The sequence below is a fragment of the Phaenicophaeus curvirostris genome, chromosome 20 (assembly GCF_032191515.1).
Source record: "Phaenicophaeus curvirostris isolate KB17595 chromosome 20, BPBGC_Pcur_1.0, whole genome shotgun sequence".
Classification (NCBI taxonomy): Eukaryota; Metazoa; Chordata; class Aves; order Cuculiformes; family Cuculidae; genus Phaenicophaeus; species Phaenicophaeus curvirostris.
Window position 1 is genome coordinate 8,568,759 of NC_091411.1, and position 123,679 is coordinate 8,692,437.

Here is a 123,679-nt window from a genome sequence, read left to right on the forward strand (position 1 = left end):
GCAGCAGGAGAAGGCTGGATAGCCCAAGGATGCTTCTCCAGGGGGACCTCAGCTGTCGAGCCCCATTGCCGCACCCCACAGAGCTGGTGCCATGATGCACCTTTGCATAAAAAACTGTTTATATTGAATACCTTTAAGCAGCCAGACTCTGGGCCTTCAGTATAGAGCTCATAGGGACTAGATCAACTCATTTAAGGCTTATAATCATGCCGCTGTTGGGAAGCATTTGCCGTCAAGCCAGCAGAAACCAGAGACAAGAAATTATGTATCATCTCAGGCAGAACAATGGGAATGTCATGAACACAGAGCTTAAATTTTGTATTGTCTAAAGATTTACCAAACCAGGAGCTGATTGAGTGGACAATTAGAAGATAGGAGACGCCCCCCACCTCCAGCACACTCAGTTCTCAGCTAGTTTTCTTGACAAGGGAGCAGACCTTGGTCACCACTCCAGCTCTTACCCAGCCTGGTTGCCCCCTGAGCCAGCCCAGGAGACCCACACAACCCAACCTTGAGCCTCCACTGGCATTTTTAGGTCTGGCGTCCTTGCCAGAGCTTCCCTATCAACATCTGCTCTGTTTCAACACCCGGTCTCCGTGGTCCTGTCCCTACAGCTCATCCTGCTTGGCTGGGGCCTTTGCTGGGAGCAGCCCAAGTTGCAAAAGTGTAAGAGCCTGCAGTATCTTCCAGCCTAACATCACAGATACTGCGTAAGCAGCCAGTGCCCCTGAAATGCAGCCACCCCCATGAAGAGGGAGTCGTGAAATTGCACTATGAGAAAGGAGAAGAAAACAAGAACAGAGGCGCAGGATGGCTGCTGTCCCATCAAAGAGCAACACAAATCTGATGCCTGTTTTGAGCAGTGTTTAGAATCATAAAATCATAGAATCACCAGGTTGGAAGAGACCCACTGGATCATCGAGTCCAACCATTCCTATCAAACACTAAACCGTGTCCCTTAGCACCTCATCCACCCGTTTAACACCACAGAGGCAGGTCACACCACTTAGTTAATCCACCATAAAACAAACGAGGGTTAAATTCACCCTGCTGAGATGTGATCTTTGAGGGAAGGGGCTCGCAATAGCATTGCCTTTCTTTAATGCAGTTGTTGTTGTCTGTTGTTACTGACACTTGCTCTTGACTGCAATATATTTAAAATCCTTACACGCTACTGTCCTTAAGAAGTAATAGCATAGAACAGACTGTTACAAGATCAAGATCTCTAATAGCACTTCTGGAAGGTGAAGCAACATTCTCCTTTCCCCGCACTAGTGTTTTTTCTCTAGAATATTGGATTAAGCAACAGAAAATTTACTACTTCATAAAACCATATCCCAGACAAGCTCTGCACCCAGCAGGTCCCTTGCATACACACTTTTATTGCGATGCAAGCAGGAACGTGCCCAGCAGCACTGAATTCACATGGAAAATAACCCAAGAAGGGCACAACAAAGCTCAGAACAACCCCAGAGAGAAGACTGCTGAAGGTGATGCACCACTGCACTAGACCTTTTTAGGTTTGGAGGATTTCTCTTGGCTGAGTAGGTGTTTATTGGTTAGTTTGGGGGTCTTGTTTGTTTTTAAGACATCATTGGCTTCCTAACTCAGCTCCTGAGATGGTGGCACCTCCCTATGGACCTGGGATACCAGTAATGGTCAGTCCTGGACCTTCTTTAACCAAAGCCTAATGAATAGTTCTGTAACTTCAACCAGACACAGAAAATTGTGGTGCTAACCCTCCTGCAGCTCTGCCAAAGGACACCTGAATAACATTGAAGATCTTGGGTGGGGAACAAAGCCAAACCAAAACACGAGCCCACCCTCCACACCACCTATAACATTTTTAGGCTCTTACCAGTCATGCAGAAGCAAAGATCTCTGTGAAATAGTAACTAGAAAGGACCAACATGATATGCTTCATCTCACCAAAGAAAGCTAACAGTCCTTTAGGCTGAGAGCAAGACCAGAGCCAAAGGAGGGAGTTTTTGATACCTTCCTGTGCTTTGCCTACGGATAAGACAAGTACAACTGGTCTTCAAGCTCTGACACAAAGCTAGCCCTGCGTGTTGGGGATCAGGACAGCACTTTACTTCCCCCATGGCACCGCAGAACTTGCAAGCTCATAACACAAACCACTGCAAAACAGGGGGAAAAAACCACCTTCTCACACAAAACGTAAATTTGCTATTTAAGAAAAGAATTTAAAGCTCCTGAACGCCTCAGCATTGAAGACCCATTAACTGCAGACGTCTGCTAGCACATAGGTGTCTGCACAAAGAGACTAGAGAATTATTGAAATAATACAGAGAGAAACCATCACAGCAAGTACCAGCACAACTGAAAATTCATCTACTTTTAGATAGAAACATTCTTACACCAGTTAATGCTTCCAAATGGGAGAAGTTGTCCAATGAGCTCGATGCTTTACTTGTGGAAAGGGTAACCGAAAGGTAATTTTCTTTCTGAGAAAAGCCACTTGCGCTCTTTCAAGAGGTTTTTCTGTATATCCTGTCTCCAGCATGCAGCTGGCATGATTCATTTGAAAAAAAATTTATATTACACTGCTGTCTGCAACAAAGTGACCTCTTCAAACAGTACAAGTAGAGCTTTTGATTTTATTTTTTTTTTGCGTGTTTACCTCCTATTCTACTCTGATTTTAACTATTTAGAGCATTGAAAAATCTAAATAACCAAAAACCCCAAAGTAATAAGTCTACCTGATGTGACAGAAGGTGATGGCCAGTCTGAGCCCACAGCCCCAGCTGCAGAGAAGTCAACAGCAGGCTGACTTTATGTGTATTTGCTCATTTCCCAGGGAAAAGGTTAGGCTGGAAACAGAAGGAGGATGAGGTGAATTCCATTGGCACTTACCACGTATGATATTTGTGATTTTAAAGTTGAGGAAGCAGACATCTCGTCTTCAGGAGTGATTCCTAAGGAGCCGTCTGGAGGCTGGAGTAGCAAGAGAGCCAACACTTTAGTGGAATAAAGTTAACTGTCTCACCAACCAGTTCTGTTTTATTACTGGCTTTCATGAAAAGTCCCAAATGTAAATAAAACAAAGTATAAAGGAGGAGCTGAGCGTTCTTGCTCAGAAATAAGAACAGAGCTGGGTTTTGAAGATATTTGTATCACTACCCTCTCAGCCCTTCAGGCAGGGACCTGGGGAATTTGGCCACTACCGTTCAGAAACAGGCTAAAGATTGATTAGAGAGGCAGAGCAGAGCTTCCAACTATCCTAAAGGCTCCTTCATTATTTTGATCCTTCAGGTATTGTAACAAGTTTAACTGCAAGGTGAAATGGGTGAGGAAAGCCTCAACCCACCCATTTTTGCCACCTACCTACCTTCTCTCCTCACCAGCAGCAATACTGGTCTCCAAAAGCTCCACGCTGACCCCTCTCTGTGCTCTTAAAATAAAACAGGGAGGGGAAGCTGATGGGATTTATTTGTAGCAAAGGGAGTTCTTGCTTGTTATAACAGTGAAATCTGTCACAGGATTGCTCAGCAGCAGCAGAGTAGCCTGTCAAGCTTTCAACTAAGGATTTCTACATTTTCACAATACTAACGTGCACTCCAACCACCTTCATTTTCATTTCTAGCCCTCTTTGCCTGGGAGTTGGTGGCAAATTAGTCGAAGCCTTAGCAGACAGGTACATATGGCTCGGTGGTCTCCTGTGTCAGTGATATTCGATGTACAAGACTGCTTAGCTTACATTTATTTGCACTCAAGAACGAGCATTTGGCTCCTTTCCAAGCATCTTAAAAAGACAAGAAAGGAGACTTTATATATGACTTGGGAATGGACCCGTTGTGGCAAGAGACTATATTATATCATTAACATTATAAATTCCATTTACAATACAGGAGTCATTTCATCCATCATTTATTCATGCAGACTAGAGAGAACGTCTTGCATTTTTAGGAGCGTGGTTGCGCTTATCCTCGATAATGCTACAGTCGCTGGGCTGTGAACGAAGAGCTCAGCTCCAGCTGTTGGCTAGTCTGGTCTCTCCCCTCTATGGAAAAAGTAAAGTCCAGTATCTCACCACAATCCAGCAGCTGCAAAAAAAAAAAAAAAAAAAAAAGTCTCTACTCTGAAATAAAAGTGTTTCCTTGTTATTTTTCAGAGCTCAGCTGGGACTGGGAATGTTGTTAACCCTCAATTAATACATTTGGTCAATACATGTTCTTTCTTGCTCTGGAAGCATGCGGTGTGAGGGCTGCTTCCATTTGATGGGCTATCACAAGGAAGAGGCCAAGTGCCTTGCTAGTCTTTTACAACCTTGTACAACTCGGTCTCCTAGGTCCTGAGCCTCCATCTGTTGGACCCAGCTGCTAATTAGTTCCTGCACTCAGGTTATCTAAGAGACAGCACTGTAAAAACTTGTTGTCCTACCAGTACTACCAGCACTGGAAGGGTGAGCGTAGCCAAGGGGCTGGGAGGAGAGGCTGATGTTTTCATCACACCCCCAGCTCTCGTGGCTTCCATCCACAACCCAGAGGCACCACCAGCTCTCAGCGTTCCTCAGGCCCATCCACTACCACCACCCCACTGAGGGGTGAACGCCCTCCCTGCTCCGCTTCCCAGAGGGAGTTAATGCTCCTGCCAGCCGCTGGTTTTCCTCTGGGGGGTCAGCAGATGTCTAGAGGTACAACAGATAAAGTCAGCTTTAGGTAAGCCAGCACTCCATAGCATAGTGCATGTACAACAAAACAAAAATAACAACTAAAACTTATTAGGCAAGTACCTGTCTGGATATCATCATTATACACGTGGCTCTGGTTTGTTCTCACATCACCAGAATTGAGAGTAATAACGTGGGAATAAACTACAGCAAACCTTAAAGGAAAAAAGGATAACCAGAATTATACTCCACCTTTACTGGAAAGCTATTTTGTGTACAAAGAATTAGAAAAAAAACCCCAAACTTTGAATAAGATATAGTCAAATGCTTACAAGAGACTTTCCCTTCTTACTGATATCAAAGACTAATAGCACCACTGAGGGAACTGGTTTTGCACTGAGAATTAACCTGCCAAGCTTGGAAGAAGCGTGGAAGCCTCTGTATAAAAACCTGAATACTGCTTCTTCCAAAGTGTTTTGGCACAGCCTCCAATTAAACTGTTTTACATAAAACTTGTGTTGAATGTTTCTTTACTGATTTGTCTGACTTTTAACACTCAGCAGAAGAGAACAAGCACTGTACAACTTCTCTGGCTGCCACCAGTTCTGAGATATTAAATGAACAAAGGAAGTCGACATTAAGAGCTCATCAACGCTGACTGCCCATCGCTATCAGCGTTTTATAACACACAACAGAAACAGCAGAGAAGTTATGAGAATTGAACCTAATCAGTTTATAAAGGTTGAGTGACTACGTGGATTAGTAACGTTCCCCTAGTATTAATTCAGCAGTGTCAGTCACTTACCAATCTGTCAGCAGCAAGAGATTCTCTGCCTTGAGTAAAGAAGGATCTCATAGTCTCAGGTAAAGCATCTCAAACCCTGAGGCATCCCAGCTCAAGAGACACTGGTCTTAGGGAGAGCTTAAATTAGGGTTATCCAATGGTAAAAGGTCTCTCCGCCTCGAGAAGCATCCCCTCAGAAGCATCCCAGCTCAAGGGGAGATCGCTGCCTGCAGCCACACTTCACTTGGGCTGTCACAATTACAGAATAAAGTGCTTGGCTCACAGTCAAATTACATGCAGTGGGAAAGGTAAACAAGTGCCCTTGTACAAACTTTGTTTGTTCCATGATAAATGAGCCTTGGAAAAGCCACACAGTATTCATGTGTTAATTGCCTGATTGGAGGTCCAAGCTAAAATGCACTGATGCTCGCTGTGTCACTCAGCTCCTTTGTGGGTCTTCAGAAAACAGATTAGAACCAGAGGAGTTCTTGGCCTGGCTACAGCTCAGGCCTTTACCTCCTTTGGAACTTGTACCCAAAGGCCACCAGTTTAGGTAAGGGGTCAAGAGCACCCGTCATAAAGCCTTTTGCAAGTACTAAGTAGGAAGAGCAGGCAGGCCAGCACAGCTCTGCCAAGAAGAGTCAAGAGATTTGAAAGACAGCAGTATTTTTAAATACTCCTTTTAACATAAAGGGACACAACACACAGGACGTGGATGTTGTGATGTGGGAGTGACTAAAATGTCCAATTCGTGACAGTCGGATGCATTCAAGCAGCCTTCCTTTCACAAGGTACACAACATCAAGGAGTCACAGCAAGAAGAGCATCCTCTGCTGACAAGAGATGTTCAGGGCACACTGAAGCGATGGAAATTGCAACAAAGTGAAGAACTGAAACCAAACAATGCACATGCACTGATTTACTTCACAGGTATCTCACAGATTCTCCCCTATCATCTGAAAATGCTCTGTGCTATGCAGCACACTGAGCTGGACAGGCACAGGCAGCAATTAAAAGCTTCCAAACACACTAAGAACACAGTTGTAGCTAGAAAAACACATTTATTGCTAGAAAAACATATTTGTTCTGGCTTGTATGCATTAAGCGCATAAGTTTTCCCAGCAATTACATGTCGGACCACTGAAATGAACTGCACCCACTTCTTTGGCAGGAGGTTATGTGGTGAAGCTAACACTAATCATTACACTACAGATTATGACTAAACTTTGGCTAGAAAGATGTTCCTCCATTTCTGTGCACAGGAAATCTTCATCTTACCGTGACAGACGTGTACTCCAGAAGAAGAAAGTGATACTTTACAGTCACCCCAAGGTGTTCTTAGTAGAAATTATTACACTTTTTTTGTGAAACATTATGATGAGAGGAAGGTTTCTTAAAAAGAATTCACTTCTCCCACCACCCCAGTTTACTCATCAATACAAGGGAAAGAATCCAGTAGTAATAGGCAGGATGGACGGCATGGTCTTTTATCTCTGTAGATCTCTAAAAGCTCCCCACCAAGAAATTCAAATGTCATTACCAGAAAGTGTTAACTAGATCTTTGACTAAGATTCCAGAGTGTAGTTGATTATTCATCACATGGACTCACTGGGACCAAACAGACCTCAGAGGCTTCCAACTGCAGTTTGTGTTTCCACTGCAACAAGAAAAGGATTCCAACTGATGAAGCAGCAGCAAGAGCAGAACTCAAGGCACATTTGTAGAAACAAAAGCTCTTCTGTTCCTATAAAAACAGGCAGTAAAATGTACAAAAGTAGTAAATTATCTCCATTCAACCAATGTACATATGCCTTCAGTCTTTCCTGAATCACTAGTGGAGCATGAGGAAGAATCAATGCTACCACATTTTCAACAGTCACTCTTTGCTATTAAATAAATTAGACTTACTAGTACAAAGGAAAAAAAAGAAGTTTGGCTTTTTTAAATTTTTGTTTGTAGCGTCAGTGGTTTTTTTCTGCTATGGTTCTTCATAAATAAATGACATCCCTAAGAAATCAGCATTTGCACAAGGAAACAAGAATCTATGTATTTGCGAAATTAAATCTTAAAATATTTTTGTAGACTGTACAAATATACATTACATGTTAAACATTTACAAGCTTAACTTCCTAGATGACAGAACTCACTGCTCTTCTAAGCAATGCAGCTACCCAACTTTTCCATAGCTCAAATCTATCAGCTGTCAGGTATAAAGTCCCCTTCACATTAGGGACAGGGTGGGAAGATGATGGATCTACTGATAGCAGTGCTATCAATAGAAGGGAGCTCCAGCTGTGCTAAATAATTTAAAACACACTCTCTGCTAGAAAGAAATCTAGGAATAGATTTTCAGTAATCGGCCAATACTGGTGTCAGTGAAAAGTCTTTCTTCTCTTGGCACCATCTGAGTCTGTGTTCTGTGGCGATTCCTCTGATGTTCTCCTCATTACAACACAATATTCTTTGTTCCGCTTACTGCTATTAGTTTGACCCCCTTCACTGTGGGCTTTTGAATTGCTTTTTGATACAGGAGCTCTGGAGTCACCCTCGTGTCGAGCTGCATGAGGTGACGTGGAAGGCATAATGCATTGTTTCACTGTTTGCTGGGGCTTCTTAGAAGTTTCTATTCTGGACGGGTGATCCCTGGCGGCTGAGGACACATTGAGTCCTTGCTGTGATGTTGATCCTGGATTGCTCTGGGTTGACCGACTACTGTCTTTGGAGGCCTGCTCCTTCCCTTTTGTTTCGGTTCTACTAGCCATACTTGCCAGCCTTGGATCACGTGGTTTCTCTTGATCAGGTAGCACTGTGGCCTCCCCAGGTGTGGAGGCACTGCCTCTCCTGGAGTCTGCAGCCTGAGCCCTCTGCGGCTGCTGGGGCACTCTGCCTCCCTCTCGCAGGCTGCTGGGCTCCCTTGGACTTGCAAGCTCACCCTTCTTGCTACTGCAAGAAGCAGCGGGCAGAGATTTCTTTGCCTCTGGTTTGGGTGGGGGCTGTACCACAGCCTTGAGCTTCAAAATCTTATCAGCATCTTTCCTGTAGGTTCTTTCTGATGTCCTGATAATGGCACCTCTTTTCTGAGCATCCTGGATCAACTCAAACCAGTCTTTATTTTCCTTTAAAATAAGAAAAAATACACCCACCCCCCCAAAGAAGAAACAGTTATCATAAAGAAATCAACATGAATGGACAGAGGTGTTAGAGGATGCACAACCCCTTTAATCAAGGTACCTGACACAACTGTCATGGAAACTACTGTTAAGTTCCTCCTGGAATGGAGGAATCTTATGTTTCACTTGCAAAACAGCGATAGCCACTCTGGCTGCTGTAACACAGGGAAGGTACTTTCAACTATCAGTGAGCTACTACTTAAAATGACAATTTCTATATTCATAAAGGCCAGAAAAGTCCTTTCATAGGAGAGCAAAACAGAAACGCAGCTTTAATGCCCTCTAGTGGTGCAGCAAACACCCTCGTCCATTCCAAGGGAATAAAAACCTAAAACCCAAGGACTGCGAGACATTACATCTACATAAGGGCACTCGCTACTCATCCAGTGGACCTCCGTACTCCCCCCAGTATGTAGTTCTGTTTCAAAAACACATGTTTGAAAGGGCATCCTCAGAAATCATGTGACTACATGACGTAGTGTCAAAAAAAGTAAAGTTTTGGGGTAGTTTGGTTTTCCAAAATCATTTTCCTTGCTCAAGTATCCAGTAACAACTACAATAGCTGGAGCAACAGTATGGATCAAGCAGGAAACTATCTCCGCCATCATCCTAACTTACCAGTAGAGAGAAGATTTTCACAACCCTCGTACTTGAATTGTAAAGGATGGCATTACAATTTAGTTACTAAAATTACTGAGTAACTTCTAACTTCCCTTCTTGGAAGCAAGGAAAACAGTGGCAGTTGGGTTTTTTTTAAAGCTTTTATGACAGTTACAGCCAAAGCTTTCAGAGAACCCTTCAGAAGCCTGGACTGCACTAATTTAGCAATACACCGGCAAAGGGTCCCCTTTCACAGACAGGAGCAGTTCAAGGACGGTTTTCATGCCCCCAACCCTGACCTGACTTAAGAGTGGATCACAGAAGATCATTCAATTAACACTGTACCTACCATAAGTGTTTTCAGTTTCCCAAGGATGAAGAGGCTGAATCTGGCTCGGGTAATTGTGACATTCAGGCGCTGAATACTTGCCAGAAACCTAGGTGACAAGACAAAACTAAGCTTCTAAAAGTACTTCTTCCAAGAGGCTTAAGCATTACAAGAAAAAGAAACACTCAATTTCAAAGAAATGAACATAACAGAAGCAGTTACGGAGAAAGCAGCAGTTCATAACCCATTTCCAGATCCTGCAGCAGCAGCCCTGCCTTACACGAAGGGCTCTGTGTTAAGCGTGTTTCTTCTCTCTGCTCAGTGTTGGGTGTGCGTAGCAAGGTTTTGGTAGCTGGGGATGCTACTGGGGTTGCTTCTTGTGAGAAGCTGATAGAAGCCAGGGCCAGCCGGCTCCAGGATGGATCTGCCTCTGGCCAAGGCCGAGCCAATCTGCAATGGTGACAACACCTCTGTGATAAAAGATTCATCCCTGCCTTCTCAACCCATGAGTTTTGCCTTCATTTCTTTCAATTCTCCTCCCAACAGGACTCAGAAAGGGGAGGGGTGAGTGAGCAGCTACATGTTTCTTACGTTGCCCACTACGGCTAGTGCTGCCTGGCTTTGTTGCCACCTGAGGCTCAAAACCATGACAACCACCCTGACACCTTGCAGGGAATTCCAGTTCTTTCCAGCTCTTGCTGTTGATGTTTCCTTTCTTAGAGCAAATCTCCTCTTAATGCAAACCACCGCTTCCTTAAATGTTCCTCCAAGTACAGAAGACAACCACCTCACTTCACCTATCAAGACTTTAAGCTCCTTTTTGACTTGAACTGAAACATTTGGCACGAGTAATAGGAAAATTTTATACTGAAATAATGCACACTGGACATGGATATTTTATTTTAAAGGTGACCTGCACTGAAAGCACGTGAAGGAAGACTTTTGCTTTGTCATGCTTCAAGAGTGAAAAGTATACGCTTGCAGATGAAAATCTGTATTTGTACAATGTAAATAGTCAAGTCATATTTTTATGGGATCACAAACCAAGGTACTGCACCCTGAACAAACAAACGTTCATGTTTTCTTCATGTATTCTTAAAGGTTGATTTCTACTAGGGCTTATTGTTCAAACTTGGTTTGAACAGTTCCAACACCAATGCCTGGTACCATGGTCACAGCAGAGACCTGCTCACCTGCAAATTCACAATCCCTGCAGTAAAGACTGCAAAAGCTCCAGAGCCATCCCAGATAATTTGGGCAGTGCAGGAAAGAGACAGAAATCAGACCAGAGGAGTGGATCCATCAGCATAGATGGCTCTCTGAGTCTCGAGGAAAAAAGAAGCAATCTTGAAAGAATACTAAATATTCCTAAGAGCTTTCAAAACTGAAAGAGGACAAGACAGTTTTCTCAGGAATGGAAAAAAAATATTTTGTCATTCCTTGGTAAGATTTTCTCCTCTTATTTTTTACTTTCAGGGCAAATTTAATGCTGGACTAAGCAACCTTGAAGACCAAAATAATCTGCTCAGGTACAAGATAACAGGTAAGGGCGATGTAAGGTATCTTATCACACCTTGCCAACAAGACCTGACCCTGAAACAGAGATGGCCAAGTCATCAGTATGTATGGCTCCTAAGGCATTGTGCTGCCAAAGCTCTAATACATAAGCCTTTAACACAGTAAGCAGGAAAGCTTTCTTCCAAAAGAAGAGATAGAGGTTAGGTCCTGTGTCAGCCAAAGGAACTGGCAGGTTCTAGCTGCCTTCAGTCTCCAAACTCAATCAACTAGATGAAGAAATTGCCAAAAAGCATCTTTGTTGTTTACTAGAGGATCTGGATTGTCTCTTCCCAAAGCAGCATGAACCAGCACAGCTAAAAAAGCACTTTATCTTGCAATTAGAAAATTAGTATCAGAGAAATGTAACTAGCTTAGTGAAAGCTCGTATGTGGAAACAAAGGTTTTTGTTTATGTGAGCAGACTTCCCACAGTCCAACTTAAAAGTTATTAACTAGGTGGCATAGTTCCACTACCATTTTTTAAACTAAAATGATCAATAAGTTACAGAAACAAAATCAACACAAGTGCTGTAGCAGCCTGGGGGTGAACAGCATATCCAGCACCTAGCTCCTACTGTTTCGGATAGGAAAAACCCATATAAAATCATCAAATCTGCAATCTTAACTTGTTAAGAATGCTTTTACAAACAGAATACCATATTAGCAGAGGCAGTCACAGAAAATGGATTTCATTTTAGGAGAGCAGCATTCAGAAAAACAACTGCTGCAGTACTAATGCACAATGCCAAGTTCCCAAGACCAATCCTGCCAAACCAAAACACTGACAGGCTAAGGTAGCCGTGCAAATTCATCACCAGGCAGAACGCAATAGTTAGTATCTCCACATCCCTTTTGTTGAGAGATCTCAAACTAGGAACATCGATTCATGTAATAAGATACCCTTCAATTCGCTGACTTTTTCCTAACAACTTTCTTCTGGTCATATTAAAAGTAACTAAAGTGTTACTGGAAATGGGATTTGCCCACCACTGAAAGGAAACATACCCAATTGACCCTTTAGTGCTCTTTGCCCGAACACATGTCACTATGATGCAGTCTTTCTCTCGTCCCTGGAATGCATCCACTGTGTCCACTTCTCCTGGGCTGTAGAATAAAGAATTAGCAAGCTGTTAAAATGTTAGTTGAATTTTTAAGCAACACATGGATGCAAATGGCCTAAATGCAATCCTTAATGATCAGCTGTCAAAATAACCCAAGTGTAAATTTCTGCTTCAGCATATGATAAGATTCACCTTATGAACCTAAAGATAAATTTGCTATTCTCAGGCCAGCATCGCTGTTGAAAAGCTGTTCAGGTCCATTTAGGCTTTCTTTTAAGTCAGCTTTATTCAGAACAGCAATGCAATCAAAGCACATATACAAGTAATAACTAAGAAATGGTACAAAGAGGCCCCACCTGTTTGAAGCAAAAGGCTTGCACACCCCCTGTAAAGTACAGATTTTAGCAGTACAGAAAAGTTTGAGGTTTCGCCATTAGTTTAAAAGGATAAACAAAGGACAAACACACAAGAGCGAAGTCCCATTTGAAACCTCATGGTTTCTTTACCTGTTATTCTGAAACTCTCTGTCCAATTGTTGCTGAATTTTCCTTTTCTGTGCACTGTAGGGGGTAATTATTCCAATGCGACGAACACCCAGATCCTTCCTTTTTTCTTTAATTGTCCTAATTAATTCCATTACGAGCTTCACTTCCTGAGGATTACTAAAAGAGCTGAATAAGACAGAATGGAAATAGTAGAAATACATTTGACATCTCTTTCAAATTCAGTGCTTCAGTCTAGTTTGTAGTTTGAGCCCCTGCCTTAAACTTTTGCAGCCTCTTTGACACAGAAGCTCAAAGAACTTTGCAACCAGGCCGACGAGGGGCCAGTAACAATGAGAAGTGTTATCAGTGAAAGGCTGCACTTCACATTCCCTTAAAACTACACAGCTGTGCTTTCTTTACAGAGCAGGCAAAAGAGGACTGAGCCTGCCACCTTCTGGCACTACCTCAGCACACAGCTATGAAAAGAAAATCATTGATAAAAAAAATAAATCGGAAATCAGCAACTGTTACTGGAGTTAGCACAGATTGTAGGAATTCACTGGCATCCACCAGATGGTCAAATCAGGATCAAGACCAGTTTCAGCTAAAAAAAGTCTCAAAAACACTTGCCTTTTTGTAAAATCAAATCAAGTTTAAAATGCAGTTCTGGCTACTTTAATGCATATTGGGAACAATAAAGGAGAGAAAACAACTCATCTGCAAGTAAATAATTCTCAGCAAATTGATTTGGCAGAGTAGAATACAGGACTTACTCATTGTCTCGCTCCTCACAACCATCTCCTACATCAAAAATAAGGTACGGCTGGAATGGCCAATCTGAAGAACATCTGTTCTCTTCTACTGCTCTGTAAATAACATTTTTATCACCAGGTTACGATACACAAATTCTGCAAACCGGTACTACATTTATTTACACCGTGGTTATCAAACACTAACAACTTTCAGCTTTTTCCAGAGTCCTTAATTTTCACCACTACCGCACATGAGGCCTGAAAATGAACTCTAAGCAGTACATATGCTCCATTTTAAGTGACTTAGTTACTCACAAAAGATGGGCGGCGCTTTTTCTCCCATTAAGCATTTCCCCTGCCCTCAACGCAACCTCAAACATTCTTGACTCAAAAGAATATCCTGATATGAAACACCCTCACTCAGGAAGAGCAGAGCACCACTCACTTGTCAGTCTTTAGAGTCCTGCCATAAACGTAATTGGATGGGAAAAGGCAGATGTCAGGGTGCATCCTGTACTGCACAGTCAGCTGCACAACTGGCAGGCTCCGTAAAATATTCTTCTGCACTTGCTCCTCCAGGTGTCTGTGCAGGCGCGCCATCAAGGACTGATCATACCCGTATTTCTGAGCTTCCTACCAGAGGGAGAAGATGAGACTGAATTCTGGGGAACTAGGGGCCAAGTTTATAAAAGGAATTTGCTTTTTGGACTTAAAACTATTCGACATTTTTTTTTAAACTTCTGAATCACTGACAAAACGACAACTACTTGCACTTCAATTTTCTATTTGTGTTAAGTCTGTTTCAGCAGAGATGACCTGCATAAATATCAATTTTTGTCAGTGTAGTCTTTAGCCAGACAGCTTTCCTTTGCGAGTCATAACCCAGTAAAAGCTTGCAAGCATCAACAATAACGAAAAGCAAGATCTTCCAGGTGGGATCTTGTTAAATGAGAAGACAATTCACCCTTCTAGGGAAGCCAGTCTGTTTTTCACCCTTTCTTTATCAGATGTTTAAAACAATCCCTCTGTTGGATACCAGGTGCTCTTATATGTCCTTAAAACACATCCATAGGGTGAAGAAGCCTCCGTACAAACAGGTAACCTTCACCCTCTGTTCCTTAAGGAACATGACAATGACTGAAGTCACATACTGAAATAATAACAGAGACTGCTGCAATACAATGTCCATCACAAACCAAATGCTGAGCTGCACTGGAGCTTGTGTTACCACAGCTATTCTGTATGGTGCATGAAATCGGTTTCAAGCTACACCAGGAAATTCTACAGAGGTTGCACTCACACACCTGTTTTAGCTTTAGTCACACATTTGAAGGCAGTATTGATACAGTCTCCATGTAACAGAGACTAAACTTGGCAAGGCAAAACTCATTATCTGACACACATCATGATCTGATATTAAAGTGACTTCTCCTTTTAAGCATTTTTCTAAATACTCTTCTTATATCCAATAGGCAGCATGAAAAAACAGTCTAAACACTTACCACCGATTTTACAGTAGGAGGGAGCTGCCTGGGGTCTCCAACAAGGACAAGTTTATTACAGCGATGGATCAGTGGAATCAGTGTTTCAATCTCACAGGACTGCCCTGCCTTTTGTATAAGCCAACAGGACAAAAAGTAGAAATTGTAAGCAAAGGAGCGGAGGGAACTGCATTAGATTTCCTGTAACAGAGTCAGAATAACTCGGAAATACTTTTTAAGGTTTTTTTTTAAAAAAAAAAACAACAAAACACTTTTTAAGGTTTTTTTAAAAAAAAACCCAAAACTTTTTAAGGTGTTTTTTTTTTAAAAAAAAAAAAAATAAAAAAAGAGAGAGAGATAAAGACAAGATTTTCCCTAATAAAAAGCTCCAGATTTTATTAAGCATCTCTCCAAACAGACAAACAGAACCCAGTCCTCTGGAAACTTCCACAGCAAGACCCACACTTTAGCCATTATTTTTAATAAAAATCATCTGTTATCAAAGCACCAAACAAGGCAGAAAAAGAAGCAATTAAAAGTTATGCTTTCTTTTTATGGCTTTATTTGGCAGGATAGGTGGGTTATTAGTTAAAAGGTGGGGATGGAGCAGCCAGTCCTCCATCAGCAGCCAAACAATCACAAGTAGCTTAAGCAGAAAACAACACAGATCATCAGAGGTGGAACATGCTGTAGGTCCAAATAGCTTTACTGACCTCATCCACAATGACACAGCAGAAAGGATCAAGTCTTTGCCGCACAAAAACAGATTCCAGCAGAACTCCTCCACTCGCACTCAGTGTGCAGCAGATGATGTCGGACTCCAAGATGATATCCGCCTGTACTTTCTGAGAGTGCCCCCGAACCTTCAAGAACAACAGGACACCATGTCTCCTCTTCTCATTTTATTTTTCTTGAACTACTTGGATCAATTTCTAACTGCCTGGACAACTCTAACTGCCAAACAGATCACGCATAATGCATCACCCCAACAAAACTATCCCCATTTTTACAAATGAAAGTTACAAGTTTGCTTAACTGAAGTGTTACTTCCTGTCTAAATTACGCTACCTTCAAGGTTGCAGACACAGTAACTTTCAGCAAAATTTAGTTTGCCATCACATTTGTGCCTGCCAGTCTACACGATCATTCATAGTCAGCATATATTTATTAAAGAAGAACCTTCATTCATCTCATGATTTGTGCTACTCAGCCTTAATAACTGGTTTACTATCAGGGTGGTATTTCCACTTTCGGACCTATCTCTTTCCACATACAATTCTTCCAACTGTTGCTTTACTTAGAAACATTTAAAGCATCTCGGTCCCAGTAGGATTTTAGGTGGCATGAAAGTAGTGATGAAGATACATCCTAGAACATAAGGATGTGCATGTTTCTATTACCTTCTTTCCCAATTACATCTTTCATTTAAAAATAACTCTAAGAGTGAATATTCCCATCCAGGTTTTTGCAATATGCAGAGCACACCTGGATTTCACACCAGGCCATCCATAACTTATTCAGCTTATAATCTTTATTTAGCTACTACTTTACAAATATACCCAGCCACATCAGAACCAAAACTCCACCACAATTAAAGGATACCAAGTACATAAATAAGCTGAGGTTTTTTAGAGAGCTGCCCTAAAGAGAAATTCCGACCTCTTTTAGTTGAGAAGCAAGCTGTTGTCTCTCCTTTGAAAGTCTGCCAATTTCATCAGTTAACATTTGACTCTGGATAGTGAGGGAGAAAAATGATACAAATATCAGGAATAATGAACAAACATATTGCATGTATCTTTTTCCTCCCATACCCTCATTTCCTAAACATTTAGACTTGTTCAGACTGTCTTAATGTCAAACACATCTGAAAAAGCTGATCCATTTCTTCAAAAATGGATATCTAGACTCTCCATACACAATACTTAACATCGCATTTCTGATCTGCTGAAAATGCCAGTATAAACAGACAGAAAACCCCAAATCCTGAAGTAAAGGTCCTCATTCCCTCTCACAGTGCTAACCAAAGTTCCTCCAGCAGTTGAAAAAGCAGGTGAAGAGACAGTTAATGTTCAGAGATGGCATTAAAAAGAAGAGTTCTTTTACTCTTTGGATTCAGTTATGAAGACAAAAAAAAATCACAAGCAGGATTAAAATACTACTATCTTACTACCTTTGTCTTCTCACATCGGTGCATGGCACGCTGACGAGACAGCTCATCCAACTGTCGATCCAGAGCTGCTTTTTTCTTCTGAATATCTTGGTCACAGTTAGCTGGCATTCGTCCTATAGTAACACAAAGAAAAACATACAGGAGGAATAGCAAAACTAGGTTGCAGTAACACTTGCTCTCAGTCACACACCTTAAGTTAGTAAGAACAAAGACAAATTAATTTTTTGCTGTATTTTCCCTTTTCATATTGAGCTCCTATCTTGTAAAATGAGACTTGGTTCCAACTGTAGCTCTCAAATTACGCAAAGCCGCGTTGCTTAAAAAAGATTACTTTAGCATGTACTTATTATAATTTCTTTAAATAAATAAAAAGAAGCAAGCATTTCTTTGGTTTTCTTTAGATTTTAGGCCATACGTATGACTCTTTCCCACTAAGACAGAGAAAAACAATGCTTATGAAGCACTATTGTAGAAAATTTTTTCACCAGATCTTCCTTCTTAAAGGACACAGTCCCAAATGCAAAACACTGAAGCCTGAAGAAAAGTCTGATTTGCAGATTACTTACTCATTCTGTGTTCAACTTGTTTATCCAGGCTAAATCCTCGGACTTCACTGTTGATTGCTTTTTCAGCACCCATTCGCACTAAGTTGATATCACCACAATTCCCTGGTTACAAAATCAGAGTCAAAATATTTTTAGATTGTTCCAATCTTTAAGGAGTACTTAAATTGGCAAACTGAAACTAACAGTGAGGAAAAGGTTAGTGTCTATAAAGACAAAATGCAATTCCTTTAAAAAAAATAATATACCTTTTAGTAAAAGCACATTAAAATTAACAGTATGAGGATGCACCAGTGATGTTCTGCAAGAGAAAAAAAGCTGCTTAGAGTAGCATACAAGCATTCTGTGTAACCAACTGCTGCAGTTTCTCCTTCATGTTTTGCCTATTTAACACAAACAGAATTTTAAAATAAACATACCCAAAGGCTCCTGTCTGTTCCGGCATTTTCCCTTAAATACAAGGATGATCTTTTTCATGAGTTCATCAACAGCAGCATTTGATGGCGCACAAACAAGAAACCGGTTCGGCTTGATCTTGGAATTTGTTTTTTGAGTTCCCTTCTCATTCCTGGTGTTCTGTGGATTAATTAACAATAAACCAGAACAGTTTCTTCAGATAGTTTCCATCTGTGATTTTTTTTCCATCTTAATCACCATGCAGAGTATGGGGACTCTCGTGCTTGAATGTCTCTTAAGGCATGTCCTACACTGAGTAACAAGTCAAATGTATTAATACTATTTGCATTAATTCCCTTCAACAATGACGCACTTGATCAATATAACAGAATCTAATACGAAAAACATTAAATGGTACAGGCCAAATATTATTTTGATGCATTAAGGAATGTTCAGGGTTTTTTTTTTTATCTAAAAAGCATTTAAACTACTGATTGTGCATGTTTTCTTGATTTTACTTTTTAAGTTCCATAAAATATTTTTCACGATGTCCAACTTATTACTTCCACCTTCACATCCACTACAGTACACATTTAATTAAGTCAGCTTAAGGAATTACACCTCCAATAATTATCAATACTATACTTCCATTTTGTTTCTGCTATCATTAACTTCCACTGGGAAACCACACAGCAGCATGACGGTCACAACAAGTTCACTTACTTCGCTCAAAACACGAGTCAGAAGTCCAACAATAGTTTTTGATTTTCCTGTTCCAGGTGGTCCATGAATGAGGCAAATCTTGGGAAGCCCCGGATGTTGTTTTACCATAGCATAAGCTGTCTCAATGGCTCTCTTTTGATCTTCATTGTATTCATTCATATCCGATGCCTGAAGGAACAGAAGGGAAAAAAACAATTAATTACTTAATGTTGATCAAACCTTCCATGTTCATTTTAGATTTTTTCAGAGTATCATCCCCTATCCCTTTAGCTATGACTCAAAAACTTGAAGGGCGCAGAAGCTTTTGATTCTAGGTTTGCTCTATACACACACCCAATCCTGACTTGAAAGCTGTAATGAAAGTTTTGTTTACAGCTTTATTTTACATTACCTTTTCCATACTACGCCTTGTTTCCTCAGACATCTCAGCAGTATGGAAAAGAAACCGAAAGCTGCTTCAAGTGCAGCAGTGCATATCTATGTCAATAGAGAAGAAACACCTGAGCAAATTCAGGCTTGTCTCCATCTACTCAATCAACCAACTCTGAAAAGCACAGTGAGTCAGTGCTTTTGAAACTTGTCTGTTTGCACTTGGCCATCTCAAAAAAACAGCACGCAAAACCAGTTCTGCAAAACTTATGAGATCCAAATGTCCACTATATCATCCCTATCACTTCTAGCTGCAGGACTTACAGCACTTCCTGAAGCTAGGAGCAAATCTCTAGGACAGAAGTCGTTGTAACTTGGATTTATGATGGGTTTAGCCAGGGGACTCCTGCTCAATAGTAGCAGACCTCTGAACGTTCGGTTTACGGCCACCAGGGAGCCAACCACCACACACTTCACTTGTTTATTTATGAAGAATGACAAATTGCTTCTAGTATACAGAGAAAGGTAACAGGTGGTATGCTGTTCATTTTGTCCTATCAAAAGCAGAGAAAAAAAACGCACAAGTTGTTAATTCACAGAATATCCAAATTGTTAACTGAAAGACATTCAAACAGATCACTCAAAAAAATACACCAGAAGCAGGTGTTGCCTTCTATTAGGGAACCAAGAATATTCTGGAAAAAACCCCAAACCCCTACCCCCTCAACAAATAAAAACCCAAATAAACAAAAAAAACACCCCCACAACCATGCCCTGTAAAACAAATCAGATCACTGTTTAGACCAGGCAGCACTAATCCCTATACTTGGTAATCCTGGTAATTCATTACTTCATTTACAGGAGATAGAGAAACTTTTGATCAGTGAGAGCATGGATGTTTATGGCACTTCGTATCTCACAGGAACGCACTCCCAAAGGTGTACACAGAGCATTTAATCATTACTTTCTGTTCTTATACAAAGCATTAACATCTGTGTTGAAGGAAGTCCCTGGAAAAATGCATGGAAAGCAGGTCTGCAGCTTCAGTTCCTGGATTTTTATGAAGCTTCTAGCATGGAACAGACATACCACAGGAGAAAAACAATCCCATTTCCTCTGAGGTAAGTGGTATGTTACCGTTATCAACAGCCAGCTATGAAGATGCATTTTACCGCACCAAGAATAGTACCTCTTTTATTTCAATCCCATTTACTTACCAGATGAACAGCCAGATCCACGAGAAAATCGTTTCACAAGACCAACTTGACTCACTATACTGTTCTCCACCTCATTTTCTTCCCCAAAGGTGTCTTTTTTCTTTTGGACCACGAAAAAGATTAAGTCAAACTCCTTTGGATGAAGCTGCCTTGCCAAATCACTTTCTCGAAAATTGGCTACCCAGAATATATTTTAAAATTAGAACATTAAAAAGGACAATGGTTACAATTACCTTCTGACTGTAGAAATACAGTTAACATCTTGCATGTACTTCAGAAATATCCATCTGTTAACTTTTAAAGCCATTAAAAGACTACAAAGAGTTTTAACTCTGTTCTGCATTCTTAAACCTGAACATAGCACTGTATAAAATTGGAGCAAGTCAAGTACTCCAACAGCAATTAAATAACTTTCTGTACTGAACACTTAAGGTACAAACTCCCCGCAAAAATAAGCATTTCTGTTACGTGTATTCTGTGAAACAGCAAATTCATGATTCTTTCTGTATCCAGAGCAAATAAAAAAATGCTACTAAAAGTGCTAGCTCATTATCAGGCACTGCCTACTTGGAAATGAGAAGAGAGTTTTATAAAAAACACTCTTACCTGTGCACTCTGCTGTATTGTATCCAACGTCAGCATAGAATTTCTGCAAGCAGAAGTGGTAATTCTGCTGCCTTACTCTCTGGTTTTCTATCCACTCCTGCGCCAGCTACATGTTGGAAAGTAAAAGCTAAATAATTCGTTGATGGGTTTGGGGCATCAGAAGAACAGCTTATTATTACTCAGAGGGCATACTAAGCAGAACTAAAAAAAAGCTAGCACACTGTCAAGTACAAGACATGGAAATGTCTTGCCCATTTCTTTTTTTAGTATATGCATCATGGTACATATAAACACATACAGGGCAAATGAAAGGGCTTCCTCCCCATCCACCCCCCATTTAATGCACTTTCTTACAAAGCTCTTGAAAACAAGCGTGGATTCTGCCTGCCTCACAATTTCACCTTAAAATACCAGTATTACCCTGGTATTGACTTCCTTTTCTACTGAATTTTTACAGGAGAAATGATGCAATGACTGAACTTGAAAGCATACAGGCTTTAATTGAAGGCACACTGTCTTTTCTTGCTATTAAACTATAAACTGTTAAAGTTAAGATGTTTGGAAAATGCTTCTCCAACTAACCTACCCTCTCATGTAAGCTCTCAACATAAGTCAAACCATTAGGTTCTTGTCCTCTTTTTACAGTCATTGAAAGACCTTAGTTTCTTAAACAAAGGTTTCTGTTGCAGGCTTTATATGGCACAATGAAAGAAGAACCACCTCTCTTTTCAGTCTGTATCCACAATAGTGTAGAAAAGAAAAAAGCTTCACTGAGGTGACTAACATTGACAGTCTCAAAAATGAAATGTAACCATCTAGATTCCTTCCCTCAAATCATTCTTCTATTCAAACCTACATCTGAACATTTTCAGACAGTAAAGAGAGGACATACACTAGTTTTTAAACTCTTGGTAAAATTTACTAGGGTTGAAGAAAACAAGCCAAGAGGCAGATAGCTACTTACTGTTTCAAAGGCATTTAGCATCATCAAGGGGAAAAATGTATTAAAATAGTCATTGTATCCCTGAAATTGGACAGGTACAGAGGCTACTATAGACTGCAGGAGATGACCTGGACATCCGAACTGGCTGGAGCTCGCAAACATTTCATACGTCCACTTTAGGACTTCGTTAACAAAAATACTATGATCACGCTGTTGAGCGCCAAGAAAGGAAGAATACGTTTCTCGGGCAGGCGTCCTGGAAATACCTGAAGCATTGTTGTTCTGTCTATTTTGTGACTGGAAAATATTATTAGAAATATGAGGTTGAAGTACATTACTGGAACTTGGAAGCTTGCATGTTTGATTTCCTGTTGGTACAGTCTTTGCAATTGGTGGCCTCACCAGCACAGGTTTTGCTGCGTTCACTTTGCTTTTTGAAGCTGGTGGTAGCTTTTTAACATCTTCGAGATCCCTGCTGAAGGCTGCATTCCGTGAAGAACTTGCTGGGCTGAAAATTTTGGTAGTGGAAGGCTTTCTTGGTGTAGAAAGTGGCAGGAGGGGTTTGGCAAACACGTGATCTGCTTCTGAGCTGGTGGCCGAATGCTTACTGCAGCACTCTCCTGTTTTTTCCACTTTTTCCGTACAGTCTATGTACTTACATTTCACAACAGTCAAGGATTCATTCTGCTGAAGGCTTTCGGAAGTATCCATTTCCTCTGGTTTTTCAGTATCTACAGTAGTATCCATTTCCTCTGTTTTATCAGTAACTACAGTAGTATCCATTTCCTCTGTTTTATCAGTATCTACAGTAGTATCTTGAACACTTTCCTCTTGGGAACATAATTCCATATCTATAGGATCTAACTGAGTTAAAAACAGATCATCATCATCTTCACTGTTTTCATCTGCCTTACCCCCATTTTCTTTTGAAGCTGCATTCTCACACTCAGGCTGGACAACGCAACCTTCTCCTTTAGATTCACCTTTATCATCTCCAAGCGCAGTAGAAGAAAGACCTGAATCCACAGGTACAGGCGGAACTGTCATACTGTCATCCTTCAATTTTCTGTTCAAGACTGAAGAACTAGGCATTTTAGAGACACGCATCTCCTCCACAGAGAGGCTTTCAAATTTGCTCTTACCAGCAAAGAGACAAACAGACTCCTCCTTTTTTTCACCTCTTTGATTTTCAACAGATCTTTCAGCTGATGCCGGTTCAAAACTTTCAGGCTTTCGTTTCTCAGATTTTGCATCCACTTTGTTAACTCTTTTGTTTCTACTCTCAGAACTTCCTGCAGAATTTCTCTCTCTGACACTTTTTTTGGGCCTTGTCTGCCTTAAATACTGAAGGTCTTGGCAGGCTAGCAATTTTTTATTATATTTTATAGACAAATTCTGAGGAGCAATTAGTTTACTCTTCCGTTTCTGTGCAAGCCCAACTCTCCCTGCAGCTTTACCGTGGCTGCGCAGTAGAGCTACGCTTTCTAAAGAGCGCTGGGATAATTCAAATGCTTTGCGGGGTCCCTTCTTCAGACCAAGCTTTTCTACGGTTGATGCTGGTACAGGACGCTGCCGAACTTTCCTTGGAGGAACCACAGCAGGCATCGACTTGCCAAATTGAGAATTTTTTGACACACTTTGAAGCAGTTTTTTATTTTGTGCTGTTTTAAGAGGGGATTTTTTAGGACTTCTTGTAATAGTTCTTGCTACCTTACATTCAGCTATAGTCTTCTGTGGGCTCATGCTATTTTTCTTGAGGGCCAACTTTGAAGCTAACGAGATGTTAGATGTAGATGCTCTGGGTTCAGTCAATTTGGAGTCCAGGGTGAAGTCTTTAGGAACAGCTCCTCTGTCTGCAAAATGCTCCAGTTCATCCTTTGCATTTTCCTTTCTAGTAGGTTCTTGCAATGTTGTTTTAGTTACTTCCTTTGTATTATCAGCTTCTTTCTGATGAGAAATATTTTCTACCCGCTTTTCTACCAAATTTGCTTCTTCATCCATGGTATCATCACTTATGTAATCCATATCATAACCCAATTCATTTGTGTGATCATTCAGTAAGTCATATGAATCACTACTATCAGCTGATGTTGAAACTTGACCCTGTTTATACTCTTGAGTTGCTTCCATACAATACGCTTGAGTATCTTGCCAAAATGAAAAGACATCACCTTTTGTTTCAAATTCGAAGCACTGAGACCCACAGTCTTCAACATCTTCCAGTGATGAGGGAGAGCTTGGCATCTTGGACTCCACTTTGATATCGCTATCAGAAGTGCAGCTGGAAGTTGAAGGCTGCCTTTCAGGACACACATTTTCATTCTTTTGGTTTTTTAACTCGTCAGTCGCATCATTTTCTTCATCAGAAGAGTCTGAAATTATAATGACTCGATTGTCAGAGCGATCTGCATCACAGGGAGACCTGGTGCCTTGGCCATCACTGGAAGATCTTACAGCACCTTTCACTTTCCTTTTAATATCAGACACATTATGGTGTACTGAGCTTTCTTGGCTTGAGTCAAAGGGGAAATTGACACTTTTGGCATACGCAGCTAAAGATAATTTACCAAGTTCTTTATCAACCTGGGAATCCGCTACAGTATCATCTTCAGAAACCACCATCACAAAATCCTCTTCTTTCTTCCCCACTGAATTGTTTTCTCTCTTGAAGTATTCTGAGAATTTGAACAACCTGTCACTTGATTCACACTTCACTGGCAGTGGCCTGATCTGAGCAACAGGGTTGGCTGTATCCCTCTTATTTTCTAAGCTAGATAAAACACAACCACTTGCTGAAGTTTTATCCAAAGAAAATGTCTTTGAAATTTGACCTCTACAGTCACATTTACCCAAGTCATTTAAATCAGCCTGTTCTTGGTCTGAAGTTTGCATATCAATTTCTGTCTTAAACACAGTCTTCAACAATGAACTTGATTTTTCTTCAGTGGATACTTTTTTCAGTAAGGTGTCGCCAATCCCCCCAAGCAAAATACCGTGATCTCCCTTTTCCTGCACACCAGCTTCATTTTTAAAGGAGCTGGAGGAACCTAGAGGTGTTTCTTTGGATATCTGTTTACTGGGGATGAGTCTGGATTGAAAAGAATTGTTGACGCTTCTCCCCTGCGTACTTTCACAACTCCTTGAAGATGGAGCATCAATAGAGATTTCATTTTCACCTACAGTACTCTCTCCCTGACGCTTATGACAAACTTTGCTTGTGCACAGATAGCCAGTGCAAAACTTACGTTGCTCTGCCTCTGTTTTTGAAGCACCTGCTGCTAAACTGGAGTTTTTCAAATCACATGGCCTCCCTGGTTGCAATGCTTTTGAAGGCCATCCAATTTTCTGTAGCTTGTTTTTCAAATTTGTAAGCCTATGTGCATCTACTTTAAACTTCAAAGAGGAACTGGAAGACTTATTGCTTTCCTTTTCATCTGAGCCATAAACATGTTCTGGAGAACCAATACGCCTTCGAGCAGCCATATGCATTGGTGCTGTGTCCTCTGCTTCACATTTGTTCTCCAACCCTCCACTTCTGAAATCCAAATGCTGGCCATTTGGATTAAAGCACTGCTTTTCAGTATCGCATTCCCCAGCCACAAGATCATTGTTCCTATTTTCCTGAGCTTTCCCACACACTTCTGTGGCTGAAGAGTTCTGTGGGCACTCATATTCCTGAGCTGTGTCATTAAGTTCCTTTTTAATATTCAAGAGGCCTATCGTGGAGGTCCAAGATCTTGACCTTTCAGATGCATCGCTACATTCTTCTTCCTGGGCACTCTTTGTTGTAGGGAAAAGGTTCTCTTGACAACCTTCACCTCCAACCTCTTTTGATATGCCAGCAAACAGTGACCAAAGGTCACCTCTGCCATGCACGTTCATCTTGTCTTCATCACCACATACACCCTTCTCTTGCTTTATAGATACAGCAGGAAAAGTTGGAGACCTTGCATTGTTTCCTGCAGGTGGAGGGGTACGCAATGCTCTGTCCTTTATACTTCTTATAACTTGCTTTAAACACATTTGTAATTCCTGGGTTTCTTGGACGTTCAGCTGCCAACCTAAAGATAGATTTCCTCGCAGAAAAAGGTTGAGTTTGTCTAGGTATTGCTTGCAAACAGCATGCTGCCCAATTTGATAGCCTTCTCTAAGAAGGCTGCGTATCAGCTGCACACAGGCGTGCTGCACAGAATTCGAAGCTTGTAAAGATGCTGCTGCTGAACCTCTCACATAGTGTCCAGACGCTTTTTCAGTGCACCGTGTAAATACTATAGCTGGAAGCTTAGCACACCTGACCACTGCTTCTACCCATTCTTGGGAGCTAATCCATAGCAAATGAAGGCACTTTTTATTTCTGTGTAGTTCGATGATAGACACCAAGATCAGGAGGAAAAATTCAGAGATTTTGTCACACTGCTGGATTCTCTGGCTGAGAATCTCTCTGATTTCCAAGCAAAGGTAGTGGATGACCTCTACTATATATGCTACACCCAAGTCCTTAAGATCCATGAGTGACTGAACAAAAGGGATGAACCACAGAAATGTGCTGTCATGGACACGCGTTTCTCTGCCAATATCAGACTGAAGCACGTTGGCGAGGTTTTGCATATCTTCATACATGTTGGGGCAGTAGTCTGGACAAATGGCAGTCTTCCATCCAGTATCCTGAAAAAGAAATTCACCACACATCATCCTCTTTATGCATATCTGCACAGTTCAATCTGACAGCGCTTTCTCTCTAGCCATAAAGGTTACTTTCTTTCAAATATACGTTGACTAAATGACAGCACCTCTGATATCCTAATACAAGTTAAAATCTAAATTAAAAAATACAAAAAATTAAGATCAAATCAACACGCATAGAAGAAACTCATTTCCTAAAATGTAACCTATTAAATCAATGTAAAGCAGTACTTCCTTTAAAAGCCACTGTGAAACCATCCAAAGATGTTATGCTGACGTAATTTAACCACAGATAAACACACGCATAAAGCCTTTAAAAGGCATTGAATAAATACAAGGCACCAACATCAAGAGAACACATTCACAAATGTTTGTTCTGCTTTATAAGAAAAAAAAACCGTGTCATTTTGGAACATGGTCTAAAATTTGGAAGTATATCAAAGCATACCTCATTATTTCATACTCAATACATTAGTTTAGAATACTGAGAAACAAAAAGTAAAACCACAAGAACTCAAATCAGTAACTCGTCTTTTAAATGGAATACAGACTTTTATTGAGGTACCAATGTTTGTTTCAACCTCGATATGAATCCTTGGGCTTTAATACCATCTCCACCTAATTCACAAACACATCCTTCTTTCCCCTTACAGCCTGAAAGTACCAGGTAAACAAGAAGTGATCAGCCTGGTTGCTATTTAAGGCACACAACAGGAACATACATTATTTAATATCTTTTCTTTACAGCATTACTAGTAGAAACCTTCCCCTCCCTATTTTATACATGGTTTAAACTGACAATGTCATTCACTGATCAGAACTCAAAGAACAAGGAAATAACATATTTTCTTAATACCTTTTGAGACTTTTCCGTGTTATAATTATATACCATCTGACTGCAAGTAACCATGTCATCACTGTCACCATAGTCTGACTCGGGTTCAGATTTTGTCCTAAAAAGAAACACCAATCATTATAGATTCCACACAACTAACTTAAACTAGCAGAAAGCCGGCTGGCCAAGACATAGATTTCACTTTTCATTTACTGACCATGTGACTATTGGAACTTGTCAGTGATAAAACATACATACAAAAAGATATGTTTAAAATTGTAGAGTTTGTTCTGCCCTGCTTGTAAGAGACAGGGTAAGCGACTGTCTCAGGAAAGAGAGCCTTCTACTAAGTCATGGATTTGACTGCCTATAACCAATACTCAAAATAACTCAATTTTCTTTGAATTTTCTATGTATAGCCATCTTCAAAGAACTTAAGTTAGCTACAGCACTAAATAAGCACTAAGCCATTAGCAGTCTTCCTGATTCTGGAAAAAAACCATCTTGAAAGGTGTAACAGACATCACAGTAGTCAAAAAGAAGTGAGCATATATATTTTGAAAGAACTTTACAGTTTTAGGAGACCTACTTCCCCTTTTCATTGCTTGAAATCAGCAATATCTGATATTTTTACTTGCCAACTCCCTCCCCCCATGCAAATTAAGGAAGCACTGACAAGAAAACCAAGACCAGGCTACTACACTGCCTGGTATTAAAATCATAAAACTGTTCTACTCTCTTAAAAAAACTGACCTCTTAAAGCTACTGCGTATATTTTTTATTTCATTGTTGTAGCTCTCATTGTTGATAATGGTTTGAAAGGCTTGGACAGGATCAATAAGCTGACCCCATACTTTAGATCCGAGCTGCTCCAAAATAATCATGAAACAACGCAGCGCTGGCCAGAAGGGGTCAGTAGAATCATCTGAAACATAACAGTAATATTGGGAAGAGTTGAAAGTCAGGAGTCCTGTACATTCTTAGACTACGCTGAAGTTGACAGCAGTTGGTATTCATCGATTTTTCTTAAACTCTAACAGAAAGATAAGTAATCTAATAAGTTGCGACTATACTTTTTAATCCAGAAAAAGGATAAAAAAAAGGTCAAACTCAATTATCTGCATAGAGAAACACTGCTCCTTATGCAGTCATAAATCAACAGGAACCTGGATTATTAGGACTAACAATTCCCAACTCCGTGACATGGATTCTTCCACACTGATTGTTGCAGTGGTGTTCTAAGTGGGTATAACCTACATAACTTTGACAATTTATACTTCAAATTTAAGCTAGAAGCAATTGGTTTTCCTTCAAGTGTGTTCTTCCTTCTGCATATAAGGTAGTACCATCAACATACTCAACAAATATACCAAACTAATAAATATCTCATCATTTAAGAGGCAGCACTGGTCTCGAGCTCATGTGCCATTCCCAGACTACGCCATGGCACATGGGCTACAAGGATGGCCTAAGACCTATTAGTCTAAATTCCCGGCTGCAAAAGGGGTTCCTTAAAACAGATGGACAGAAAAGTCACATTTTAAGCAAGCCATGGTAGTTCAGAAGGTGTTTCTCTGTTTTGGGACTCAAAATTCAAACTTCATGCTACAGTGCAATGTGCATTCCCATATAACCTGTACATTAAGTGAACACTATACAGTAGAAGTTATATATTTGTCCTCTCAGAAACTCCAAGCCATCCTTATGCAAAGCACTGACACCTCTTCTCCACTTAAGAGTTCGTTTCAATGTAGCTTTCCAGTATTTGTCAGCATTGCCCGAATATCGTGTAATACGGGCCATCTTCCAGAAGATAAATAAACCATAGTTAAAATCACCTCAGCATTACGCTACAATGAATTCACTCAATTAAACAAGGGCATTCGATAAAGACGAAAAATAGGCTGAGTGCCTTAACCTCAGCAGTCAATATTAGTTACCAGCTGCTTCTTTCTCCATAGTGTGAAGAATAGACTGCATGAAGTCATTTTGTTTGTCTAGGCCCAGCAACAAGGACTCCATAGCTTGTTCTTCCAGCACTGACAGCAACATACAAATCCCTACAAAAAAAACAAAACAAACTGTCCGTATATTTGCAAACATTTGTTCTAATTTCCACTAAATCAAGGATCATTTTCCAAATGCCATTACCAGTGTTATACTTGACCAAAGAAATCAGCAGCAACATGAAACTAAGCACTACTTCACTACTGCATTTGCATCAGCATTCAAACTTCCCATCTGATATGCCCCCAAATAAGCAGCACCTAAGAAACAGTAGAGCTCTAACTTGAAAGAATTGCTTAGAAGAAATCACACATGCAAATTCATTTCTGATTATAAATACTCACCTAGCCAATAGTTCTTGTGGTTGGAAGTATCATATAAATGAGAAGGCAAAAGGATAAGTTTACCCTTTTCAATCACCGAAGAGCTGTAAATATCTGGACTATCAAAAAGTCCCAACTCAATAACTTTAAACAAGCAAGTTAGCACTTCCTTTAAGTCGTAGTAATCATCCCTGTCAACCTTCCCTAAATTCCTCGCTGTTACAATGGCCCATCGACGAACCTAAGGATCAAAACAGAAGTTACGTATCAATAAAAAGAATAAACAGTACTACAATGCTGTAAGGTTAGGAATCATTGCTACTACAAACAGGACAAAAGTGTATTTTTACTAAAGCAAGGTCTCATAATTGCAAGAGTTAGTCTTTTTTCCAAAATAACCTTAGAAACATATTTACTATACCTAGGAGATGACGTTGATAACAAGTTAAAAATTATGGTAACATATAAAAGTAAATCTCCTTGCGATTCACATGAGAAAGGGGCAGTATTTGGGTTTGTACTATCTTTACATTCTTTAAACTTTATTGACCAATATTTAGCGCTTCAATAACCATATGCTGCAAACACAGACGTTAAGTTGTGCTGTCACTACAGGACACCTGCCATTTCTTGTTCTGGTGGAATCATTCTCCGACCTCTACCAAGGAAGCTTACAGTGTAAAATACGAGACTATTCAGTCCTTTACCATTTCTTAGGACAACTTGAAATTTTGTACTTCACACTGGTGTTTAAGTAAGCCATTCTTGGGAACAGCACAGCTGCAACCCGCCCAGCAGCCACAGCAACCTGACTCCCCAAAGCTGCGCCAAATACGGTAGGAAAAAACTGGTAGGAACTCACATCAAAAGTAGGCAGGCATGCCTCTACTGCCTGGAGAAAGTCAGGTCTTTTTTGTAATCTCTTAAAGCTTTTTTTACCCGCAAAAAAAAAATAGAAGCATTGGTAGCAACTGCAATTGCAAAGTCACTCAAGCCTTGCAACCTAGACCTTTTCCAGTGCTCCAAAATTTCTCCTTTGGTTATTTTCAAGAGATTGATTCAAAAAGAGAACGGTCTCTGCTATGTACACTAGCATGAGTGGACACTTCTGAGTATCATAAGGAATGGAGTTCTCACGTTTACACTTTCAAATGAACTTTTCACCTTTATAATATTAAATATCCTGTATGGATTCAGATACAGAAGAAAAAAAAAAAACCGCTGCAGAATTGTGTATTCTGTAGTGGGACAATGCAAAAGTCCACTAAAGCACAACATTACCTCCCTGGAACAACAAATTTCAGTGACAATTAAAGGGTGTTTCAGAGGAAGTACACTGCTGAGCTTCTCTTCTTGCAAGTAACTACGCTATTCTCACATTTTCAGCTTTTAAGGTTCTGAATATTACTACAATATGAAAGTTTCTAGGAATGGAAAAAGAACAGGGAAGGAGAAGGGGATTAATAGGCTTAAGAAGAATTCCATTTGGAAGTATAAGGCATAAATTTACAGTTTGGTTGAACATCTGTACCATCCAAACATGCAAACAGTAAAGCGATTCTAGAATCTACTGCAAAAGAAGAGTCTTTTCTCCTTCAGCAAGAGTAACCATATTCCTAGTGAAATCTTATTTTTATATGTATACTTTAAAGAAAAATACAGAAAACCAAACACTTACAACTCTGAATGCTACTATTTTCACATTCTTGTCATTAAATATAAGAATCTCTGATGCTATTTAAGATTAAGTTTCAGTGGAACAGAAAAAGTAACTTACCACTTCATTGGGGTGTACTAAAAAGAGATAAATTCCTGGATATTTCTCAAAAACCTGAAAGGAGTTGCAACATTGTTCCATTCTACAGAGCGCATCTACACACAGCTCACCTAAAAGGACAAACACAGTAATGACTAATTTATACGCTCAAAAACAAACAAAAAACTTTTTAAGTGTCAAAATAAACATAATCTATACAGACAAACACACCAGTACTTCGGTTTAACTACTATGCATTATTTTCACCTCCTCCGGAAGAAACAATACCATGCCCTTGTAACTGTACACTGAAATACATACTGAGCTTCTCATGCAGCAGCAGGTATGGATATTTCAGTATTTCTAGAAGGGGCACTCTCAGGTTATTCTCAGACTCTGGGCCCACATAACCAGGCAGCTGTGTCTCTCCATTCCTATCCACTATAAGCAATTCAGCATCTTCTCCAGCTTCTTCTCGCAGGGATTTCTCAATATGAGCAATAAGACGGGAGGTTTCCAACTCCCACAAGACCTATTCAGTGGGGAAAAACAACTCATTAGCCTGCGTTTTTAAAGAAAGCAACTACAGATATTTATTATCACATACAGAAACCTTAACGAGACTTTCAAAACTTACAATTTCAGTTCGAAACATTGCTTTCCAAGCATGGTGTGGAACAAATTTTTGACATGCAGTTCAGATTATGCAAATCAAAATTCTCACATCATAGGCAAGATTATGAAGTAATTTTTTTAAAAAGGGCATTGAAATCAGAAACATTTGTATAGTTCTGTCAAATACTCATAAACCATCTCAGTAATTAGGTTAGTCACAAAACTTTGTTCTGCTGGCCAATATGAAGAAGTGCAAGACATAGAAAACGATTATAGTTAGGGAAGAAGGGAAAAGCTATTCTGCAATCATGCTTTCTCACATATTTTGCAAAGTATTACTGGATGGGAGTGAATATAAACAATGCAAACAGAATGACTTGCTGAACACTTGTAAGAGATTCACCTCACTTTACTCATCTAAAGTAATTGCTCCAAACCTCAATTAGAAACCAAGGTTATTTCCTGCACTTAATAGACACAGAAAGGAACTTTCAGCAGTTCAGTCACTGCATTTATTTCCCATCTATACTCACATGGGACTGCCCTCCAGAGACGTCTAGCCGAGTAATGTAAAAATCAACCTTTTAGACATCTGCATTATGATCAGTTTAGCAATCCATTTTACTTACACATATGGGCTTTCAAAAATACAAAATTGGATGCTAATGAGGGAGAATTATAAAGGGTTTAAAAGAAAATAAAGAGGTTTTGAACTTTTTTTGATTGCTTTTAACCACACAATCTCACAGGCTTGCAAGATCAGATCTCTGAAATTCATATGCAGCAGAAAACTACCAATGAGAAATGAAACCAAATAAAAAAAGGGGAACAAACCCCAAGTTGAACAGAAGCCAAAGGAAAGAAGATATATTAAAAAAAACAGAGCTGTTAGTTTGTTTGGCAGGTGTTCTTTTTTTCAGACATCAAACCATCACAGCATGAATAAAATTCAGGCTATGAAGTCTGGTCAGTAACTCCCCACTGCTGTTTTAGTCTTCACCAATTTGAATGTATGCAAAACAAGAGGGTCCTCTAGTTTTACAATTGGCTCTTTGCAACTCAATATAAAAAATGCAGACAGCTAAAAAGCAACATACCCAGTCCCCAAGACCCAATAAAATGCAACACATGCACAAGTTCCCCCCCTGCACTGAGGCTGGATTTCAGAAGACCCTTCGGAGGTTTTTCCTTCAGTTCCGAGTCCTCATGTTTACAATGGGCAGAAGCCAAATCTCCCAATTACCTCATGCAACCTTGGCAATTTTTCCCTTGCTTTGTGGTATTCAACCACACACTCCAGGCAGTAACAGAGATCATCGTTGGATCCTTCAAGATCTTCCGGGGACAACCGTCGAGAAGCATAGCTCTTCAGGAACTCAGTGGTGTCAGAACCACTAGGCGTACACCATTGGCATGTGCTCATTCTTTGAGTGGAAAGAACAAGGAATTAACAGAAGTCCAAGAACTGAACATGGGAGGCATTTCCTTCCAGCCACAACAATACTTAATTTCCAAGTGTGATGAGTTTAGAGTCTATGAAACTCATTAGCATGTTCTTGGATGTTCCTGCATCATACAGATCATACAGGTACATGCAATTAACATTAAAGCATTAGATGAGCATTACAGAAAAATGCCTGCTGAATATCAAACATTAAAAGTAAAGCACCAAAAAGAAGTCAAATTACTTAATTTACAAACTGTGAAATGTATGAAAATTCACTTTAGATAAAAAAAAGAAAAACTCTTCCACACTTAATGTACACTTTCCATAAGTACAATGCTGAAATATGTTACACTTAGTGGTATCTGTGGAATCTAGGTCTAATATTAGTATAAAGTTAAATTAGATATTTTCTTCAACCTCCTGCTAAAATTATTTATAGGTCAGTGAATCCCTGTTGTCAAGAATCAAGGGATTTTATGGAGAACTTTCCTGTCTTTATTACCGTTATAATTAGACAGCATCTCAAAATTCTCACCACAGATTGCTTCCTCTAAAAACAGAAGTTCTTCACTAAGCAGCAATACAACTATCTTGGATCCTACCAGTCTGAAAAACTCAACAGAACACTAGAAAAGCATGATCTAATTTGTACTAACTACACAAAAGGAATGATACTGCTTCTGTTGTTTAGTATAATGAGGACAGCATAAAGGAAACCAAGACAAAGCAGCACTATGTGTTTCCTCATATCTATGTACTAAGAAAAAACAACTGTGGTGCTTACCTTGGGAACAGTGAGCTATTCTCTGTGCAGGTGTGTCAGCTTACATGGTGGGAGAGTGCCCAGCACTGCCCTGCTGCCAGGGAAGGGACTGATGCCTTCAGCCATGCACGCCTGGAGCCCAGCACAGCGAGGTTTTCACTCATCCATCCCTAGCAAATGGCTCTTGGGGGGATTTCAAGGATCTGGAGTGAAATGGTAACCAGCAGAAACCAGTTCAGTTTAAATGTTACAGGATAAGAACTGCTTCAGCATTCAGACTAACTGTAAATGTCTATTTGATATTGAGTGAAGTGCTAAGTATGACTTGGAATAGAACTCCTTGTGTTATTCCCACACAGCAACACAACAGCTACCACACCTATTTCTAATAAGACATGCAAAAATTTACCATAGAATCATAGAATGGTTTGAGTTGGAGAGGTACTTAAAGCCCACCCAGTTCCATTCCCCTGACGTGGGCAGGGCCACCTCCCGCTAGACCAAGTTGCTCCAAGCCCCATCCAACCTGGCCCTGAAGACCTCCAGGGATGGAGCATCCACGACTTCCCTGGGTAACCTGCGCCAGGGCCTCCTCACCCTCACAGGAAAACATTTCTTCCTAACGACCTCATCTAAATCCCTCCTCTTTCAGCTTAAACCCGTTCCCCCTCGTCCCATCCCTGCCCTCTCTGACAAAAAGTCCCTGCCTAGCTTTCCTGCACCCCCCTTAATCCCCGCACCTTAAGCAAGGAAACAGATTTAACAAACTCCCACGGACACGCGAGCCCCAACCGCAAAGACCGCCCCGTACCGATAACGCTCTGCTACGGGCGCGCTTCACCGGCTGCCGGGAACCGACACCCCGCGTGCCGAGGGCGAAGCCGCTTTCTCCTGGCCTCCCGGCCTCAGCTGCCCCGGCCGCTCCACAGGGCGAAGCTCCGCAGGGCGAGGCGCCGCTCCCCCCCCTCAGGGCCGGGACAAAGGGAAACCCGGGAGGGGCCCGGCTTCCACCGTCACGGCGAGGGAGAAGCCCCGTCCCACCCCAACCCGCCACGCTGCTCTGCTCCCCCGTCCCCCCCCTTTCACCTCCCCCGGCCCCAACCCCCTCATCTCCCCTCACCTCACCCCGCGGACCCTTCCCTCCCGCCGACGCTCACCCCACTTCCGGCTCGCGGGCGGAAGTCGCGCTCCAGCCTTGGTCCCTCGCGGGCGGGGCCGCCTCCGGCGCCTCCAAGCCCCGCCCCCTTCCCACCAAGCCCCGCCCACACGTCGCTTCCGCGCCCCGCCAAGCCCCGCCCCTTCGACCCGCGTCTCATCTCAGGCCCCGCCCCTTCCTCAGGGCCGTGAGGGAAGGAGGTTGGGGGCGGGGGCTACAAAGTTGATGGAGAGTTTTGAGGAGAAGCCGTATCAGGGGTGTTTAAAGCCACTCGGTCTGCTCAGCCTGGACAACACTGAGTAGAGACCTCATCGCAGCCTCCATTACTGCCCAGGGAGGTGGTTGAGTCCCCACCCCTGGAGGCGTTTAAAAGACGGGTGGATGAGGTGGTGAGGAGCGTGGTTTAGTGATTCATTATTTTAAGTACTGGAAGGCTGCTATAAAGTGTCCCCAGAGCCTCCTCCAGGCTGAACAATCCCAACTCTCTCAGCGGGAGGTGCTCCAGCCCTCAGATCATCTTCAGCTTTTAACCTTCAAACTCGTGAGGCAACAGAAACAAATAAAGAGCTAAGTGCAAGGGAGCTGGCACGCGCTTCCCCCCCCACCTGTGGAAAATCCCCAGCACAGCCTGACTGAGAGTCCGTTCTTACCCAAAAAAGTTGTGAACTGATCCCTACGCTTTCCCCTTTTTGTTACATTTTCATATAGAATCATAGAATCACCAGGTTGGAAAAGACCCATCGGATCATCGAGTCCAACCATTCCTATATAGTTTCAGGTGGAGCTTGAATTACTTCATACATTCATCTACTCCTGATTGGTGCAAAAATCCCTCACTTCCCACTTAAAGTCAATAAAAATTTAAAGCACACGCACTCGGAGATGGGTAACCTTTGGGATGGAGGTGTGTTTTAGCATTATAACGAGCAAAGTTCAGCTAAAGGACACCTTTGTACCACAGCTAGTGAGACAGCAGTTGCAACCTGGCTTCCATGGTAGCAGCTCTGCAGCTGTGTCCACAGGTCTATGACCATCCTAAGAACAGAAACTGGCTGCTCCATCTTCAACAGTGCCCCGTTCTCCAAACACGGAACACGACATGCCTCTTCTGTGGCAACCACGTTCTTTCCCTGGGAGCAGCAACTGCACCTTGCTTTATTATCACAGTAAAATCACTTCAATGTACCTAACCTTGAGGGGGAAAGACTTTGGAGGAACTTGGGATTCTCCTTTTCCCCTCACATTTCACTATTTTCCGACATCTGGGAAGCTGCAGTTACCACATAAGTGCTTAATCATTTACTAAGTAACAGCCAGCTTTTGAATATTTCACACTAATGCAGTGACTGCATTTATCAGTGGCAATTCCAAATCTGTTACATCTGTTGTCTCAATAAATCATTGTATCTGACTTAGCAAAACTGCCTCGCTGAGAGTCCTTAACGGGGACACACACACACTTAGAAATAAGTTGTTTGCAGAGTCTGAAGTTCAAACTGGACCAAACCACACCCATGCTCCTCTCTGATGAGTTTAGGAAACAAGGGGACCCTTTCTCAACCTCGTCACCAAACAGGAGGGACTCTCCTTTTGGCCACAGGTCAGACTCATAACATGGCACCACCACAACCCCATTTCATCTCTTGACTGGAAAAACTTACAGATGTTCATCTTGTGGAGTGTCCTGCCTGTCGCACAAAAATGATATTGGTTTCTATCTTCAGAGACACTAAAGCCACACAGTTAAATAGGGCAAATTCTCATTTCACACCCTTTGCTAAAAGCCATAATTCCAGAATAACCTCCAAGAAAATCTTTATTTCAGTCTGTTCCATGTTTGGCATTTTCAATGACAATTAATAAAACTAAAGAAGGAAATTCTCACTTATCAAAATGACCACCAAAAAGCAGTCTGTCAGACATGTCTTGCATTACTTTCTTAATTAATACAGCATAGAGGAAATACAAGCAAGCCACATAAATATTTTACACGCACAGTAGGGTTGCAGCTTGACTGATTTTTTTTTTACATTCTATTTGCTCAATTTACAAATAATCTCTCTAAGCAGATAGTTAAAAATATAAGACACCGGTACAACCTCCATCTTAGCCCTCAGCTTTCTTATTAAAGTGTAGAAATTCTTCTTGGCACAATAAAAATATATCTATGTATGTACATTTAAACACTGTCCACTTTGCCTCTGTATTCCAAACACTGACAAAAACATTTAAACACATTGGTCTGGTTAGCATGAAATGCCATTACAATTCATTAATTGTAAAAGACAAGAATACATTTTCTCTAGAAGGGCTGATAAAAGTGTAAGTCCACATAAAAAATAAAACTCAGCTGTTTTTATGAACAAGACAGCTATTAAAAAAAAAAAAAGTTGTGCTGCATGTTCCCAATTCCATGAATCTACTTTTAATGACTTTAAAATCATTAATGTTCTGAAAACCAAGTTCACGCACAGAGGGTAAACAGCTGCTTCCAGCTCCTTAGAAAACACAGCAATGGAAAAATGCTATTTTTGAGACATTCAGAAAGCAACTTGGATGGTTAAAAAAAAGACTCCTAAAACCGAAGCCAAACTAAGGTAACAACAGGTGGCACAAAAACTGTATTTATCTCAAACTTCAGCACGATATAAGAAAATGAGACTTGCATATCCTTACTTTTCCCATTATCAGACAACCTGCGTACCTGCAGTTGCTGATCTGTGCCCACTTTCAACCACACCCATTTTCTAGTTAATTATGCAGACTAGGAATTGTTTTTAAGGCAGTCAGTTAATCACTCTCTTCACTGGTGTCAAAAATGTCACTGAGTCGGAAGGCCTTCTTCTGTTGGCTTGCTGTTGAATTGTCAGAACTAAGGTGTTTCGCCTTCTTTTTTGCTAACTTTTTCTCAAGTTCTGGAAGTTTCTCTTCAAAAAGATAATCAACGATTTCTTTGAAAAAAAAAAAGTAGTCTTAATTAGATCTGTAGGGAAACTGGATGCTAAGTCATAGAACTTCTAAAGGCCAAGGTATCAAAGAGAAGAGACAATAAGCAGTGCATGAAGATGCTACTGAAAAAAATAATTCAGTAAATTAAATATAAACCCTGAGATTGTAGCCAATATACTTAGAGGAGACCAACTAAGAAAGCATTAAACCAGAATACATATCCTCTTAGATTCAAGTGAAAACATTACGGAATATATGCAAACAGTTGGGATACTGACCAGAAAAAGTCTTTTGTTGCCAAAAAGGGACAGAGGTGACTTTCAGCTTATAAAATTTTGCTCGAACATAGGCTCTAGGGACATCTCTGAAAAGAGAAAAGTGCAAAGAATTAGCGATGCAAGGAACTATCACAAAGTTTAGTTGTTACCAAGTTACCCATTCATGATAGCGATGCCAGTAGAACAGTATCTTAGCTTTAGGTAGAAAGGATGGATTTCAAATCCTAAACAAAACAGTATTTTGAGACAGCAGATAAGAACTCAAACCACTCGATTACACATATGCATTACACATTTAGTGAAAAGAAATAGTAAATGAAACTGAAAATATGTGGAAAATTAAAGAAGCGCTGTAGATAAAATACAGCACTCACAGTACTGGTAGTTTCACATCCAACACTCCATTTGGAAGATGACTATTCTATGGTAACACGCATTCCAATAATTATCCCCTTTGCTATGTCTTGATTAACACCTGGACAAGACTTAACTAAGTCTTTATCACTGACTACATAACACAGTTACAGTACACAGAATGCACTGGGAATACAACAACTGTTCCCTGAAGCAGTTAAAATTAAGTTTCAGAACTTACAGGCATGCTCTATTGCTCACAACTATGCAAAGATATACAACTGCATGCTACCAAACCAAATGGCATTTTCTATGGTAGCAGAAGCTTAAGAACTTTCATTCCTTTGTGGCATTTTTAAGACTGCTTCAACTATTCATTGCATCCATAAAAATAAGAAAAATAAAAGTTTACCCAATAGTACTACTGAGTTCTTCCCAGTTTACTTCATTAGGATCCTCCACTTGCATTTCGTATAATCTGTGAATATGATACAGAAACAGTTTGTAAGCAGCATTCAAGAAATAATTTGATATCATTCACAGCTCCCCCAGTCAGAAGTCACAGGACTCTTAGACCAAAGAAAGAGTAGTTGCAAAACCCGTCTGAAATTGCAGGCATGCTATTCTCACCCAGCAAGCTTTTATAAACATAATTCAAAACAGCATGAGATACAAAAACATTCCAACAACTCTGAACTATACCTCTTAATAAGATTGATCTTGGCCTGTAATCCCTTGATGCCCATATAGAGCTGCTGCCCTTTGGTCATCCTGTTTGTTAAAATTGTAGTCCTTTGAAAACACATAAAAGAAAAGGTTTATGTAATTTCAAGAAATTCCAAGCATCAAAAGGAAGTGTCTTCAAGATGTTACTGCTGCCCCGGAGTACCAGAAATCAGGCTTTGCTATTGCAGCAAGAAGAAAACTTACCAGAGCTGGCAGTTATTTATTTATTATCTCAAGACACATTTACAACACCTCTTCTGTAGTCTAGAGCCTATGCTACCTGAGTTACCAAACAATCATCATGGTACAAACAGCTTCGCAGAATGGCATTTAATACCCCCCAGAACACATTTTACTGTCTCAGTTTAGTAAAAAACCTTACCATTTCTGTTTACATTGTCTCCAATATCGAGTTCCCACTTTAGCTTCGATCTCAGTCCAAGGTAATTTCTGGTACAGTTTCTCACGGTCAATCAAGAGATCCCGATGTGACTTTGTGGATGATGAAAGAGAATTTGCATCTTCCTTTTCCATCCTTTTCCTAAAGACCTCCTCCACAGCATGCATTAACTTCTGTGTCTCTTCCTTTGACCAAGGACCGTAATTAACAGCTAAAATTGAAAAACAAGGTTAAGGCATAATAAATTATTAGGAAAAAAAGAAGCAAAAGAGCAAATGCTTCGCTTCGCTTTATTCTTATTTACAAGACCAGCTTCCGAACATACTTCCCGAAAACTCTTACGTTTACTAGATTTGAGAGAGGACTTCAGCCTCGTCACTAAAGTACAGCACTGATCCCTAGTTTCTGTCTTAATATGTAGTTGCCAAATTCCTCCACCCTCCCCTGAAATCACCTATTTAGACACCAGTTCCATTTAACAAAGAGTTGCATTTGTTCCATTTCTTTTATCTTTTCTGTCAGAGACTGTTCTTATCACTTCTGTACGAAAATGCAATCAGTGGTTTCAAAAAAAGAACCACCACCAATTAATTTTTTTGAACGAATCCACTCTAGGGATTTTTTCCCTCAAATTTAGGGCAGAAACAACATACAGTTAAAATAACTCCTCAAACCAAAATACAGAAAATTAATTGTTTTCCTTAGAATTGCATACCTGACTTGATTTCAGAGTATTTCATAGCAACTGAGAGGTTAGAACGGGACATCATCTCAGAAATCTTCTTCCAATCATTGCCATGCAGAGCATGATACTTCTTTAATTTTTCCTTTTCTTCCTCGGTATACCTAGTTGAGGAAACAAGCACAGCTTCAGCTGCAAATTCAAACCATTCCAATATCTTAAAAGAGCTGTAATCTCTACAAGCATTTCAGCGTTACTCATGGCTACCATTTCAAGTCACATTTTAGAACAGAGGAATTGATAAGGATTAGTCAGAAAAACAAACTGTCAATTAAGTCACAGTAACTGGCACAAATAGGAGAGATGATCCTCATTTATATCCATTTTTTATGTACAAATAAACATCAGAGCACTCAGAAGTGATATTAGCACTCAGAAACTCTTTCAAATTACTCACCTCCCCTTATAATTATGTGGGTCAAACATTTTCCTTGCTCGATAATATATCAGCCTCCAGGGTCGTGGTATTCCCTCAGCTAGAAGGTAAATAATTCACTTTTAAGAGACATTTCTTGCACTGGTAAAGCCACCTTAAAAAAGCCAAAACAAGCCAAAAGCAAAATAAAAACTGAACTTCTGAACAATAAAGCCCAAACCTGTTGCTCACTAGCTACAAGTTGTATGAGCTGGCTGTAAATGTCGATAACATCAAATATAAGAAACACACAGAATACTCCTATTAACAGAGAGATAAGAGACAGCCACCAATCAGGAGCTGAGTAAGGGCACTGAGTGGGTTCATCAGATGTTACAAAATAAGCATCTTTGCCATATGAAATGTGAACATTTTCTAGACAAGAGAAGCCTTACAAGATGAGAAAAGAAGAAAAGAGATGCTCCTGCTGCAAAGAGTCTCAGCCTTAAGAATTCTATTTCCCTTATGTCTTGGAAAACTAACTACTTTGACCAATGACCCCATTTCTTTCAGTTTCTGCCATCACTCAGTCCTAAACCTACCGCCTATTTATGCTAAGAGCAGGTGACCATTTCAGACAGGCCTCAGTCACACATCCTGTTAATAAATCACTATATTTCATAAAGCCTAGCAAACAGTGCACCTTAAGCCAAATGCAAGTCTGAGTCTGTAAGTGCCACTGCTCACAATATTTTCATCTCTAAACTCTTCATACCTAAGAAATTATAAAAACAGTGTACCATACAGATTTACCAACTACACACTCTCAGCAGCATGCTCCTTTTTTTCCCAATTTAGGAACAGCAGTGCTTTTCAATACAAAGTTACTTTAGAAAATATTTCCTCATATGGCCAGACTGTGGAACATAACATCCAGTTCTTTGAGAAAGAACTTATAGAATCATAGAATAACCAGGTTGGAAGAGACCCACCAGATCATCGAGTCTAAAACTTAAATACTCACAAAGTTTTTCACAAAAACCATGTTCTACTTTCAGGCGATTGATAGTTTCTTTTTCTTCTGGATACCTCGAGGTAAACAGAAGTTTTTCAGCACTGTCTATTGCAGTAACTGATAAGAACTCTTCAATATTTTTACGGACTTGATCATTTTCCTTCTGGGAAAATCTGCCAAACTTGACAGCAACGCCTAAAATACATAAGAAGTTTCATTACACACACACAAAAAAATTATAGCAAAGCTCAAGTACCATCGTCTGTGCATTACATTTCAGGTTTTAGCAAACACATAACAAACGATCAACAAATACAACAGGTGAAAAAATAAAACTGAAAAGACTGAAAACAAGACGTGGGAGCAGGTAATTTTCATATACGCTTTGTACTGTAACTTAACAATGAGGAAGCAGAGGCTACAAAGCAGAGAAACAGAAAATATGTCCATTAGAATGAAGTGAAGCAGACTCCATGGATGTCACAGACATGATACAAAACTGAACTATTTTCTCTCTGTCAAAACACTAACATAGCTGCACATTTCTGCCTCGCTGCAACATTAATTTGAGAGCTCACCTTGTTTTTTAAACTCTTTAAACCTCATTAAGTCTCTTCCAGCCATCTTTCTGACTGAACAGTCTGACATGGTCCTCACATGAGGAATAAACTCTTCCAATTCTTGTTTTGCGGACTCCAAATCCACGGCTAAACCCATGAAAGAGTCCAGGCACTCTTCCTCATCCAGATTAAGCTCATCGGAGGCTGCCATTTCAGTAAAGGAACTGTTCTGCTCCTTTCTAGTCGACGCCGAGGGTTCTGGTGTCCTGATAGGAAAAAAACCAAAAGGAGTAAAATAAAATACACCACTAGAACTCCAAAACAGAGATTTTGTTAGTATCTCTATCATTTAAAAAATGAACACATTCATTAATTAAAGAACAAGGAATATTTCACGTGTCCACCTCCTTGTATTTCCAACCTTGTTATGCAGACGTATTTCTGAATTTCTCTATTTACGATATTCAAAGAGCTGCTGAAGTTTTGGAAATCTGCACCTTTCCCACAAAACTCTCACTCATGGACATACAGACGAAATAGTGCCTCTTGCTATCCTTGGCAACACAAAACTTTTCCACCTGCCTTCTCCCAGTGCTCTCATCAGGGATTGTACACACTGTAAAAGCACCAAGAGCTACTCACGTGAGCACTTGTTTGCACAGAACATTAAATTCTTTAGTTGAACTTACAACTGGTGTGGCAAAAATGCATATATTCAATATAAATACCAAATTTAATAAATGAGACCCCTTTATCTCTTTCTTCTCCCCCTTTTCTTTTTACTACAAATAACTGCACATAAATTATTTCTAGACCTACAGTTTTTAAATAGAAGAAAATATTCTATGTTGAAGGCAACGGTAGTGTATTCTTACAAATTTTGTTGTATTAATAACTAAGCTATTAAAGCAGGCCTCTATAACAGCTTGACATACTGTAAAGGGTTTTGGAGGTTGTTTTTTTAAATACCTACAGTATAGACGGTACAGAAAAATCTGGGACACAAATAACATGATAGAAACGTATCAGGTAGGTGGGGAAAAAAACCTAACCAAACAAACCCAAAACCTAAACTTACCTTTCTTCAGATTCGGAAGAGGTTTCTTCCTTGACAAAAGCACTGCTTTTTATTCTCTTTCTAGGGCGCGCTGGAGTTTTTCGAGGTCGACTGGCTGTCTTAGAAGAATTAGCAGGTTCATCTTCAGCATCTTCACTCATGGCAGCCATATCACAGTCACCATCAACACGCCATTGCTGGGGCTTTGCCACCCCATCCTCTTCTGGAGGTGACGGTGAGGCTGCATCTCCTTCCCTCTGCCTGTTCTGCTCTGGAGATGACAACAGCGACTGGTCAACGGTTACATCTGCGTCTTCTGGCATTTCTTGGGTACAACTGCGTCTTTTCTTCTTCTTCTTCTTTTTCGGCCTTTTATTATCATTTTTATCATCTGTTTCTGAGGCAGGTGGCTCACGTACCTCATTCTCTTCAGGCAATTTTTTTTTTCTTTTCTTCTTGCCAGGTTCTTTTGAAAAAACATAATCAGCATCGCCCTTCTGACAAGCATCAGAGCTCTGCTGATTTACTGTGATACAAGTTACATCAGTTTGACTGTCTGTACTATCACTGTGTTTCCGCTTCTTTTTTCTCTTCTTCTTTTTCTTTTGGAAAGCATCCACACCAGTATCATCATCAGTTTCATGTTCCAGTTGTACACACCAATTATCTAACAAAGTCGGTTTCTTTTCCCCCTCATACTTCTTTTTTTTCTTCTTTTTACAGCTTTCACCATTCTGTGCTGCTTGATCTTCATATATCAGTGGAGAAGCATGGCTAACCTCTGCATTTTGTATACTTTCTCTTTCATAATTTTCATATTCCTTATGGTATTCTTTGGGTTTTCGCTTCTTCTTCTTCTTCTTCTTGAGAAAATCCTTAACTTGGAAATCATCTGCACTTGCTTTTTCTGTCATGTTTTTTCTTACCTTAAAGAAAAGAGGAGTTTTACTCAAGTGCTATAACTTACGTACCATTACACACTATTACAGAGTAAAAAAAAACCCAAACATCCCATTCAAAACGTTAAAACACCATGGCACTACTCAATATTATCTTAAAAACACACAGTGAAGATACTTACTTTTCAATCCAGCTGATTTTGCAAAGTGGTGGTGAAAGAGAGACACTTTCTTCATCAAACAGATGTGCATCACAGCTGTATTCAGCCCCAAAACTGCCTTCCTGTAACAACAAGGACACACATCAATAACTGCCAGCTTTAAGTTGATTTTGAATAACTAAGTTACAACAGGTTGCTATATTCAACTCTGGAAGCAGCGAAAGCTTAAAATAATAAAGATATATTAAACTAATTGGGACTAAAGACCAAGTTCTGTAACTAGGAGCTTCTGGCTGGCTTTGCCCATGCTCAAGCAGGTCCAAGACTGGCCAGGACCTGACAGATCTAACGGACTCTATAACCAGAACAAACACAACCCTGAAAACTGCCGTTACACACAGAAGGAAGCGTTTCTTAGCACATTTTCTATGGACAGCACTTACAAAACACTTAAAAAACAACATCCCATCAGCTCTGAAACAAAAGACCACGAGTTTTACATCTCCAACACAGTTTCCAGTGCTGACCCGTACCAGACACCATCTTCTCACCGCCACAGGGAAGCGGCTGCCCTGAGACATCTGGGGTCAGACACCAAATCGCAACCCACCAAACAGCTCTACGGACAGGCACTCAGCCTCCCTGTGGCCCCAGGCACGGGCACCAAGCTGGGTACAAGCACCCAACTGCCCCGCAGCCCTGGGAATAGGCACCCAACCACCCCAGGCACAGGCACTGAGCCACCCTATCAAGACAGGCACCAGCACCCGGTTTCACTGCAGCCACGGGAATGGACAACTGCCCAAAAACCCTGTTCATGGGTGGCCAACCACCCCACAGCCCCCAACATATGCACTAAACCACCCCACCAAGCCAAGCACCAGGCACCCAATCGCCCCACAACCGCAAACACAGGCACCCAACTGCCCAAACAACCTGTTCATGGGCACCCAGTTGTCCTGCAAACCCAAACATGGGCACCAACCTCCCCACAGCCCCTTCCCCAGGCACTGAGCTGCCCCACCGAGCCAGGCACTGGGCACCCAACTGCCCAAACGACCTATTCACAAGCACCCAACCACCCCACAGACCCAAGTGGGGGCACCCAACTGCCCATTATGGGCACCCAATGTCCCCGTAGCCCCATGCACAGGCACCCAATCGCCCCGCTACCCCAAACACAGGCTCCCAACTGCCCAAACAACCTGTTCATGGGCACCCAGTTGTCCTGCAAACCCAAACACGGGCACCAACCTCCCCACAGCCCCTTCCCCAGGCACTGGGCACCCAACTGCCCAAGTGACCTATTCACGGGCACCCAACCATCCCGCAGACCCAATAGGGCCATCCAACTGCCCCACTGAGGTGGGCACAGGCACCCAGTCGCCTTACAGAGCCGAGCTGGGCACTGAGACGCCCCACCGAGCCGGTCCCTGGGCACCCAACTGCTCAAACGACTCGTTATACGCACCCACTGTCCCCGAAGCCCCGCGCACGGGCACCCAACTGCTCAAACACCCCCTTACGGGCACTCAACGTCCCCGCAGCCCCATCCCCGGGTCCCCAGCCGTTCGCAGGCCCCGAGCCGCCCCGCAGCTCCGTGGCCCACCCCCGCCCCGCAGCCGGAGCAGCCCGCGCTCCGCACCTGGCGCCACGCGCTCCCGGCGTCCGCCGCGCGCCGCGCCCGTTTCCTCCCCGCGGGCGGAAGTGTCCCCGGCCGGACCCTCCGAGCGAGGGACCCGCGCGGTTGCCTGGCGACGGGACGCCTGGGCCGCGTCCCCATGGCGAGCGGCGCCCCCGCCGCCCCCCGGCGGCCGCTGTCCCTGGCCGAGGCGGGGCCCGGCAGCGAGAACGAGCGGCTGGGGGTGGCCCGTGACAGCATGCTGCGCAACCCGCTCATCCTCAAGGTGAGAGCGGGCACGGGGACCGCGCTCCCTGCCCGCGGAGGCGAAGGGGACCCCGGGGAGGAGAGAAGGGGTCCCGATCCCTGTCGCAAGTCTCCATCTCCACCCCATCCCAGTCACTGTCTCCGTCTACTCGCCTCCGTCCCGGTCGCTATTCCGGTCCCAGTCTCTATCCCCATCCCCATCCCAATCTCCATCTCCACCCCTTTTCCGGTCCCTATCCCAGCCCCTGTCTCCATTCCCACCCCCTTTCTCGATCCCCATCACTGTCTCCATCTGCATCCCTGTCCCGGTCCCTATCCTGGTCCTCATCTCCATCTCCACCCCCATCCTGGTCCAGATCTCCGCCTCCATCTCCATCCTCGTCCTGGTCCCTGACCCCATCCCTATCTCCACCCCCACCCCGGTCCCTATCCTGGTCCTGGTCTCCATCCCCATCCCCTGTCTCAATACCGAACCCCATCTGCCCCTCCATCTCCATCCTGGTCCCTATCCCTGTCCCCATGGGCAATCCCAGGCCACTGAACCAACATGAAAAGTTTCCTTTTAAAGCATCTGGGGGGTGACAACAGTGACAAAACATTCCCCTCTCCCCATTAATTTATATGGCAAGGAGGGGAATACGTGTTTTCATGCTGCTTTGTCACCATTATCACCTGGTGGCCCTGGGATGAGTTTGCCTTTTGGGACTCAGCGTTTTCCCTAGTCATGGCCTTGCAGTTTGAGGAGCACTTGGGATGGGAACCGGTGGGGACACAGGCTGTAATGCCTCGATTCGGGTTTCTGTGCCAGCCATAGGGGTACGGGCACCCTACAATCCCCTGACACGTGTGTCTGCTCCTGTTTATCCTGGGATGGAGGGCCTCGTGGGGGGACTCAGACAGCTCCAGGGGTCTCACTCTGGCTGCCTCCTCCTATTCCATGTCCACAGAAAGCCATGATGGAGCGCCCCCGCCTTCCCCGGAGTCATAGAACTGTAGGGTCATAGGATCATGGAATGGTTTTGGTGGGAAGGGACCATGATGGAGCCCCCTACCTTCCCCAGAGTCATAGAATCAGAGCATCATAGAATCACAGAATGGTTTGGGTTGGAAGGAGCCGTGAAGGTCATCCAGTCCAACTCCCTGCAGTGAACAGGGGCATCTTCAACTGGATCAGGTTGCTCAGAACCCCATCCTACCTGGCCTCGAGTCCCTGCCCACCCCGGTCCCCCCGGGGCGCCGGTACCGACCCCCCCATCCCCGTCGGGGTCTTTGCTCTGCCACCGGCTGCCTCACCGGCTGCGCTTTGCTGCTTCTCCTCCTGAGGGCAGCCAGGTCTGCTCAAAAGCTTCGGTTTTACAGAGCAGGGACGTTCACACCGCGGCTGTTCAGCTTCTGCTGCGGTTCTTGCGGTCCTGAATCCCCCCGCCTTGGTAAACGTACCCCGGCACCGGCAGGCTTAGAAGTTGGCCATAAAATTTTGGAATTCAGAATATGCCAAAAGTTTTGAGTCTTCCAAAACTGAACGTCTTTTTCTTTTTCCTTTGTGAAACTCTAAAAGGAAAAATGTAGGGTTTGTGTCGCAAGTCAAAACCAGCTTCACTTTTTCAAATCTAAAACTTCTGCTATCATTCCTTTCTATGGATCTGTAAGTTTGACACAAAGTGATGGGGTCTTTGCTTAGAAGTGGAACTGGGGCAGCATTTCCTCACCTACCTACCCCCCCAGAAAGAGCTGGTGTGGACAGGTGTAGGCAGGGCATCCAGATCTGTTCTGTAAGTGCAGTGAACCTCTTTGGGATGGAGGGAGGAGAGGCAGCCCTGCATCTTCCCCATCCCTCCAAACTCTTTCTGCCTTCTTATGAAAGCGTGCTAGTAAATCCATTTTTCAGTAATACACAAATATGAATCAGAATAATATATAATTATATGGCATTTAGGGTACGCTAAGGCATAACTGCATGGGTTGGGTTGATCCTGTTTACTATCACAATGCATTTATATTCCTTACATTCAAATAGGTCTAAACCACCTGTCAGCACTGCAGATCCCAGGTCTACAAATACATCACCTTATGAAGGGCAGCTCCTCTCCTGTTGTGTGTGTGTTTTAGGTAGATCATATGTGGTCTTTAAGATTATGTTGATTTCTGTGGGAGTTTGTCATCTGGACAGGAGCGTCCAGCTGAGTGCTCTCTGTCCCTAGAGCTCGGTTCATGCCTTCTCCCCTCGGGTCTAGCAGTTTGCTCAGCCCCAGCTGTAGGGCTTGAGTAACTGTTGCAGAACATCCTGGTAGTGGGAATTCTCAGAAGTTATAAATCAGGAGATGTTTTCATAAGACCAATTTCAATTTCTGTGATCTGGCCGGGTGAGACTAAAACTTGAGCAAGTTTTGAGAAAAAGTAGTGTTAAATTTTAGCATTCTGGACAACTTCTGTTCTCTCAGGGCTTGCTTGCAGGAGGGCACAGAAAGGGACAAAAGGTTTTGAGACAACTGCTGCTTCTACAAGTGCTTCTGGCCGCCGTGGGAGGGCACTGAGGAACGCGCAGCTTCTACAGCAATCATTAAGGTTCACAGGACAGCAAATACAGCAGAACCTGAAAAGCCCAGCTGTGATGGTAGGATGCTCACTGCCCAGTCTTCCTCTGAGTCGTGCTCAGTCCCTAAAACCTTAATGCAAGCGTGTAAGGCCTGCTTTGCAGCATCTGACAGCAGGATCTCCTACTTTCTTTCCCAATTCTTTCATATATCTCCTAAATGAGGCATCTTGTATCCAAACTGAGACTGCTGCACAGACGGCTGCCTGCATTTCTGGCTGACCCTCCTGCCTCAGCTCGGCCCGGCAATCACAGAGTAAAAAACATCTTTTCACTTCAAGATTTCTAGGGATGAATGTTCTATTTTTCTCTGGTAGAATGTATGATGCATTTTAATTAATCAAGGACTTAATTTAGTTTATCAATATATATTTGCTTGCAGCATAAAACTGAGGTAAGTGTTTCATCTACTGATGCCGGTAAAAATCTGAGCAAAGCACTTTTGGTTTATTTGTTTTTACCAGTAAAAGCCTTAGCCAAGCACTTTTCTCAGTACAAACTTACTGAAACCTCCTGTGTTACAAAAATAAGCCAGCTCTGGGCAGGAAACAAGACTTCACCACATTTAACCCTCAACACACCAGAAGAAGCAGCCCGCACCACTTTTGTGATGCTTATATTAACATCTTTTGGATAATATGCCATAATGAAGTATCGCTGCCAAAGGTGTCGTCTCACCAGCCTGGCACTGGACGTATCCCCGGTGTGTGAAGGCAAATGGGAAATCCCAGCTCTCAGCCCCACCCCGTGCCAAAGCATCCTCTTACCTGTTGAGGTGCAGCCAGGGGATGTGCAGAAAGCAGGGAACTGCTCTCTGTGAAACACCTTCAGAGACAAGCATCCAGCTCACCTGCAGGGCCCCAGTGCAGCGCTCAGCAGAAGAGAGTTGTTTCAGAACTGGCAGTTGTGAGGAGGAGGAGGGTGATGGTGGTTTTCTGGCCGGGAAAGGCTGGCACCAGGGCACATTCTCAGTCATCTAAGCTGTGGGAGAACCACATTTACAAACAGAAGTTTCCAGCACTGCTGGAATGCACAAAATTTGTTTTAAAAGCTTGGTATTTACATAAAAACTGGTGCCAGACTCTTTTTATTGGTCTGGGTGCCAGGCCATTTAGGATTCATTTTCCTAAGCTTTTCTCTGCAGCCCTGAGGGCTGGCATCTTTTCTTCTTTCCAGATAAAATTGAACAAAATCTAGAGGACTCGGGCAATAAAATTTTAGCAGCCACAGTCTCCAGAAGAAGAATATATAATCAAAAACCTCACAAACCCACAGGAACTGGCACACTGGTAGCATTGGGTTTGGCAATCCCAGTTGAGGAAGGATTCACTAGACCACGCAGGATGAACTGCCGTTTTTCTGGTAGAAGGGAACACACAGAGAGCTCGCCCCGCGCCCACCTGGAAGCCTGCTCAATGCCCAGGGAGAGCAGCTTGGTGTGGGTGACAGCAGGACATTAGCCAGGTGCCCATGGGAGTCCACTTACTACGTGGGTACCAAATAAAGGCAGAAATCACTCACCACATTTTTCTTTTTCCTTTCATGCCTATTGAACCTTATAAAGTGTTTCTGAGTCGTCTGACTTGTCCCAGAGCAAGGCACTGCTGCAAATAGTTGCAAACTCATTTTGGTTTCTGGAACAATCCATAGAAAGGACAGCTAAGGAAAGGAAGTAGGAGCATTTTATCAAACTCAAATTGTGTCACATCATGAAAATGAAAGCGCTAATTATGCAAGAGATGAGCATGGAGAAATGCATGGTGTGAAAAAGAACATTACAACTTTGAGTTGTAAGCTGCATGCATCACGAATATCTCTTGCAACAGGAATTACTGAAAGGGCAGGTTTTCCATCACCCTGGAGTTGAAGCTTTTATTAATAGACCTGCATTGTGGCTGTAACTGGGCTTTTACATCTGAATGTTGTGCTAAATCTTAGAGCCTTCATCCCTCACCTTCCTTTATTTTTTAAACCTTCTCTCCAAATCCACTCATCTTCTTTAACTCCCCTCAGCAACAGCTAGCGAGGAGCCAAGGTGAACCTGGAGTAATGCTCCCATCTTGACAAGCCCTTCCTCACATCAGAACCAGGAGGCACCACTCACCTTTGGATTCCTCATCCACCTTTGTGCAAGGACTCTTAACCTGTGCAGGAAGGGGAGATGATAAAATAAAGGCTTCCTTAAAATACACCCACTGCTGGATGCTCAGGGAGAGTATTGGAATGATGTGAGCTATCAGAAACCATGCAGGTGTAGCATCTGTTTGAGGGCTGGGACTGACAGAGACCAAAATCACTCCCTCTCCGCAGAGCGCCTATGCACCAAGCATGCCGAGACAGCACAGGTCCCTGTGGTTTCCATAGCACACCTCTGCTCTCCCTGAGTGATCTGCCAGTTCAGCCTCAGCCGAGAGCTCACAGCTGCTGCCGTGTTGACCGAGAGCCCCACGAGTGGCAAACTCTGCTGACAGCATCACCACGCTGCAAAGCATCTTCCCCAAGCATTTGGGTAACTTCCCTCAGGTGTTAGCTTTGTTGATTTTTAAGAACTCTGTGCCCTCTCCTAATACCTGCTCTCAGCTGCTGAAAATCAATCTATTGAAAACGTGGTCAGGGACCAGATTTTAGTTTGTGTCTTAGGTGAAAAACCCCCATAACAGAGAGCAGAGTAGTCACAAGCACTGTGATCTATATTTGGAATAAGGCTGGCTCTTATGTAGTGTTAATTGTACCCTTTACCTCAAATCACTACATGTTCTGAGCACCCTGCCTTCTGTGCTTGCTGCTTGGGGACGCTGAGGATTAATTAGTGTTTATGCAGCATTTTGTGCGCTTATTACTATTATTATTGTATCACTACTACTATTACATTTTTGCAATCTAAGGCCAGTGTTGTGCTTTTAAAAATGTATTCTGAAGTGTCTATACAGTACAGCTCAATAATTCATTAGAGAAATTCACTAATGAAGGGCTGGTTAGTCAAATAATCATTAGGTTTGGTTCTGAGCTTTGTTTTGCCAGTGCTCTCACTTCTAAGGGTTTTCTTCTCAGCATGAACTCATTTAAGATTTTAAATGAATTATTTGGTACACTAAAAATTAAACTCCTGATGAGCCTTAGTGCCCTCCCATATTTTGCACAGACACGCTGAAATAAGTACGGCATTTCCAAGAGGCAAATAAACAGTCTGCATGAATCAAATAGAGGGTTAGTCTCTCGGTTATTTGAAGACAGGACTTAGACTGCAAACTGCCAGCTGTGAGTCTGGGGGCAGCAGGACTGCACCACCAGCACCGGGCACTCATAGCTGCTCACCCCAAGGATCAGCACGCAGTATGTAAAAGTAAGCAAAAGGGCATTTTGATCCTTTATGTGAACAAAACAATGCAAATTGGTGAGACTAATAAGCCCAGAAACATTACAAGGTGAATGCCTTTTATGTTTGTGAAAATCCTCAATGTTTATTTGTCTAATACAATGGAAATAAAGCTTCAAAGGCCCTTTGATTTAAAAGTGCATTATTGAAGTCAGCCAGCACAATAATAACCATTAGACCGAATTGTTGCATTATGACCCTCAGAGCAGTGTTTTCATAGCAGAGAACATCTGTACAGCCTCTTGCCTGAGCTTTTGGTGATGTAAAAGCAGAGATTAAGCTTAAAGAAGAAAGAATGTAGAGAGAAGAGGGAAAAAAAAAATTGAAAAGGTCACAAATGGGTGCATGCACGCACAGCACATCCAGAGCTGCGGCAGGCTATACATTTTTATGATGAGCCTAAAACTCAGGCTTAAATTTCTGAAAGATTCCAGAAACTTTGGGGGGGAGCCAACACAAGTTTATGGCATTGGCTGGTAAGCCAAGAGGTGATTTTTCCGATTAATTCAACTCCAGGACATCATGCAAAAAGTCCAAATCCCATTAACGTGCCCTTACCCACAAACCCTTCTCCAGAGATTCTGAACCCAGAAAGCAGAGATGAGAAGCACCCGACCCCCAGCTAAAACTTGTAAAAACACTGCAATATCTGTGCCCTATTTCTTCTCTGTCCTCAGCTTCCCACTCTAACAGCAATAAATATCCCTCCTTCTCTGGAAGAGGCAGAAAAAAATGTCCTGAGCATAGAGGAAAAGCTGGTGGAGGACTGTCCTGAGCAGAAGGGCGCTGGGCAGGCAACCCGTGGGCAGCTGCCCATAGGAGAGCCTAAAAACTCTTAATTTTTAAACATTTATGCAGTTGTTTCCCCTCTTTTTTGGGTGCTGCCTAGCAGAATATAGAGCAAACGAAGCACGTTCACAGCAATCACAGGGACCCATGTTTTCAGTTCATCGTTTTTGCAAGTTTTTAGCCACACTTTCCCCAACGGTAGATTGCTTTCCAGGCAAATTCTCAGAGATGCTCTTATCCTTAATTATTGAATTTGAGTAGGCTTTGTCATCTCACAGAGAATGTTTTATTCTTGCTTGGCTGCTCACATTGTACAGATTAAACAGAACCTGCATTTTGAGGATATTTTCTTTTTTAATCATTTGTACTTTATAAAATAAGTTACACTGACTTTTCTACTCTCATTTATTTGAACAAGCATAGATAAATGAAAGTAGGACCTTATTACTAGTTCTCCAAAAGCAGCCTTTAAGAAAACTTCAATATCGGGGGAAATATCTCCAGTTCAATTTTTTTTAAGCGAGCCAACGTGCTTTTTTTATGCCTGAAAATCTTAGAAATGAAACCTGATTAACAATGATAGTGCAGCTCCCAGGCTGGAGGGAAATCAGAAAAGCAAACACAGCGAACCTTGTATTGCTTAATGACGAGCAAACTAGGCTGGAAAATAAAGATGGTTTTAATCGTGAGCTTCGGGCTTCTCCCACAGGTAGAAGAACCCCTTTGTTTGCAGCACGTTTTTCAACTTCCCAACATCTCTTTACATTTGCTCTCCCCACCACCCTCCTGCTCGCTGGCCGGCCCCTTCCGCAGCTCCCAGGAGATACGAATCAGCTGGTCAGAAAGCGACTGTAACTACGCTGATTATCATGTATTACGGTGTGTTAAAGCGCTGATACACGCTGAAACACAAGTTTCCCCGCACCGGTGCGGCTGCATCCATCGCCACGCTCTACCCCTCTTCTCCCTTGACCAGGGGCTGCCGTGCTACCTCTGCCACCGTAATCAGGGAGCTAAAATTGTTATCAGATTAGCCCCAGCAATGAAAAGCACAGTCCCAGATCACGCTCACAGTTAGTTAGCATTTAGATAGGCTGGGACGGGGGCTGTACAATAGGCATCAAAGCTGAACTCTTGGTGCAGCGAGAGGGATTAATTTCTTTAACCAACATGCGTGATCTGGCCTGTCTCATTACCCTGCCTTGTCAGTGTCGATGTTAGATTTGATTGAAGATTATACCATTTAGGCCTTTCCCCTGTTTTCCACAGAAATCAGGCCTATTGAATTGCACATTCTTCCATGGGCCCCTGTCAATACTCAGTGGCCTGAGCCTCTAATTCTGCTTCATTTAAACTTCATCAACTTTTCCAATCAAGTGGAAGGATCTGAAATAGGCTCCGTAAGCAGAAAGGCCCTTTTTCCTTTTGTCAGATAATTTATTCTGTGTTCTCTTTCTCTCCCCCTCGCTTCCCCACCTCTTTCTCTTTTTCTTCTTTTCGCTCCCTTTCCCTGATGCTGAAAATGAGATTACAGTATTTAAATGACTATGATAATCAATCGGGGGACCTTGAGCCGAGATTGAGGTTAATTTTTCTTAGCAGAACAAAGAAGCGTGATGCCATCGGGGATTTGAAGGTGCAATCTGTGTTTCATGCTTGTATTCCTCCCCCCGAACCCGAAACTGCAGTTTTAGGAGTCTTTTCTTGGTACTAACTAGACAGTTGTTGTGATTTTTAACAGAGGCAACCCCTAGGAGAGAAGAAATGTAATTTTGGGCTGATAAATAGCTAACAGCCTTCAATCAACAATTTTAATAGGAAAAAAAAATTATGGTGTGACTGCAGATCTAATGAAAGTGCTATCATTACCTTATTTATTTTTAACTATATTTGGAATAATTTTCAACAGTGCTATAAGTACCTGTTCCAGCCTGCACAGCAGAGTTATGAACTTCTACTGAATATCCATTTCATCCAGACACTCTTTCTACTTAGCAGCTTTCTTGGTTGCCTGGAAAAAAGTCGAGACTTTTGTCATGATTTTGCTAATCAGAAACAGAAGCGTTTAAGTTCATCTTAAAACTCCCATTGAAACACCTTGTTAAGTCTTCAGATGATGTATTTTTGGTTGTAACACGCCAGCGTTCACTCACCTGGATCTTTCCTCTACCCTTCTCAGGAAGAGAGAAAGAGAAAAATATGCATTTCTTTGCTTCCATCCTAGCTGTCTTGTCAGTGCTGTTTTACATGCTGCCACCCAATGTTATCTTTTATTTGTGTCAGGAGAGAGGATTTGACAAGTTCAGTATACAATGTTCATTTGGCAAGGCAAATTTTTCATACCAATTTTGAGTAGAAAATGAAACTATCTTTCAACACAATGAGCAACATCATTTCTGGACAGACTTATTATGAGAAGAAGAATAGCAAAACTTTATTTCCCTGCACAATACAAAAAAACCCCTCTGGAAACGAGACATTTAAACAAAAAAATAAATGCATGTATGAATGTTTGAGGCCATCAGTTTGTTTTAGAAATAAAAAATAACCACTGGCTGCTGTCAGGTATCTGTGGCCTCCTTTTTGTTAATCAGATGCTGCTGAAATTGCTTGCATCATAATGTAGCTTTGTTTCTAATCTTTTAAGCTGTCAGAAGACTGGGAAAAGCAGTCTGACTTCAGGAGTTTGTCGGCGTTCACCAAGCAAAACAACCATTAGTCAATAGTGCGTAGGCTGGGGTTTGCAAAGATGCCCAGGGCCTGAGCAAGGGAGGGACAAGGAGCATATCAAAGGGCTCTGGCTGCTCTCTTCAGAATTTCAAATATAACTTCTGGTGGTACTAAATAGTCTGAACAATCCAATTAATGGGGGAAAAAAATCATCTTTTTATAAGTTCTGCTGTCCCATGTGGGTCACAAGTTACATGGGTACAGCAAGTTCCTTGGGGATGAGACTTTTGGTTTTGCCAGCCCCCTACCATAACAGACTTTTTGTCCATGACAAGGACTTGCTGGTGCAACTGCAGAGTGAGGATAGTGAAATAAACATCTTCCAAGGAAGACCGTGCATTGAAAAAGGGCTGTCAAAGCTTCACTGGGTGACAAGTTCATTTTAGCAGCCAGGACCCCTGCAGGTTTGGGAGGTGCAGCTGGAGAGCCATGAAAGGAGGTATGTCCTCTGTGTTCTGCAAGTCCATGGAAAACCTTGGCCTGTGGTGGGAATTGGGATACTCTTTGATGCCCCAGCTATTACCCACTGGGAATTTTACCCCCAACAAAAAAAGCAACAACCCCAAGATGCCTGTTCAGCCCCACAGACTTGGAAGAAGCGGTGCGTGTCTCAAGCAGTGGTTTGCTCTAAGAGTCTTCTCTCTTTAAGCAAATGTTGACTCACCATAGGGAAATTAAATCTCCATTAGACATTGCGACATTGTAGAGCAGACCCTATTACAGCGGTTGAGTTGCAATTAATTGGTTTCCTCAGATATTACTTAATTCTGGGAAGGCATAGAGAGATGGGAAGGACAAGGCTGATCTAAACAATAATTTCCTAAAATAGCATAATTTAAATAACCTAATGAAGTGATTACATAGTTATTAATCTAAAGAAGAGTCAAATGAAAATATTTGGTATGTAACAATTTAGAAAAAAATAGAGTAAATACAATTCTGATTGGACTCATCATGAGGCAATCATCATTTGTGCTTAGGGATGGATGGTGGTTTAGCAGATTAATTATATTTCATGCAAATACCTGCCATTTCAAAGTGTCCTGTCTTCTACTTTTGTTTGGTGTATGGTTCATTCTACTTAATTTTTCCACGCTAAGGGGCTGCTGCCTTTATGGCATTGAGGATTTAGAGGTGGTTTTTCAACTAAGGTTGTTGTTGGGCTAAGAAATACAGAGCAAAAGAAGCATTAAAAAGAGACTCCCTCACTTGCAGATAAAATAATTAGTATTTTGGAAATATTCTAGCCCAGGGAGTCCCTCTGCAGAAAGGCAGCATGCTTGGGGCTGCCCACTGCATCAGTGCCATGGGTGCTCTGGGGCTCTCAAGAGCCGTGCAATGTCCCATCAACCTGCTGCCAGCACAAGCAGCAGATCCAGCCATCTCCCACGCAGGGCTCCTGTGCAAAGCTCATCTGCTTGCGTTATCAGGGTGAGAAAGTATTTGGCTTCAGCAGAATAAATAACTAGGCCTTATAAGTCATTAAAAATATATTACAAGAAAAATACAGTGCAGCTATAAATAGAAAACAAAGCAACTCCTATATAAACTTTCCAGTGGTTGTTACTCAGACTCTTTGTCACTGTCTGGTTTTAAGTAAGTTTAGCATCTGTGATCTCCAGAGACTGATATCACTTGAAGCTGCAATTCTGCTCAGGCACTGGTGGTGTGCTGGCCACTATGAGCCTCCCCCCAGTTTTCATAATGAACATTTAGTGATGGTAGCTCAGGTTTGTGACCTGCTCAGTCTGTCTGAGCAGAGATGAGCGCAGAGGGACTGCTCAGTCCCAAACCAGAGCTTTGGCATTCTTCCCTCACCCACCCCCTTTTTTTAAGTGGAAATATTTTGGTTATTTCTAATTCACTTAGGTTTGAAACTGTCTGACATATAGCAGTTACTTCCATAAAACATATCACCTCTCCCTGCGAACCTCAACAGATACAGATCATGACTTAATATGAAATTAACTCTGTGTAGCAATACATCAATCATTCAGTGATACATCATTACTGTCTTCCTTTTTGTTATTACTTAAACAGTAGTTCATGTAGGTAAAGCCAAGCATACTTAGTCTTTTTTGAACCTTTCTTGAGGAATATACACAGTTTTTTGAAGAAGCTGAAGTTATCTCCACCTTCTGCTGAGTATTCTAGCTGAAGCCAGGGCAAACTTCCTTTCAGGGGGAGATGAACTGCACTTCGTGTTTTGAGACTTCAACGTTAAGAGTTTTTGTCCTCTGGGCTAATTTTCTTTTTTGTCATGTCAAGCAATAAAGTGGAAGAATCAGCTGTGTAATACATCTTAAGGCAACTTGGCCAAGAAGAGATCTCAAACTTTCAGCTACCTTCAGCTGTGGGATAACTTTGAAAAAGCAAATCCTGAGTGTGGTCCAAACATGGAAACTCTCCAGCAGAGTCCTCACAGGGCTTAAGCTCCTGTGTGTAGCTAATAGGTTGCTCCAAGGGAAAGACTGTGTTGCCTTGGCTGGACAGTGATGAACAATTAGAGCTTGCAGCACAGAGGTGTACTGATGAGTCCATAGTCACACATTCAAGTCAGGGAAAGTGGGTCACAGATCTGCAGGGTGAATCCTAACAGCCTGAGTTGTGGTTTCTTGGTAAGGAGGACATTTCATGTAGCTTACACGTTAAGAAATGTGATGTTTTCATCCCTATTCTGCTGGATGCAAAAGAGGGAGTTGCTGCACTATGGACCAGAATGAAAATTCTGGACCATTCATTTGGAAGAGTAGAAAATAGTCAGGGGCTGGGAAGCAGCGTTCAGATATTTTCAAGTGTTGGGGCAATTATGATCTGGGCTCACACTGTCATGTTTGTTTCCGTTAATGTGTCTCCGATTCAGGACCTTGTAAGAGGGTGAGAGATTTTGGTTTGCATCTAATTCGCAATTGAAATGTAGTGAGTCAAACTAGTTTCAAAATAAGCCCACGCACTGCAGTGGGGGTCATTGACACATTACAAATTTGCTCTTCTGCATGGGCCTGCGCTCTGAACTGTACTCCCAGGTATGGAAACTGCTGGCTGGAAACACTGACTGAGGGTTTCTTAACAGAACAGACCCATTGGGTTCATTTCTGCAAAAATGTGAGATTCACCAAGTGATAACTGGAAAAAGCAATTTCCTTCTCATGACATGTGGGCGTTCCCTTTCTTTTCATCCTCAGATCACAAGAAGCTCTTTCTAAAATGCTCCACCAGCCTCCCTCGGTTGGGGTCTCATTGCTCACCTCCCTCCTGCAAGGCTGTTAGCATGTAGCAGTCCCTTTAATTTGGGAATTTAACAAGTAATTCTAAATTGGGACATTGAAAAACCTGTGATCCTATCTACCATGTCTATCCTATCAGATGTGGTTCTGTGCTTTCATTGCCTTGAAAACAAAGGGGAAGAAAGTTGAACACATGGTATCCTCAACTAGAAAGGGCTTTGCTGTAAGAGGATATTAGGTTGTTTTATAAAGCCTAATATTACGCTTGAATTATGCCTGAATAAGGAGAAAGGACATTGTTAAAGAGTCCTAAACATTGACCGTAGTGGATCTTCTTTCTTCCAAACCCTTCAGTGGTGTTGTTTGGGGCTGTTAATGATTTGGTATTGTATTTATAAGCCAGCAGGGTAATCCAGAGAGCAGCAGGAGGGGCAGTTGCCTTAAATAAAGCTTTACAATGCTGCTAATTAAAATGATCCTTCCTCTCCCTGTGATGACTAATGAGACAGAAAGAGGAACCGGGGAGGGTTAATGAAAATGTTGCCATGAGATTCCCTATTTTTAATTGGTCTTTTTAATGTTTTAATCTTCTTTGTGGTGTGGGGGTGGAGATGGAGAGATTTTCTTTCAACCTTTCTTGTAACGCGCCCAATAGGTTTGTGATGCATGGCATTCGAAATGTGCGTTTCTCTCTGTATATGAAGAGTCTGTAACCAAAAGTCTGAGACAGAAGAAGCAATTTTGGACTTAACTGAGAACAGAAACAAGAAATGTGAAACCTGTTTTTAAGCTCAAGCTTCCAAAACTCCAAGGGAGCATTCATACCCCAAGGACTAAGGCTAAGATCTATTGTGAAGGATTGGCACTGATGCTCAATAGTATTTAGAGCTTTAGGTCATGACGCTCTGTTAAATGCAATATTTATCCCATGAGCATGTCACAGTTCACCTCAGATGTCAAGAATTCAATTAATATTCTGTTTAATAGAACACACCATGACCTAACCTTTTAATACTCTTAGTGCATCTGAGCTCTCCTTATTAGTGTCACTCTAACTTTCCTTCTCAGCTGATGCATCTAACAACAACTGGGATGGGGAAATTGGGAGCAAGAAGAGAGGAGAAGAGATTTAAATTACTTTTGGACCTCACTGTGAGGATTCAGCAGCTTTATCTCTTGTAAAACCCAGCTGGAGGGGGTTAGCACCCCCCACTTTTCCCATTTTTATGGAGTTGCCATCTTGCAAGTTTCAACTTCCTATCGATTCAAAACTACAAAGGGCACCACCACAGTTTTCATAGTTTGAACTGGTCCAGTTTTTTGTTGGAACAGTCTCACATTGCAGTATAAAACTTAGGGTCGGGGAAAACACTCATGTGAGTAACATCTGCGGGATTAAACCTTTGGCTTGAAGTTTGGTCTATACGGGGATGGTGGGCTGTGAAAGTACTCAGAGTTTGGAATCAGTGCTGCAGAAATTTCCCTGCATTGCATCTGAAAATTGCCTCTGAAAGAGATTGGCTGAATGCATCCTGATTTTTCAGGTTGGACTAGAAACTCACAGGACTCCTCCTGGCCTTAGTAAGTAAACAGGGCTGCCTTCTTCCCCCTCTCACTAGCAGCGGGGCCACAGCAGCAAGACTCCACCTGCTTGGGGATGAAATCAGAGGTGCAGAACCAGGTGTAGCCTCTAGTGGCCTGCTAGGAGAAAGCCGTAAAAAGCACAGTAAATTTTGCTTTTCGGGTCATATGAAATGGAAGACAGGCTTAGAAATCTGATGGGTTTATATCTAGCTTTTTAAATAAGATAATTAATTTTACAAACTCCTAATTGGGATCTGCATCAGCCTGATACCTTTTCTTTCCAGACCTGCCTAATGCATTGGAAATGGAAGGAGATTGAAAGTGTTTCAAATTATTCTGTATGATGTAGCCTTTATATTTTGAGAAGCACTAAACAGCAAAGGCTTTTTTTTAAGGCAACGTTTCCCTGATTTCAACCAGGCGGGTAGAATGGGGTTAGCACAGTGGAGAACACCTGCCTGCAGCTGGGAGGGGGCCACACTATTACCACACCTGTGATATCAATAAGATTTGTTGGGAAGATCAACCAATAAATACAGAGTCTGTACCGCAGCTCCTTAGAGTAGGAGAAAGAGCAGACATTGTGCCAGATATTTTCATGCAACTATATTCATTATTTATGCAGAAGAAGAGATATTTCAGGAAAACAGAGCTGAACTATGAGTGACAAGGTATCTTTCCAGAGTGTAGGGTGCAGGAAAATTGCACTGAGGTTGACAGCTTTTTAATGTAGAGTCTCTATTTCACTGAATTACTGCATGTTGGCATTTTAAAAGTACAAGATGACCTATTTATTAGCTGTGAATCAAACAGAAATTACATGCTAGAAAATAAAAAAAGTTGTATGTTTCTTCCAGCTGGTGAGATGCTTATCCTACAAAAATAATATATACATAAAACAAAACCTACAAACAAAGGATCATCAATCACAAGGCACTAAATTTAACGTCATAGGACCTATATTCATCTTGTAATATTGCAATCATATGTGCTTGTTCCCTTACATATGATGTAATATTAAATGTATATGTGTCATAATACTTTAAAATTTCACTATCCTTGCTCTGCTTAGGCTCCTATCATCTTCTTCCCTTTTGAGGGGGAAATACTGGCTTGGAAACTTGGCTTCAACAGTAACACGTATGCTAGACCAACACATAATAGCTCGCTGAGATCAAGCTTTCCGTATTCCTTGCTGACCTCATCAGGCATGTCCCCACATACACACTGGAGTCAGAGATGTCCCCGATCTGGGGATGCCAGGTTGTCCAGTCCTGCCTCTCGGTACACGTAGCACTTCTTTGAGCTCTCAAAAATCCTATCCAAGCTTGAACAGGACCTGCCCAACATCAACTGTAGTGCACAAAGCAGCAAGTTAGGAAGTGAGAATATGACTGTTGAGACCAGCTGCAACAGCTTATTTTATACAATACGAAGCATCCATCTCTCAATGCCACTGGTTCTTCCAGATCCAGTCTTCTTGGAAAACCCAGACACAATTCATTTATATAGAGGTGTTCCAAAAACATACAGAAAAGGCAGGTGAACAGGTGAATGTCCCCATCTAATGTCTCCCAGTCACACAGGGATATACTTCTTCTGATACTTTGTATCAGAAACGGCGTGACCAGCAGGTCCAGGGAGGTTATCCTCCCTCTGTACTCGGCACTGGTGAGACCGCTCCTCGAATACTGTGTTCAGTTCTGGGCCCCTCACCACAAGAAGGATGTTGAGGCTCTGGAGAGAGTCCAGAGAAGAGCAACAAAGCTGGTGAAAGGGCTGGAGAACAGGCCTTATGAGGAGCGGCTGAGAGAGCTGGGGTTGTTTAGCCTGGAGAAGAGGAGGCTGAGGGGTGACCTCATTGCTCTCTACAACTACCTGAAAGGACGTTGTAGAGAGGAGGATGCTGGCTTCTTCTCCCAAGTGACAGGGGACAGGACAAGAGGGAATGGCCTCAAGCTCCGACAGGGGAGGTTTAGGCTAGACGTTAGGAAAAAATTCTTTACAGAAAGGGTCATTGGGCACTGGAACAGGCTGCCCAGGGAGGTGGTTGAGTCACCTTCCCTGGAGGTGTTTAAGGCACGGGTGGACGAGGTGCTGAGGGATATGGTTTAGTGTTTGGTAGGAACGGTTGGACTCGGTGATCCGGTGGGTCTCTTCCAACCTGGTTATTCTGTGATTCTGTGATTCTATTGTCCATCTAATCAATGCAAAGCCCCCTGGAAATACTACTGCTCTTATTTTTCATTTGATAATGATGTTGTATTTCATTGTTTCATTACGGCATCATCCTCTGGGTTTCAAGAAGTACTCGTAGGTCACCCATAGATGATTCAGTAGTGAATCTCAGCCTCGGTTCTGCAGCAGCCTTTCACAGTCCACCAGCAGAACGGCAGCTGTTGCTCAGAAAAAAGCGCGCTGTTTACTGCTGCTTTAAAAAAAAATGTAGCAGAGACACAGCCAGCCCTAGGGCTTCTCTATGATGTTGTAAAATAGTAGGGATTTACCCACAGTTTCCAATACAGGGAAACCACGGGTTTCTTTTATGAAAAAGCTGAATATCACTACGCAGTAGAAACTAAGCACTGCATATTAGGCACATGTCTGAGACTGGAAGAAGGTGTCCTCTCCTGGCCCTTTGCATTCCTGCTTGTAACTGGGCAGGGACAGAACCTCAGGAGGAGAGTAAGTAGCTACCAAGATAAATCCTAGAGACTGCTAGGCCATGCAGATGGAGCATTTCCCTGGGGGAAAGGCAAAAGTGGGAGGAAAAGCTTGCCAAAAATGCCTAAGTAGTAGTCCTGCATTTGCCAGGGAAGCAAATGCCACATCTGAAGGGAACAGCCTTATGAAGCACAGCTCGTTATTTGGAGAGCGGAAATCCAGCTTTCCCTGGGAACTTTGATATCTGGACAAAGGCCCAGGAAGAAAAAGCTAAAATTGTTGGATTTGGCAACTGACATTCAAATAAAGATTGGATGAGTTCCTGCCTTCTCTTCCCTCCTGTTCTTACATAAACAGTTTAAGAGATAAGTTGCAGGAGGAAGTGTCCAAGCCCAGACAGGTGTAGCAATGTTAAATATAGCTTTATAAATGCATTTCATAGACCTTTTAGCTAAGAAATAATTTTGTTTACTTCCCATTTCTCACTCAATGCACCACAACCATCAATATGAAAATTTATCTCTACACAGAAAAAAGGGCAATGCATGGAATATGAAAGGGTGCGGAGAATCATTCAAAACAGACGTAGACACACACTGTGTTGCTACAAGTATGCAAGAGTGTAGAAGTATTAATCTGCTGTACAGACTGAGGCAGGCCAGTAGCAGCCTGTGAATATGAAAATCTGTGGTGTCACGGTGAGTAGGTGGCCTCATTTCCTCCCTCCATCAATCCCTCCCGCTCTCCCACCCTCTATAGCAAGAGCACAAAGTCTCCGCGTCTTACTGCATGGCCTGGATGTTGTTTTCCTGATCAGAGCAGTAGGCTTTGTAGGGAAGATGAAATGATTGCTGACTCTTTTCTTCTCATTAAGTTTGTTTACATTGCAGACCATTGAGGTTTCGCTGGCTTTGTGTCTCATGTACTCTGCTTTGAGAATCCCCAGCATTCATAAAAGTGAAGCCGGCTAAACCTGCACGACTCTTGCATTACTTACAAAAGTGCGGTATGAACTTTTATCACATACACCTTGTTTTTCTTTTCTTAAAAAATAAAACTGAAACCCACAAATTGGCTGGGTAGAAAGAAGATTGCTGCTAGGCTTTATCCTTAGACCTGGCGGTTATTGTACCCAAACAAATTCTGGATCAGCAACCTCCAGAATCAGGGCTCCATCTTTCCCCAGTGACTATGGCCAAGAGCACTAAGCTCATCCTGATTTTGCAATAACCTAGCAGGCATTTGACACCTGTCCTAAAGAGGACAATAACCTCCCAATACAACTGTCATTTCTGCTAATCCATCCGTGTGGCTGGGAAGAGGAGGGCAGCATTAGAAACTGCTGGTCCAGCTGACTCCAGAAGGAGATAAAGAGTGAGGAAAATGTTACAAAGTTCCCATTGACTTATCTCAAATCCATTAGCAGAGGCATGTGGTGAACTTTATAACTGCGCCTTTGGCTTTGCCACTTTGTCCTTTTGGGACTGCAAAGCAATGTCTTTCACCAACCTTAAATTCATATCAGCTTTGCAATTAATCAGCACCACTTGGAAATATACAGATATATATATATTCTATCAATATAATTTTCAGACTTTTCAGCATAGTGCGTATTTCCTTACAATAATTGGATAAAGCATATTTTTAAATACGTGCTGATTCAAGTACATTTGCAATAGAAGCAGGGCAGTTACTTCAGCATTGCACATTCATTCCAAGTTACATGAATACATAGGATCTTCAGGAAAAAAAAATCTATACATTAGAAATATTCATTTGACCACTTTATATTAGTCCAGTCTCTCTGTGTTGAATCTTGAATGGTAAAACTTAACATGACACTTTTTTGCTTGAATTATCTTCCTGCTCTTGCATATATACAAGCTACGTGCTGTAATGCAGGAGTCATACATTCGTCTTAGTAATTTATCTCATTTCCTTTGGAATGGTGTCCCTCAGTGGCTCAGAGAAAGTGGAGCGGTTGTTTTAATAGATTTGAGTTTTATCTGCCTCTCTATTTGCAGCAGGGCATAATAATAATAAATTATGATACTAATAAGTAGGTTGTGCAGAATGGACTACAGTGGTACCACTTCCCTCCCCCTCCAAAAAAGTAATTTATGGGTACATTCTTGTGACTTTAGGGATGTAATAAATTATCAGGGTTCGTTTTTCCATCCAATTTGAGGCAGTGCAGCTGTGTTTTGCAAGCAATAAACTCTCTTGTTGTATTTCTTAGCTAAGCACTGAAAAACACAGTGTGATTTTTTTTCCCTCCCTTCCCAATTATTGTTGCAACGCCTGGTAGCTTCTCTGTAGTTAAGGGTTTGCCAGTGCTTCTATTATAAACCTCAATTTTCAGGGGCCTATAACTTTGGTCTTTTAAATCATAGAGGGCTAGAACTTGGTGTACATCCCTGTCAATCTGTGTGCTTTTTTAACTGAGAAAAAAAGCAAATTTTTTAAGGACTCCGGAACTCCCAAATTGGAGCCACGTGTGGAAGTCAGAGATACATGGATGCGAGTAGCTGATAATGCTTGGATACCTCCTCAGTTCCTGAAAAGCCTATGAGTGCCTCTTATTTTGGACACATCTGGGGGCAGTATTTGGGCCTTAATTAAATTTTTGACACAGCGGACGGGAAGGGTAGAACCATGTGCCACTTTGCTGCTCGAGGGTTTGGGGATCAAGTGTGAGGCAGCTGTTTGCAGAGGTCCAGCATGCTGAAAATACAGAAAGTGTAAAAGAAACTGCAGCAATTCACCCTTGCCAAGCACCAGCTTGCAGTCTTAGCCTACCATATCGACCAAAATACTGTCACAGGGTCTTTGAGTTCAAGGAGAAGTTAAGAGTCTTTGTGGATCTGGTTCCCATTTCCCTCTTTGTGCTCAGCTTGACATGAGGAAGGGTCAAAGAAGGAAGGAAGAAAAGGAGAAAGTACTCCACCACCATTAGAATTGCACAATCTCTCTACAGCAACCTTGGAGACCCTGGGCTGGGAAGTAGAGTACAAATTCAGCTCTGCCAGGAAACAATGCATTCCTTCCCCTCTGCAAAAGCTTACTGCACGAGTTAAAAAACCTGCCTGGTTTTCTGATACGGCTTTGTACAGGTATTATTACGTCCTGCTTGTATTGCACAGGCACCGCTCTGCAATAGGGCACCAAATACCGTTCAGCACAAGCGAATAAACCAAGAGTGGAGTAAAAATGACTCTGGATTTCCAGGGTGCTCTTTGGGGGAGCATCGCGGCGGGGAAGGAGCAGCTCGCAGCCCCTTTGTGCAGGCAGCTCTTGCAGCCGCTCGGGTATCAGGCCATACAGCACTGCCAGGCTAATGCTCCTGCTAAAGCAGCCTGCTACGTGATCCGCAATTAAGCTGTGAAGTCAGCCCCTTAATATTATGTTAACATAGTTCAGTATATTAAATGTAAAACAACTCATAATTTTTAAAGGTACCTCGGCTTACTGAGTTTAAATGAAGGCAGCAGTAGGACTATCACAGCCATATGCAAATCACCTGCATTTTAAAGCTAACAATAGATTTTGCTTTATTGTTTTGGCATTTAACGAGCGGGAAAATAATAAATTAAGCCACATGGGGAATCCCTGGTGCTTTTACAAACTGAAGCAGTGCCCATTTGGAGAGAGAACATTCCCCATTTTTCTCCCTAGCTGCATTTCTCTTAACCCACCACCTTATTAAAGCTTATAGGGCGAAATTCTCCTCTCATATTCCTCTAGCAGCTCTTAGTCCACATTCAGCTTTCCCTACCTTCCTAGCTGTCTTTCATCCTGCAAGCTCTCTCTGCAGACAGGGAACAGAAGAAGAGTAAAGACTGACTGGGCCATAGGGAGTCAGAAGAAAGATGTTGCCATAGTTTTAGGAGGGTTACAATAGCTATTAGAGTATGGGCAGCTTTTTCTGCCTGTTATAATAGGGGATGCAGTCGGTAGCTGCCAGTGCAAGGTCTGTGGAAGAGGTGTCTGCTTTAGGCTCTGGTCAGAAGCAAGCAGGATCCATGCAATGAAACTAGCAGGGCATCTGCAACTGCCTGGTGTGCCACCATGCCAGGGACCAGCAACGACACCAGCACCAGATACATGGCTCAGTGGAGCAGTGTTTGCTGGGGGCTGCATAACCAAAAGGAGGAGGGGAATGAACATCTTAGATGATCTTTCTGGCTTGAAACATTTCTGAGCAGGGTGTTAGACTGCATCACATGGGGCACGAGCCAAAAAAAAGGATAATATTTTCATGTTAAGGTACTCAACTCTTACTGATCAGAGCCCTGAGGTAAAAATCAGCCTGGGCTGTGAGGATGTTGGTCATCTCAGGCTGATTGAATGGGTGGGTGCTGGTTTTGCAGATGGCAATGTTTAGCTCGCTTATCAGTAGCCCTGTAATGTACCTGAAAGCAGGACGCATCATGGATGTTTGCTCCTCAATGCCATTCTAGATGTGTCTCCTCTACAAGTCACCAAAAGGAAATCACACTGCTGCAATGCCCACAGTGTTCCTCTGTGTGAACAAGCACAGAATTTCCTGGCAGTGCAGGCACAAGAGCATGTTCAATACATGCTTGCTTCCTGTGTTATCTGCAAGAAGTATCAATTATAAACGTCTATGAACATATCCCCCAGGAACACTGTTTTACCAACTCCAAAGGATGCAACAGAAATCAGGAACCAAGGTAAACCAGACAGCCTAAAGTTAATACAACGCAGTGGCATTAATGAGCAACAGAAGGATTGCCAGGGAGAGCCAAATTAAAACACGATAACTGGAATATAAAGAAAATATTTTGAATGGAAACCTCCAAACCTCAGTGAAGTTTGGAACATGCCTAGGGGTAATTCATCACCTTCAATCTCATGGCTCTTTACAATCCCTTAGAAAAGCCCCTGCAGTCCTGCCACACGCTTCTGTTTTCAACCAAATCTGCTGTTTGTCCTATTTGGTTCTTTTCCTCTGTTGTGTATGATGTTTACGCTTATATACGCACTACATGAGGAAATTGTAAGTAGGTTTGTGCAGCCCCCTGAATATATGAAGTGCTGCACAAGGATTACGGTTATTTTCATAATTCTCCACCACTGCCTATGTTTGAAGTCAGGGATGTCTGGTGGCTGAACCAGACAAGCAGAACACACACCAAAGCCCAATTAGCTTCTTATCTCCAAAGCTCTTACAAACACTAATGCATTAATCATTTAAAACTAAGAGGTGAGCATTGGTCTGTATTCTTGTCTCAGTTGGGATGTAACTTGACTGTTGCTGAGAATTATATGACGAATCTGGTCCATTCATCCCCACTGAGGAAGCAGAAACAAAGGCAAAGCACCTCCCTGGCAACCCCAGCCTCAGCCCACAGTGTCTCTTTCTAAAAACTGACCAAGCCTCAGCTCAGGAACAAGAACATCCTAGGCTCAGGTCCAGCTGAGCATTAATCCTCCATGCAGCGCTTTCCATTACCCCGTTCGAAAATCCAGATGCTGCTTAAAACATGGAAAGTCTGAAAATCATGTGAGAACAGACAGAGATGGGCTGAACAGTAAAATAAGTGTTTGGTTCTGTAAGAGATGCACAAGCACACAAAAGCAAGCTGGCTCTGGGAAGAGCTTTTCAGATTACATGAATGTCGCTTAAAAAAATGGATTAAAATACAGATTCCCCCTATTATTTTTCAATAACAGAAGTGCAGCAAAGAACAACTCGCTAGTGCCACAAACTACTTTTTCATTTCTGTTTTTGTTTCATGCTTCAATATCTTCTTCTAGCTGCTCACGTCTCCTTTTCCTTCTCCTCACTTTGATCTATTAGTTTTCCCCAGAAATGGGGTTTATAAATCATTGTAATGCAGCCCTGGGAAAGACGGTGCTTAGTGCAGGGAGAAATACATTGCAGCTAACAGCCACGGCAGGGAGGAAAACTCTCACCTCATAGTGGGGCTTCGGCGACAGGTTACTGATGGCGCTGGGTTATTTTATGTCTGCATTCATGCCATCAGGGGCAAGACCGCAGGGAGCACTGCCTGTACCCCCTTTGCAATATTTCAAACTTCCTTCTGCAGGCAAAAACAAACTGCTGAGGGGCTCACAAGGGAAAGGGGGAGGAAAAATTGCCAGAGGAAGAGGAGGGGAGGCAGGACAGGTGGGGATGGATCACTTAGTTGCTGCTTTTGCACAATTGTATCTCTTTAAAAAGAGTCGTTTGTCTCTAATACACCTGAAAAGATGCAAATTACATGAACGTGCCATCCATTGGCAGCAGTGGCAGAATCCAGCTCGCCCGTGAATGTTCCCACCCCTTTGTGCCAAAGCTTTTGTGTTCCTATCTTGTGCTTGGGGAACTTTGTTGCTGGATGCCCATGGTGAAGGCTGAGCCCAGCCTCGCTGCACCTTGAAGTTGGGGTGCACCACAGGAGAAGCCCCCTCCCTCTGGCGCTGCCCCGGTTTGAACCCCGTGAGAGCAGGTGCAGGCACGCTTGCGTATGGCGTTCAAAAATATTTTTGTATTTAAAACCCAAAGATTTAGCTTGTTTTTCTAGCCAGGCTTTTAAAAGTGAGCTACAGCGATTAAAAACATTATTGAAAATATGAAGCTGTGAACAATGTAAAGCTGGGCACTAGCTCTCCAAGCAATCGCCAAACAGCCTTTCCAGGTCAAGCTGGTGGAAGCGCTGCTGCAGTATTTGTGGCTCAACACTGTGACCAGCCTGGGGTGAAGGTCTGAACATCCTCCCCCAGCCACAGGAGGTCCCTTGGATCCCCTCCTGGGAATAAGTGTTACTCCTAAACGCAGAAAACCCAACGTCAGCTATAGCCAGAGACAAACTTCTGTCAGCAGAGGTTTCGGTATTTATCTCCTGCCCTGGGGTACGGGACGGATTAGGGGAACAGCCCTATTTAATTAGGGAGGAAATCTCCATAACCTCCTAAGAGCAGCACAATCACACACAAGCTACAGGCTCTTCTAAGCGCTTGCTGTGTTTTTAGGATCACCAGCTCCTAATAAGACCACCCCAGGCAGACACACCATATTTTAGTTTAGAAAGCACACAAAAGAGACACCATGCTGGAATCTTACCTCTATCTTTAACAAAGCATTACCCCCTCCTCACCCTCTTCCCCATAATTGCCTTGTTATTGTCATTGGTGCCATTGTTCATTGGCTCGGCCGTAGAGAGGCCCAAGGGAGCAGTTCTGCCTTAGCTAAACCAATATCTCCTGCAATAACCCCCTGCAGTTTCCCCTTTGCTATCCCATGTTGAATAAATCCTCCATCTCTGTTTGCTGAATGATCATAAAGATATGATTGAAGTTTCAGATTTATGGTTTCCTTCGAATTGAGGAGTAACTCCAATAATGCCAGAGCCTGTTTGCTGACTGCTTTTGACAGGATATATGTAAAGGGAGATTTGTAAGAGCAGAAACAGGAATGCAAAGATTAAAGCGAGGTATTTGCTAGATGCGCAGTGCACGCATGCATTCACGAGTAGGGCTTGAATTCACACACACAATTCCAGAGCATCCTCCATGCAAGAGCTCCACTGTGGTTCCCAAGCACCCTGCAAGGCAGGGCATGCACACAATATTTTATTTTAACACTGAACTTGTCTGGAGTAACGACACAAGGGACCCACAAGGATTGGTTGTCTCGTTCTCAGAGACTAAAGGAGGATCCTAACTAAAGATCTTGGACAACTGTAAGGGAAACTACTCTAAAGTCATTGCTGAAATCCGAGAGAGGGCTGTATATTAAAGTGGTCCTTACTGTCAACTTCCTATTCTGTATATCAGGAATTCCCTCTGGAGTGTGTTAATGCACCACTGGGTGCCCGGGATGCTCTTTAGGGAGCACAGAGAAACCCTCATGCTCCTACAGGCGAGCCTTCCAGCTGTTTCCTCTGATCAAAGCCCCAACATCCAAAGAAGCAGCCACAGGGCATTATTCTCTCCAGCAAAAGCAACTGCCTCCTGAGCACACCCAACATTGCACCTTCCCCATTGAGGCAACATCCTCCAAAAGAAAACTCAAAGTATCTTGTACATGGTTGTGGACTTCAGGGTGGGGATGGCAATCACATTCCCCAGTGCTGTTGCCTTGGCCTAGGTGTTAAAACCATCCTTTATGTCATCAGCCCATCCCATCTGCATTTACTGAGCCATCTCTGTCTGTATCCCAGGAACTGCACCCTGCAGGGCACATTGCTACTCAGATTTAAGTTAATATTAGTCTTAACAAGTAAACTGCCTCAAAGCTGTGGTGAAATCAAAGTTTGTGACTTAGGTACCAAAACCTGAAGAGGGCATCCAAAACACCTTCCCTCCAGCCCTGTGTCCGCAACACGTTTGCTGTTCCCTGATTCACAGCCATTTATGCTCAATCTCATTTCAACAAAAAACCTATAAAACTCTTACAGCACGACCCGGTTCTAAATTAAATGCACTTTAACATCCCTATATAACAAGGGAGTCTTTGCTCTTTTAAATTAATGCGTGTAGCTGAGAAGGGGACCTTTCTTGGAAAATTTATTCCACTTTATTTGGAGATAGAAAACCCCACCTCATTCCACCTTCTCTGAGAGCAAAGATTATTTTGTGTTATAATGAGGAATTTGTAATAACGAGAGCATTGTGTGTTAGACTAACTACGAAGCGAACAACAGAAAAGACTTCTGAGAACAGCAGTGTTTGTGTGATGTATGGTAATATTTTTCCTTAGTGCATTACAAAAGAAAAAAGCAAGATAAAAATATCTTCCATTTTCTTCCTAATTTGTAGTTTTCTGGTGTTAGCAAGGCTTATAAGACACATGCTCCCAATTAGCTGCTCCTCTTAATTTAAATGCTTCATAAATTATCTCCTGCGCTTGTGGATTATCACTTCATAATGCGAGTTAGCATTTAAATAAATAGCTGCGATGTAGGAAATTAGAGAGGTTTACAGTCTGAGGCAGCAGCATAATGAAGGAAAATACCACAGCAGCTGAACAAGGTTTGGGAGAGATGTGATGAGACAGAAATTTTTTCCCCGTTACCTTTTAGCAACCAAATTTGGACTGCAGCAGGGAAAATATGGGTCAGAATTCCAGCAGAGCAGGAGCCTTTTGTAATGGCTGAGCACGAAGAGAACATAGAGAATTCTTAAGCGTATAAACCATCTGATTTAGCAAATATGATGCAATTATTAAGTGACTTTTTTGAGCCAACTCAAGGTAGCCCCTTTGAAAGCAATTGGGCTACATCACCTGAGCAGTATCTGACCCCTTATGTTCCAGCCTTTCAAAAAAATATAGGACTGGAGAGAAAAAACACTAGAACAAAGCAGAGCCAAAATTATATTGAGAAGGTTTTGGTGGGGAAAGCCATGAGGGAGTCAGTTGTAGGGTTATGGGGAATTTTAGAAATATGTGTGTCTTGCAAAGATAACGAGCATTCATTTATAAGCCAGATCACTTTTGCCATATTTTTTAGCACCATTAATAAGATCAACCCATAGGCGATGATAATTTTTAACCATTGGCAGCAATTTCCCAACGCTATTTTAGCCCAGTTTCACAATTATTGTCATAAATGTAGAAAATTAGGAAGGCAAGGCAGGGAAAAAGCCTCACAACTCCTTGGGGCACCAAGGCTGTCTCCAGCATTTGGTGTCACTGCTTCTTTTTCTGCCACAGGAGAAGACTCTGGGCAAGATCCTGCCAGCAGTCAATCACACTTGGCTGCCGTTGACTTCTTGGAGAGCTGAGCAGAGGCACTTGGGGGTTCAGGAGCCTTTGATGTTTGGCTTGCAGAGCACCCAGGGTTGAGCACTGCAGCTCTCGAGGAAGTTCAGCTCACCGCTTGCTCACATGCAAATGTCCCAATGTGTCAAACCCATGTATATTTTTGAAAAAACACATGAAAATCATAGTAGCCTTGACAGCCTTGACCAAAGTCCAGCCTTAGGCAGGAGTGAAGTTATTAGTTACCTTTTTTCCCCGAGAAAGTCTGACACATTAGGATTTCACAGTAACTGGCTGTAAGTGTAATGGGCAGGGGGTGATTTTGCTCACTCATTTTGCAGTTAAATTTCAGCATGTTGAATACATTTTGCTGTAGGACAGAGCAAATGATTCAGGCAGATTCTTGCATTAGCACAAGACCTTCTGTGTTTAATGGTTGTTCTGTCTAACTGACAGCACAATTTGGGTCTTCATTGTATTTAATATACTTCAAGAGCGGGGGTCAAATCGTCTCATCATTTACATCCATACAACCCTGCTAATCCCAGGAGAATCGCAGAGGGTAAGCTCAGGACAACCTGTAACTGACTCAATTCTCTCTGCTTAAGAGCTTCCAGTCAATTTTTCTAGCTGTGTACCCCAAAACGCCCTTGGTTACAATCTCAGTTCTTCCCAGGTCGATGGGACTGAACCTAGGCAACTGCACTGCAGTCTGTTGGAAGAAGATTTCTGCCTGGACTCCTCAGGACACACGGGTGGAGGCTGTAGCTGTTGCTTAGATAAGATGCAGTTCACCGTGCAGAGAGTTCAAGGCAGCAGAGCAGGATCTCTGTTCCATCCTATAATTTTCTATTCCGACACGCAGCATTTAGGAAGTGAAAGAAGGGCTCATCCCCCTCTAACCAACATCAGAAAGGTTACAGGAGTTCTCCATCCCTCAAAGCCTCCAGGTAGCAGAAGAAAGACTCCATGGGCCAATGCCTACCTCTCTCTGCTCACAGCTCTGCCCTCTGTGGTGTATTTGCATCTCTATTACCATTCCTTTTTCTCTACACCAAGCAAAGAATGACCAACAGAAGTGCTACCAGCTTCTTCTGTGCTAGAGAGTGATAAGCTACTATTTTGCTGGAGTACGAAGGCAGAGAAACCAACTCTACTGTCCCAGTTGCAAGGGCTCTTCAAGGCTCAGAAAAACCTGGTAGATGTGTTGGGTACTGAATGCAGGAGATCAAACTAGAAACCCAGGGACTACATTCCTTCAGGAGATGGTGCCTCTTTTTACAGAATCACCTTTTCCACTAAAAGGGCATTTTGAATAATAAAATTGGAAGCTGCTGCATATATCTTTCCAACTGATCTACTAATCATATTTCTTCAAATTTTATATCCCTGACCCTTGTAAAGGGATTGCAAAGAAGACGTTTTTTAAGCTGCATTTTAATAAGTCAATATGAAAGCTCAAAATTATTTAAAGCTTCTTAAATAGGATTATATTTGATTTCTTGTGGGAATAGTGGGGGATAGTCTAGTAAAGACGTTCTGTCCTGCTGAGGGTTTATTACATTAAAGAAACAGCATCCTTTTTTAACAGCTAAAACTTTTATATCTATTCTCTACTGAAAATGAAGATTATTCTGTACATGAGGTGACTGAAGTTGGTAAATTCCTGCACCTGTGATCAGAGATTAGAGTTTCTCTTTGAGTGAAAGCTGAGACATTCCTGAACCAGAGGTTTGCCCAAATTTAACAAGTTGTCTGTTGTTCTGAAATATTTGAGTATTTTGTTCTAGGAGGTACCACAGGTGTCTTGACTTCAGGCAAATTCTGCTGCGAAATTACAGATAGCTCTCAAGGCAGCCAGTATCTCATTTGCAGCCAGGGATTGAATTTGGCCCCAAGAATCAGAGGTCTGTGCCACTGGGGAACTATTTTGCTATGCTGGGAATGTGCTCAAAAAGGTCCAGAGTCACATTCTTACTCCTTTGATGTCATCATGTCTGTACAGATGCCACACTGGCAGCATTTAGCCCAATAGGTTCTATAGCACCCCAAAAAATATAGGAGGAGGAAATTAAAACGAGCTGTATGGAGTTGAAGGAGGCAGCAGCAAATTACGTGGTGCATACAGCAGCTTCACTAAGTTGAGTTATGCTGGATGTAATCTGGAACAACACCTGGCCTTGAGAACATAAGGGGATTTTTCTTGAAGTAGCAGATGGGGAGGTTTATAGAGCAGATATTACTAAGGATGAAGCACAGAGAAGAGGTCATAACCTGCTAGAAGGGAGTGGAAAGTTTTCATTGTCCCACCTCTTTAACATTTAGAGACTGTTCTCTCTCAGTCATCAAATCAGCCACATCCTGCTCGCAGCTAAACCTCAGCGCTCCCTCTGAAGCCAGGTCCCCCCCAAGGCTGGATCCTCTGGGAAATGACACCACCACTGCACCCTTTCCAGCCACTCCCTGGAGACCCCACGTATCTCTGGAGAGTCAAATGCAGAGATGGTAAAATAGCGTTTTTTGCCGAGGTGCTACGCACTATTCTGCTCACATGCTCCCCAAAGCTCCCAGAACTGATGCCACGCTGAAAGCAGAATCATTCCACTGATCTTCCCACCCTGCTGTCCGTACATGCCTCCACTTTTCCCCTTGCCCGTAGGGAAAGGAAGAAGTCAGAGATGTGTCTCTCCATTCAGCTGCTCCAGGGCCACCCCATGCTGTACCAAACCTCTCTGCCACTGTCCCTACACGTCCTCAAATCTCTCCCAGGCTCATTCTGCCTCTTAGAAGCAAATGGTGGCTGTAGGTCAAGAAAGATGAGGTACAGGTAAGACCTCAGTCCATCAGTAGCTGTAAAGTGCACCTATCTTCCTTTAACCTGAATAACATGTCCTTCTTGCCAGCAGTTTTGTCTTATGACTACAGACCATGCTGCTGCTCTAGGTCTTGCAGGCAAACAGAGGCTGATGTGGACTTCACAAGCTGTGACACCCACTGCAGAAATGCACGCGCCTCTTTGACCTTCAATGCTGGCACAAAACCTTACACAGACACAAATTTGTCTTAAAGTCAGAAGCAGATTTAATAGACCAGGAAAAGATCATTTTCAATATTTCCATCTCACTTATAGTCAAACACCTCAGTGAGTCTCAGCCTTTGGGGCCGTAGCTGGGCTGCCTGCTCCCAGCATCGAGACTGTCAGCAAAATCAGCAGAAATAGCACAACTGGGCAAGGTGTTGGTGATTTATCAATGCTGAAGTAATTCATACTGACACGGAAGCACTGAGGAGGAGCTCAGGGTCCAGCAGGTGCCCCCAAAGACCCGAGAGTTATATGGTGCCACACACTGAAAGTGGCAGGCTTGAGATCTGACTCCCTAGCAAAGAGCATCCTTTTTTTTTTTTTCCCCAAACCCATTTTCAAATGGCAGTAGCCCTGTTACAGAGAAAAGCAATTTTAACAGTTGCAATACCCTACTGCTAAAACTGTCCCTCTAAGAGTGTGTTACCTTCTAACTCAATAGTGACTGGTATTCAGCGTCCCAGAATTTTGGGACAAACAATATTTCAAGGGAAAACTAGAAGGCTTCACATCCCTTAAGATAAATAAAAATATTGCGTACGCAAATACTTTCATATCTGTCTGGCCCTTTAAAACCAAAAGTATAGAGTTCATTTGCATTTAGATCTCTTTGGCTCCCTCTTTTCATCTAAAGACAAATCCTCACAAAGGCTGCTTAATTAGACCAAATTAGATTTCCACCTAGTGGCTTGTCATTCATTAGAAAACGCTGTTCTTTTTTTCTGTTTTGGTAATTATAGGCTGGTCTCGCAGTGTTCACTTCAGGCTCAAAGTATGACTTGCATTCATGATTTTGTGCAGATGAGAGGAAAATTATTCAGTCGCATCAAGTCTGCCCATTTTACAAGTTGGATAAAGATCATCGGCTGGAGTCTTTTATGTAATGGGGTATACTCTTTCTTAAGTCTTTAATGATTAATTGTAATAGCATAGCTCATGGCAATTTTCAAGACTAAAAGCTAAGTACAAACACTTTGCACATGAAGATACTGTACCAGGCAGCAGGCGTCTTGCCTTAGATAAGGGTTTCTGTGTCGGGGACCCACGTGTGTGGCCTTCGTTTGTCAGTGTTATGATCCCACCATGAGCAGAGAAAATGGGAAGGGGCAGGTTGATATCTGGGGTCTGGTAGGTAGAACCTGGGGCTGGCAGCCCAGTTGTGCGGCTGGTGTCTAACCTGGGAGGGAACACTTGTGTCCCACCCATCCTCATATCCCTCAGGTGCCAGCATTACACAAAGCATAGATGCTAGAGGAGAAAATCTTTCAAAATTTGACATGGCACTCAAAACTTTCTAGCTGCTAAGGCTCCAGCTCCCAGTACAGGTCAGTCAGGAGCACAGGTTAGTGCAGAGTGCACGTGTAGACGTATTCTGAGTCAGCTATGTCTTCTTCCCTACCTGGGGTAGCAGTTAAACTTACAGCAAGATTTCATTCCTGACTCCTAGTGCAGCAGTTGGACCAACCACCACCCTTTTCTCTCCAAGACTCACGCTGCTGTGGGACACCAGAATAATTTGGTCTCCCACTCTGAACACAGTAGAATATCAGAACAGTGTGCTTGTGTCCCCAATCCAAACTCCATTCCCTTTGCTGTCCTGCATGGTCACATTAATTCCTGCCTGTTTCCCCACAACAGGATTAATGCTCAATGGCATGTTTTGAAGCTTAATAAATCAGGGCCAGACTTTGTGATCCTTAATCAAGCAAAACTTTCTTGACTTTGATCTCTAATGTTTATGAAAAGCTTCAAAGATAAGTGCCAACTTATTAATAATAATCTTCTAGGGAGTGGAAGTTACAAGCAGTTAGCGGCAGGCAGCCCAGCAGCCTCCAGCCCCTGCTAGGATTTCTTCTGCACTTAAAAAAATCCAGATTCAGGTGTGTTTTTCTCGCAGCATTTTTTTCCCCCAACAATTTTTTTTTGTGAGAGATGGAAAGTAAGTTTTTCCCTCTACCTTTAAAAAAAAAAAAAAATCTGATCAAATTTGCCTTTCTCAAAACACTGAACATTCCCTTTCTCATCTACCTAAACCTGATGTTGAGTTACTGTCCCCCAGAGGCTTTCAGTAGCTCAGTTCTGATGTATCCCTGCACTTTGTAGCTCACTGCCTTCTTAGAGTGTAATCAAACATCAAGCTAAGTAGCAAATAAATCTCCCGATCTCATAAGCTGCACAGCAAGATCATGTAAATGCAAATGAAGGGCTTGATTTCAAGCTGTCGCGGGGGGAAGGAGGGAAAAATGCTGGGCCTTGTCACTGCAATCACTTCACTCTGCAAGTGCAGTAAATCTGCAATAATAATAGTAATGGCAGCGTGACGGGAGGCTTTACTGTACAAGGGGGTGTAATGAAAAGGGAAACAGAAGGTAGGGAAGGAAGCAGGACCTGACAGGCTGGAAATGCACTGACACAGGGTTTGCAAGCGTCCGCAGGGCAGAGCTGTTGAGGAGGGAATGGGGCAGCCCTGGCTGAGTCAGGGAGAGAGGATTCATGGATTTGCCCAGCATCCCCTCCCAGTGAAGGAGGCGCAGGGATTAAAACCCCTTGCCTCCATCTCTCGCTCTACCTCTCTGAACAGACACATCTCCAGCCCCTCTCACAGACTCCGTCATCTTCAGAAAATTGATTCAATGTACATAAATGGGCCATAAACACCAGGGGATGAAACAAATAATTGCAACAAAAGCTGGAATCCTTGCAGGTTTTGTCCTTTCTTACATCTTTCCATGCACCCACCTCTTACAAACAGAGCCATTCCAAAAACTTCCTTCACAGCTAACATTTTCCAACACCATTAGACCCTCAAATACAAATCCAGGGCTCAAACCTGGTGCTGCACAACTCAGAAAATACCTGGCAAAGGTCAGAGAGCTCAATACATCCAACACAGCTCGCTCTTCTGCCAACTTAGGTATTCCTACTGATCAAACACCCCCAACCGTTGCGCTGTGACCAGTCTGAGCATGGCACCCTCCAAACCCAGTTCAGGCACACCCGATTCAACCACAAAAATTATCATGTCCAAGGGGAAAAGATGCGTTAGTGGAGTCCTTAAAGACAGTTTGAGAGAGCACACCATGCCTCAGCACACGCCTCTTGCATCTCTGCAGGATGCTCTAGGAATGATTCGGGAAAAAGTCCAGAGCTGTCTTTTCCAAAAAGGCTGGATAAACAGTATTTAAGATGCTGGATTTTCCTCACTGAGGTCGTAAAGGGAGAAAACTTGCAGAAGGTACCCAGAGAAAATTAGGACCGCCTGGGATGCAGAGAGAGACGGTTTTAATTAGAGCCAAGAGGTGGGAAATAAGGCAGAGAAATGACATCTTAATGAGGTTTAATGAAGTTGTCTGCTGATGGGCACAGCTGTCAGACAGATCTGTATTCCAGCCAAGCAGCTTTGTGACAGGCTAAACCTGAACACAGGAAACGGTGCTGGGGCTGGGGAAGAAAAAGGACCTTTGGCATCGGCTTTAGCTCACTCTCCCCTCTACTTTGCAACACAGCACACCTACAGCACCCCAGGACAAACAAATGAAACCGGCCCATGAGGCTGCAGTAGTGGTTTGCTAATTTATGAATGAGAGAGGCTGTAATCTTGGATTACACAGAGCAAGAAGTATTCCTGCTACCTCCTTCCCATTCTTTGTTTTTGCAGATAAAAGATGTTGGCAGGCAACCAGAGTCCTCTGAGTCTGTTGATTTTCTTCAGGCACAGGTTCTCTCCATGTTCAACATATTGGACCAGATTTTTTCTTTTAATTAATTATCCAGCACCTTCAGCTTTATTTATTTAGTGCAAAGTGACTGTAAAATGCCACATGATCACAAAAAGCAGCAGCATACATTCATTTTGCAACGGAGTAAATACCCAACTGTGTTAACTTCAGGTGGTCTACGAATGCGAATCTTTAAATCCTATAATTTCTTCCATTCTGCATTCAAAGGTCTGGAAGCAGCTTTGCCACAGGTTACAAACCTCTCTCCTTTCCTGCAGTTTCTCAGCAATTTTCTCCCATCTGCCACACCTTCGCCGTCACAGATTTCTGACCTCACTCAGCTGATTCAGTACCAGAACACGATCCCCACTAAAAGCCTATTCTCATACGTTTGAGGAAGACTATATCAGTGACAGCTAATCTAAAAATAGCTAGCATACAAATGCCTATAAATACAGGAAAAATAGATCAGCAATGAAAGCTACTTTATCATCCCTGGCACGGGTTTATACTCCTTACGTGAGCTCCCTAACTCACACACAGCGTGCACATATGGTTTAGCACCACCGGGTGATATTTCAGTTACGATAGCACTAAAAGCCCACTCACTCCCATCATGCTTGGTGCTGGACACATCTGCAAGGGATGGTCCCTTCCTCTTCTAGAGTCTCTCAGGAGGCAGCTGAGGGAATGCAGTATGTTATGCACAGGTTGTATCAGGTATTCGAGTCGATTGCTTTCGAAAAGGTCTGTTGGCAACAAAGGATCTGTAGCTTTGCGCGTGGCAAGGAGACTGATAGGGGTTTTGAGCCTATGGAAGGATCTTAGCTTGTCCAGAAAATTCATTTTCTGATGAATTTGTGCTCCTGAGGGTCATAGGAATATCTCACCTGCTTTGTAGCATCACAAGCGCATGGATTTAACAGGACTAGAATAAATCCCTTCCCTCTCAGATCTGGGAAGCAAGACCCTGAAGGCATCACTCTGTGGGCGTGCAGACCCAGTGATCACAAACTGGCAGAGCTAACAGCCAGCTTGCCAGGATCTGCAAAGGAGCAGACCTGTTGTCACAACATGGACAAGTAGTTGAAGCAAGCAGGCACAATCTCACCTCTGGACATGCAGATCCAGGCTGCCCGGCTCTCAACTCTTCCCTCCTCCTCCTCCACCTCCTCCCTTTCAAGGAGCAATAAGATTTCAAGACACACACGTCCTGCAGTGACTTCACCATGGAGATGGGAGAGTAGAGACAAAGGGGTGAGGGGAGGTCAGTTAATCCTACAGACACAACCAGGCTGGGACACCCATAGGCTGGAGAAGTGTTCATTTTGAAACTAAATAGAAATGTGACTATTGAGCTCAAGTTCTCTTCCGTGCTATAAACCCCAGACTCTGCTCCCCCTTCTCCATCCTCCTTATCCTCCCCCTGCAACATGCCTTGCATTTTGATTATTCTCAGGCAGGAGTGGTGATGTGACTGTGCTTGGAGAAGCCTCCAGCAGTTTTCTAGGAGGAGGCATAACTTAGAAATGAAATAACTCAAAGCAAAGTTAAGACTAGCTGCAGAGTCTCCCCTGCAGACACCACAGCTGGTCATCCCAGCCAAAGGAGGACATTATCCAAACATGGAGACTTCAGGTCCTTATATATTGAGAAAGGATCCCTATTTCCTGCAGGGCTAGGTCGCTTTACAACTCGAGTACAAACTCATGTGAAATTCAGCATCCCTAAGGCTTCCACTCTGGTGAAGACTCATGGCTATGGGTTCTCCTCTTGCACCGTCACGCTCGCTTCTGCCCAGGCAGTGGCATTCAAACTTGTACCAAGTGGAACCAGAGCCACTCCTGGCAATTGCAGCCACATTCTGTCACGAATTTTTATTTTCAGGGGCTTTAACTTACCAGGAAAGATCTTTACACTTCTCCTTAAACTTCACTCTTCCACAGGCAGAGCTGGGGAAGCCCCGGAGAAACTGTTACACACTGCCAGGCTTTGATTTTGCATATGGGATGTGTATCCAGAGGAGAGATGGAGGAGTCCCTGAAGGTATGACAACACTAAAATACAGACCTGCAATGAATGCTCTGGATAGTAGAGACTCTGTTCTTCCCTTCAATACTTCTCACCGAGCTGATGAAGAACAACATTCACCCATTTTCATCAATATCACCCAAATTTCTTAGTGACTAGTAATGTTTCTGTATCACACTAAAAACTTTTATAGGATCACCCAGAGCCCAGGCTGAGAGGGGTGTGACACCTGCAGAGGGTGATACCCGTGGCCACTTCTGTAACCCAAGAGCGCTCCTACTTTGTGCTCTCAGGGGCAATTCCCCTATGAATTCCGACTCACTGAGCAAAGGATGGAGGGGGAGAAAACATCCAATTCAGATGGGAGATGTCCCCATATGAAATGTGGTGAGATAGGATAAAAAGTTCACCTCCCAGTCAAACCAGGGAAAATGCATGCAAGCCATGCAGTGCCCCTGTGATCAGTGCACAAATATCAGCTACTTTCCCAATGAGGAGTTACCCAAGATGCCTGAACTTTTTCTCTTTGCCTCTTGTATTTCTTTCTATCTCCAGCAATAGGCCACTGGGACACGGTAAAGCCCAGGACCATCACTTCAGTTCAGGACAAGCCCCGAGACTTCATCACCATGAACCGTGCTGCTACGAAGGCTGGCTATACCACAGCCCGGGAATTTAATTTGTTCTACAAAACCAAGAACATTCGGCGCAAAGATGAATACGATCACTTCAAGAGTCCTCCCAAACTACCTGAAGACTTTACCTACGGCATGAGACCACGGTAAGGGGGAAGGCTTGGGTGCCTTCTCAGAATGAGATTATCCCTTCCTATCCTCACATCTGCATCTCCTCCACATCTCAGCTAGTAGAGTCACCAAACAGAAGTCTCCTGAACTTGAACACTCCAGAACTGAGTCACAGCATCACTTCCATGTGTCAGATGATCAACTATCCAAATCTAACCTACAGGCTACACAACACCCTCAGTTCACGCCTGGCACAAAGGACTTGAAGCCTTTAATATGTTCAATGCCAGTCCTGTAACTTAAAGAAACAAAGAGCTGTAAGCCAAAATAACTTCCTGGAGTCAGAAAATCAGAGCAACAGCATTTCTACCTCTTTGCGGTGGTAGAACTACAGTAGTGCAGTTAAGGATCAGTTCTTTATTCCACTCTCTCCCACTTGTTAGTTCATCTTCCTGCATTGGTCAAAAACTGGTAGTGCAGCAGGATTGAGGCAAAGGTTTTCAGCGCTCTTTTTTCTGCTTTCCTGGGCTCGCTCCCAAGGGCCGGAGGGGAGCTGGTGCCTGCTGCTCCCCCAGCACCCTCTCTAAAGGGCATAAGCCTATGCATTCATCCCTTGCAGTGCAGCAGGACTTACAGAGTTAGGTCTTTCAAATTGTAGCGTCTTCCAAAAGATTTTTATAAGGCATCCAGTATATGTGAGCCCTGCCTGAGGTTCAAACAGGTACAGGATTTAGAAATGACCCATTTAATATCCCCGTTGTGTACCAGCTGTGCTGATTTCTCATGGGGGATTGTGCAACACGAAGTCTGCAGAGAGGACATGATCACCTTGCTTAGACTGACTTCTAGGTCCTCCTGCTGCCTGTCCTCCACAGGAGCATGAGAGAGGCTGGAGGGCACGGCAGTGTGGAAGAGCCAGCACAATTCCAACACAAACAAGTACTCAAAGCCTCTGAAAGGGGCTCCAAAGCAGCCCTGCTGCTGCTGGAATGCGGAGCGTTTTCTTGCTCTGTGCAGGTCTGGACCAGACGCTGGGTTTCGTTTTAAGAGCTGGATAACAATCACTACCAGAAAAATAACAGCTACAAATTCTTGAGAAAAGACATGATGAACGGCACTGTGTATTTTACATGATAGTAAATGGGCTTTGCATATGCAAATTGAATGGATTTTAAAATGGTATTTAATGACAATTTTCGTAGCAGACATTAACATTAATTGCATCAAAATGAAAATGTAGCATTAGCTTGCTGTTAGCTGCAAATGCCCCAGCTATAAAGCTTTATCTTTATCAGTATTAGCCCTCACCGATGTGACAGGGCTGCTCTGCAAATTGCAGGCAAAAGGGCTTTTATGCTGCAAAAGTATCCCCCAATGTAGACAAAAATCAACATCAATTTTGCTTTATTTCTTCATAAACGAAGGTTAAATGGCTGCCTGTAAGAAGTCTAGGCACGTTTCAAAAGTTTTAAGGAGAATCTGCAGACCCCACAACAGCAGAAGTAGTGGGAAAGGGCTTTTAATTTAAAGTTATTATTGTAGATCTTTCCTGCTCCTTAATAGCTACCTTTTACACGGGCTGATTGTATTTATCCCTTTACTTTAAAAGCACGTTATAGACAAAATGAAATTACTGGGATTACCGAGGAGTTGTTACAGCCGTTTTGGTAAAAGCAGGAATTTAACACACTTTTCCAGAACTGACAAGTTAAAGACACCGCTTCAGTGAGCGCTTCCCGGTCAAAAGACTGTTCCTGGTCTGACCAAGTTCAGCAAGACCTGCCAAGTTAAAAAGGACTTGGTTGTTAATGGGCTTAAGTCCCTTCTGCATTCAGATTCTAAACCCTGCCAGCACACAGCCTTGGGTTTGGGAACAGCAGCACAAGGGGTTATGAGCCCAAACAACGCAGCAGCTGTCACAGGAACACATTTGTGGTCTTGCAGTTGTCAGTGGGTAATGTGCAGGGGGCTTCTCAACCCCTGTTGATGTATCTCCAGCCCCTTCTCAGGCCCTGGGCTGCTAAAGGCTCCCGTCTCCTAGAGACACCAAGGTCAGGAGTTCTTCCCAGGTTCACAAGCTCTCCTGGATCATCCCAAACAGAAGTGAGCACAAATGCTGCGGTTGCTATTAGTGCCTTATTAATCACTCCCTGGCCCTGCTGCTCCCTCTAGCACAGCAGATCGCTTATGCCTCTGCTTTCTGTCCATGGTGGACGTGTGCTGCATTTCACAAGGCAGCACCAGACACCGGAATGAGCTTTCTGAAGCATTGAGGCCTCTTTTCTTTCCTGGGATACTTACCTTCAAAGGTCACCCATACCCCTCTATTAATTCCCTGTGGGGATCTTCCAGGGAAAAGAAGCAGCTCTGCTTTTTTTGCTGATTCCCCCCATTCTCTCCCTCCCTTTTCCCAGAGAAATGTTTGCTACGAATCATGTGGCCAGCTTTGTTGTGAGAGTCATAAAAAGGACATTTTTCATCTCTCCTTTTTCCTGCTCTCGCTCCCTTCTCTCTTTCAATATCAGACAGAGATTTATTCCCTCCCTGATGCCTGTGGCATTCAGAGCTGGGAGGGGTCAGGGGAGGCACTGATGGGACAATAATAGATAATACAGTGGTTCCCCAGGGTCTTGTCCAGCTCCGTAGCCGATCCATCAGCAGGCAGTGCTTGTGCCAAGGTCAGCAGTAACGAGGATGTGGTAGGGTCCCAGCCTCCCCCATGGGGCATCCTCCAGTCAGGCTCCCTCGATTCACACTCCAGCTTCTGATGTCTACAAGAGCTGCCTTGTGCAAGCCACAATTTGCAAGAGAGCACGTGTCCACTGAGCGCAGGCGCTGGGGTAACGACCACTTTACAGTGCATGCATGCTCAGCTTTACCTGCCTCAGCCTTCAGCCCCACCACAAACAAATCTGCTTTTCCTTCAAGGAAAATGCCATTGGTTTGGTCATACTGGAGATCTAAGGACACAGAGGGTCTGTGGAGACCTCCAAGTTCTTCACTGGTGTCACTACAAGTTGATATTGAAGGTGCACTTGGAAACCCCAATAGATGTCCAGACCCACATTTATCCTCCTAGCCACCTTTTCTGATTGAAGTTCATCATGTGCTGAAATCAGAAGACGTTAAACAGTTGGTTTTGGAACTAGAAGTAAGCAAAGATATGGATGCTGTCTACAGCTAAATTTCAGATTATATTGACTTGTACAAGGTCACACAAGGAGTCTGAAGCCAAAACACACCAGCACACAGCTGGTACCCCGAGCACAAGTTTCCTCCCCAGAAGCTAGCAGCGCAGAGTGCCTCCTCAGCATAAACACACCGTCCAGCATTTCCAGGGCTGCTTTTGGAGAAAAGCTTCCATTTGCCTCTTAGTAGTACAAGTTTCCTAATTCTGCATGCTATGTCCCAGAACATATTCTTGGACACAAGGACTGCACACACATGCCATTCTCTGCCATCCTACACCCGTACCTCCTTCAAAACCTGCACAGCCATAACCTTGCCTCCAACGTGCTGCCATCCTCTTGGCAGTTGGCCTGTAGGTTGGGCTGACCTTGGGTGTGCTGGCAGGATTTCCCTGGCACTCTGTCATCCCCATGTCTCCTGCCAGTTCCCCCCTACCGTCTGCCTTCACTTCAACCATCCCTTTCCTGAATGTTACAACCCATTTTCTTTCTAACTTCATCTCCTCCTACCGTTCCGCCTCCCATTCTCTAAAACTGGTCTTCATCCTTTGGCAGCTGCTTTCACCATATTCCTGCAGCAAACTCACCTCTCAAGCGTTTGATCATTGCAATGTCTCTTCTTCAAATTGTTACAATTCGCCAAGGGCATCAGTTATCCAATACCTCCTCTTTTCTTTGTATTTTCTGCAATTGTCCTAACGCTCTGACAGTCTCCTCGCTGGCCTTTAGCAGCTCAGCTGTTACCTTGGCCATCCCTGCAGCTTCCTGGCTTAGCCGACTGCTCTGTCCTTAGCTTTCACCTTTCCTAAGGAGGGAAGTTTCAGTGCTCATGCTTCTGCTTTGTAAGTGGCCTTGCCACCCAGAGTGTCTGTGATGTTTGCACACGGCCACAACAAAGTTTAGAGAGCTGCCCCAAACATGCTTAGATAATCCCAGCATCTCTTTGGCACAGAGTGCACTGCCAGGTTTATTTTTGAGACACTTAAGCATATCAGGTCATTAATATATGATCCTGAAGAAAAAAAAAAAAGATAATCAAGCTTTAGACTAGCCGCAAAAATATGTCAAAGAAACAATACTGAAGAGCAAAGGGTGTTCCTGGAAAGAACCCACCAGGAAAGGCAAGAAAGGTGGGCATTGCAGCAAGCCCACATCTGATCCACAGTCGCTGGAAGCCAGACAAATAGAGAGTAAAGCCACAAAAATCCAAGAGATTGGGGCAAACAAAACTTTTGGGAAAAAAAAAACAAACAAACACAAATGATCTGAGGGCTGACAAAACAAATTATAAAAATGTAACAGCGACTGGAATTGCTGTCAGGCTTGAAGGCACAAGAAAAACACAGCCAAGTTAAAAAGTATAGGACTCCCATCAGTTCAGATAATTGTATATCCTATCCAGTTTCACAGTGAAAGGCACTTTGTGTCTCTGCCACCATTCTCACATTGCTAAGATAAGAATTTCTATTTCAAGAATCATTTTCTTCTACTGGAGACATTCCAGGCTAGGTATGTGCTCACATTGCTCTGCGTACATCAGCTACCACAGAGCTCCCAGATGCGTCCGCCTGCATTGTGCTGCCTTGTGCTCGGGTGGCTGCAGCATCTGGTTGGGCTGAAAGTCCTGTTACCCCCTTCAAAAACCCCTGAGTGCACCGTGAAGGTGTTTGTTCTCCTTCAGAAGTATTTACTGCAGTTTTCACAGTTTCACTACTTCAGGGTCCCAGATTAAGAGACCATAAGCAGCCAAGTCATGGTTTGTCATAAGGTTCAGGTCCTGCACACCAGCCTCAGAGATGGAGAAAAAAAAAAATCCTAAAGAACAGATTTTTAGATCCCTTATTAACAATTGCATTACACTGAATAGGAAAGTAATTTTCTGTCACACAGATGGGCTGTTGTCCCTGGGTTTCTCTCCATTGATTACAGCTGGCTGAAAAATTTCCTCCAAAACTTTTACCATCTAAAACTAATTCTTGCCACAAGTGGACTTTTCTCCCTTGCAAACTGTGCAATGAAATCTTGGATCAGGCAGAAATAACCACAGAATCTTTTCAGGGAAAGCAAAGCTTTTCAGCCCTCATTGACATCTTCTCCTTTCAAACAAACTAACATTCCCACCCAACCAAAGAGACTGAAGCATGAAATGGAAATCAAGAGGAAGACTTTGCTCTTTGATTTGTTTTGCTCAGCATTGTGGGGTTTATTTCCTTTGTTTTTCACTCATTAGGATCTTTTGCATTTGCTGATGGCTACAGGCTGGGCACTCACACTCTCAGCCATGGACTGAGACCTCCAGGCAGAATATCTCTGTCCCATAAGCACATCCCACCTGAGTGTCTCCGAGGGTACCAGAGGATTTCCAGTCAGTAGGAAAATATGTTGAAGGCAAATCTAAATCATCTTCAACTAAGTCAGCCAAAAGGGATCTTCCACCCAAAAATTAATGTTAATGCACAAATTCCAGCTTATGAAGCCAGTTAATTAATGGGTTAGAGCTGGCTTGGTATCTTTACTGCGAGACACATGTTTCCATACATGCATTTAGGACCAATGTTACAAGTAGACATCTCACTGTTGGCCTGGGAGGGAGTAGTAAAGCAAATTGGTGCTCTTGTAACCATGTGTACTCCTAAGCACAGCTACGAGCATCTGATAAATCTTCTAAAGTGCATGTTTACAATGGATTTTATTCTTTTTACTGTTTGATACATACGAGCCCTCTGAGCAAAATAACAGACCCTCTGACACTTAAAAGAAGCCACTGCCTCATTGGCTGCCCACAGTGAAATTATTTATATTGTTATTTCCTCATCCAAATTACAAGGATTGTAAAGAAGCTTCAGAAATTCAGAGTAATCAGTGCTTTGACGGCACAAATCCTGCAGCTGATGCACAGGTGGAAGACCCACTGTCTCAACTGAGAGTTTTGCCAGCCCAAAGACTGCAGAAAAAAATTGGTCCCCGAGTGTTTTGTACCAATTTTTCTCTTGTTATTTTCTTCAGTGGTTAATGGAAAGTGAGGACAAGTGGAGATCATTTAAAAATGATCTTTCAGGCCTCTCCACGGGTTTATAGCCAGGACCTATTTAGAGAACCATAAAGCTGTAAGGGGCCTATAACTTTACCGTATAGTCCACATGCTTCTTAGGAAAATGAAAAACCTTTACATTCACACCCTGCTTGTTTTGCCATCTCTCCCTCTCCTTCCAAACAGACCCACGCATGTACGCAGGGGCTGCTGGAACCGCTAATTGAATTCACTCTTGTGAAAGCGTTAACAAATTGTAAGTGACCTTTTATACAAATGTCAAAGTCAAGAATTCACCACTAACTGCACATCCCTCTTCTGCCATTCACCGTTATGCAAAACCCACAAACAATTAAAAGAAATAACAAAGAGCCCAGCGGCCCTCTTTCCTAATTAGCTGCAGGAGGCGATGCTTGGGAGTGTGGCTAAGTGCTTCAATTACCTCGGCCCTCCCCGCTGCCCTTGTTAGAAGAGACAGGTCCACTGGCCAAAGGGGAACAATTAAGGCAAGGCAGAGCCAGGCAGTTTGCAGGGGGATGTCGGGGCCACGCCGGCTCTCGCACAAGGGCCAGAGCTGTAATCATGCCCCAGATTCCTGCTGGGCTACACAGAGACAAATTAATGGTAGATAGATTGCTAGCTCCAGCCCATCAGTAACGAGGGAGGAAGGGAGACAATATAGCAGTACAAGGGAGCTGTAATCAGAGTTTTCCTGTGCTATCAGCCCCCTCTCAGGGCAGGGGGACCTAAGCATTAATGCCTTACTACTGCTCGTGTCGGCTGTACCCCAAAGCCCTGAGCAGAATCACAGACTCCAGTTTGTGCTTTATTTGCTGAAGATAACGTGCACTGGCTGCAACAAGAAGCCCCACACTCCAGAGATGCCGGAGACCAGACTGGTTCCCAATGAGAAACCAACCTGAGCTGATGGGGGAGCCAGTTCTGCTGACAAGCCAGGGGAAGATCTTTTTATGGACACTACTACCACAGGAGAAATCTTTCCCATCCTGAAGCACACAAGAAAGGAATACAAAGGTGGTGCCCTCTGCAGCACTGAGTCCACAACCCTGTGGACTCAAGGCTCTGAAGACAGATCCTGGCAGTGCAGCAGAAGCAAATAATCTTAGGTGGAACGACACCAAAAAGGACTGATCCACCCCCAAAACTTCATTAACCTCTCAAGAAAGAGTTAAAGTTTCAGGATAGAGGCAGGGGTGTTGCAACATGGTGTGAAAACACCAATTATATGATTTATCTGTTGCATAGGCACCCGTGCAGGGCCAGATCCTGCTGCCACTAAGCTGACATTGAAATTGGAGCAATGTTTTCAGTGCAGCCACCAGGCAGTTGATGCCCACGCGTGCCTTCTACTCGCTGCCAGACCCTGTCCTGACCAGCAGCAGGAAGAGTGCCGTGGGAGCCTCTGCACTGGCTGGAGAGCTACCCAGAAAATCCAATGACTGAAGCTCACGCTAAAAATAGTTACAAGCCCCTATGCTCTTGAATTATACTAGAAGAAAAAGCAATCAAGGCAAGTTTTCACCCTTTCACAACACAGCTTAGCAATCGAATTGACTGCACCTTTTAAGCTGGTATAAACCCCCTTCCTGAGGAAAGTCCTTTGTATCCACTTTTGCCAAGTACCTTTTTTTCCCCGTTGATAGATAAACCTTTGAAAATAAGTTTGAGGGGAGACTGACAACCTTGAAACCTCAAGAGCAGCGTGGCATTGACGGGTGCCGCTCCCTGAGCCGAGTATTATAGATAGATTTTAATTTCATTTTAACAAAATAGCTGTCTCCAGTGGAAGAAGCATCAAGAGCTAAATGAGGACCCATCTTGAGCTGAATCGCGTTGAACAGACCTCGGCACTGTCATTGATTTTCTGGGAAGAAAAAAAACGCCTCTGGCTACTAAACCAAATTAGTAGTCACTGATGACCAATTATTTTGCCCCACTGTGAACGGAGAGGCGTACTAAAATTCCAGTTTGTCAGACCCAAGGCTCTCTTCTCAAACACCTTTCAACAAGCGTGTACCGAAAGTCCCTCAGATGGTTCTGACGCCTTCCTGTTTTCGGCAACTTCTCCTTCTCCAAAGTTTTAATGAGCTGCTGCTCTGGGGATGGCCTGCCAGAAAGGGAGCCCTTCCCGGCGCGGCGGAGCACTATTTGGCATGGCACAAATCACAGCTGTCAGAATTTATACACACATACACAAAAAAGTGTCAGCCTAATGTTTGCAAATTATAATTACCATTTCTCTTGCACGTCCCTGGTGCCTTCATTTTAGATAAATCCCAGCTCTGAGGTATCAGCTGCAGAGCACTGAAGGCTCATATTGAATAGAATAGATTTAACTAGTTTGTAGCTCATTTAAGGCCTACACCGTTTTATTTTAATATTGTTAATACTTTATTAGACTTTTTAACATTGTTTTCACAGTAAAATAGCCTATTAGGAGGCTGCAGCTTCTTTTCCAAGAGATTTCTGGCAGACTAGCATACCACGTTGTATAACCGAGTTAGCAGGTGCTTGTCATTTCAGTTGAAAATAGGTCTGTACCCTGACTCTTGAAAGTAAATTAGAGAAGGAGTCTATTAAAGAGACAGGAACTGTTTCAGGGATAATAGTTTTGAAAATGTGCACAGATAAATTTTAAAATATTTAGGAAATGTCAACACAAGAAGTGGCTCCAACTATTTGACTATAAAAGGAAGCAGATGATTATTTTTTATTCCACAATTATAAATAATTTGTTGCATCCTATCAGAACTTCTTTCCCTTTCCTTTCTGTGGCAGGGTGCTTGTGCCAAAACAAGGAGATCTGAGTTACTCTAAACGAGATGGATTTTAATCCACAATAAGCATTTTCAGTGGATGCTTCCCCTGCTCTCCCTCTCCATGGCATCTACAGAAGATAACAGCAAAATCCTCCCAGTCCAGAGGAGTGACATCTGGGCAGGGTGACAAATGGAAACAGAACACACAAGCCGTTCGTTCCTGTCCTTAAGTGACACGAAGGCGAGAGGATCTTTTCCCAAAGGCCAGCTGCGAACGAGAAATACTGTCACGCTGCCAAGTGGCACTGATATTGGGGCCAAAAATCCCCATCCACTCCAACAAGATCAGCATTTGACCTACAAAGAAAAAGCCACCTCCCTGAAATTTCTCCAGTAACCTTAGTCAAGAAGTGCGTTGCCCGATATCCCCTGCTCTTCCCTGATTTCTCAGTATTTCTGTCAAAGGAGGCAGGAAAAGCCAGGTGAAGTCTCACATCCTACAGCCCCACCAGAGCTTATCTTCATAACCAAGCACACGAGTCACTCCCACCAATTTCAAAGAGGCAGTGCACGCATGTGTTGTTCCAGGCATGATTCTATACTTTGCTGGATCAGGATTTAAATGTGATTAATCACACGGCAGGGAAGGATCTCTGAAGAGCATCAACCCAAATGCATCCTTTCAAGCATTTACTTACAAGCCAGCTGTGGACTAATCAGTCACCAACTGGCTGGTCCACTGGAGATGGTAAAAGTCACCTCCATAGAGATGTGAAAACACATTCAGCTACCACGAGAATCAATAATCAAACACTACACACAAAGGCTCAATGCTTTCCTGCATCCCTCCCTGCTATTTCTGCACATCAGGAAAGCTCCTACTTTGGAGAGCAAAGAAACAGGCCAAGGAAACAAACCCATGTGCAAGGCTCACCATATTCTTATGCCAGGACTACCAAAATTTACACCACAGAATGAGGCTGGAGACCCACCCAGATGATAAGACACTCTACCAGAGGTTTGCCACGTCTTTTCTCCTTTGTAAATATTTTCCCCAGCTCTGATCTGTGTGAAATGCCACACTGAAAGAGAAGGAGCAGGAAGAAAAGAGAAGTCAAAGGGTAAATTGTTGGTGTCCCCTTTGGCACAGGGTGTCTCCAGATAACGGTCTGGAGCAGCACAGCTGATTTGTAAGCAAAGCCTTGAAGAGCCCTGCAGCATGTGATCTATGAAGCAGGAGGCCTGCAGAAGGATGTCTCCTCTGATGCGAATGCCCCCTTGGGACGTATATTGCGGCATCGCGCATCTAGGATCATTAGAAAACACGACCATAGATTAGGCTGTTTTGAAGCATGTGGTGTGCAATAATTAAGTAATAAAAGTCACCACAGGGGTGAAGGAACAAGAAACAGAAGAGTTACTGTTTGCATATGCACTGCTGGCGCCCTCCGTGATCGTCAAAGATTCTCCAGACTGCTACAAGCTGGCTGCTACCAATTTCGGACTCGCTGTGCCAAAAGCCACAAAGCACCAGCTTACTCTATGGTACATGGGAACTCTCTGCAGAAAACAACCTTCTGGTGGAGCCGGCAGCCCAGAAGCAGCCCAGGAGTTAGCCCATGTCCCCAGGGTCTTGTAGATGGTCTGATCAGGCAGGGAAAGCACTGCCTCTCTATTATGGGACCTGCTGCTGAAGACACTGCGAGCTACAAGTAGTTCAGAGCTGGGGGTGGTGCCTCCACAGTCATTGGTTGCTGCTGAGATGGGAAAAATCCCTCCACAGCAAGGTGTGCTAGGACAAGGACCAATAAAACTTGAGGTAGAGGTCCTCCATCACCTTCAAGGGTTTGCTCCTGGGAGACGAGGAAAGCAGTAGGACTGCAGCAATAAGTGATATGCTGTCCTCAAGGCAAGAGCCATGCTGCTGCCACCAGTTCTGCCTCCCATGGTGGCTGATGAAGTTAGGGGATCCTGACTTGCAAGGATTGCTCAACAATTTCAGACCGCAGCTCTGCCATGAACTGGTTAGGTTAATGCCAGCTCAGAGCAGCTGAATTGGTCGCTGGCCAACAAGCAACTACCTTTTATTTCTACTATTTTTCTAGAACCATTGTCATCTGCAGCTCCTCTCTGCTGCTGCCTCCTCCTAGCCTGAAAGCTTCCTGGTACCTTGTTTCAGGGGGCAATAAATCAAGTCTGATTTCATTCAATCCGTCATTGTGCATCTGTTGGTGGCTTCTTGATATACCACAGTAGTGATATTTCAGTAGCAAAACCAGCATTACGTTAGCAAAATAGACTTGGCACCTAGTGGTTCTTCCCAGACAGCTGCTGCGGCTGTTTCATTCTGGAGGGGATCCAGCGTTCCAGGGAGGCAATGCAAAAGCCCCGTGCTCTGCTTCTCGACATTGCCCCATTCTATGTTTTCATTAACCACCATCTGGAACTAGTGGGGAACGCTTTCCTGGAGCCATAGCAGGATCCAGAGTTGAACTGCAGTCTGTGGTGCTCCACAGCCCTTCCAGTACACCAGGGCTTGATCAAAGGTGGTGATTTGGGCCCTTATAAATGGTTCTTTATGGTTGGACTCAATGATCTGATGGGTCTTTTCCAACCTGGTGATTCTATGATTCTGCAGAGATAGGAATTGTGCCCATCCTAGGGAATACCCTAGCACAGTCCTGAGACAGGTTGTCACGAGTATCTACAGGCTGTGGTGTATTAATCACAAATGAATGTGAGTTTGAATCTTTCCTGAGAAAGAGAAAGCCTTTCCCAGTGTGCGGGTTTACTCATGTTCTCACCAGTCACACTTTCCAGAGCAGAGATGTGAATCAGCATGGGGAGGTAAAAAGGGGTATTAACCCTGTGGATTATATTGTTGTCTTTTCAATGTTTTCCAGGCCTAGCACTCCTCTTTATGACCTTCTCCAACACAAATACAAGGAGCTGTGGATGGAGCAGCAGAGAGCCCTGACAGCAGCCCTACGAATACAAAAGAAAAAGGTGATAATACTCCAGCAGTGCTCTCCCTTGCTGCACACGGCACTGATACCAGACATAACCCCTCACTGTCCTACCCCACGGTGGACGGTGACTTCTCCCAGGGGGTAAACCTCCTCCCCAACTGCTAGAAGGCTGATGAAACCTAACAAGGATGAGCTGCTTCCCAGCCAAGAGCAGCCTGACTTCAGCCAGAGCATGTCCTGTGAGAGCGAACATCACATATGCAAATCAATGTACATGGAAGTGCTCTAGGGATGAAAGAGAAGGGTTGGGTTGGGCTTTTTTAAAGTGTTTTTGTATCCGAAGATTTACAGAGTGAAGGGAGCTCTCCAGGGCAGAAGTGCTTTGGCCAAGACCTTTCAAAGGAATACACAGCTCTCCTTTTCTAGTCTCTTCATATACAGAGACCTCTTTCTAGCTACCGTCACACATCTATCTGCCTCCAGGTTACAGGTCCCCCAACTAAGCTTCTGGTATCAATTCAAATGGAGGCTCTGGCTCTCTTTGCATTGCCACAAAAGTTACAGCCCTGCTGTAACAAAGAATTACGTTTCAAATAGTCTTTGGTATTTATGTCATCCTCACCCCCAGAGCCCTGCAGACTGTCCTTTGGACAGCATCAGCTCTGCTCAGGTTACCTGTGACAGTGGACAAAACAATGGAAGAGCCAACAAATGTCCAAAGAACCATCATCAGCCCTGATCCTGGCACGGTGTGGTTGAGGCCAGCAGTTGTTAGACTGTAGCGCTGTGCTGTTAAACACACCGATATTGTAATAACATTTAAAAGCAGCCAATGACTGTTTTATTAGTTAATGGCTCAAACAGGAGTCAAGCTAATATGGTAATGACCAATTTCAATGGGCTTACTGCCATAACAAACTGTGCTTTATAGTTGAAGTGCAAGAATACAGTGTTCTTAATTAGCAGCTACGTTATGAATATACAAGCCTAGGGTGTTGGAAAGTGCATCCCTACCTTATCTATTAATGACTGATGTCTTTAATCACTAAGTTCCCTCCACCAAGTTCCCAAAGCCTACTGCCACCAATTACTAAGCAACACAAGCCTGCATCCTAGACCACAGGCCAGACAAATTCCCCAAGGTTTCATGCAGTGGCCAAATTATTCACCAGGAACCTGCACCCCCTTGTGCTGGGACTATCAAGCACTACAAGCTGCAGTTAATCAGGAGAGCAGCACACACTGTACAACCAGGAACCACCACCACGCCCCCACGGTGGAGGTGGTGGACGTGACTTTCCCAGCTGGTGATGAGCCATGGCTGTAGCTCAGAGCACAGGGCTTCTTGCAGGCAGCAGTCATCTCATGGAGATGCTGGATGAAGCAGACACTCCAAGATCTGGCAGCGGCTAATGTTTTACCTATCAGTATGTTTTAGATATCATTATTAGCTGCATGGACATGAAAACCCACCCATTTACAATCATCAGTCCAAAGTGACTTTTAGACTTGTTCATCTCTTGTGTCATGATCCGGTGGGTCTCTTCCAACCTGGTGATTCTATGATTACCAACCTGGTGTCCATAGCTGTGCAGCCATTTCAGCCCATTCCTGTTTACCTTTGGTTACAGAAGGAGAGAGCACCTGACACACGCACCACATGGCTGCGGAAACACCCACCGCCTGCGAAGGAGGAGTCCTTCTGGCACCTACCCCACTTCGAGAAGGTATGGAACACTTGATTGAACTCAAGGACACCTTCTACCCTTGCCCATGTGCCTTAATAACGCCCTTAGCACACAATAGAAGTAGACACAAGGCTCTTAACACAGACCTTCCCAAGACCCAGACCCTAGAATGATCCAGCATTGGATACATTCAAACATCAGCCCCTTTTCAGCTTCAGAGTGAGGTATGTTTTGCAGCAATAATCCCTGGAAGAGAGGCAAGAGTTGCCCAGATGAGCACGTAATGACTTGTTTTCTAACTTGTGTGCACTTTCATGAGCTTTACAAGATGAAAAGCATCTTTTTCTATCTCCCTATTAGCACTGGGGTGGACTTTGTTCTCTGCTGGTATTCCCACAACCACCATACACAAGCAGGACCATCAAACCTGCCTTTTGGTAGCCTGCCATTTTATCAGTTCTCACCATAACTAATTCAAACCACACCAGATGTTTCAAGAAGCATTTTCACCCCAAGAATTAGAGCTTTCCAGAAAGCTTCCACTCTTGGTACTTGTCTGAACTACCTGATTGACAGTATTCACCCTGAGACTGAGCAAAGGGTCTAGCCAGGTTACAGATGTGCATGACACTTGCTTTAATTGATCCAAATAAGAGCCAAGGTGAAGATTTCTTCTTTTAGCAATGGGATCTAAATATCCCCCTGAATTCATCTGTGCATCCTGCTGTGCTCTGAGGTACTTGTTTGAATTCTGTTAGCTTTGTTTGTGGTGTAAATTACAGGGAAACTTCAAGTGAAGAGCTAGGGGGCATTATAGGAAGGAAGGGAAAAGAGCTGGGCAAGGAGAATGGAAAGGAGACACCAGAAAGTCTGGAAGCACTGAAACCCTGCAGGGAGTTTACATGGCCAAAATCATATCTGGCATTGATAGATACCACTGCAAAGAGTCTCTCAGCCCTCCGCCCCAGCCCTTGTTCTGATGGGCTTATTTTTTTTCACCATGCTGTTGGTTTTTAACTGCAGTTAAAAACAACCAAGAAGCCTTATGACTTCCTGAAGCTAATTTACTTGTACAAGTTGGAGAGTTTCGACCAAGAAATGTATTTTGCACCACCTTGATGTATTCCTCTTACATCCTGTCTAAGACTGTCCGATTAGCATATGTCAGTAATCATTTATCCCCGCTGCCTGTCAGCACAGAGCTGCTGCTGCAGCTAGTGTCAGGGAAAGAACATGACCGATCGCTGTTAAACAGATTGTGTAAGTCACACGAGATACTGGGGCAAGCCTCCTCTTTAGAGCTTCTCTCACCCCAGACCTTTCCATCACTATTCATTTTTCAGCCTGTTTTTTCTTCATGCTTTCCCTTTTGTTTCATCCATGACTGTGCTTGGGTTCCTCCCCAGCCACAGCTCTCAAACCTCTGAGTCTTTTCTTCTCTCTCCCTTTCTCCTTACTCTCTTCTTTCCTTCCTTCCTTCCCAGGAGCAGCATCCAAAGGAGGAGGTACAGCTCGTTTTGCACAGACTCTGTACTTCTTTCTCATTACATTAACCTGGAAGGAGTCCCTTTCCCCAGCTGCAGATCTAACAGGCACAGCCCATCCTAGAGCTTCGATTGCGATATCTGTTGCTCTGCTGAGTTTCCATTCATGGTTTCCTCCATGGAAAAATAAGCTCTCTTGAACATCCCTAAACATTTATCCAGTTAAAAGCAGTAGCAACCCAGAAAAAGCTAATGGTTCCCAAAGACACTCAGCAGCCTCCAAACTGTGTTTTAACCATCTCTAAAATTGAGTTTTATACAGGTAGTGGTGGAATAGTCTTAAACTGGCCTAACTCTTCAACAAAATGCAGGGACTACAGGAGTCAGTCAAACCCTTTACAAGAGTGTCAAGAGCAGAGCTCCAAAGAGGTGATGAAGCTGGTTCTTGTGGTGTTTCTGACCTCGTTAAACCTTTCTTAGGTTCTTCCATGGTGATAACTATGGCTTCAAGACTCAGTGGTCTGGGAAGGCAAAGAGCAATGTAGAGAACACAGCTGCCAAGACAGTTGTAACCAAAACAGGAGGCAGCAGGAAGATGAGGTTTTGTTGCTTTAGACCCATTAAAAAAAACAACAAGGAGGAATTTTTCCTATTCCCATCCTGATCCCCAACAGAGAGCTGCAGAAACTGGGTGTGGATGTCACTGCTGGGTCTTAAACTGGGTTTTTTCTATTCTGTCCCTGCAAGACTATCTCCTGGCACCATGCAGAGAAAGTAGAAGGCATTTAAACAAACAAGCTTTGCCCTCCCTGCTAATTGCCTCTGCTTGCTCCGTGCGTTGCTCTGCTTGCTTTCTGCTGCATGACATTACACAGTCATTCAGTCAGTAAAGTATAGACAAATTTACTATATTTTCATTTGGATTTAGGTTTCAGCCCCACTGCTTTAGAATAATGGTCCACACCATTAAGCTAACCGGGTGATTTACAGGCTTTCCCATACCCTGTGATCACTCCTGCTCTGTATCTTGCTCTGGACGACCATGTGGTCTCCTGGGCCCTCCAGCTCACCGAGACAAACAGGTCACAGGGAGCCAGACTTGTCCTGATGGGCAGTTCATTAGAGAAAATCACTGAATTGGAGTATTTTTTAAGAAATAAACAAATGTTAACTCCTTACTCACCACTGCAAGATGCTTCTGCTGCCCTCCTCTTCTTCAGTCACACCCACCCACCAAAGAGCATCTGCCTTGCTCTGCATGCAGCGACATGACTTCTCAGACAATATAACTGTGACTGTGCACCAAGACTCCATTTATTTGTAAATGTGGGACTACATTCAATGGGGACTGTACTTCAGGCACCCACCTGCCCCCCAAGTTCACGGGATGCGTCGTGTCCCCGTGTTAGTCATCACTAGCATCGTGCTGACCCAGGCAGAACAGCATCCCTGGTGTCAACCAAACTCTGCAAAGGCTGTTACCACCAAAATACAGCATCCCTGCAGTCCTAGCAGTGCTATCCCAGGGTGAGACTTCACCTAACTCCATCTGACTATTTGGTAGTCACAATCCAAACGCTAAGTCAACACTGGCCACTCTGCAATACATTTCCAGAGCTCTGTCGAGTTAGTCCAGAAGGATTCTAGTAGAAACACCTCACGCAGCAGTGATGTGGGACAGAATTCACCCATGTGCCAAAATAGCTCCACGCACCACATGTCGTTGACACATCGCAGGGTTTTTCCTTTGCTCATTAGAGATTTCCAGCTTGCACAGACATGCAAGGTGGCTTTCCAGGGAGAATAATCTTGTTTACTTGACCAAATCGGGGAGGAAAGAAATTGCAGCAACTTTGGACCACACTTTTGTCAACATGCCTTCCCAAGCAGATGAAACGAGCTGCGCTCGATGCGCGATATGAATAAGCGATAAGCAATTGACGAGCAAGTGTTCGGGTACCTTGGCAAAAGACTTAATTTGCAACCTGGCACAAAATCAAAGGCTCTGTCAACGGCTGAGCGGCTCTCCTGCGTACGCCTTGCGTTACCTGGGAAAGCTCTGTCAGGTAAATTTCCACCGAAAGTAATTAGAGGAATCCCCACTGTATAAACTTTGCAGCAAAATTCTGGGCTCCAGAATTTGATTCTCACCAGGGATCCGATATCTGCTCACAGCCTGATCCTTCATCAGAATTAAGAGTGGAGGTTTAACACATACACACAAAAAATGTTCCACATTTTTTTTTAATGCCTTACCTCTATTTTTGTCTAAGGAGCTGAACTGACAAGCACAGCTCATGTAATCTTGCATCTGTTGTCTTGTCAGAAAAGCCATAGATTCTGCTTAAATAACCTAGGCTTGATACACACAGCACATGGTGGGCTGGCTTTTCAGATGCAGCATTTATCCTCCTGGGTTTGAGGGCAGCAAAACTTTATGGAGTTGGAATGTTATAAAACTTGTCTCCTGAGGCCTGAATAGTGCTTAAAGAATAAAGCAATGAGTTCAAGAGCTTCTTGTCACCATGGTACCAGCTCAAACCTCCCTTCAGATGGGATTTTAGCTGACCGAAAAAATAAACATTGGTGTCACCTGATGGCTGTTCAGTGGCTCAAGTGACATGAATTGCATCCCAGCCCCACACTGATGATCCAAAGCAGCACCACTGGCCTTCAGTGCTGACCTGCCTACAACAGAGTGCAAAAAAAAGAAAACACAAGACCCTACAGGGTTCCAAATGGGCAGAGACCAAGTTACTCTGAACACAATCCCTGCACGTCTCCACTGGGATCGCAGCAGAAACATCATCTCCTGCACCACAGCCATTCTGTGATTAAACACAGGCCCCAGTCACCGTCACTTTTTTTCTTGCAGTCACAATTTTCTTGTAGACTCTGCAGGTTTTCTTCTTTGGCCTAATAGTCAAAACACCCAGCAATGCAATTGCTGAAATTGCAGCAAAGCAAGTCCCTGGTCCAGCCTTTCCTGGTATCAGGTTGCCTGTGCCCTGGACAACCAGCATCTCCATCACACACTAACTCTGCCCTCTGTCACACTCTGCCCTTCCTCACATCTCCCTCAGACATGGCAACTCATCATTCCTCTGCCATTTTCATTGCTCTCTAACATCTCTCAACTGGCAGAAGAAAACAGCACCCTCCTTGTGCAGCCTTACAGGCTGGACCACCTCCCAGGTAGGCTTCACATACATCCAAGCCCTGGTACCCAAAGGCAGCAGAAGCAACTGTTGGCAACTGATGCCTGTTGTTGTTATGGAGATATTCACCCATGAAGGAACATATTTGAGGTGCTTGTAGCTTCGTGATTTGCAGTAGAGTGAAACCACTCTACCTGTGTTGGGTTACAGATGAGCACCTACCATAGCCTTCAGTGCTACCTACTGTTTCATACACAAAGCCACAGAAGTGCCTTTTAAATGGACTTGGGGTTTCATTCATGAGCCCGTTCTGCTTTCTGCAGGGATGCTATTTACCAACAGACAATTTAGTTTGAAGTCAGACTCTTGCCTAGCATGAAAAGGGTCAGGATTCAAACCTCAAAAATAAATGAGGTGAATATGAAAGCTTCCAGCTCTGGTCTGACCCCAGGACTCCTGCCAAAGCGGTGACACGCTGGGTTACAGCTCCAGTGGGTTAATTCACCTTTACTCACACTTGCCCAGACCAAGTGACCAGTGAACTCCAGCAAACATCTATGGCCTTTATTTTCAGCAAGCAGAAAAAGAAAATCCCAGCTCTCTATGAGGCATTAAATACAGCAGCCAAAAATTGCTGAGCACTTTTTGAAAGATTCCTGGGTTTAAAGCAAATGAAGATCATTTATCTCAGACTCCCTTGTCCTGCGTCTCCCTACGTTCTAGGAAATGGAAAGATGGGGAGAACAAAAAATCAACCCCATTTATTAAACCAGTTAATTGTGCTACTGCCAGGAAAATCCACAGCATTTGTAACTCTAATAATCCAACACACACCTCGGAGCGCAGCTCATCTTGGACAGAATAACGTCTGTTTTAAAAATACCTGCTTCTCTCTAACTTGTCATGGCATTTGTTGACAACCCTATTGAAAGGCGCTCTCAATGCAGCTGTGAAGGATCTTTCAGCACCTCTTTCTCTTTCCTAGACAGTTTTTGAAAGGGAGGGGAGGAAAAAAAAAACCATCAATACAGGGGGAAAAAGGCATCAGCAGCCAACATCACCTGGGCCCCTAGCGCACCGCCTCCAATTAAATCAAAATGGTTTGTTTTTAATGGTCTTTTACACTGACAAGTGGGCTATCATTCCAGGCCTAGAGAGCTGTCAGGGAGCCGAGGCAAATCCTCCGTTGATAATGCCCAATGCTTCCAATTAGGAGCGGAGGCCGCTCCTGGCGCACTAACGATTCCCCAGCCTCCCTCAAGGCCCCTTCGGCGTTGGCTGTTTCGTCTTCCCTCTTCCTCCGCCGCAAATTACTGACACAAAACGGAGGCGCCCCGGTGCCTCCTCACCACGCCGGGCCCCGGCCCTGTTGGATTTAATGAGGCGATGGAAGTTTTCGCGGATCTTTCGCTAAATTCTTTTCTTGTTTGACAGCTGCTTGAGTGTTGACCTTATAAAAGATTTAGTGTTTCTCATTATTTTCTGTCAAGATTTACAAGCGCTAGCTTCACGGAAATCATTTGCATCTCGATGTGCACGCGCACGCGTGGTTTTAGTCTGTACGGGGATGCTCGGTGCCGCGTGCGTCAATGCGTACACCCTACCCCTCTCCGTATTGTGTATTTTATCCCCCCCCCAAAATAGCTACAAACATGGAACTGTTGTTTTCTGTTGTTTTGGAGAGGAAAAAAAAAACATGATAGGACTTAAAAGGCCCAGGATTTGTTAGACTCCTGTAAATGAGGGAGGTTTTGAAAAAGGAAGAGAGATTGGCTTCCTGTAAAGGGAGCTCAAGAAAGTGTTTTGTCACCCACTAAAAGGATTCAGTCAAATGGGTGATGGAAAAACTAGGCTGAGTCTAGGGGCGGCTTTGTTTTTAAAGTGAAAAATAGTACAAGGCTGGGAAGCTGCCTTTGAGCAGGCAGGCAGAGCCAGGTGGGTGTTGCGAGAGGAGCAGGTACAGCCGCATCTTCCTGCAGCCAAGCAGGGATTCTTCCAGGGCAGGAGAGCCTGGTGTGGTTTATTGCTTTCTTCACCCCTTTCCATGGGTTCAGCCTCTACACCTCTCAAACTCCAGCTACATCAGTTAAAACTCTCCCCACCCCACCCTCCTAGGGTGACTCTCATTTACCTTTCCCCCAGAAGCTAACCTTAACCACCAAAGGTGCTGCAGTGCTCGCACACACCCACCTCAGTGTCAACAAGCACAACACCAACAACTCCCACAAACCCACAGTCTGAGGTACATGCTCTGCTGCCATCAGGGGAGTTCTGCCAATCTGCATCAGCTCAGCTCTGTCTTCCCTGTCCCACCTTAGCTTTCCTGCATCTCATGTGCACTTTCTTAGCCCTCCCTTAAGAGACCTGCTTCTGCTTGCCACACACATATGGGTCTACTAATGCTAGCTGAGTAATTATTTACAGTCATCCAATTTAAAACATGATCATAACTCAGAAAATCAAATGAAAATAACCCCCAAATACATATTTCAGTTTTTGGGGTTATAAGGGTTATTTTATTGCCCCTCTAGCCCCTTGAAGCAAGCACTGATATTACAGCATCCCAGCTGCAAGTCTCCTGTAGGTTGTCAGCTACAAATGCTATGAATAACAGCAAACATTGTTTCTTATCAGCAGCTGAAAACCATTGCAGCTCCATCATCCTGCAAGGAAAACCACTCAGCTTGTGCCTACAAACCATATTCCTGCTGCAGCCAATGCTCCAAATCCATGATTCAGCCAAAGTCCTGGTATAACAGCCCGTAGCCACATCACAGTAATGGTAAAGATCATCAGCCGTCTCTAGAGGAAGAACCTCTGGGTTCATCTTTTAAAATATGAATTAGAAGAATCAGAGATGAGGATTCATCGTTGGCATTGACTTCTCAACACCAGTCTTTGTCATAATAAGACCTTTGACCTAAGGACACCCTTATCCTGACTCTAATTACTGGCCTGGGACCAATCCATACTTCTCAACTGTCCCTCATTATGAGAGGAGTTCCTCATTTTTTAAACTAGCACTTGTCCCTTGTCCTACACCTGGTGCTTCCCACTTGCTTACACTCAGGGCAGAAGCTGGCATCCCTCACAACTTTGTCAAGGACTCTGCTAATTTTAATTACTGCCATTTGTGGCCCAGTGCGACATTTCTCACCTAGGGGCTTTGTACCGAGACTGTTGTGAATAAACTGCTGTTTCCTCCCAGGCAGAACTTTCCCTCTGCCCAGTTCCCAGTGCTGATGAACAAGGGGCATAACAGGAAAGGCAGAGGCACTTTCAAGAGTAGCAGTTCAGCTGTCCTTATCTGCAGGCGCTGGGTTTTTCTAACAATCCCAGCTCCCAGGAAAAAATCTCCTGCATCATTAATGGGAGGTTAGAGTTGGCCGGGCTGGAGATCCTCTCTGCCACTATCCAGGGGCTGCCCACCTACTTTAACAACCCTTGGTTCTGCCTCCCCCACCTTTCCCTCTGGGAGAGGGGATATGTCACTGCTGCAGCTTGTGAGAAAGCAAAAACATCCAACATCCAGAAACAACTGTCTGAAGTTAGGCACTCAAATGCATATTTAAGTACCTGAACGCCTTTCCTCTAGAGAGGGGGAATAGCTAAATACGCTTTGTTTGTCTTGATTAATGAGATCACTAGCAAGCTTTTCAGGGCAAAGACTGCTCTCTATTTTTACATATGCAAAACCTGACATCCAGCCAGCCTGAGCAGGGTGGGGGAAGTGGGAGGCAGCTCTGCACATCCGCACAAGGCAGATTTATGGCACAAGGAATTGTGTTGGGGCGCGGTGGCCCCCCATGGTAAACCAACCCCATATGTGAAGACACTCATCTCAGTAACTCTGCATCTACTGTACAGGTTTGCCATATACAGCTGTGTGTAAACCCTCTGCTCACCCTCTAAAGGGCCCTGGGACTTTTCTCCCCCAGGTTACTTTCGTTTATTTGTTATGGGCATTTGTTCATCCCTTCCCCACCTCAATGATGATTCCTAAGGAGAGACTGCTCATGTGTTTGTTGAGTAGGTCATACAAGAGTCCTTGACCCCAAGAGGATCTTCTCTGGGACCTCTCAGCCCATCCTGAGCCTTTCAGTGAAACACAAAAGTCCCGTGTTGGTAGAAAACAAGTCATTTATTTTGGGGTCCAACTTAAGGTATGCCAGCATCTGAAAGTACCAGACATCTTTGTTCGGAGAGCGTCAAGAACTTGTTACTAGAGCAGACTAAAAACCTCCTGAAGTCAATCAGAAAACTAGTCTTCATTTTAAACAGGTTAAGTGTTTAACTTCAGCTGGAGCAACATCTCCCAGACAGAGGAACCTTTGCACTAATCTGCAGTCTCTTCCCTGTTTGTGCTGCAACCTATTTTCTTTGGCCTGCTGCTCACTGTAACCAATCATTTATCTGCTGCTTCCATTATAGGTTGGGCCTCATCTCAGTACTTTTCCAGACCGTGGTGCTCGTAAAAAGGCATTCAGTGCCTCTCATGGAGAAGTGCCTGCAAGACCTGGTCCCCCTTCCCTAGAGCATCCACACAGCAAGGACCACAGCACTGTGCTGAGCACCACAGCCCTTTGACCCTGCGATAGCCGTAGGTTTATAGGCTTTTTCTCTGGTTTTACAAAGTTATGCTAAGAAGTTATACAGCCAAATAAATCCTAAATATGAAAAGAATGATTCTGTTCATTGCTTCGCGCCAGATGCGCAGCACCTCACTCGGTCTGATCACCACAACTCTCATCATGCTCAAGGTAACAACACTCACAACCAGAAACAGGGCAGCGTATGCACCAGTACGGCCCTAGAGGGAAAGTGAGACAATCTCTTTCACCATCTGCTCTGAACAAATATATTAAATACCACTATATCCCAGTCCATATCAAGTCCATAATATCTCATAATCCATCAGTCCTTCTTATTTCTTTGCCAAATAAGCTTCTCATCGCTGCCTGACCCGGCAAAGCCCTTGCCTGTGTGAAGGCATCCGAACACCTGCTTTAAGCTCTCTGCCAAAGTGGGGCTGCACAGCAATGCCTTCACCTGAAGAAGGCTCCAGCCAGTTCCAGACTTGCCCTCAGACAGCTGCTGGTGTTTGGTGTCCCTCAGGACCTCTCCAAGCAGCTGCTGAACAAGCTCAAACTCTACCAACTCAACATCACAGCACCCAAACCCCAGCTTGGCCACCAACAGGGGACAGCAGAGGCTCAGACAGGTACCAACATTTAAAATCCACCTCCTCCCAACAGGACACCACCTTAAGAAAGTACCACTTGATAACAACCGTGATTAACTCTGCTCCTCCAAGATTTCTAGGGAAATAGTTAACTACTCCTATGTAGTCTGCCTCTCATATGTACTCTTATAGCTCAGACTGTACCAGAAAACATTTAATTCCAATGTCAGATTTTAGGTTTCATATTCATCATCTTGTTGGCAGTCAGAAAGCTCAAGTGCGTTCACCCTAGGAACGTGCTCTGAGAGGGGAGATCTGCTTTCCTGGGCAGCCCCAGCTGCATCCGTAGCTCAGGAAGGGGCCGGTAACAAGCACTTCAGAGGGAGTGGTTGCACCTCAGCATGATTTTGCCCAGCACACCTTAGCACCAGCCAAAGCCCAGTCCTCCCACACAGCCCCACGGGCAGCCAAGGGATAAAAAGAAGCCATGCCAAGCCCAGGGCTTGTCCCCCATCGGATTTCCAGCCAAACTTTGAAACCCAAACCAAAAAGAGCAGAACACTTCATAACGTTAAACTGCATTGCTCAAGACACAGGAACAAAGTAAACTGCAGGGGCAGCTTTTCTTACCCCTCCCAGGCCAAGGGAAGCTCCACACAAGCTGCTCCAGCATTTCCCACATCCCCTCCTTAGGGACAGCTTGTGTCTCAACCTGCCTCTTATATTAGGAAGCAGCTGTAGCAAACTCCACCCTGCCCACACCTGAACTGAGGGAGGAAAGAAACCAACTGCTCCCCACTGGGCAAATCCCAGTATACAGTTCCCTCTCTTTAGTACAACTTCTTAAGTAAAATCCATCTAAAATAAGTAGGAGGGTAACGGTTGGGTTGCCATGCTAGGATTGTAACCTGAGACCTTCCCCACCTCCCCAGGGAGGGGAAAAGCCAGGCCTTAAATGATTTGTCTTGCTAAAAATGACACCATTTAAGAGTATGTGAGGAACCCAGGCACGAGGTTTGCTCTGCTGCCTGGCAGAAGCCACGTCCAGCCCTTGGTCAGGCTACAGCATCTGTGCCCACCTGCAGCAACCGCCCAGCTCCTTGGCATGTGCGGAGGGAAGGAAGCATCTCCAAGGAGTCCTGCATCCCTGCAGCGATCCCAACGTCCCGAGTCCTACAGCTCGTGTGGGGCAGGGAAAAGCCCCCGTGGCCCCAGCCGGGCAGCCTCGTCCCGTCCCCCAGGGGCCACTCGGGGCTCGTCCTGTTGCTGGGAAGCCCCGAGCCGCAAGCCGGGTGCCCCCTGCCCGCTCCCCGAGCCCCGCGGAGCCCGCTGCGGGGTCCCGACCCCCGCGCAGCCCCGGCCGCAGGGCGCTCCTTGTCCTGCAGTGACACCCACCGGTAACGGGGATGGCAGCGCTGCTGCCGGCTCCCCGCCGCGACCCTCCTTTCTGCCTTTCTCCCCTCCATCCCGAGCCGCCCTGCCCTCCTTTCTCCCCCACGGAGATGCTCAATTCGTTACCGGAGGGTCCCACCGAAGCCAGTCGCTGCTGAGCATCCCCCTCTGCACAGCTGTTCCGAGCACCCAGCTTGGGTTCAGAGAGAAATTCGGTATAACAGAGCCTCCAGGGATTTTCCTCCCTAAGCCAGACCCCTTCAGGATGCTACAGTTGCTGCCACAGCTCAGCAGCCTGGGCTGCTTAGCTCCTGGTCCAGTTGTGGAGGGAACATCTCCCAGCCTCGTCAGGGCTCTCCCCACTCCCCAAGCCTCTGAGAACCCCTGGAGTCAATCCTGTCCCACAGCCACTGGGCCAAACCTGCGCTTGCAACTGGTGCTGGGAGAGCTTGTCTCTGCCCATCAGCAGCACGGGGTGAGGTGAGACGCAGAGTAGATGCAAAGCGCTCCAAGTCCTAGAGCCAACTCTTGGGTGCAACTAGGGCTCATGAGATGATGACTGGAAATCCAACTACCATCAGGGGCCTCTTCTTGTCTGGTGCATGCCCGTGTATTCGAGAACAGGAGCAGACTCAGAAATGAGATTTAAGGACAGACATGCCCAGGGAAGGCAGTACACACTGCTCAATGGTCTGTATGTGGGATTTCCTACCTGTGCTGGGAGCCACAGACAAATATTTGGACCTCACTTGCACAGTGATGTAGGGGGACACCACAAAGGGGCACGTTTCTGCCTTGGGGAGTCTTGTTCTGAATCAACTTAATAATAATAATAATAATTCCTATTATTCTGCCACACTGACACTAGAATATGAACTACAAATGTGGCCCAGGAGTGACCATCTCTGTCCCCAGGACCTTGTCTGCGGATGGCACAATACAGTGTCTCCCTAGCAATGAGGTTTGGACACACTCCCATCCACCAAAAATCTTGCACGGCATCAGAGAGTGGGTTCTGATCTGGAAACTTCCTTGTGGTTGTTTGAAGGCAGATGCTTTATTCAAGAGAAAGAAATACAGCAGCAGACCCACCAGCCCAAAGATGTCCCTGCACAGCTGATCCAAATCCTGATTCCAAACCCAATCCCAGCCCTGCTCCCTTTTCCAGCCCCATTCCTGGTCCCAAACACAACCTCAGAGCTAGTCCTGATCCTAGTCCCAATCTCTACCTCAAGCAAGATCTACTGGTTGTACAGAGAGGCTGTCAGAGCCCAGGAGCCAGCAGAATCACACTGCAAAAAGCTGGGATATCCCATTGGGGTCTCTGCCCCATTTCTTACTGGGACCAGTTCCCACACATCTGTTGCTCTGGTCCAGCATGGGAATGCCCAGTCTGATGCTTGGCCCAGCCTGGGGGGGCCAAAGCCGCAAAACTGACCCCCAGCAGACCAGGAGCCTTCAGCCTGACCCCCAGTCCCTGGCACTGGGGCAGCATCGCTGTGCTGGGAGGGAGACAGGACAGAGCAGCAGCAGGGATTCCTCACCCAGGGACAGAATTGTAGAATCACTAGATTGGAAAAGACCTTCGAGATCAGCCAACCCAACCGTACCTGTCCAGTACTAAACCAGAGAAGAGCAACGAAGCTGGTGAGGGGGCTGGAGAACAGGCCTTATGAGGAACGGCTGAGAGAGCTGGGGGTGTTTAGCCTGGAGAAGAGGAGGCTGAGGGGAGACCTCATTGCTCTCTCCAACTACCTGAAAGGAGGTTGTGGAGAGGAGGGAGCTGGGCTCTTCTCCCAAGTGACAGGGGACAGGATGAGAGGGAATGGCCTCAAGCTCCACCAGGGGAGGTTTAGGCTGAACGTTAGGCAAAAATTTTTCACAGAAAGGGTCATTGGGCACTGTCAGAGGCTGCCCAGGGAGGGGATTGATTCACCTTCCCTGGAGGGGTTTAAGGGACGGGTGGACGAGGTGCTGAGGGACATGGTTTAGTGATTGATGGGAATGGTTGGACTCGATGATCCGGTGGGTCTCTTCCAACCTGGTGATTCTATGATTCTATATCCCTAAGCAGACAGGGAGGACACGCAGCCTCCTGCGTCGGGCGTTTCACGCACCAGAGTGGGGGCAGGCTGGGACTGGAGCTGATGCTGATTTTGTCCCTGGACTTCTCCCTCCTCTAAGGCTTCTTTTGTTCTCCTGCCCCGATCGCAGCCGGGCCAAGGGCAGGGGGTGCGGGGGGCCCTGCCTGAGCCGCTGCCCGACAGCTGGCAGCCGGGCTGCCCGGGGTGGGGGGAGCTCTCCCCTCGCCCATCGCCTCCAAGCTGCCGGCCAAGGGCGGCTTTGGAAGAGGGACAAGATGCAGCTGCCTGGCCGGGAAGGTGGGAAACGGAGGAAAACGAGTATTTGAGAAATAACCAGCGGCATCGGTTTAAATCGGCGCAGCTTCACGCTCCCGGCTGTGGACGATTTTCCTCATCTCCGCGGCGAAGGGTCGACCCCCTAAATAAACCCTGGAGGAAGCAGGAGCCGGTGTGACCGGGAAGAAGGTGGGAAACCTGCGAGAGACGGTTCCTCTCCAGCCCGGGAGATCAACATCCCCAAAACTCCGCGACGGGGCGGGAGGGAGGAGAGTTTCTCCGAGAGAAACGGGCAGGGAGGGCTGGAACCATCGAGGTTTTATTTAAAACGGGATCGACGGGAGGGAAAATTCTCCCTGAGCGCCGTCCCTTCCCAGTTGCACCAGTAGGTACCGCCGCTGGGCTCTGGGAGAGGGGGGAGAGCGGCCCCGGCTCCGCCGCTTCGGGCTGGGGGAGATGCTCGGCGGCCCCGTCCGCTCGTTCGTAACCGATTTCGAGGGGATTCAACGAAATTCGCAGCTCCGAGGCTCATCTGGGGCTTAGAGCTGCTGCTTCTGCGCTGTGGCTTTGGGGAGGGCTTCGGTGCTTTTCCTTTTCTTTTTACCTATTATTATTATTTATTATTATTATTATTAACGCCCAGCAAAACTTTCCCTGCTCGGGAGGGACCAGCAGCTCGGCTAATTGCGGGGGGAGGTGAACGGAAAGCAGGAACCCTTCGACATCCCCCCCTTCCCCGCGGCTAATCACCCCATTACGAGCCCCATCAGCCGGATAATGACAGCAAAAGAGGGCGGAAACCGCCCGGAAAGCGCGGGGATCCTGGCTGCAATTAATTCCCGTTAATCAACCTACACAAGGTGTCGCCGCCCGGGGGGTGACACCCCCCAAAACGCCTCGCGGCCAATGGGCGCGTTCACACGGGGTGGAGGGGAGCTGGGAAGGTGTGTGGGGGGGGGCGGTTGGGGTCCCCGAGCTGGAGTGGCACAAGTTCATTTTTTTATCCCCATTTCTCTCCCTCTTCCCCCCCCACCTCATCCCACCCCCCCCCCATCATCCCACCCCCCCCTCCAAGCGGGGTTCCCGCCGCTGTCCGAGGTGCTGAAGGCTCCGGAGTGACTCCGGCGCGCTCCCCGCCTCCCCAGCGAGCGCTGTCCGAGGTGCTGAAGGCTCCGGAGTGACTCCGGTGTGTCTGTGTGTCCGTCCGTCCCCCCACGCCCCTCGGCGCTGTCCGAGGCGCTGGTGGGGAAAGGGGGGGGGGCCCGCGGCAGCCCGACGTCTGGCCACCCCCTCCGCCCTCCCCTCGCCCTTCCCCATCGATTTCTGGATCATTAAGTGGTTAAGGCGCTGCGAAGCTTCACTATCGATCGCTGCCTCCCCACCTCCGGCTGCGAGACCCCGGGCTGCCCCCCAGCCCCGGGCGAGGGTGGGGTGGCTGGGGAAGGGACCGGGACCCCGGGTGAGGTTGGGGTCCGTCCCCATCACACACACCCCTTGGCGGCCAAAGTTTGACTCTGCCTCCCTCTCCCCCCCCCTTCTCCTGTCTGTCTGTCTGTCTGTGAGCGCAGCTGGGCGCGATGCTGAAGACTGAGCAGCCCTGGATCTAACGTCTCGGAAAGCCTCGCAGCGATTGTTGCCCGGATCCCAGGCTGAACTTTGCTCTTTTTATTTTTAATTTTACCTTTTTTATTTTTTTTTTGTTGTTGTTGTTGTTATTGTTAATTCTCATTCCTAAACCGCTCCCGCCGCCGATGCCCGTGTGAACGCCGGCGCTTCTCGGGGGCCATGGAGGGCTCCACCGGCTTTGGGATCGACTCCATCCTCTCCCACCGAGCCGGCAGCCCCGCCGGGCCCAAGGGGGACCCGCTGGAGCTCAGTCCCCGCTCCGAGGGCAGCAGCGGGTGCCCCTCGCCCCGCTCCCCGGGCCGCGAGTGCCTGGAGGCGGCGGGGCCGCGGCCGAGCCTGGATGCGCATCATCTGCAGCCGGTGTCGGCTCCTTCCCAGTCCCGGACCGTCACCTCCTCGTTCCTCATCAGAGACATCCTGGCCGACTGCAAACCCCTGGCCGCCTGCGCTCCTTATTCCAGCACCAATGGACCTCACGGCGGGCAGGAGCCGGCGGGCAGGATCCCCACCAAACCGGGCGAGGACTTTAGGGAGAAAATGGAAAAAAACACCAGCGGCTCCTCCTCGGACTCGGAGTACAAAGGTAAGAGCCGCTGGGCTTCGCACGGCGCGGGGGAAAAGGACCCGCAGCCTCTCCGGAGGCACCGAAGTGCTGAGGGACATGGGTTAGTGTTTGATAGGAACGGTTGGACTCGATGATCCGGTGGGTCTCTTCCAACCTGGTGGTTCTCTGATTCTACGAAGCTGCTCTGAGCGCCCCGAGTTTGGCTGCGCGATGCGGGGATGGGGGGGGGGCGGCACCGCTGGGCCCCGAAATGACAGCGGGGGCGGCACCAACTTAGGGAAAGTTGGGGGTTCGGTGGGGTTCGACCCCCTCGAAGGGGCTGGGGCCATGGGTGCTTTCTCCGAAGGCTCCCAGGGATCCAGCGGCGCTGATTCCGCAGGGAAGATGCGGCTGTTTCGTTTCTACCCGCGGGGGAAAGCGAGAGGAGAACCGGGGGGGGGGACAGGTTTCTGCTTGGAAAAACAACAAACCCAACCCGAATAATAATAAAATAAGAGCGAATTTTCCGGGTATTTCCCTTGCTCCGTTGAGAAACGAACGAGAAAGTCGGCGGGGGTTGATTCGATTTGTGTTATTCCCATTATTAATTGGGAGATGGTTTTAACAACGAGCACAGCAGCCCCGGGCTGGGGGCTCCTGGTCCCCCCGCACCTTTCCCGGCTTCTCCTTGCGGGGGGGACACGGGGGCAGCCGGGGGGTGGGGCTGGGGTCGGTTCTCCCCCCTCCTTGAGCAGTTCATCTGCCTTTTCCCATCACCCCTGCAAAAACTTTGACTCGGAAAAAAATTGTTTGCCGGGTTTATGAGAGCAGAGGGGGAAGGAATCCGGCTAGGGGGGAGAGAAAAAAAAAGGAGGTGATGGCACCTTACACCGCTGGATTTGAGGGGGGCTGGTGGGAAAGAGGGGGACCCAGCATCACGGGAGGGAATTTCGCTCTGAGCCAGCGGCGAAGCCCCGAGGTTGGAAGCGACCCGGGAGCAAGGCTGGGATCGACCTCCCCGTTTCCCAGCGCCGGGATCGAAAGCAGCCGCGATTCCTACTTTGAGGTTTTGTTTTCCCCTCCTACACCCCCCTCGTAATTCCTTCAGCTTTTCTCCTCTTTCTCCAAATCGCTGAGAGGCGAAAGAAGAGGAGGAGGAGGAGGAGAAGCGCAGGTTCCCCGTGTCCCCCTGAGCCTGCGGAGCCCCCGGGCTGGGACGGGAGAGCTACCCAGCCCCTATCACCGGGTAGCTGCGGTAAAAAAAGCTGCTTAAATCCTCTAAACATCCTCTAAATCGGGGGGAAACGCTGCTTAAATCGGTGAAAAACATCCTATCAATCGGGAGGGAAACATCACTTAAATCGGAAGGGAAACACTGTTTAAACGGGGGGAAAACATCACTTAAATAGGGGGAAAACATCACTTAAATAGGAGGAAAACACCAATATAAATGGGAGAAAACACAGTTTAAATGAGGAGAAACCCACATCTTAAATGATGCTAAAATCACCGCGCAGATGAGGTTTAAAACATCGCTTCAGTAGGGAGCGGGTGAAGGGATGGCTCCCAAAGCATCCTTTTTTTTTTTCCTGCTTTAAACAACATTTCCTCCAGCAAAACGGCGCTGATTGACCCCGCAAAGGGGATGCGGGGCCGGGCCTGACCCGCAGAGGCGGTGGTAGATTCCAAAATGCCAAAAAAACCCGAAATATATATATTTATAAATATATATATATAGGTTTTTAAGTTAAGAGGAGCCTGGGAAAGAGACGGAGGCGGCCGGGGAAGCCTCCAAACAGCCCTTTGGAGAGCAGGAACTTTTTAGGAGCTCAGCATCATCCCGGGAGGGGTTTTCATCCTCGGGATGCGGGAGGACAGACTCAGCTTTCCCCCCTCGGTAAAACTCCACAAAAAGTTGGGGCCTTTCCCTGGAAGGGGAGCCGGTTCCCGGTGTTCCAGGCTCTTCCCGGCCAGAGCCGGGGGTTCTGCTTGAAGGATTTCGCTCCCCGGTGGCTCAATTAACCGGATTATTGTCTTCCTACGGAGAGAAATCAGCTCCAGCCCTGTCCCTGCTAAACCCAGCAAATTTAACATAAATCCTTGTAAAAAGAAATCCAAACGCCGCCAATTTGTATAAAGTGAGCTTTTTTTTTTTTTTTTTTGCTACATAATCTCCTCCAGGAGGGTGGAGAAGGCGAGAATAAACGCTGATTTTAATTTTTTTTCTTTTATTTTTTTTCCCCCCTTTCTTTTTCTTTTTTCTACTCGGATTTTTTCCCATCCCCTACTAATATTTCGAGGTGTAAATCCCCGCGTCGCTCCGCCGGTGCAACGAACGCCTCCAGCCCGCTTCGTTCAGCATCTTTTAAGACGAACGAGGGCAAAGGCACCGGCTTGAGCAGCTCGATCCCCGAATTTCGTTGTGGTCTTGGAGAGAGCGAGGTTTGCTCCGTGCCCCGGGGGTGGGGGAAGGAGGTTTCTCTGTGGAGGGGAAGAAGCAGCAACACGGCAGCTACTTTCCCCTCCAGAAAGCTGGGCTCGAGATTTTTAGTTTGGGTTTGGGTTGGGTTTAAAAAATTAAAATAATTTAAAAAACAAAAAAAAAGCCCAAACAAAAAAAAATAAAAATAAAAAAAAATAAGAAGAAGAAAAAGGAGAAAGAGGGGAAAAACGTGAAGGGAAAAGTATCCAAGGATGGAGAAGGCTGTTGGGTTTTGGTGAATAAACCCAGTGCAGGACCCTGCCCCGTGAAAAATTGGGGGGATGCGGGGCTTTTGGGGGGCTCCCCGCAGCAAAACCCGCAGCTCCAGCCCCGTGGGATGGGGAAAGGCCGGGCTGGGAACATCCCTGAGCCCCCATGAGTAGCCTAGGGGTAAAAATTAGGGGGTTGTAGAGCAAATACGCGCTGAACCCCACTCCGGCTAGCGGCTGCGGGGGGGTAACCCCCTTGCTGAGGGTGTTACCCTTCTCTTCGTGCCCTGACTGGGTTTTTTTCCTTCCCTCTCGCCCCAGTGAAGGAAGAAGGGGACCGAGAGATCTCCAGCTCCCGGGACAGCCCCCCGGTGCGGCTGAAAAAGCCTCGCAAAGCCCGCACCGCCTTCACGGACCATCAACTGGCCCAGCTGGAGCGCAGCTTCGAGAGGCAAAAGTACCTGAGCGTGCAGGACAGGATGGAGCTGGCCGCCTCCCTCAACCTCACCGACACGCAGGTCAAAACGTGGTACCAGAACAGAAGGTAAAAAAAAAAAAAAATTTTATATATATATATAAACCCCACACCGACCCGTCCTGCCTCTCTCTCTCCGGGCTCCGCACCCCCAAACCGGGCACCCCCCATCCCTCCCTCCACCTGGGATTGACTGGATCCCAGAAGGAGCTTTTATGCCAAAATAAAGGGGGAAAAAAGCGATGCTAAGTCAGGTTTAGGGGGTACAATCCATGCCCCCCAGCCCCAGCAAGGATGGGAGACAAGACCGTGCTTCCAGCTAAACACAAGAGCGTACGCATCGTTCCATTAATAATAGATCCCAATTACTGCTTTGGGCATCAATAATTAACACCCTTTACAGTAATTACACAATTATTATTATGATGAATAATTTACTGCTGGAAATAGGTTTAGCGCTTCAGCGACAAATCTGGAAAAGGGCTGGAGAGCCGGGATGGCTTCACTGGATTTATCCGAGCATCCCTGGCCCCGAGCGCTGTCACCACCATAGAACGAGGGTCCCCTCGCCCCCCTCGAGGTTTTAATTCTTCCGAATTCCCATCCCCGTCTGCAAAGACCCGCGATTTATCAACGCGTTGGGAGTTTGGAGGAGTTGAGGGGCGGCGGGAGCCAAATTCTCTCCCCAAATCCCTCCCGTAAGGATGTGCTGGAGCTGGGTCGGTGGTTTCAGCCCCGTGAGCGATTTTTTGGGGGCTTCTCCCTGCGGTCAGGGGCATCCACATCCCCACACACCTCTATATCTGCATAGATAGATAGATAGATAGATAGATAGATAGATAGATAGATAGATACCCCACAAACGAATACCCAGGGATGCTGCCCCACGCGTGTCCCATTGCGGGACCCCCGCAGCTGTCCCCGTATCCCACAGGGATCCCAGCCCGGGAAGGGGGTCCCGGAGTCCCGGGAAGGGGGTCGTGGTGCCCCCCGTGCCGTAGGCTGCATCCCCGCTCGGCTGAGCATCCCTGCTCAGCATCCCTGCTCAGCAGAGCATCCCCACGCCGCTCACAGCACCCCACGCGGGGTTCCCCGCCGGCAAGCTGGAATTTACACCCCAAAAAGGGACTAAATTGATCTGTATCCACGAGGGATTGTCACCCCGTCCCCGGATTCCAGTCGAGCTCCGGCTCCGGTGACCCCCGGAGGCTTCGTGGGTGATAACGGCGGGGAGATAAGCCCCCTCCCCCGGTACCGGGGGGGTCTGTCCCCCCTCCCCGGGCTGTTCCCATCCCATCCCATCCCATCCCATCCCATCCCATCCCATCCCATCCCATCCCATCCCATCCCTTCTTCGCCGCCTGGGAAAGGGGATGCTCAAGGAAGGAGGGAAAGGAGGATCCGCAGAGGGGTAGGGAGCCCGGGAGCAGCTTTTGGAGCATCCCTGACCCTCTTTCTCGATTTATCCCCCCCCCACCCAGGACCAAATGGAAAAGGCAGACGGCGGTGGGTCTGGAGCTGCTGGCCGAGGCTGGGAACTACTCGGCTCTCCAGAGGATGTTCCCTTCTCCCTACTTCTACCCGCAGAGTTTGGTCTCCAACCTGGACCCCGGCGCCGCCCTCTACTTGTACCGCGGCCCCAGCGCGCCCCCCCCCCGCCCTCCAGAGACCCCTGGTACCCCGCATCCTCATCCACGGACTGCAGGGAGGCAGCGACCCCCCGCCCCCCCTGCCCCCCCTGCCCGGTGTCCTGCCCCGGGCCGCCCAGCCCCGGTGAGCCCCGGACCGACCCCCCCGGACCCCCCTCCAACACCCCCGGGCCCGGGGGGGGGGCTCCCCAAGTCTGGGGCAGAGAGCGAGCCGCAGCCTCCTGCTCATCCTCAAATATAAATATATATAAATATATATATACACACGCGAGAACCCCCCCCAGCTCCTTTTTTTAAAATATATATAAAGAATGCAAGAAGCAAAGGGGGGGGGGGGGGGGGAGGATGGAGAGCTGGCTGAGCTGCCCCCCACCCCGTGGGGATTTAACCCCCTGTACCCCCAGGGGCAGCGGAGTCACTGATGTCCCCCCATACCCTGAAGGACAGGGGGGTCCCCCCCATATCCTGAAAGACAAGGGGGTCACTGCTGTCCCCCCATATCCTGAAGGGCAGGGGGGGTCACTGCTCTCCCTCCCGTATCCTAAGGACAGGGGGGTCCCTGCTGTCTCCCCCCATACCCTAAAGGACAGGGGGGTCACTGCTGTCCCCCCGTATTGTAAGGGCAGGGGGGGTCACTGCTGTCCCCCCATAGTGTAAGGACAGGGGGGGTCCCTGCTGTCCCCCCAGCTTGGGACAGAGCGGGGAGAAGGGGCAGGGTCTGACCGCTCCGGGGGGGGGTTCTCTCTGCCTTTCCCCCCCCTCCCCAGGATTTTCTGGGGGTCCGAGTCCTCCGGAGGCTCCAGGGAGGGAGGGGGGACGGGGGGGGGGGGTCCGGGCGAGGCTTTGGGACGTCCGTAACTTAAAAAGAAAACCAACAAAAAGCGGCGAAATGTAAATACGGTGCGCAAAATGTATATGAATTATTTATTTGTGAACCCTGAGGGCGTATTTGTGTAAGTGATTCTTGTCAGTCTGTATCCCGGGGCCGGACCGGCTCGGGGGTGGGGGGGGTGGTTTGGGGGCCCCGTTCCTTTCCCCCCCCCCCCCCCGTTTTTTAAATGTGGAAATAAAACTTCTTTACAAACAAACGGGTCTCGCCTTTCTTCCCCTCCTGTTTGTTTGCTCTGCAGGCTCAGCCGCCGCCACCGAGGGAAGGGGAAAAGCAAAGAGGAGGTTTCCCACCTCCCCATTGCAGGGAGCCCCCCCCACCCCAGCCCCTACCCTGGGGCTCGGTTCCCTCTCCCAGGGGCTCGATTTCATCCCTCAGGCTCCGGCTCCCCCCTGAGACTCGATTCCTCCCCCACCTCTGGGGTCTCCGTTGCTCCCAAGGCTCTGATGCCCCCCAGACTCTGGTCTCACCCTCATCCTCTGGGTCTCTATTCCCTCGCCCATCCCTGTGGTTTCTGGTACCCCCAGGCTCCAGTGTACCCCCTCCATCCCTAGGGTCTTAGTTACCCTCCCGGGCTCTGATGCCCCCCCGGGCTCTGTGCCCACCCTCTGTCTACTTTCCCCGCCCATCCCCGCGGTCTCTGGTACCCCCCCAGATTATAGCCTCCCCGCTTCATCCCTGGGGTCTCGGTTTTACCCCCACCCGGGGCTCTGTGCCCACCCCCCCCCCCGCCCTAATTCCCATGGTCTCTGGTACCCCCCAGACTCTAGTCTCCTTCCCCATCCCTGGGGTCTCGGTTGCCTCCCCCGGGCTCTGTGCCCCCCCCCCCTCCAATTCCCCCGCCCATCCCCGTGGCCTCTGGTACCCCCCAGACTCTAGTCTCCTTCCCCATCCCTGGGGTCTCGGTTGCCCCCCCCGGGATCTGTGCCCCCTCCCCCCAATTCCCCCGCCCATCCCCGTGGTCTCTGGTCCCCCCAGTGCCGGCACGCGGGGCCGGTGTCGGGGATAAAGGGGGGGGGGGGTGGGGGGGTGATGCTGGAGGGACCCCCAGCTCGGTGGTAGCGGCGGCGCTGGTGAATTATTAACGCTAATCTTAAGTGTATAATTGCCTAAGTGCTTTAAGTGATCGCTTTGGAAAAAAAAAAAAAAGAAAAATGGCTCGTTCCCCCCCCCCACCCCCCCACTTTGCGAAGCGTCGCTCCTCCCGGCGCGGCAGCTGCTCCGGGACAGCCGGGGAGCGCCCGGCGCTGGGGGAGCCGCCAGATGGGCTGCGGCTCCCACCGGCCCCCCCCCAGCACCCCCCGGCCCCGGGGCTGCCCCGCCTGCCTGCAGCCCCCCCCCAGCCCCAGCCCCCACTGACCCTAAGGGACACCCCCAATTGTTTGCATCCCCCCAGCCTCCACTGAGCCTAACCATCCTCCCCCCTCAGCCCCCACTGACCCTAAGGGACACCCCCAATGGTTTGTATCCCCCACCCCCCAGCCCCAACTGACCCTAAGGGACACCCCCAACTGTTTGCATCCCCCCAGCCTCCACTGAGCCTAAGCATCCTCCCCCCTCAGCCCCCACTGACCCTAAGGGACACCCCCAATTGGTTACATCCCCCCTCAGCCCCCACTGACCCTAAGGGACACCCCCAATTGTTTGCATCCCCCCAGCCTCCATTGATCCTAAGCATCCTCCCCCCTCCTCAGGCCCCACTGACAGTAAGGGACACCCCCAATTGTTTGCATCCCCCCCCCAGCCCCAACTGACCCTAAGGGACACCCCCAATTGCTTGCATCCCCCCCAGCCTCCACTGATCCTAAGCATCCTCCCCCCTCCTCAGCCCCCACTGACCCTAAGGGACACCCCCAATTGTTTGCATCCCCCTCCCCCCAGCCCCCACTGACCCTAAGGCTCCCCTCTTCCTCAGCACTCACTGGCCCTAAGCGCCCCCCCCTCGTCTGTTTGCATCCCCCCCCAGCACCCACTGACCTTAAGGCCCCCCCCCCAACGCCCCCAGAACCCACTGACCCTAAGGTCCCCCCTTCCCAGCCCCCACTGACCCTAAGGCTCCCCCCCATCTGCCTGCAGACCCCCTCCCCCCCAGCTCTAAGTCTCCCCCCGGCTGTCTGCACCCCTCCCCAGCCCTCACTGTCCCTCAGCCCCCACCCCCTGGCTCTAAGGGTGTCCCCCCCCTGCTCTAAGGCTCCCCCTGGCCCCTCCAGCTCCTTGTGGCTCCCCCCTTTCCTTGCAGAGCCCCTTTCCTCAGCGCCCCTCACCCCGGGAGCTTTGCCCCGGGAAGAAGAAGGTTGTATTTTTTTTTTTATTATTATATGGGGGGGGGGTTGGAATTGTCGGCTGGACCACATGCAGAACCACGCCTGGAGGAGGGAGCCCCCGGGCTTTGTGGCCAGGGCTGATCCTTTGCATGTGAATGGGGGAGTTTGGTAAATCCCCGAGTCTCTGCAGGGCCGGGAGGAGGAGGAGGAGGAGGAAGAAGGGGGGGGGTGTCGCTCCCAGCTCGAGGTTAATGAAGTGGGAAAAGAGTCTTTCAGGGAGGCCCGCAAACAACCCCCCTTCCCCGGGCAACAAACGCCCCGTCCCAAATCCTACACGGATTGACTTAAACCCAGGGGATAAGTGCTTTAAATTAATCTCATTGAATAAGAATGAGGCCAAACAAAACTCTTTAAAATCATATTAAAAATCTATCAAAGGACAACTTGCAGTGGGTGTGCTTTTCATTTTGTGAGCGCAGAGGCGAGGAGCACACAGCAACCTTCCTCCCATTTACACAGCAGGAATGGGAATCAAAGACATTCTCTAATATTTAATTGTCCTTGTAGCCAGAGCAGATTCCTCCTCTTCCATTAATGAAGTACAAGGCTTCGTTACACGTTTGTAATTGCAATATTTAAATTTGCCATTTCGCATCTGGAAGAAGCTGGAAACACCCCGGTAATAACGGGTCGGAGCCGTAACACGGTGACAAGAGTCTGGTTTGAGTTAGAAGGATGGGAAGAGAGAGCTGGGCAGAGCTCCGAGGAAACCTCTACTCTGGGAAAGAGGGAATGGTCCCACCAGGTCTGGGTGGGAATGAAAGAGAGCAGAGGGGAAGCGAGGGCTGGAGCCAGCTCCTCCAGGGGGATCTCAAGCAAGACAAGTTTCAAAATAAATCAGTTTAGGGAAGACGCCGCGCTTGCCACATGAACAGCACCTTGCGCAGGAGGATCTCAGCAGCCTCAGAAGCTGCTGGTGGACCAGCCTCCCCTCGAGCATGTGCAGGGACAGCAGTGGGACCCCACTGTCCAATCACAGAACCCACCAGGCTTGTCCTGCACCCACAGCAGCCCCTAACTGGGCTGGAAACTCCGTTCTGGAGCTTGGCACCAGATGAGTATGATCCTGGCAAGCCCTCAGGGGTGGGACAGGCTGAAATTAGATGTAGCAGTAGCAATGGCACAGTTGAGAAGGAGCATCAGTCCCATTAAGGAAACCTTTGGAGTATCACACCAGTTCTGCTCCACCAATCCCTCCCGGGGTCCAGACTCCAACAGCCAGGCTGCTGCCGGTTGGTTTCTGTCAGCTCCAGGCTCTGGATCCAAGACTCAAACCAGTTAGAGCAGCAGGTTTGCCAGAACCAAACACAATCCTGGCTCTCGAGCCCCTTCTGGGCTTTGACCCAGCTCGAGGGCCATTTCCCCCCTCCCAGCACAGCTTTAACCATGACCCCCACCCCGGGAACAGACAGCGAATGAAAGCTGCTCCTCAGAACATGCCAACACACACAAATTCAATGAAATCAGCAGAATTGTTTCTAGCTGAGGGATTTTACGGTTTCATCCGAACACCGATTATGCCAGAGTAGAAAGCCCAGAAAAACTGGTGCTTTTCCTGTCCTCTCCCCAGGCCTACAGAGAAAATAAACTATCATAAACGGAGAGGTTCTGCTGCTTTCTGTCCTGTTTAGTTAGAGGTGCCACTGAGAGGTGGGGTACCTGTGCTTAGGTGTCGCGTGTGTTCAGCTGTGACTCTTCTACCAAGGTGACCTCCTTGCTTTTTCCTACCCCAAAGCCTCGAAGCGTAAACTCAAGATGTTCCAGCTACAAAGAGGAGGATGTGGGCTCCTAGCACTGGCAAAAGACACAGAGCCAGAAGAGAGCCAAGAAAAGGTGCAAGAGCAACTCCTGGGAGAGGGAGCACTCCAGGGTGAGAGTCGGGAAGGCAAACCGAATCCAGATCTGACTTTTTTTAATACAAAAGCTCTGCAGTGCTGTTATTTGCAAACCGAGTGAAGAAACCTCAAGCTGCAGGGCAGCAGGGCCCCTACCACGCACCACAAGGAAGACAAGAAAGCAAATCTGACCAAAGGCAACACTGGGGAAGCCGTAGGTTCACTGATCACTGCCAGGAGCCCATCTCCCACCCAGCTAAGACCCCACAACGCACGCCACGTACCTCAGGGCAGGAAGGGACAAACTCAGTAGCTGTTCAGGGTGACATCCATCCCTTCCACATCAGCGCTGTGAACCCCAGTAGCTCCTCCAGCATCTGGGTGCCCTGCTTCCCCTGCAGCTGATGGAGCTCTGCAGCTCAGCCAGCTCTAGAGCCCCACGGCCAGTACCCACCTCAACCAAGAGATGCTTTGAGTTGAGCACAAATTAACTCCCAACCTACCAGGTTCTTCCTGAAGTGAGCGATGCACAAGGATGCAGCCAGCTCCGCGCTGGATCTGTAGCTGCAAAAGCATAAACGAGGGCAGAAGTGGTTCCCACTGACCCAGCTGCAACTCAACCACATTTTGCACGTGGGCCTTCAAGTTAATTAAGTGGAACCTCAGCTTGGCTTCAGGTGTGTGAACATTTAACACTGCTCTTGTTTAACAGTCTCCTGATCACACAGGTCATCCAGAGCTCTCTGCTAAAAGATGGTGATGCCAAAAGAAAAAGGTATTCTATTTTTTTTTTTTTAAATCCCGTTATCCATCATTACGGTTTGTATTGCCCCATGCCCAGTTAATACAGACAGCAAGGAGATTTCCTGACATCTCTCACTGATCTGCTGATGGCCTTTATTCCTACTATTATGAATTCACCAATAGTCCCTATTAATTCATACGTGACAGTTAGCCAGGAGAAGGTCGTATATTCTCCCCTCATGCACGAGTCCAAACTTACTCTCTGAGTCATTTTCATCCTCAGGGGTTTCTTTTCTGTTTCCTTTGACATTTGCCTTAAACCTGATTGCTCTTCCAAACAATACTGATCACAAAATCAGGTGGGCTTTGTTGTTATTTTACCTTAATCTCAAAATTGCTAGCAACTCCATTCTCTTCAAAAAGCTGGTTAATTTTATACTGGAGCCTTTTTAACATCTCTCTTATGCATTTAAAAAAGCATTGCAGTAAAAATCAGCATGTTAGGTAATTGCCTGGAAGGGAAAAAAATTCATTTTGGTTCTCAAAAGTTACATTCGCTTCAGAAATTAAACCTTTTTGGGCTGATTTATTCCCTC

The 123,679-nt window shown here is 45.2% G+C and overlaps 4 protein-coding genes across 6 annotated transcripts; 2 read left to right on the plus strand and 2 right to left on the minus strand.

The window, feature by feature from the left end:
• Positions 1 to 6,997: 6,997 nt before the first annotated feature.
• SETX (senataxin) lies at positions 6,998 to 35,455 on the minus strand. Of its 2 annotated transcripts, XM_069873584.1 has the most exons (27): positions 35,384 to 35,448; positions 34,285 to 34,466; positions 33,297 to 33,477; positions 31,760 to 31,970; positions 31,460 to 31,569; positions 29,704 to 29,923; positions 29,293 to 29,412; positions 28,106 to 28,277; positions 27,374 to 27,470; positions 22,657 to 26,499; positions 21,856 to 22,584; positions 20,892 to 20,997; positions 20,286 to 20,462; positions 19,393 to 19,622; positions 18,700 to 18,867; positions 18,000 to 18,156; positions 17,584 to 17,685; positions 17,018 to 17,130; positions 16,507 to 16,578; positions 15,561 to 15,710; positions 14,869 to 14,976; positions 13,812 to 13,999; positions 13,388 to 13,480; positions 12,636 to 12,800; positions 12,074 to 12,172; positions 9,534 to 9,621; positions 6,998 to 8,530 (listed from the first exon to the last, which is right to left on the minus strand). In XM_069873584.1, exons 3-27 carry the CDS (start codon positions 33,474 to 33,476, stop codon positions 7,787 to 7,789), a joined length of 8,442 nt encoding a protein of 2,813 aa, XP_069729685.1. In that variant the 5' UTR covers position 33,477; positions 34,285 to 34,466; positions 35,384 to 35,448; the 3' UTR covers positions 6,998 to 7,786. The 2 variants fall into 2 exon arrangements, with proteins under 2 accessions (XP_069729685.1, XP_069729686.1); XM_069873585.1 differs by lacking the exons at positions 6,998 to 8,530; positions 9,534 to 9,621; positions 12,074 to 12,172; positions 12,636 to 12,800; positions 13,388 to 13,480 and having other exon boundaries at positions 13,823 to 13,995; positions 35,384 to 35,455.
• Positions 35,456 to 37,217: 1,762 nt separating this feature from the next.
• TTF1 (transcription termination factor 1) lies at positions 37,218 to 46,588 on the minus strand. Of its 2 annotated transcripts, XM_069873254.1 has the most exons (12): positions 46,561 to 46,588; positions 44,937 to 45,037; positions 43,877 to 44,781; positions 42,817 to 43,064; positions 42,248 to 42,433; positions 41,266 to 41,344; positions 40,842 to 40,972; positions 40,109 to 40,337; positions 39,703 to 39,792; positions 39,413 to 39,478; positions 38,647 to 38,732; positions 37,218 to 38,370 (listed from the first exon to the last, which is right to left on the minus strand). In XM_069873254.1, exons 3-12 carry the CDS (start codon positions 44,767 to 44,769, stop codon positions 38,210 to 38,212), a joined length of 2,169 nt encoding a protein of 722 aa, XP_069729355.1. In that variant the 5' UTR covers positions 44,770 to 44,781; positions 44,937 to 45,037; positions 46,561 to 46,588; the 3' UTR covers positions 37,218 to 38,209. The 2 variants fall into 2 exon arrangements, with proteins under 2 accessions (XP_069729355.1, XP_069729354.1); XM_069873253.1 differs by lacking the exon at positions 46,561 to 46,588 and having other exon boundaries at positions 44,937 to 45,117.
• Positions 46,589 to 46,694: 106 nt separating this feature from the next.
• CFAP77 (cilia and flagella associated protein 77) lies at positions 46,695 to 106,020 on the plus strand. The gene is made up of 6 exons (XM_069873265.1): positions 46,695 to 46,822; positions 82,244 to 82,343; positions 82,884 to 83,109; positions 94,977 to 95,079; positions 96,674 to 96,769; positions 105,804 to 106,020. Exons 1-6 carry the CDS (start codon positions 46,697 to 46,699, stop codon positions 105,957 to 105,959), a joined length of 807 nt encoding a protein of 268 aa, XP_069729366.1. The 5' UTR covers positions 46,695 to 46,696; the 3' UTR covers positions 105,960 to 106,020.
• A 6,071-nt stretch (positions 106,021 to 112,091) lies between these two features.
• BARHL1 (BarH like homeobox 1) lies at positions 112,092 to 117,419 on the plus strand. Its single transcript, XM_069873438.1, is given in 4 exon segments — positions 112,092 to 112,515; positions 115,489 to 115,711; positions 117,124 to 117,289; positions 117,291 to 117,419. Coding segments are annotated over 4 exon segments (942 nt in total).
• Positions 117,420 to 123,679: the final 6,260 nt, after the last annotated feature.

What these genes read in the sequence shown, in the direction of transcription:
- SETX (XM_069873584.1), bottom strand. Translation starts at nt 33,476, where the DNA reads ATGAGCACATGCCAATGGTGTACGCCTAGTGGTTCTGACACCACTGAG. An exon ending in TTGCTTCTCAACTAAAAGAG is followed by an intron (nt 15,711 to 16,506) that starts GTCGGAATTTCT and finishes TTGTTCTTGAAG; the next exon opens with GTTCGGGGGCACTCTCAGAA. An exon ending in TGTGAGGAGCGAGACAATGA is followed by an intron (nt 12,801 to 13,387) that starts GTAAGTCCTGTA and finishes TGTCTTATTCAG; the next exon opens with CTCTTTTAGTAATCCTCAGG.
- TTF1 (XM_069873254.1), bottom strand. Translation starts at nt 44,769, where the DNA reads ATGACAGAAAAAGCAAGTGCAGATGATTTCCAAGTTAAGGATTTTCTC. An exon ending in AGACAATGTAAACAGAAATG is followed by an intron (nt 39,793 to 40,108) that starts GTAAGGTTTTTT and finishes GTGTTTTCAAAG; the next exon opens with GACTACAATTTTAACAAACA. An exon ending in GCAACAAAAGACTTTTTCTG is followed by an intron (nt 38,371 to 38,646) that starts GTCAGTATCCCA and finishes TTTTTTTCAAAG; the next exon opens with AAATCGTTGATTATCTTTTT.
- CFAP77 (XM_069873265.1), top strand. Translation starts at nt 46,697, where the DNA reads ATGGCGAGCGGCGCCCCCGCCGCCCCCCGGCGGCCGCTGTCCCTGGCC. An exon ending in GCAACCCGCTCATCCTCAAG is followed by an intron (nt 46,823 to 82,243) that starts GTGAGAGCGGGC and finishes ACTCTTCCACAG; the next exon opens with GCAGAGCTGGGGAAGCCCCG. An exon ending in ACCTACCCCACTTCGAGAAG is followed by an intron (nt 96,770 to 105,803) that starts GTATGGAACACT and finishes CTTCCATTATAG; the next exon opens with GTTGGGCCTCATCTCAGTAC.